The sequence below is a fragment of the Geotrypetes seraphini genome, chromosome 10 (genome assembly GCF_902459505.1).
Source record: "Geotrypetes seraphini chromosome 10, aGeoSer1.1, whole genome shotgun sequence".
Classification (NCBI taxonomy): domain Eukaryota; kingdom Metazoa; phylum Chordata; class Amphibia; order Gymnophiona; family Dermophiidae; genus Geotrypetes; species Geotrypetes seraphini.
In genome coordinates, this window is record NC_047093.1 from 138,421,507 (window position 1) to 138,565,073 (window position 143,567).

At 44.9% G+C, this 143,567-nt stretch overlaps 4 protein-coding genes across 9 annotated transcripts in view; all 4 read left to right on the top strand.

Annotated features, from left to right (window-relative positions):
• The window catches only part of SSC5D (scavenger receptor cysteine rich family member with 5 domains), a 16,899-nt gene extending 2,018 nt beyond the window's left edge, over window positions 1-14,881 (top strand). Inside the window, exons 1-10 of one of the 2 annotated variants that reach the window (XM_033960001.1) lie at window positions 1,283-1,327; window positions 2,713-2,739; window positions 3,538-3,897; window positions 6,393-6,497; window positions 7,301-7,615; window positions 8,418-8,585; window positions 10,468-10,782; window positions 11,032-12,600; window positions 13,751-13,921; window positions 14,340-14,881. In XM_033960001.1, the coding sequence (XP_033815892.1) occupies window positions 1,288-1,327; window positions 2,713-2,739; window positions 3,538-3,897; window positions 6,393-6,497; window positions 7,301-7,615; window positions 8,418-8,585; window positions 10,468-10,782; window positions 11,032-12,600; window positions 13,751-13,921; window positions 14,340-14,758 (3,489 nt within the window). In that variant the 5' untranslated portion in view covers window positions 1,283-1,287 and the 3' untranslated portion in view covers window positions 14,759-14,881. Of the gene's footprint in view, window positions 1-1,282; window positions 1,328-2,712; window positions 2,740-3,537; window positions 3,898-6,392; window positions 6,498-7,300; window positions 7,616-8,417; window positions 8,586-10,467; window positions 10,783-11,031; window positions 12,601-13,750; window positions 13,922-14,339 lie in introns of those variants that run through there. The other variant, XM_033960000.1, reaches the window with a different exon arrangement.
• Window positions 14,882-20,916: 6,035 nt separating this feature from the next.
• Window positions 20,917-36,982, top strand: LOC117367458 (CD5 antigen-like). Of its 2 annotated transcripts, XM_033960005.1 has the most exons (6): window positions 20,918-22,800; window positions 26,689-26,712; window positions 27,568-27,891; window positions 31,008-31,322; window positions 34,998-35,315; window positions 36,497-36,982. In XM_033960005.1, exons 1-6 carry the CDS (start codon window positions 22,770-22,772, stop codon window positions 36,502-36,504), a joined length of 1,020 nt encoding a protein of 339 aa, XP_033815896.1. In that variant the 5' UTR covers window positions 20,918-22,769; the 3' UTR covers window positions 36,505-36,982. The 2 variants fall into 2 exon arrangements, with proteins under 2 accessions (XP_033815897.1, XP_033815896.1); XM_033960006.1 differs by lacking the exon at window positions 26,689-26,712 and having other exon boundaries at window positions 20,917-22,800.
• A 10,770-nt stretch (window positions 36,983-47,752) lies between these two features.
• Window positions 47,753-84,645, top strand: LOC117367456 (serine/threonine-protein kinase SBK1-like). Of its 4 annotated transcripts, none has more exons than XR_004540768.1 (5): window positions 47,753-48,804; window positions 75,177-75,370; window positions 78,695-78,897; window positions 80,034-81,667; window positions 83,569-84,645. XR_004540768.1 is itself a non-coding variant. In XM_033960003.1 (5 exons), the coding sequence occupies exons 3-5, from the start codon at window positions 75,205-75,207 to the stop codon at window positions 81,135-81,137; spliced, it is 1,473 nt and encodes a 490-aa protein (XP_033815894.1). In that variant the 5' UTR covers window positions 47,753-48,218; window positions 48,290-48,804; window positions 75,177-75,204; the 3' UTR covers window positions 81,138-82,667. The 4 variants fall into 4 exon arrangements, 3 of the variants coding, with proteins under 3 accessions (XP_033815894.1, XP_033815893.1, XP_033815895.1); XM_033960003.1 differs by lacking the exon at window positions 83,569-84,645 and having other exon boundaries at window positions 47,753-48,218; window positions 48,290-48,804; window positions 80,034-82,667; XM_033960002.1 differs by lacking the exon at window positions 83,569-84,645 and having other exon boundaries at window positions 80,034-82,667.
• Window positions 84,646-117,692: 33,047 nt separating this feature from the next.
• LOC117367459 (serine/threonine-protein kinase SBK2-like) lies at window positions 117,693-124,011 on the top strand. The gene is made up of 4 exons (XM_033960007.1): window positions 117,693-117,820; window positions 120,550-120,729; window positions 121,440-121,642; window positions 123,078-124,011. Exons 2-4 carry the CDS (start codon window positions 120,564-120,566, stop codon window positions 123,636-123,638), a joined length of 930 nt encoding a protein of 309 aa, XP_033815898.1. The 5' UTR covers window positions 117,693-117,820; window positions 120,550-120,563; the 3' UTR covers window positions 123,639-124,011.
• The last annotated feature ends 19,556 nt before the right edge of the window (window positions 124,012-143,567 follow it).

Below are 143,567 nucleotides of genomic sequence, written 5' to 3' on the forward strand. Positions count from 1 at the left end.
GCGGGAGTGAGTTCCAAGTCTGAGGCGCCGTAACAGTAAAGATAAATTGCCTTCGAGTATTAATAATTTTAAGAGAGGGGATGACCAATAAATGTTGGTCGTTTGATCTCAGTAATTTAGAAGAATTATAAGGTATCAATGCTTTATAAATAAAAGCTGGAGTTTTAAATAATAGAGATTTAAATGTAAGTAAACATAATTTATATAGAATACGATGAGACACCGGAAGCCAATGAGCATTTTGAAGTAAGGGAGTTACATGGTCAAATTTCTTTGCTCCCATAATTAATTTAATAGAGGCATTCTGGATTATCTGTAACCGCCTAATTTCTTTTTGAGCCATTCCCTTAAATAACGCATTGCAATAATCAATTTTAGAGATAATTATTGAATGAATTAATATATTCAGTGATTTTGCACATAAAAATTTGGATATTGCGCGTATTTGGCGAAGTCTAAAAAAGGTAGCTTTAACCACATAACTAACGTGGTCGTGGTAAGTTAGTTTTTCATCTAAAATCACCCCTAAAATTCTAATTTTATTTATCTGCTTAAGTGTGGACCCTTGGATGGAAATTGGAACAACGAGCTTTTGGTTATCTTTCCAAGGGAAGAGCATAATATTTGTTTTATTAATATTAAGGGATAATCTATTGGTGTCAAGCCATAAATGAATCTGTTTTAATTTCTCATTGATAGCTGAAATTTCAGAACAACTATTAGGGTCCAGAGGATGTAAAAGTTGTATATCGTCCGCATAGGCAAATACGGAGAAGCCAATAGATTGGCAAAGAGTCATGAGCGGAGCAAGAAATATATTAAACAGAAGGGGAGACAGGATAGAACCTTGTGGGATACCATATGTAGCTGAAAAACTAGCAGAGGTAGAATCATTAAAAGAAACTAATGAACAATTGTCCAAATAAGATCTAAACCAAAGCAGGACTTGCTCCGTAATGCCGATGGATTGTAGTCTATCCAGTAAGAGATTGTGATCAATTGTGTCAAAAACTGACGAAAGATCAATTGAAATCAAAAGAACAGATGAATGATGATCCAGGTGGTAGAGTATAGAAGTCGTCATACCAATCAATGAATGTTCAGTAGAATGGTATTGCCGAAAACCTGTTTGATTTGGGTGTAAAATATTTGTTTGTTCTATAAAATGTGATATTTGGTTAAATACTATTTTCTCTCTTAGTTTTGCCAAGAATGGGATATTTGATATTGGCCTCTAATTTGTTTTCTCTTCAATACTTATTTTTTTGATCTTTAACAATAGGGTGAATGATGGAAGTCTTCCAATCCATGGGCATAAAGCTATGCTGTAAGCTCTCGTTGATTAGAAAAAGTATTGAAGGTCCAAAAATATCAAAGTACCGTTTAAGAATAAAAGGAGGGATTGACTCAGATTACATACCCTTTGTATTTATCGTCTTAATAAGAGATTCAAGTTCTTCAAGAGAAAGAAGATGGAATTGCTACAGTACCTAGCTAGATCCCAAATAGTAAAACAGATTTTATGCTGCTTATCCTAGGAATAAGCAGTGGATTTCCCCAAGCCATCTCAATAATGGCCTGTGGACTTCTCTTTTAAGAAATTATCCAAACCTTTTTTAAACCCCGCTAAGCTAACTGATTTCACCACATTCTCCAGCAATGAATTCCAGAGTTTAATTACACATTGTGTGAAGAAATATTTTCTCCAGTTTATTTTAAATCTACTACTTAGTAGCTTCATCGCATGTCCCCTAGTCCTAGTATTTTTCTGAAAAGTGAACATGCGATTCACATCTTTTCAAAAAAGTACTAGGACTAGGGGATATGCGATGAAGCTACTAAGTAGTAGATTTAAAACAAACCAGAGTCTACAGAGCTAAAAATCAATTGAGGGAGTGTGTGGTGTAGTGGTTAGAGCTTCAGCCTCAGGACCCTGAGGTTGTGAGTTCAAATCCTATGCTGCTCCTTGCGATCCAGGGCAAGTGACTTTATCCCCCCTCCCCCCCAATGCGCCAAATACATTAGGTAGGGTGTGAGCCCTATTGGGACAGATTGGGGAAAATGCTTGAGTACCTGAATGTAAACCACTTAGGTTATAAGTGGTATAAAAATACTAAAATAAATAAAAGCATTAGTTTAAAAAAGGGTTAGTGTCACAGTTCAGTCATTGTCCATGGTTCTCAAAGTGACAAGTAAAGTTCCTTCTCCAGAGAGCTTCCAGCATGGGGAGAAGGAGGCTTACATGGCTTGCTCATATGTGGACCCTTGGCATATGTGGTTGATGTTCTCCTCTTCCCTCCTCTCCCCCCCCCCCCCCCGAGTTCTCTAGATTAAATATAGCTCCTCAGATCCTCAGATGTGGAGGTCATCACTTCCTCTTCCCTATTCATTTTATGCCCTGTGTTAGCCATTCTGTTCCTCATTTGGGGTTTTCAGTTACATCGTCTGATTTCTGCATGGCGGCATGTTGGGGGTGGATGGGGAGAGCCTCACTTTAAAGGGTAAACTACAGGACAGTCCCTACACTTGCCTCAGGATACCTCTGTTCATTCATTCTCCTGAGAACTTTTGTTACAGTGGTAATTTCTTTTCTGTGCCCTTTTATAAGGATACTAATACGAGGCAAGATCCATGCTATAGCCTCAACAAAAATCTGCTATGAATGTTCTGATGCATTAGCTTAACATTCTTTGGTGTGTTGATCTTTTTCAGCTGGTGTGCTGGGATTCTCCTGGGCAGGTAATTCCATTTTATTTTGCACCTGGGTTTGCATCTTTCTTTGAGGATTAGTGCAGATTATTTTTTTCTCCCTTTGTACATATGTGTGGCTGCTTGTACTTCCTGTAAGTTTTCTTAGACACTTCAGAACAATAGTTTTATGCATGCCCTGGATGAGTGGGAAGTAAAACCAAGGCCGAATTAGCCTGTGTGGGAAAAAAATGGAGCCAAGTTTTTGTTCTGCTGTTAGCTATTTCTAGGGCACTGTACAGAGCCACGAAGGAGAACGTAAGAATAACCTTACTGGGTCAGACCAATGGTTCTCTTGGTGGCCAATCCAGGTCACTAGTACCTGGCCAAAATCCAAGGAGTAGCAATATTCCATGCTACTGATCCAGGGCAAGCAGTGGCTTCCCCCATGTCATTCTCAATAACAGACTATGGACTTTTCCTCCGCTGTTAGTCGGAAATTAAGGAATTTCATAAAGTCCTTTTAAGCAACTGATATATCTTCCGATGAGACAGAGGCATAGCTAGGTGGGGTGTGAGGGGAGAGGCCGCTCCCCATAAGGGACTTCAAAAGAAAATTGCAATTGCACTGTCCACTCCCCCTGTTGCCAAATCCTGGCTACGCTTCCGCAGTAAGGTGACCATCTTGGAAAGGGTTTCTGAAGAGAGGGCAACCATCTCAGGAAGATTGTCTCGAGTAATATCACAGGATTATGATTACCTCTCATGATTTATAGGTGTGATATCATCGTAGAATGGCCTCTATGATTCTTTGTTCACTTTCTATTCATCTTGTTGTTTTGTTTGCAGATTATCAAATACGGTTGATGGGAGGCCCCGACCCTTGCGCTGGCCGGGTGGAGGTACTCTTCCGGCATGAGTGGGGTACAGTTTGCGACGATGGATGGGACTTGAAGAATGCAGCAGTAGTATGCCGGGAGCTGGGCTGTGGGAAGCCCCTCTCTGCCCCACTCGAGGCCTGGTTTGGGGAAGGAACTAATGATATTTGGTTGGACAATGTTAGCTGTAGAGGAACGGAGGCCTCCTTAATAACCTGCAAGCACCCTGGCTGGGGCAAGCACAACTGCCGGCACGGCGAGGACGCTGGTGTGGTTTGCGAAGGTGTCGGGCGAAGGCTGCCGCAGTTTCCTTCGGTGGGACAGCACCACGGTGAGGAGCATAAATCCACAATCAAATCGCAACCCAAAAACCCCACAACTTTCTTTGTCTTCTCTTAGCTTCTACTTTATTCCCATCTTGGGGGGGTGTTACAATAAAGCACTCTAGGTTTTAGCACACAGATTTGAGGACGTTCTATGTACAAACAAGTTTTTCTGATGCGCTGAGTGCAAAGCCTTGGGTAGACATCAGAGCACAGGTTATTTAAATCCCATGGTAATTAGGCTATTAGCTATTTAGCATAGATACAGAAAAGTGCACAGGAGTTTTCTAATGCTGAGGCTGGTTTCCATTCCTTACTTGGAAAAAAATCCATCTGTCAAGTACGAGATGAACTATTTAAGGACAGTACCACCCATCCCTAGATCTTTTAATCTCAACAATAATTTCTGAAGATCTACTGAGTCAAAGGCTCCTAATATATCTAAAGATATTAAGCAGAAAGTTGCATGTTGATCCAATCCCATTCATAAGATATCTAACAGCGAAATCAGCAATAATTCTACACTCTGAGCTTTGTGGAAACCAAATTGATTACTTCCATTTTTGTGGAGAGGGACCACGTCCGCCCTTCTCCAGTCCTCTGGTACCGCGTCTGACTCTAGAGAAGCATCGAAAAGGTCAAGCGAGTGGAACCACCAGAATTTCCCTAAGTTCTTTCAGTACCCTTGGATGTACACCATCTAGCCCCATCTCTTTGTCAAACAGGTGCAAGTGAGGAATTTGAACCCAGGAGCTCTCTAACATGAGGTAGGCCCACTTTCCTCTGAGCCACCAGCCTGGGAGGGAGCGAGAAGCAGCACCCAGAAGGCCAGATGGCACAGTAGGGTCAGACGTGAAGGTCACTCAAGATTACTGAGGGCACCACTTCATTGGAACATAAGAACATAAGAAGTTGCCTCCGCTGAGGCAGACCAGAGGTCCATCTTGCCCAACGGTACGCTCCCCCGGCGGCTCATCAGGCCTAATTGCCTGAACAGTGTCCCTGTCTAATTTTGTAACTGCCTCTAAACCTCTAAACCTATCCCTACTCCTACCTCTAATCCTATCCCTATAACCTACCTCTACTCCTATCTGTACCCCTCAATCCCTTTGTCCTCCAGGTACCTATCCAAACCTTCTTTGAAGCCTTGTAGCGTGCTCCTGCTTATCACATCCTCCAGTAGCACGTTCCATGTATCCACCATCCTCTGGGTGAAAAAGAACTTCCTTGCGTTTGTTCTAAACCTACCCCCTTTCAATTTCTCTGAGTGCCCCCTTGTGCTTGTGGTTCCCCATAATTTGAAAAATATGTCCCTGTCTACTCTTTCTATGCCCTTCATGATCTTGAAGGTTTCTATCATGTCTCCTCTAAGTCTCCGCTTCTCCAGGGAGAAAAGCCCCAGCTTTTTCAGTCTGTCAGTATATGAGAGGTCCCCCATACCCTTTATTAGCTTAGTTGCTCTTCTTTGGACTCTCTCAAGTACCGCCATGTCCTTCTTGAGGTACGGCGACCAGTACTGGACACAGTACTCCAGGTGCGGGTGCACCATTGCACGATACAGTGACAGGATGACTTCCTTCGTCCTGGTCGTGATACCTTTCTTAATGATACCCAAAATTCTGTTCGCCTTCCTTGAGGCTGTGGCGCACTGCACTGATGCCTTCAATGATGTGTCTACCATCACTCCCAGGTCTCTTTCAAGGTTACTCACCCCTAGCGGTGATTTTGTAAGTGAACATTGGGTTCTTTTTCCCTACATGCATGACCTTGCATTTCCCTATGTTGAAGCTCATTTGCCACTTTTTGGCCCACTCCTCCAGCGCTGTCAGATCCTTTTGGAGATCTTCGCAGTCCTCCGTGTTATCAACCCTGCTGTATAGTTTGGTGTCATCCGCAAATTTAATAACCTCACATGTTCCTGCCTCCGGGGTCATCAGAGCCTAGATTGTAAAGACAATCAGGAGATGACTGTGGAGAGATTATAGACTCGATCTGAAATGAGAGGGAGAATGGGCCCACATACAAAGTAATGACTATTAAGAGTGAAGATTAAACATTGAGCAGGAGGAACTGCGGTAACACTGAAGATCCCAAGAAGTGAAAGCAGCATTGAACATACTTTAGAGCTCTAATAGAACAAATATCAGCAAAGCAGATTTAAACTACTGTGGGGACAGAACACAGTTGTCGGTTGCTCAATTCATATGGAATTACCATATGGCTCCAGAAAAAAAGAGGATGGGTTTTACTTCCGGTGCTTTCAGTGAAAGTAAAACCTGGATGTCTCAATCCGTCCTCCTTTTTCTGGAGCCCAATGGTAATCCTAAATAGCAGACAACTTGCTTTGGACATGATTTGCTGTTCTATGTCATTTATTGCAAGAGAAATGAAGCAAGACACCCGGCTTGGTAAAGCTAGCCTGAAAGTCTTGCCTTTCCATGGCTTCTCTGAATGTGCTGTGACATGTGTCATCTTTCTCACTCAGACTCTAATTCCATCCTAGGCACTGCCGGCATGCCCTATGGGGACCACATCACTCCTGCCATGGCACGGAACGAGCAGGGGTTTAGCACAGACACTCCCATGTTGATGAGGCCTCTTGGCAGTGGTGAGTAGGGAAGTCATTGTCACCTCCAGGTCATCCAAGATGGGTGATTTTTTTTTTTTTTTTCTTTCTTATTGGCATTCCCTTTGGAAATGGACGGAACATTTCCCAGTCCTGGTAGCAGCTGCCCCACTCATAGACTACTTTTATAATGTTATGGTTAGAAATTGGGGGTGCACTCGTCTGTCCCGTACAGCCTTAGTTATCCCTAAAAATGAGGTTATCAATTGTGCCTTAGGGAGGGGTTGCAGCCTTACCCAGGTCATTCCAAACAGACCAATGCTAGTTTGGGGTTGGACGTCCACAAGCCAGCTTTAAGAGGGACACCCACTCTAGCTACAGTTGCCTAATCAGCTCCTCTGGTCAGTGGCATAGTGAGGATGAGAGGTGCCTCCCCTGCCCCTTTCCCCATACCCCATGCTGTACGCACCCCCCCTTTCATTCCCCATACCTTTTTAATTTCTTTGACATAAGCAGCATGCCTGTTTCGGTGTCGGCTTGCTCTTTGATGACACTTCCTAGATGCGGAACCGGGAAGTGACGTCAGAGAGAACACCAATGCTGACTTGAGCAGCAATGTTGCGCTGGGAAGTAAAAAAGGAATGGGGGAAGGGGAAGGATAAGGGGTGTGCACGGCAGGGGGAGGAGTGGGGGGGGCGAGGAGGAGGGGTGCTAATGCCCCTAGCAAGACGGCGCCCGGGGTGGGCTGCTCTGCTGCCTCCACCTTCTAACTACACCACTGCCCCTCTGGTTGCTTCTCACTTTCCACTGTCCTTGTGACCTATCCTGCTTTCTGTCTCCCCAAGAGTCTCCAGTTCTGCGTCTGGTGAATGGGCAGAGCGCCTGCTCTGGCAGGGTGGAGGTCTACCACAACGGAATATGGGGCAGCGTGTGCGATGACGGCTGGGGGCTCAAAAGCGCCAAGGTAGTCTGCCGGCAGCTGGGATGTGGGGCCCCGGTCTCCACTGCAGGGGGCGCCTTCTTTGGAGAAGGAACTGGGCCAGTGTGGTTGGACAACGTGAGGTGCACCGGGGCAGAGATGTCATTGCTGGACTGTGAAACGGAGCCCTGGGGAAAACATGACTGCACCCACCGTGAGGATGCCGGTGTGGTCTGCTTGGGTAAGCTCTATCCATGAGGATATTGTCCTCTGCTCTTCAAAGATTTCCTTCTGCTTCATTACAAAAGGGGGAGGGTTGCAAGACTGAGGTGGGAGATCAGGAAAAGGGGACACAGCATAGGGGAAGGGAGAGGAGACATGGGAGACGAAGAGGGGACTAACTTGGCAGAGGGGGGACATAGGACATAAAAACATAAGAATAGCCTTATTGGGTCAGCCCAAAGGTCCATCAAGTCCAGTAGCCTGTTCTCACGGTGGCCAATCCAGGTCACTAGTACCTGACCAAAACACAAAGAGTAGCAACATTCCAGAACCCCAAAGAGTAGCATGGTTCTGGAATCCCACATAGTAGCAACATTCCATGGGGAATCCTCAAAGAGTAGCAACATTCCATGCTACGATCCAGGGCAAGCAGTGGCTTCCTCCATGTCTTTCTCAATAACGGACTATTGAAATTTTCCTCCAGGAAATTGTCCAAACCTTTCTTAAAACCAGCTACTCTCTCCACTCATAGGAGGGGAAAAACACTTGGAAAGGCAACACAGGTTTACTTTTTGGGATCTGCTAGGAGCTTCTGTCCTGGATTGGCTTCTGTTGGAGACAGGATGCTGGGCTCAGTAGATCCTGGCCTTACTGAACTTCGCTTATCTTCCTAAAGATGGTTAATAAATCCCAATAAATAAATATTCTTAGAGTAAAAAGAAGAACAGATATGAGCAGTAGGGTAGGACAGAGGTGATGTAGGAAAGAGTGGTGAACAAAATGCCCAGCTGACACCAATGACTCCCTCTCTCTTTTGCCAGATGAATTTCCCACCTCGCCAACTTCCCAGACCACAACCTTCAGCACCCAGGGGAGCGGCTACAAGGAAATGACGACCCTGGGAAATACCATGACACACTCCACCCTAGGCTGGCCTGAGTACTGGGGTCCACTCCAGCCAGATAATCCCATGGAATACTTTCTGCCAGGTACCTTAACAGGAGAGGGTGATTAATTAAACATTTTAATAAGGGGCACTTAATGTAGGAGAAACTTTCTTGGCTGCCACCCTGTAGAACCCCGAGAAACTGCGTAGTCTCTTCCCAGCTTCCTGCAAGATGTTACTACCATTAGAGAATGACATGGGGACGGAACCCATAGTTATGGGAATGGAGCGGGGATTGGAACGGAGCCCATGAGGCATGGAAGGTGACAGAGCTAGCAAGGACGGGGACAGGTACAGAGTCTGTGGGGACAAGGACAAACTTTGTCCCCATGTTGTTCTCTGTGTAAAAACTTAACACATCTTAGACAGTATGACTGATTTTCGGATTGAAAAGATTAGATCACGTGTCACAATATTATTATAGACTGCGTTGGTTGACAATAGCAGCTAGAATAGTTTTCAGATTTGGTTGTGTGTGTTTTAAGGCCTTGAATGGACTTTTACCCAGCTATCTTCTAGACTGCTTCAATTTTGCTACTAGAAAACACTTGCGTGTGATACGACTTTTTGATTTTCCATCTGTAAAGAGATGTGTTTACAAATGATTTCTTAGTAAAACTTTGGCATATTTGGCAGCTAGGTGGGACAAACAAGTTAGTACTTATATATCAATCTCAACTTCTTACCTAGTCTTCAGAAAATCATTGAAAACCCACTTGTATGGTAAATATTTTGATTAATTTATGATCATACTACATATGGTTAGTATCTCTTAGCTGTTAACCGCACTGAACTGCAAGGTAGCTGCGGTATTTAAGAATTTATGTAATGTAATGTAACAATTGGCAACTGAATTCAATGATTTTTTAAAAAACCCAAAACCTGCAAAAGCTGGTTTTGACAGTTAAATGACATCATTTGTATCTTGTCTGCTATCTGTAACATCCTTCCAACATGTGCCCAGCTGTTCAAGAATCTTACTGTTACTGCAATAGATTCATCCATCGCTGCCAGCATCAAGGAACATTTCCAACGTTTACTAGACGCTTATTTTCCTGTTCATCCACTACACAGTTTAGGTTCTCTTCTACGCCCAGGTCTGAAAGACAATCCAATTATCTCCCCCGATGATATAATAACACAAGCAACTGAATCTTTGGGAGGGCTGCACCAAAGCCAAATCGAAATGGAAGGCTGTAGTTGTGATTTATAAACAGTTGAGGCTTGTGCAAATGAAGAAAGAGTCCACAGGGACAGAGCTCACGGGGACAGGGTGGGGACAGAGCCCATGGGGATGGGGACAGAGCCTGCGGGGACGGGGCGGGGATGAGGACAAACCTTGTCCCTGTGTCATTCTCTAACAACCATGTGTTGGGCCATTTCCGGGCACATGCCATATTTCAGCATAGAAGCATCTGCTAGTCAACTCTAAGCTGAGCAGGTGTCCTCCAGCTGCATTGCTACCACTAGGGGGTGGAATATTTTCAGTCGCTAAGGACAGGTATGTTCCCTGGAGTCCTGCAGAACTTGCCTGTCCCTCACAATTGAAAAATGTGACAGTAAAACAGCACCCTCTATTGGTGAGACTGTGGGTGGAGGACTCCTGCTCAGCTTAGAGGGAACAGTGTAAAGTAACTGGGTGGAGCTTGGGATGGGCACAAGAATCTCAGAAATGGAGAGTAAAGCCTCAAAGAGGCACAGAGGATCCTCTGTAAGGTGCAGTGAGGACAAAAGCCTGGGATAGGCCCAGAGAATTATCAGTGGTAGGAGAGTGAGAGGGTACAGCCTGAGATAGGTACAGAGAATCCTCAGAGGTTAGAGCTGAGGTGTAAACCTGGAAATTTTAGTCTCGTAACAAGATGGGATAAAAGATACAGGCTGAATGGGTCCAGAAGTCTTAATGTGTCACCATATGATTTTTTCAGATACTACATTGATAAGGCTGGCAGATGGGCCCAACAGATGTACTGGGCGAGTGGAGGTCTTCCATGATAATAGGTGGGGAACAGTGTGTGACGATCTGTGGGACATCTACGACGCTGTGGTGGTGTGCCGGGAGCTAGGCTGTGGTAAGGCCGTGTCTGCTGATGGATTGTCCAAGTATGGCCAGGGCACGGGGCCTATTTGGATGGACGGGGTTTCCTGCATGGGCTTTGAGATCTCACTGCGAATGTGTAACTCACAACCATGGGGCGAACACAACTGTCACCATTCAGAAGATGCTGGAGTCACTTGCAAAGGTATGATAAATCTCCCTTCCTGTCTTGCACCATGTGGATATCAAAGGGATTAATTGCATCGTGTAAATTTAAAACTGGAGATGTAGAAAGAGATGATTTTAAAATTAGAAATGTGTGTGTGTGGTGGGTGTGAAGCTTGCTTTCTTGTTGCCAGTGCTGTGATGGGGAAGTGCGTGTGTTGTTACGGAGGTGTTACTCATTAAGTTCATCAGTCCATCCATTGTGTTACTAATTCTGGAAATTATTCAGGTGTTGCAGATTCAGTGGTAGATCAAAGAAACCAGGATCTCTCACATCAAGTGCAAGAACCTTCAGCTACCTCTATCCATCATTCTCCAGAGGAGAAGACCATGTCCAATCCAGACCATAGGACATCCCAAACTCAACGTACCCATGCTCAGTTGCCTTCAGTCTACTGGTGGCTTCCTTCTGAAGCCTCCATTGAGCATCCTCCTGATTTCTTCACTAAGCATTCTCCTGAGTTGTCTGCTGAAGATCTAGCCAACCCCTCTGCAGAGCATCCACCTGCATTCTTGGCCGAGAACCACTTCATTGAGCATCTCTCTGAGTTTTCTGCTGAGCACCTACCTGACCTCACCACCAAGCATCTTCCTGAGATCTCTGCTGAGCATCCATCTGACCTCACCACTGAACATTCTCCTGAGGTCTCTGCTGAGTATCCATCCAACCTCATCACCGATTATCTTCTTGAGGTCTCTGCTGAGCATCCGTCTGACCTCACCAATAAGCATCCTCCTGAGGTCTTTGTTGAGCATCCATCCGACCTCATCACCGAGTATCTTTCTGAGGTCTCTGCTGAGCATCCATCTGACCTCACCACCAAGCATCCTCCTGAGGTCTCTTCTGCACATCCATCCAACCTCACCACTGAGCATCCTCCTGAGGTCTTTGTTGAGCATTCATCTGAACTCACCACCAAGTATCCTCTTGAGGTCTCTGCTGAGCATCCATCTGACATCACCATTGAGCATCTTCCTGAGGTCTCTGCTGAGCTTCCATCCGACGTCACCACCGAGTATCCTCCTGAGGTTTCTGCTGAGCATCCATCTAGCTTCACCATTGAGCATCCTCCTGAGGTCTTTGCTGAGCATCCATCCGACCTCACCAAGTATCCTCTTGAGGTCTCTGCTGAGCATCCATCCAACCTCACCATTGACCATCCTCCTGAGATCTTTGCTGAGCATCCATCCAACCTCACCACTGAGCATCCTCCTGAGGTCTTTGTGGAGCATCCATCTGAACTCACCACCAAGTATCCTCTTGAGGTCTCTGCTGAGCATCCATCTGACATCACCATTGAGCATCTTCCTGAGGTCTCTGCTGAGCTTCCATCCGACGTCACCACCGAGTATCCTCCTGAGGTTTCTGCTGAGCATCCATCTAGCTTCACCATTGAGCATCCTCCTGAGGTCTTTGCTGAGCATCCATCCGACCTCACCAAGTATCCTCTTGAGGTCTCTGCTGAGCATCCATCCAACCTCACCATTGAGCATCCTCCTGAGGTCTTTGCTGAGCATCCATCCAACCTCACCATTAAGCATCCTCCAGAGGTCTCTGCTGAGCATCCATCTGACTTCATCACTGAGCAGCCTCCTGAGGTCTCTGCTAAGCATCTCTATGACCTCTCCACCGAGCATTCTCCTGATGTTTCTACCCAGCTTGTTGGAGCATCCCCAAGTCACCTGCACTCAGGCTCTTTAACTCAGCAAACTTCAGAATCTCGTTTACATGGCATTGTGAAGGCTTGGATACAGGAAACCTCTGGCAGAGGAGCATATGTGGAAACACTTGAGAAAGGTAAGGCAGATCAGACAGTCACTCATAATAGCATGTATTTGGTGTACAGATAACCTTTACAATGATTTACTCAGTGATGTATGTGGTTGAGCTTGTATGACAGAAATTAGTACCTGTAACTAGTGACTGGTATATGTGTTCCACAAGATCGTGTATCCGTAATGTGTGACTGTGTGACAAGCATCTGAAATTGTACTTCTGCAGTAGGAGATGGTCCTGTTGCTAAACTAGCTTTATCTATATTCTGTTTATCTAGCTTCTGCACAGTGGTGTAGAAAAGGGGGGGGGGGGGGGGGGGGGGGGGGGGGCCGGGGGGTGGACCGCTCACTTCTGATATTCTTCCGGTTCCCGCAAGTGACATCGGCAGGAGAACCGACACGGGCAGGAAGTTGGAGATGCTTCTCACACCGGGGAAGCTAAAGAGGTACGGGGGGAGGGAAGGGGCGCGCGTACGGTTAGGGGTTTGGGGAAGGAGCAGGGAGAAGAGGGCAGCAGCAAAGTGGCTTAGGGCCAGTAGTGTAGCTGGGGAGGTTGGCACCCAGAATTGCTGTGCCATGTGCCCCCTGCTCCTCTTTGCCGTTCCATGCACCCCCTGCCCCCACACACCTCTTGAAATGTTCACCAGTGCAAGCAGCATCTTCCATTCACTGCTCCCACCAGCCTCGGCTCCTTTCTGATGTCACATTCTGGTCCTGTGACTAATTTGCTAGGTGCCCTGTTATTAAAAATACTAACAAAAAACAAAAAAAAGCAACTTAGCACAACAAGAAAATTGGGCAGTATAAGAGGGGTGCTAGTCAGAATGGACAGGAGACTGTCAGATCCAGTGGGTGCCAATATAGATCAAGAAGGTCATAAGTAGTCAGTAGAGTATAGCCTTGTTGTTCAGAGGGGTCCACTCCCCTGGATTGTCCAGAGTGTCGCTTGATCAGTCACTATAACTGGAGGGTTGGTCATTGACACAGGGGACCCATTGACCATCTCGATAGGCTGATTACTGTCACAGGAGAAGAGATATATGAGGGTGAGTCGCAGGCACAGAGGCGGTCATTAAAATATCTGCAGTGGGAAGGGGTTTGGAAAGGAGCCTTCTCCTCTGTATTGTGTTATAGTTCTACAGACTCTAACAGCTATTCTTCTCCACCTGCAGAGGTATCTTCTACTGCCGCCAGCCTCTCAGGCCCAGTTGTTTTTACTGATAGGGAAGAGATGGAGCAACCAGCAGGTTCCTCACAGCCCGGTATAGACAGAATACAAGAGCAAACTACTTCCAGCGGGAGGGCATCCAGTGAATTCACAGGCACAGAAAGCCAGCACCAAGGTAATAACTATTCCAAGCCCTCCAGTTCTAGAGGGACATACAGAGCCTGTCATCTGTGTCCTCCTGAACCCTCCAGTCCTAAAGGTAATAGGCTGTGTACCCCTGTGTTCATCCCCTGAACCCTCCAGTCACGGGAAAGATGTGGCCACCCAGACTGTCTCCTTGGCATGGTGTCCTCTCAGCTTTTCCTTGATTTCAGTAAAATCCATGTTACTCCAACACCCCCATCCACTTAATGTGTTTTAATGGAGTATCTGGCATTGGTTTGTTGGAGTAACATGGATTTTACTGAAATCAAGGAAAAGCTGAGAGGCCACCATGCCAAGGAGACAGTCTGGGTGGCCACATCTTTCCCGTTTTTTATGGGAGCCCTCTGAGGACTGTATACTCATTCAATAAACTCTCTCTCTCCCTACAGATATTCTCAGTTCTCGGGGAAAGACGATGAACACCAGTGACTCTTCTACTAGTACTTTCTTGCCTGAGCCCTCTGCCTCCCCACAGCCAAAGATTGTGAGTGATATAGCTTCAGGGACCCGGGATCCTCAGCATCATGGGAAGGTCTGTGAGACCCCCCAGCTCTACACACTCATGCAGGCCACCAAGGCATCCTGTGATGGACTTACTGCCTTCTCTCGTGTGTACCAGCAAGAAAAGAGTGATCTGAAGGCCATCACCTATCAACTTGCCCAGCTGACATCTTCCCTCCATAAGATTTTTGCCCTCCTTCTCTCCCGATCTGCTAGTAGGGCTCAGGAAGGGAGCTGTCAGTGTACATCCAGGCCAGCTGCAAACGCCAGTTCTCCAGCCAGAATGGCAGAATTCTCGCTCCTCTAATACTCAAGGAGGATCAGGATTAGGAAGAACGGACAGTGGTAAATATATCAGGAGATTAAGACTTTGTTTTTCATCATATCTTTAATTGAAGAAGTGTTGTATTAAAACATTAATTCAGCATAGCCGTATTTCATGCATTCCTTTTTTCACTTTCTGAATTATCATGGGATGGGAGGCCGTGAGAAACTGAGGCTCGGTGGAGACTCCACAGAAGAGCATAGATCATTGAGGAAGAAAGGAGAGAATAGAGAGATCATCCAGAGGTCAACCAGAAGGAGGAAGGAAGTCATATGTCGCTTTTCCTCCCTAACCCATTATAATATATAGGCCTGATATCTCACCCCAAGTAAACTGAACAAGAAGGTCTAGTACATATTTTGATTTGCTTTAGAGAAAGCCTATAGGCTTTCAGAAGCAGATAAGCCTCGCTTGAGGTATCTTCAGAGAATACTATTAAACAGAAGGTTAAAGGTGGATTTAAATGATGAGCAATCAAATACGAATACTTCTAAATTACTGGAGTCAACTGGTAATAATAAGACTGTGAATAGGGATGAGAAGCAGAGTTCTATTGACCAAGCTTCGTTAAGGTGCAATGACATATCAATTCAGTAATGCAAGCCCTGTTATTTTCAATGGGGGTTCTCTTTACTAACTATGGGCTAGATTCACGAACCGGCCTGATCTGGGCCCAATCCGGGCAGGTCCAATGAATTCTGGAAACTTCAATATGAAGATGGGGGCAATCGGAGGAAGGCCCCCATCTGCCGGCACGGATCACAGGTCTGCGATCCAAATGTATGTGCAGACTATCTGTCTAGACCCGTCCAGCTGTGACTTTTTTTTTTTTAATAACTTTACTGCACGCACCCTCCTGCTCTCCCCTTCTAAGCCCTGCTCTTGCCGCCCAGACTCTCCTGCTCTCTGCCGCCTTCCCTGTAGTGCGAGCCTGTGGGCCTCTCATCCATTCCTTGCCACCCTCTCCTCCCTTTCAGGGGTCTACCATTCTCAGCTTCTTCCTTCCTCCACCCTTATAGCCCAGCATCTGTTCTCTCTTCCTTCCCTCCCCACCCTGGTAGCCTGACATCTCTCTATCTCTTCCCTGCTGCATTCTCCCCCATGGTCCAGCATTTCTCCCACTCTCTTCCCTCACTCCTGTTTCCAGGCATCTCTCCATCACTCCATTCTGCTCCTGGATCCAACATCTCTCTCCTTCTCCTCTGCCTCCTATGTGTCTCTCACTGCAGGGAAGGCAGCAGAGAGTAGGAGCTCGGAGCAGAAAGCAGGGCTGGAAGATTGGGGCAGAGAGCAGAGCAGGGATAGGAGCCGCACGTTTTTATTCCACTGGTGCTGCAAACCTCTTCCTATAGATCGGGGCAGAGAGCAGGGCTGGAAGATTGGGGCGAGCAGGCAGGAGACACAGGGCAGAGCAAGGCGGCAATTGGAGCGAGCAGGCAGGAGACATGGGGCAGAGCAGGGCGGCATTCGGGGCGAGCAGGCAGGAGACATGGGGCAGAGCAGGGCAGCATTCAGGGTGAGCAGGACGGCATTTGGGGAGAGCAGGCAGGAGACAGATCGGGGCAGAGCAGGGCTTTTATGGAGCTGGAGAGTCGGAAAGACGTTTTTGACTGGTCTCCAGCAGTCGCTTCTTGGGTTAATCAGCCAGCCCAGTCGGTTTTAAATTTTTGGTTGATGAATCATGTCGCCGTCCAATTTGCATGCGTTTCTCCTCATTTGCATGCACGGATTCAAAGCGGATCGCTGGAGAGGTGCCGGAGGGAAATTTGATCTTAAAGGGGGTCACAAACCGATTGGTTTGCTTTGTGAATCTAGCCCTTTGCCCTTAATTCAAATTAACATACACTTAATACGTTCATGCAGTTAGGTAAACAGATCCCATAGATTTAGCTGTCTGTAAGAAAATACCCAGAAGTTTAGAAAAAGAGAATTGGAAAGGTAGAATGTTCAACACTAAATGAAGATATAGGAACAACGAGCAGTTCAGAGGAAAGAGGATAACCAGTAAGAAAGTGTAATTTTAGGCTACGAACTGCATTAGATTCAAAGGGCAGAGGGGTAAATGGCCTAGAACAGTGTTCTTCAACCACCGGTCCATGGACCAGTGCCGGTCCACAGAAATTTCCTGCCGTTCCACAGGGCCAGCACGTGCATCAGGCCCAAAACAGTGTTCTTCAACCGCCGGTCCACGGTGCGATCGATGCGGCGTTATCTTCGAGCCAGCTCCCTCTTCCTAACTGATTCAGTCAGTGCACAAAGCCACGGGCATCGGCTCCTATTGGCATCGGCTCCTATGGGCATCCTGTGCCTGAACCGGAAGCCTTCTCTCTGACGTTGCAACGTCAGAGGGAAGGCTTCCAGATGAGGCACGGGACGTGCAAGGTGCAATTAGTACTATTATGGGGGGTGGGGTCTGGGGTGGAGATTGGGTAGAGATGGGTGGGATCTGGCCCACGACTTAGCCCAGCGTTCTTCAACCGCTGGTCCACGGACCGATGGCCGGTCCTCAGAATAATTCTTTTATTTCTGTCGGTCCCCACGTGTAAAAAGGTTGAAAAACACTGGCCTAGAGCAAGTGACAGAAATTCTACAGGAAATAAACTGTACTGTGGAATCTTTATGGATAGAAATTTCAAGTGTAATGGAGAATGGAATAGCAATAGGGATATACTATTACCAACCTAGTCTCAGTTAGGGTGCTGGTCTTTGACCAGAGGGCCGCCACGTGAGCGGACAGCTGGGCACAATGGACCACTGGTCTGATCCAGCAGCGGCAATTCTTATGTTCTTAATCTGACTAGGAGGAAGACACAGATTGTAAAATGCTAACAGAAACGAGACGGGCAAATAACGGGAGATTTCAATAACTATACTATTTGAAGGTGTGAATAAACACGTGGATTAAAGTGAACTGCTTGATATAGTCTGGAAGCATTTGACAAAGTACCTCAGGAGAGACTTCTGAGGAAAATGAAAAGTCATGGAATAGGAGACAGTGGCCTATTGTGAATTGAGAATTGATTAAAAGATAGAGAGTAGGATTAAAATGTCAATATTCTCAGTGGAGAAGAGTGAATAGAAGCTGTTCCCCAGGGGGGTCTGTGCTGAGACAGCTGCTTTGCACACTCCTGGCGGAATTCTGTGCAAACAACAATTCTAAATTCTGCAAAATTTGTCAAAATTTAAACAATATTTTTGCTAATTATTATCCATATTCCATTTAAAACATTTAAAATAAAACGGTTTTCTTCTACCTTTATTGTCTGGATGTTTTATTTTTCCATCATGTTGGTTTCAGTTGCTTTTTTCTGCTTTCCTGTCATCTGCTAATTCTCCTTCAAGTGGCTGCTATCCATTTGTCTTTTCTACACTCTCCTGTCTATTCCCTCACTACACTTGCCTCAGACATATTGATCATTCCTTTGTAGCTCTTTTCTGCCTAAATCTTGCCCTTCGCCTCTTTTTCAGTTTTCAGCTACCTATCAAATTTCCAAATTCTCTCCCATTCCCCATCTCATTCCTTCCTCAGCCCTCCATTCCCTTTCATCTTCAATGTACCTCCATTACCCTCTGTTATATCTATCCTCTCATCCATTTCCTGGCCACCCTCTCCTCCCTTTCAGGGGTCTACCATTCTCAGCTTCTTCCTTCCTCCACCCTTATAGCCCAGCATCTGTTCTCTCTTCCTTCCCTCCCCACCCTCGTAGCCTGACATCTCTCTATCTCTTCCCTGCTGCATTCTCCCCCATGGTCCAGCATTTCTCCCACTCTCTTCCCTCACTCCTGTTTCCAGGCATCTCTCCATCACTCCATTCTGCTCCTGGATCCAACATCTCTCTCCTTCTTCTCCTCTGCCTCCTATGTGTCTCTCACTCCCTCCCCATGTCCAATAACTCTCTCCCTTCCTTGTGCCCTGTGTCAAATCTCTCTATCCACCGCCATGCACCATCTCTCCCCTCCTCCCCTCTATTATGTGCAATTTCATCTCTCCCCTCACCATACATGTCTCCTTCTCCTCCCCCTGTGCCACATACTTTCCTTTCTCTCACCCTCTCCTCCCCCCTGTGCTACCAACTTTCCTTTCTCTCCTCCCCTGTACTCTAAAGTTTGCTTCTTTGGGTCACGGTATAGGCAGCAACTCTCACATGCTGCCTGCCGCTAACCTGGAAGCCTCCCCTCTGCCACAGAGAGACTTCCGGTTTAGTGGCAGGCAGTGTGTGGGAATTGTTGCTGATACCGTGACCCGAAGATGCTGAGACAGTTTTGAAGCTTTTTCTCCACTGTTGTTGAAAATACCGCACACTCCTCAGTGTTCTCCCACTTTTGGCAATAGTCACTTTCAGAATAATTTTGTAATAGAATTACAGTTGCTATACAGTAATTGTTGCTGTGTAATATTTATTGGTATCCCCTGAGAATGAGCTGGAAAGGTAACGTTTCAAGATGCCATAAATGATCACTTCACCGAGCAGCTGATCTAGAGCCAGCGAGTGGAATGCAGAACCCGGTGCAAGGAATGGTTGGGCCGTTTGGCAATCATGGTCATGATGCAATCCAACTTGACATAGCCAACAGAGTGAATATATGAAGTAATTGCTGGAATACTTTAAACTCCTTATTGTTCCATCGTATCGGTAACCAGTCCGTGAGCATGTCAGAGATGCTATCTTTTCTGTTAATGGCCCAAAGCTTTGTAATTCTTTACCAATATCTCTTCAGCCGTTAACTTCAGGCGATAGATTTAAAGTAGATCTGAAAACTTTTTTTTCTGACTCATTAAACTTGGTGTTAATTGTGCTGGTGGTTTTATGCAAAATAAGAAATATTCTAATGTGTTTCCCTTCTTCACTGTTCTTTTAATTTTGTAGCTCTTCCCCTTTACCTTAATTTCATGTGAATTTGAAATTTGTTTTTAGCATACATATTTTTAGACTGTAAGACGCCCAGAAGGTATTTCCCTTGGTGTGGGATAGTCAAATTTTAATAAACTTGGAAACTATGATAGAATGAGTAATTCAGTTAGGGGGGAATAAAAACCCTCCAAAAGAAATTATGAAGGTTAGAAGTTTGCATGAGGCATAGACACTTTAAAAAAATACTAGCTTGGAAGCCCAAGTAAAATAAGAAATGTTTGGACAATTTCCTGGAGGAATAGTTCAGCCTGTTATTGAGACAGACATGGGGGAAGCCTCTGTTACCCTGGATTGGTAAAATGGAATGTTGCTACTCTTTTGGGGATTCCGCATGGAATGTTGCTACTCTTGGGGATTCCGCATAGAATGTTGCTACTCTTTGGGGATTCCGCATGGAATGTTGCTACTCTTGGGGATTCCGCATAGAATGTTGCTACTCTTTGGGGATTCCGCATGGAATGTTGCTACTCTTGGGGATTCCGCATAGAATGTTGCTACTCTTTGGGGGATTCCACATGGAATGTTACTACTCTTGGGGATTCCGCATAGAATGTTGCTACTCTTTGGGGATTCCGCATGGAATGTTGCTACTCTGGGAGATTCCACATAGAATGTTGCTACTCTTTGGGGATTCCGCATGGAATGTTGCTACTCTTGGGGATTCCGCATAGAATGTTGCTACTCTTTGGGGGATTCCGCATGGAATGTTACTACTCTTGGGGATTCCGCATAGAATGTTGCTACTCTTTGGGGATTCCGCATGGAACGTTGCTACTCTTGGGGATTCCGCATAGAATGTTGCTACTCTTTGGGGATTCCGCATGGAATGTTGCTACTCTTGGGAATTCCGCATAGAATGTTGCTACTCTTTGGGGATTCTGCATGGAATGTTGCACTTTTTGGAGATTCCACATGGAATGTTGCTACTCTTGGGGATTCTGCATGGAATGTTGCACTTTTTGGAGATTCCACATGGAATGTTGCTACTCTTGGGGATTCCGCATGGAATGTTGCACTTTTTGGAGATTTCACATGGAATGTTGCTACTCTTGGGGATTCCGCATGGAATGTTGCACTTTTTGGAGATTCCACATGGAATGTTGCTACTCTTGGGGATTCCGCATGGAATGTTGCACTTTTTGGGGATTCTGCATGTAATGTTGTTACTCTTTGGGGATTCCGCATGGAATGTTGCTACTACTTGGGTTTTTACTAGGTATTAGTGACCTGATTGGCCACTGTGAAGATGGTCTACTGGGCTAGATGGAACACTGGTCTGACCCAGTAAGGCTATTCTTATGGTATGTTCTTATATTCAGTACACTACAAACTATCAAAACAAGACCAAATGTCTGCCAGCATAGTTTAATAGTGCTACAACATAGCTATTAAAGCAAAAAACAAAACAAAAAAGATGTTTAAGAAATAGAAAATGAGCTCAAATAAGAAGATAGAGTAAAACAGCAGTAATAAAACAAACCAAGAAAGAATTTGAGAATAAACTTGCCCTGGAAGCAAAACCTCATAATAAAACTGTTTCAAAAGCATTGACAGTGTGACACCTAGGAGAAAGTTAGTTGGTCCACTAGGTGAGCAGGTGGGAAATTTAATAAATGACAAGGCCAGTTCAGAGAAAGCAAAGGGCTTGATATTCAGTGGTACTTATTCACTATATAGAGTCATGCCCAGATTTTGAACAGCATTATCCCAAAAAATGTCTTGAAAATCTCTACGAACTGCTCTGGAGGGTTAAGGCAAGAGAGAGTTACTTGGGTACCTCCCATCTCTGCTCATTCTGCCCAATATCTGGCTACTGGTGCTGAATATCTAGGTATAACCATGGCAGCCAATGTTTTAAATAAATGTTGACTGTTCCTTGTTTTGTTCATTAATGAGGAAGATGTTGGAGATGCTCCCACATTGGAACTGCTGTTTGAGGGTAATATGTCAAAGGAATTGAAACAAAATCATGATGAAACTGGAAGATGTACAGTATTGAGCAAATTGACAAATAGCAGCAAATTACCTGGTCCAGATGGTTTACACCCCTGAGTTCTGAAAGACCATGAAAATAAAATTGCAGTCTTGTTCTTGTAACCTAGTGCAAAATTAATCCGGGGAGGGGGGGTATGGAAGGGAGTGTCAAGTAAAAAGGAGATTCAGGAGTGATCTAGTGGTGCCATTCACATAAATGCATTTTAATGAAAACCCAGCACATTCACTTTGACCCATTTAAATTGTAGAATGGGAAGCTCAGTTTTGGAGTGATTCATAGTTCCTGCTAGCCTGTAATTTTGGATGGAGTCATAGTTCCTGCTAGCCTGTAATTTTACTTATGCACAGCAGAAGAGACCATTCCGTCCAAGGGAAGTGGTGATCCTGCTATCCTTGAACCTCGAAGGACTGAAGTTTTTTTTTAATAGATCCTTTGGTGAGATAATCTCTCCTCTGTGACTATTTGTGTCCAGGTATTTCTCACCTATCACTATTATCCCCTGCCCTTCTCTCTCTTTATCCCTATCTTTCTATCCCCCTTTCCTCATCTTCACTCCTCTGTCTTCAGCCCTTTTTTTTCCTTCCCTCCTTTTTCTTTCCTCTCTCTCACCTGCTACCCCTATATCTATTCTCTTCTTCCCCACCTATTCTCTTTCCATCATTCTTTCTCCTTTCACTATTCTGGATTTTTTTGTTTTGTTTGTTTACTCGTTACCATTCTTTTCTGTCTCTTTTTCTCCATCATCCCATCTACATTGTCCCTTTTAAAACCCTCCTCTCTTTTCCCCTCCCCTTGATCTCTGTTTCCTTGTATTCATGGTGCCTGCTGTCTCTCTCCCATTATATCATCCCTCAATCATTCTCTCACTTTGTGCCCCTTTCTCTGTCCCTGACCTATCTCAAATCACCAGTCCCCCCCCTCACTTTCTCTCTTAGTAACCCTTGGTCCACCAGACTGGAGCCTAATCTATGACTCATGTGGTGCCAGCCTTGTAGAGGGAGGGAAGGTTCCTCTTTCAGGAGTCTCTTTAAAGCACTTTCCCTGCCCAGCTGAGTGTGAGACCCAGACCCTAGCACCAAGAAACATGGCGGTACCTGTCACAGTCCTCCTGCTGGGTAAGTATGACTGGGCCACTCAAATATTACCTCTTGCAAATCCATTGTCTGAAAAGCTCATGTGAATGCTTCTTAGAAATTTGGAAAGAGGGGAGGGGAGAACGTCAAGCAGTTTTGCAAGTGGTCAGAGGAGACATGCCCTAATTCCCAGTTTTGCCCCCACCCCCACCCCCGCACTCTCTGACCATGGGAGAATCACTTTATCCCCCCCTGTGTCTCAACTGTAATTTCCAGTTCTATCACTGACTCTTTCCGTATAACCCTGCCTGAGATTGTTTATTGGAAGCTTCCATACCGCTACTAATGACTGGGAAGTCAATTCAGAGAGGTTTGAATGAGCTTCAGTAATGGTGTTACAATACATGAGCTTCAATAAAGGTGTTACAAAACATGAGTTAAATATTTGTATATCTTACCCATTTATACCATTTATGTACATATAGTATTATTATCGTTTTTGTGTATCATATATTCATCTTTCTTTGTATTATTCGTGAGTTCACCCTTTCATGTTCCAAGTGGGTTGTAGCCTACTGTTTCCTCCATGTTGCTAGTCACCCTAATTGTTTCTTTATTTGCTAAAACGTTCTGTGAAAAGTATTGTCTTTATTTCTTTCTTGAACTTTTTGGTGTCCTTTTCTAGTTTTAATTCCCTCAGAAAGGAGTCCCACCGCATTGGGGCCATATTTTATCTCCCCTGACTTGAGGTTCAAGTTTATTAAAATTTCTTATACCACTAATCAGACTTCTGAGTGGTGTACAATGATAAAAATATTAAACATTATACATTTACAAAAACAGGGTTAAGGACTAAACGACATATGACAAAAAGGGGAAATTAGTAGCCAAAAGACTTCAATTTATAATAAACAGAAACGAAAGGTAAAAAGGGGAGAACTACAATATTTGATAGGAAAGAAGAACAAGTAAGGATTATTTTACTTTTGTGATTATGATAAACATACTGAGGGCCTTAAAATAGTACCTGGTGGGCTGCCTGTGGCCCCCGGGCCGTGAGTTTGAGAGAGGGTTGGAGGAGTTGCCGTACAGTAAGAGATTAGAGAAACTGGGACTCTTCTCCCTTGAAAAGAGGAGACTGAGAGGGGACATGATCGAAACATTCAAGATAATGAAGGGAATAGACTCGGTAGATAAAGACAGGTTGTTCACCCTCTCCAAGGTAGAGAGAATGAGAGGGCACTCTCTAAAGTTAAAAGGGGATCGATTCAGTACAAACATAAAGAAGTTCTTCTTCACCCAGAGAGTGGTAGAAATCTGGAACGCTCTTTCAGAGGCTGTTATAGGGGAAAACACCCTCCAGGGATTCAAGACAAAGTTAGACAAGTTCCTGCTGAACCAGAACGAACGCAGGTAGGGCGGGTCTTGGTTAAGGCACAGATCTTTGACCTGGGGGCGGCCGCGTGAGCGGACTGCTGGGCGCGATGGACCACTGGTCTGACCCAGCAGCGGCAATTCTTATGTTCTTATGTTCAAACAATAGGTGGTGAACTAAATTTGCAGGATAAAATTACGAAATGAAAGAATTCGGAATTTTAGCCCTTCTAAGGGCAATTATGTTTCAAAGGCATCCTGGAATGGAAATGTTTTTAATTTTGCCTTGAAATGAGGTAGACTGTTTTCTTCACGCGATAATTGGGTATGAAGTTTCAAAGGGACGGTGCTGACACGGCAAAGTCATTTGATCGCATAGTATTTATATGTTTTAAAGATGGAATTGTCAGGAGATTCTCGTTCATCGAACGGAGGGGCTTTGGAAGGATTGTAGGGCATGAGAAGATGATTGATGAATTCCAGTTGACTGCTTAGATGGGTTTCGAATGCGAGTAGAAGGATTTTGTAGCTTATTCTATGTTCTACTGGCAACCAGTGTGCTTTGTATAGGAGAGGGCTACGTGGTCGTATTTGTGTGGCGCAGTGGTTAAAGCTACAGCCTCAGCACCCTGGGGTTGTGGGTTCAAAACCCACGCTGCACCTTGGGACCCTGGGCAAGTCACTTAATCCCCCCCATTAGATAGATTGTGAGCCTGGCGGGATAGACAGGAAAAAATGCTTGAGTACCTGAATAAATGAATGTAAACCGTTGGGAGAACGGTATAGAAAATTGAATAAATAAATATGATTTTTATAGCAGTTCTAATCCCCGGCTCTGTCACTGACATCTTATGGTCGCCCTGGGCAGAATTGCTATACAGTGGGGCCTCGCACAGCGAACGCTGCGCACAACGAACTTCAGGTCTTGCTTCCTACAACGAACTTCGTTTCACACAACGAAGTCGCCCGAGCCGCATCCTTCCGCGCAGGCACTGCGCTTAACTGCCCTCTCTCCGCCTGGCTCCCTGTGCAGTGGCGGACCGTTGGTTCGCAGGGGCCCGGCGCCTACTGCTGATGCGTTGGGGGGGGCGGAGCTACTCTCGCCGCTTCCCCGATGCTAGAAAAATAACAGCTTTGTTCTCTCTCACCATTGGCATTCTGTTTACATATTGAAAGAAACAGGAAAAAAAGAAGCTTATCCATTAAGACCATTTTGTAATAAGTATAAACTAGTATTATAGACAGAATGATCTGCCCAAGGAAATGGACAACATTTTCAACCATGCAGGCATTTAAAAAATGAACAGTTAAGTCCCAGTTTTTGCCGCTGAGACTCTGCCCTCTCTCACTGTAAAATTAGACTCTACTTAGTCTGTCTTTAAATTTAAAAAATGTGTGTTGTTTTAAAAAACAATTATGTTTTTAGATGTATCTAAATAAAAATAATAACAAAAAATTTATCTTTTTTTATGTCATCTTAGCATATTTTATGCTACAGAACGAATTATTTTTTTTAACATGTATTGTTATGGGAAAACGCGTTTCACATAACGAACTTTTCGCATAACAAACTTGCTCCTGGAACCAATTAAGTTCGTTGTGTGAGGCACCACTGTATTCCTCTTTGTCTCAGCTCTGATCTCTGGCTCTGTCACTCTCTGTGTCTCCCTGTCCTTCAGTTCTAATCCCTGATTCTGCCCCTCTTATCTGTACCCTTCTCTTCCTCATGCCAGCTCCAGACTCCGTCCCTTCTTTCTTGCGGCGCCATATCCCTGGAACAGGCTACCTGAATCAATATTTCGTGCTCCCTCCCTAACAGCGTTCAAATCTAAGCTAAAAGCCCACTTTTTTTGAATCTGTTTTAAACTCCTAACTCCCACTCACTGCTGTCGGATACCCAGACCCGCTGTATCATTTCCTCTACCATAATCTCCCCAACCCTGAAATGTCCTGTCTAAATTAGATTGTAAGCTCTTCTGAGCAGGGACCATCTACTGTATGTTAAAATGTCAGATACCTAGACCCGCTGTATCATTTCCTCTACCATAATCTCCCCAACCCTGAAATGTCCTGTCTAAATTAGATTGTAAGCTCTTCTGAGCAGGGACCATCTACTGTATGTTAAAATGTCAGATACCTAGACCCGCTGTATCATTTCCTCTACCATAATCTCCCCAACCCTGAAATGTCCTGTCTAAATTAGATTGTAAGCTCTTCTGAGCAGGGACCATCTACTGTATGTTAAAATGTCAGATACCTAGACCCGCTGTATCATTTCCTCTACCATAATCTCCCCAAACCTGAAATGTCCTGTCTAAATTAGATTGTAAGCTCTTCTGAGCAGGGACCATCTATTGTATATTAAAATGTACAGCACTGCGTTTCAGCGCTTTAGAAATAATAAATAGTAATAGTATTCTGTCCCTGATTCTCTGTTATAAAGTTTGTAACAGAATAATTGTATGGAGTCACTTTCATTTTTTCCCATTCTCTGATCTCACTATCAGTTTTTACCATTAATCTATTTTTCACTTTTCTCTTTTAATATTTTTATAGTCATCGTTGGACTTTCAGCCTCAGGTAAATTCTGCTTTAGACTTTTTCCAGCTCATAAACTGGTCCCCCTCCCTCCTCAGCCCACTGTGTCCCACCTGTGATTTATAATGTAATAGAAATACACAGATGTTAGTCCAAACATGATGAGCTGCTGTTCTGTCTGCCATTTTATTTATTAATATTAAAATATATTTATTACTGTTTTGAAGAAATTCACTGAAGGCAGTATACAACAAGGATAAAGGGAATACAAGTAATAAATAACTACAGCAGTAAAAATATTCAAATAACAGTACACAGAATTGCATATTAAGCAATTTACAATGTCAAAATAGTGTGCAAGATCTTAATACATAGTGCAGGTGAATCATAGAGACAAATAAATCTGTTTTACTCCTTGGGATCTTGCCAGGTATTTGTGACATCACTGATGAGGTTGGCTTTTAGGCATTGGTGGAATGAGGCGTTATGACATCACAATCTCAGCTCTGGAATGTTGCTACTCTTTGGGTTTCTGCCTGGTACTTAGTACCTGGATTGGCTTCTGTTGGAAACAGGATACCGGGCTTGATGGACCTTCGATCTGTCCCAGTATAGCAATTCTTGTGTTCTTATACAATAGAATTAGATAGTTAGTACATGTGGTGTGGAAAAGTGTATGAATGTAACTTCAGCTAGGGTAGGAGTGGATAAGCAAGTCCTGCTACTGTATGTGCAGTTTGTATTAGACTGTGTGTGTATGAGCCTAGCAAGTTACTTGCTTGGCTCAGGAGAAGAGCCAAGCTTTCACCTGCTTCCTGATTTTAGAAGGAAGGGTTCTTTTTGCTCTGCTTCCAGGTCAGCCCTTGAGGATATGACCTCTCTGATTGTGCCATTCAGGTACCGAACTCCCGGTCAGGCTAGTCAACGGCCCGTCATTCTGCTCTGGCCGCATCGAGGTGCTCCGGGAAGGACGCTGGGGCACCGTTTGCGATGATGACTGGGGCCTGCCTGACGCCGAGGTATTGTGCCGGCAGTTGGGTTGCGGTGCGCCGGTTGCTACCTACAGCGCAGGTGTCTACGGGGAAGGGGATACGGACCAATCAGTCTGGCTGACAGACGTGAACTGCCAGGGCACAGAAAGCTCGCTGGGGATGTGCCGGTTTAATGAAGAGGGTGAGCCCAAGTGCGCACACGAGGAAGATGCTGGAGTGAAGTGTGAAGGTAATAAAACAAATGTTTAAGAAAACATGTCACCCCTCCTCCCCTCTTTTGATGACAGCACTGAAAATCTGTTACTTCACGTAAACCTTTCCATCCTGTTTTCCAATGTCTTTGTATTTTGTTGTTCCTTCCCCTGTAATATTTTTTACTCTGTGAACTATTTAGATACTCTTTGGCTTTGCAGGGTATCGAAAAAAGTTGATGATGAGTATAAGCCAGACTGTAAAGCCTTCCACAGCTGGCCCCTGAGTACCTGAATAAATTCATGTAAACCGTTCTGAGCTCCCTTGTGAGAACAGTATCGAAAACTGAATGAATAAATAAAGATTTTTTTATTTTATTTTTTTTTAAGTCAGTCCAGACAGCTGGCTTGGAAAATGAGATGGCAGAGAGAGCTCTGAGGCACCTACAGCCTCAAATTGATCCAGTTCCTAAAATCAGGGAAGCTGGCTACACATCTACTCCAAATGTAACCCTCCTCTCCCTTCCTAGTAACAAATTTTATTCAGAAAAGGCTTAGACGACAATTCTATAAATTGGTACTTTATTTTACGTAACACAAGGGGGTGCACTTACCACCATTTCCATAATGCCTTAAGGGGGCGCACAGATCATTTATACATTATTAGTGTAAAGCTGCGTTGGTGCGCCTACTTAGGTCAGTAGGAGATGTGAACCTGTGGTATAGTAAGGGTGAGTGGCGGCCGGGGCGGTGGTGCCCCACCCCTGCACGCACCCCCTAGGGTGCCAGAAGTGGCATCGGAGAGAGCGCCGATGCCGACGCTGGCAGTAACCTCGCGCCGGGAAAGTAAAAGAGGTACGGGGGAAGGCAAGGGGCCCGCACATTACACCGTCATAGACATAGCGTAAGTGGTTGCTGTTGCTTTATAAATCCTACAAGCAATATATATCAATGCATAGTAACATAGTAGATGACGGCAGATAAAGACCCGAATGGTCCATCCAATATGCCCAACCTAATTCAATTTAAATTTTTTAAATTTTTTCTTCTTAGCTATTTCTGGGCAAGAATCCAAAGCTCTACCCAGTACTGTGCTTGGGTTCCCACTGCCAAAATCTCCGTTAAAACCTACTCCATCACATCTAAATCCTCCCAGCCATTGAAGCCCTCTCCAGCCCATCCTCCCCCAAACGGCCATATATAGACCGTGCATGTCTGCCCAGTACTGGCCTTAGTTCAATATTTACTATTATTTTCTGATTCTAGATCCTCTGTGTTCATCCCACGCTTCTTTGAACTCCGTCACCGTTTTCCTCTCCACCACCTCTCTCGGGAGCGCATTCCAGGCATCCACCACCCTCTCCGTAAAGTAGAATTTCCTAACATTGCTCTTGAATCTACCACCCCTCAATCTCAAATTATGTCCTCTGGTTTTACCATTTTCCTTTCTCTGGAAAATATTTTGTTCTTCGTTATGCAACCTCTAATTACAAGGGGCCACACCCCCTTTTGACTAGCATGCCACAGGATTTGTGCGCGGGTCTAGGAAGATGCGCACGGGTCTAAATTGTCGCCAGTTTAGTGGAAAGAGACTACTGGGGAGTGAAACGGAGCGACGTAATTAGTGAACATCCTTGGGGCAGCCGAGATAGGCGAAGCATGTTGGAAGAGTCAGTCCGCAGTCGACATTCAGACAGCAATCAGATAAGTGCCTTATAACTTAACAAAGCGATAGTAACATAGTAGATGACGGCAGATAAAGACCCGAATGGTCCATCCAGTCTGCCCAACCTGATTCCATTTAAATTTTTTTTTTTTTTAATTTTTTTAATATAGATATAGAGATTTAAATGATTATATGTACCAGATGTTTTATATGAAGTTTTATACTATACTAACGATGACTCGTGCAACCAGTGACGTAGTAAGGGTGTGTATGTGTGTGGGGAGGGGGCAGGGGCGGTCCACCCCGGGTGCAGTCTCGCTAGGGGTGCCTGCACCCCGTCCTCCTCTCCACCTCCTTCCCACTCCTCCCCCTGCCGTGCACGCATGCCCCTTCCCTTGTACCTTTTTAACTTCAGTGTGAGCAGCCGCCAACATGCTGCCGGCGTCGGCTCCGGCGCTCTCTCTGATGCCACTTTCGGGACCCGAGCCTAAGAAATGACCCCGGGGACAACGCTGAAGCCGATGCAGGCAGCAAGTGGGCGGCTGCGTACGTCGAACTTAAAAAGGGGGCGGGAAAGGGGTGCCACGCGGCAGTGGGGGGTGCAGGGAAGAGGGCGGGAGAGGGGTGCCACCGCGGTAGGTACCGCTCACCCTCGCTACGCCACTGAGTACAACACATCAATTTTGACAAGGGTTGATGTAAAATGAACGCAAGATTGAAGGCACATTCTGAAAAGACAGCATAAAATGTTAATACAATACTCCCCCGATATTTGCGGGGGTTCCGTTCCAGGAACCCCCGCGAATCTTGGAAAAACCGCAAATATGGTTTTCAGCGGGGGAGACAGGAAGTGGTGGTCGGAGCAAACTGCGAGTGATTTCCTTCACTCGCCGGTGCTCCGGCTGCTCTCTCCTGCCTCTCCGGCTGCCCGGTCATTCGCGGTCGGAAAATACCGTGAGTGACTGGGACCGTGAATCGCCGACCACGAATGACTAGGGAAGCATCTTTAAATATGTTTAAATACCTACATAATGTAAATGCGCATGATTCGAGTCTCTTTCATTTGAATGGAAGCTTTGAAATGAGAAGGCATAGGATGAAGTTAAGAGGTGATAGGCTCAGGAGTAATCTAAGGAAATACTTTTATACAGAAAGGGTGGTAGATGCATGGAATAGTCTCCCAGGAAGAGGTGGTGGAGACAGAGACTGTGTCTGAATTCAAAAGAGCCTGGGATAGGCACGTGGGATCTCTCGGAGAAAGAAAGAGATAATGGTTACTGCAGATGGGCGGACTAGATGGGAGATTTGGCCTTTATCTGCCATCATGTTTCTATGTTTTTATCTACAAACATTGATATACAGTATATTGCTTCTAGATTTGTTTGGAGAGAGTAACCATGAAATACATCCATTGTATTAGCAACGGGTGTATATATGCCGACATTGATTATGCGTTTGGAAGCCTATGTTTTCCTTCTCTTTTCTCAGAGCCACTGCTGGTGAGGCTTAAAAATGGCTCGACCCACTGCAACGGGCTCTTGGAGGTGTTCCACGCTGAGCAGTGGGGAACCGTCTGTGACGACAGGTGGGACATCCATGACGCCAGGGTGGTGTGTAGGCAGCTGGGCTGTGCTGGCGTGCAGAAAGCCAACGACTGCAGAAGATTCGGGAAGGGAACCGGCAGGATCTGGCTAGATGAGGTGCAGTGCACGGGGAAAGAGTCGCACCTGATGCAGTGCTTAGCCTCCAAACTTGGGGTGCACGACTGCAGCCATCAAGAAGATGTCGGGGTAGTATGCCGAGGTACCTTAGTCATCCTTTGTGCTGCTTTTGCATCTTATGTCTTTAGCTGAAACCAGCAGAGATTAGAGCCTGAAAATACCAAAGAGAGATACCAAAGGGAGAATACAAGAAAATGCAGAGAGTGTAGGGATTTAAAACACCAAAGAGAGAATCCAGAAAAATGCAGAGAGTGCAGGGTCTGAAAATACCAGAGGGAGAATTAAAAAAAAAAAAAAAATGCAGAGGGTATATGGGCTGAAAATACCAAAGGGAGAATACAAGAAAATGCAGAGAGTGTAGGGATTTAAAATACCAAAGAGAGAATCCAGAAAAATGCAGAGAGTGCAGGGTCTGAAAATACCAGAGGGAGAATTAAAAAAAATAAATAAAAATGCAGAGTATATGGGCTGAAAATACCAAAGGGAGATACCAAAGGGAGAATACAAGAAAATGCAGAGAGTGTAGGGATTTAAAATACCAAAGAGAGAATCCAGAAAAATGCAGAGAGTGCAGGGTCTGAAAATACCAGAGGGAGAATTAAAAAAAAAAAAAAAAAGCAGAGGGTATATGGGCTGAAAATACCAAAGGGAGAATACAAGAAAATGCAGAGAGTGTAGGGATTTAAAACACCAAAGAGAGAATCCAGAAAAATGCAGAGAGTGCAGGGTCTGAAAATACCAGAGGGAGAATTAAAAATAAAAATAAAAATGCAGAGTATATGGGCTGAAAATACCAAAGGGAGATACCAAAGGGAGAATACAAGAAAATGCAGAGAGTGTAGGGATTTAAAACACCAAAGACAGAATCCAGAAAATGCAGAGAGTGCAGGGTCTGAAAATACCAGAGGGAGAATAAAAAAAAAATAAAAAATGCAGAGAGTATATGGGCTGAAAATACCAAAGGGAGATACCAAAGGGAGAATACAAGAAAATGCAGAGTGTAGGGATTTTAAATATCAAAGAATCCAGAAAAATGCAGAGAGTGCAGGGTCTGAAAATACCAGAGGGAGAATAAAAAAAAAAAATGCAGAGAGTATATGGGCTGAAAATACCAAAGGGAGATACCAAAGGGAAAATACAAGAAAATGTAGAGAGTGTAGGGATTTAAAATACCAAAGAGAGAATCCAGAAAAATGCAGAGAGTGCAGGGTCTGAAAATTCCAGAGGGAGAATTAAAAAAAAAAAAAAAAAATGCAGAGAGTATATGGGCTGAAAATACCAAAGGGAGATACCAAAGGGAGAATACAAGAAAATGCAGAGAGTGTAGGGATTTAAAATACCAAAGAGAGAATCCAGAAAAATGCAGAGAGTGCAGGGTCTGAAAATACCAGAGGGAGAATTAAAAAAAAATAAAATGCAGAGGGTATATGGGCTGAAAATACCAAAGGGAGATACCAAAGGGAGAATACAAGAAAATGCAGAGTGTAGGGATTTTAAATATCAAAGAATCCAGAAAAATGCAGAGAGTGCAGGGTCTGAAAATACCAGAGGGAGAATAAAAAAAAAAAATGCAGAGAGTATATGGGCTGAAAATACCAAAGGGAGATACCAAAGGGAGAATACAAGAAAATGCATAGAGTGTAGGGATTTAAAATACCAAAGAGAGAATCCAGAAAAATGCAGAGAGTGCAGGGTCTGAAAATACCAGAGGGAGAGTTAAAAAAAAAAATAAAAATGCAGAGAGTATATGGGCTGAAAATACCAAAGGGAGATACCAAAGGGAGAATACAAGAAAATGCAGAGTGTAGGGATTTTAAATATCAAAGAATCCAGAAAAATGCAGAGAGTGCAGGGTCTGAAAATACCAGAGGGAGAATAAAAAAATTTAAAAAAAATGCAGAGAGTATATGGGCTGAAAATACCAAAGGGAGATACCAAAGGGAGAATACAAGAAAATGCAGAGAGTGTAGGGATTTAAAACACCAAAGAGAGAATCCAGAAAAATGCAGAGAGTGCAGGGTCTGAAAATACCAGAGGGAGAATTTAAAAAAAAAAAAAATGCAGAGTGTATATGGGCTGAAAATACCAAAGGGAGAATACAAGAAAATGCAGAGAGTGTAGGGATTTAAAACACTAAAGAGAGAATCCAGAAAAATGCAGAGTGCAGGGTCTGAAAATACCAGAGGGAGAATTAAAAAAAAAAAAAATGCAGAGGGTATATGGGCTGAAAATACCAAAGGGAGAATACAAGAAAATGCAGAGAGTGTAGGGATTTAAAATACTAAAGAGAGAATCCAGAAAAATGCAGAGAGTGCAGGGTCTGAAAATACCAGAGGGAGAATAAAAAAAAAAAAAATGCAGAGAGTATATGGGCTGAAAATACCAAAGGGAGATACCAAAGGGAGAATACAAGAAAATGCAGAGAGTGTAGGGATTTAAAATACCAAAGAGAGAATGCAGAGAGTGCAGGGTCTGAAAATACCAGAGGGAGAATAAAAAAAAAAAAAAAATGCAGAGAGTATATGGGCTGAAAATACCAAAGGGAGAATACAAGAAAATGCAGAGAGTGTAGGGATTTAAAACACCAAAGAGAGAATCCAGATAAATGCAGAGAGTGCAGGGTCTGAAAATACCAGAGGGAGAATTAAAAAAAAAAAAAAATGCAAAGGGTATATGGGCTGAAAATACCAAAGGAGATACCAAAGGGAGAATACAAGAAAATGCAGAGTGTAGGGATTTAAAATACCAAAGAGAGAATCCAGAAAAATGCAGAGAGTGCAGGGTCTGAAAATACCAGAGGGAGAATAAAAAAATAAAAAAAAAAAGCAGAGAGTATATGGGCTGAAAATACCAAAGGGAGATACCAAAGGGAGAATACAAGAAAATGCAGAGAGTGTAGGGATTTAAAACACCAAAGAGAGAATCCAGAAAAATGCAGAGAGTGCAGGGTCTGAAAATACCAGAGGGAGAATAAAAAAAAAAAAAAATGCAGAGAGTATATGGGCTGAAAATACCAAAGGGAGATACCAAAGGGAGAATACAAGAAAATGCAGAGAGTGCAGGGTCTGAAAATACTAGACCAGTGGTTCTTAACCTGGGTTCGACCGAACCCAAGGGGTATTGTGAGTCAGTCTCGCGGGTTCAGCGGAGGTCAAAACACACCTCCGACTCATATAGTGCACAATCCTTTTCGAGGATGCTGGACATAAAAACGAAGAAAAGGAACAGACTTTGTTGCGAAAATGACATGAGAGTGGCACTTGACATGAGAGTGGCACGCACATTTCTGAACTGGTCTCTGAGAGGCAACATAAGAACAGCAGAAGTCACACTGATTTGCAGTAAATTTCATTATTATGTTATTATTATTCAAAATATAGGATAACTTTTTTGTTTTCAAAATTGATATTATTTTTTCCCTCACTGTATACCTATGTTTTAAATTTGTAAAAATCATATTTTATTTTTCCAATAAAGAAGGGTTCGGTGAACACGCATATGAAACTGGTGGGGTTCAGTACCTCCAACAAGATTAAGAACCACTGTACTAGAGGGAGAATTAAAAAAAAAAAAAAAAAAAAATGCAGAGTGTACATGGGCTGAAAATACCAGAGGGAGAATCCAGAAAAATGCAGAGTGCTGAAGTTGAAAATGCTGGAAGGGACTCTTGTGCAGACGACTGTGTGTGAAACTCTGTCTTGTTCTGGAGGGGGTTCCATAACTGTACCTTTGTTTCTCTTTCCTCCCTCCCTCAAAGACCCGTTTAAGCTGAGACTCAGTGAAGGACCTCATGCCTGCGCTGGAAGGCTGGAGGTTTTCCACGAAGGGCAATGGGGAACAGTCTGCAATGACCACTGGCAGCAGGAGAATAACCAGGTGGTCTGCCACCAGCTGGGCTGTGGCCCCTCACAACCGCCCAAGAAGCGGCAGCTCTGGTTGGCTAGTGCTACAGGACCTATCTGGTTGGATGATGTGGTCTGCTCTGGGCAAGAGAGATCCTTAGAAAATTGCCAACATCGGGTGTGGGGCTACCACGACTGCACTCACGCAGAGGACATATATATCAGCTGCTCTGGTAGGCTCCTGAAAAGTGGCCTGTTGACGTGAAAGGGGGTTGGAGGATGGTGGTAGAATAGTCAGAAATGGTTGTTGAGTTGGAGGTCTTATACCACCAAATCTATGTTCATTGTACACCTGACAATTGCCCTATCTGGGGTGAGAGATACAGGACTGGAGGGGTCTGGAGCCCAAAGTGTTTTTTTTAATTTTTAATACAGATGTGTGTGTGTAGTGGTGGTGGTGGTGGGGTAGTAGTTATATGTATGTGTGAAAAGTGTGGGAGCAATTTGCATGTATATTTTTAGGATACTGACAGACTGAAAAAGTTGGGGCTGTTCTCCCTGGAAAAGCAGAGACTTAGAGGAGACATGATAGAAACCTTCAAGATCCTGAAGGGTATAGAAAAAGTAGACAGGGACAGATTTTTCAGATTATGGGGAACCACAAGTACAAGGGGGCACTCAGAGAAATTAAAAAGGGACAGGTTTAGAACAAATGCCAGAAAGTTCTTTTTCACCCAGAGGGTGGTGGATACATGGAACGCGCTTCCGGAGGCTGTGGTAGGCCGGAGCATGTTACAAGGCTTCAAGAAGGTTTGGATAGGTTCCTAGAGGATAAAGTAATTGAGGGGTACAGGAGTAGAGGTAGATCATAGGGATAGTGTGGGACCACTGCTCAGGCAATGGGCCTGATGGGCCGCCGCGGGAGCGGACCGCTGGACGAGATGGACCTCTGGTCTGCCTCAGCGGAGGCAACTTCTTATGTTCTTATGAGGGTAATATGTGGGTGTATACTTTATGTTTCAGATATGGGTGAGTGTATATGGTAGGGTTATCAGACATCCGTGAAAACCCAGACATATCCCTTTTTTAGAGAACTGTCTGGGATCCCGGATATACTTTCCAAAACCCGGCATTTGTCCGAGTTTTGGAAAGCCCCGACTTGCTCCGGCCGCAGCTGAAGGGTCTCTGAGCATTCGCGGATGACGTTCTCCAGGCCCTCCAGACACAGCTGGAGCTCCTCCAGGAGGCTTTGTGGGGGCAGGAAGGGGGTGGGGCTGGAGGCAGAATGGGACAGGGTCAAAATTGGTAACCTTATGTTTTTATGTGGTGATAAGGAGGGAGGGGAGATGCTTTTTATTTCTCGCCTCCATTTCTGTTCTGCCTGGTTACTAGTTTCTTTAACTTGTTCCCACAGTGCTGTGACCGTCGACCATGGGACGAGGGACCCGCGGTTTGCTGCTTTGTCTTGCGCAGACAGCTTGGGAAGGAGGAGACAGCCACTGCCCTGCTAGTGTAAACATATTTTAATCTCTGTTCCTTTCGGCTCTAGAAATCACTGTGTGAAAATGATTGCCCTCTGCCCCTGCCTTCCCCACGGGGGGGGTCCGCTCTACGACCGGTATCTCCCTGTCTGCACCTGCTCCGGGTATTGATCCAAATTACGAAGGCAGCCTTGGCTCCTGCAGGGTTGAACTGGCATGCTAAGTTCAGCCTGTGTTCCTTCCTTCAGGAAATGCTATTGGCAGGGCAAGTTCTCCGTGTGTTGGGAGAAGAATAGGTCAGTCACGTATCTGGCTCATCTGACTCTGCTCCAATGATAAAAAGTCATGAGAAAATACAAAAATAAAACTTTTTTTTCCTGTTTAATATAATTTGCCAAATAAAACATCCTGTTATTGCACGTCTCTTGTGTAGATTTCCTAACACACGAACACACAGAGATCCTCAACCACTGACACTCATGGAAACTAGGGTTACCCGACGTCTGAGAAAACCCGGACATGTACTCTTTTTAGAGGACTGGCATTTGCCCGGGTTTTGGAAAGCCCCGACGAACTCCGGCTCCATACGGAGCGCCTCTGAGCATGTGCAGATGACGTCGTACACATCTGCGCATGATCCGGGCCCTCCAGACGCAGACTGGAGCTCGTCGCAGAAGAGAGGATGCTTGCCGGGGGGGGGGGAGGAACTGGGCGGGGCTGGAGGCAGAACGGGGGCGGGGTTATGTGTCCAGGGTTTTCCTTCAGGAAAATCCAGACCCATGGCCACGCCCCCAGGACCGCCCTGTTCCAGCCCCGCCCCAGACAGCATCCACGCGTGCGCGGACGTGACTTCACCGCGTTGTGTCCACGCATGCCCTCTTCCCGACGTGATTTTGTCGGGAAGCGTTTCAAAACCTGGACAAAGTGCCGGTTTTTTTATTATTTATTTATTTAAGCATTTATATAACACTTATAGCCTAAGTGGTTTACATTCAGGTACTCAAGCATTTTTCCCTATCCGTCCTGGTGGGCTTATACTAGAGAGTTGCGCGGGGACAGAAATCCCCCCATCCCCGCCCGTCCCCATCGGGATCCTCCCCGTACTCGCCAGGATCCTCTCCTCCCCACCCATCCCCACAAGGAATTACCTCCATCCCTGCCCGTCCCCATAAAAAGCAGAATTACTTCTAACAGGATCATCAATTCCACAGTTTCTTTTGCTGTTTTCCTTGTGGAATCTCTTTGGCGGAACCCTTTTTTTGTTTTCTGTTCAGGTAATTAACTTATAAACTTCCTCTTTTACTAAGGCTGACGTGTCCATTATATTATATGGACGAACCCTGCTTCCAAAGCCTTCCATCCCCGTGGGAGTCCCGCTGGCTAGAGGGGGGGGTCCCCGTGGGAGTCCCGTGGGTTATGGGGGGATTCCCGCGATCCCCGTTACACTCTATCTAATGTACTTGGTGCAGTGGAGGATGGCCTAAGATCACAAGGAGCAGCACAGGATATGAACCCACATCTTCAGGGTGCTGAGGCTGTAGCTCTAACCACTGTGCCTCAAAAAGAGGACATGTCCAGAGAAATCTGGACGTCTTGTAACCCTACCCTAATAGAAATGCACACCCAGGTACTTAAACTGATAGAAACCCTGCCTGCAAGAATGATGAAGTGGTTTTGCCTCCCCTGACCTCCCTCTCCTCCCCTGACCAGTGACATCCTTTGCACGTGACCCACTATCCCCATGATGGTGACCTTCTCTCCCAGTTTTTGAAGGTTCGGAACAGGTCACGTCTTCAGGATGCTCCTAATGAATATGCATGAGGGAGATTTGCATACAAGGGAGACCACTGGGACTGCAGTGCCCACAGGGGGTCAGGCCTTGCCTTCCCCTGGATTGAAGGTGCGTGGCTGGGTATTAAACCGAGTTGTATGTATAGTTTTAAAGCTAATAGCTCCTCCCCCCTGCCCCAAAAGCTGGAATCTGGACAGTGGCTAATCTTCCTAAAGCGTTCTCTTATACAAACACAGAAATACATTTAAAATCAGCTCTTACCTGAGCAAGAAAAGGTTTGAAAGAATTCAATGAACTGTTATTCCAAGATAGATAGATAACCAAAAAAGAGCATCATCTGACTTCAACCCCCCTTTCCTTCCCCCTAATGTCACATAATTTCTTCTATTCCTGAAGAAATATAAGCTGATAAAGTTTTCTAGAAACATCTCTTACTTACTCGCTCCTATCCCCCCCATGCAAGCATCACACTGATGATATATGTAAAGCACAAATACAGCACAGACAGCTGAAGAGCAGCTCTTCATCAGAGCCCTATGCAGGCATCACACTAGCTTGAACACAGCACGGACTGCTGAAGAGTGGATTTTCATCAGAATCCCATAAAGGATTGAGACATCCGGGTGGTACTTCCATTGGAATCCGTCCTCCTTTTTTCTGGAGCCATATGGTAACCCTACAGTATATGGCCCATACAGGCATTATTCTGATATCTATAAAGCGCAAAAAAAGCACAGACAGTTGAAGAGAGGATCTTCTTCAGAGCCCCATGCATGTGTCACACTGATACACACAAAGTACGAATACACCACAGACAGCTGAAGAGAGAATTTTCTTCAGACTCCTATGCGGGCATCATAAAGCATGAATTCAGCACAGACAGCTGAAAAGAGAATCTTCTTCAGGGCCCTATGCAGGCATCACAAAACATGAATATAGCACAAATAACTGAAGAGCGATTATTTGTCAGAGCCCTATGCAGAGAGTATGCACACTTATACACGTACATTAGATGAAGCCTTTTAATGTAAACTTTTCTTATACTAAGAAATATCTTGCACAATGAGAAAGGGAAGTGGGGTAATGAGGGACATTTCTTGCTATTTTTAATTTCTTGTTTTATTTCTGGTTTGCATTGACATCTTGTGACTTTTGGGGGGGGTCTTAGGCTGAAGGGGCACTGGAGGAAAGAGGAAGTTGGTTTGCCTGCAGTAACAGAAAATCTGCCCCTTTGCTGATCTTGCCTGTTTGGCAGTAAAGTAAATCACAAAACAGAGAACTTGACGGGAATGATTTAAGCAAAGTTAGACGCCTTTAATCGTATATAAGACTGTGCCTTGTGATCACTATACCACAAACTGTGGGAGGGCTGCAGGATATCGTAATCCTTCCCTCTAAAAACCCCTAATGCTACTTCAGTTGCATTTCATAAAAGAAAAATGCCAATTTCTTGATAATTTTGCATCCAGGCACATAGAACAACCTTAATTAAGCTGCGATGAATGATGTGTGCGTGAGAGAGGAGCTGGAAGCACATTTGAACATAAGAGCTGCCCTATTGGGGCAGACCGAAGGTCCATCAAGCCCAGTATCCTGTTTTAAAAAAGTGGTCAACATAGGTCACACGAACCCGGCAACATTCCAAAGAGAAAAACATATTTTATGCTGCTGATCATAGGTTTAAGCTGTGGATTTCCACAAGCCCATCTTAATAATGGCTGGAAATGATCCAGAAACGGTGGTTGAGGATGTTCCGAAAGATGATTTATCACTCTTCACAATAAAACCAAATACAAGTGCAAGTCAGTAGTCCACATAGGTTTGTCCTACCAGACCCTGAGGAAGGTGTGTTCGCCGAAACACAGACCGTGTAGGGTCTGGTAGGACAAACCTATGTGGACTATTGACTTGCACTTGTATTTGGTTTTATTGTGAAGAGTGATAAATCATCTTTCAGAACATCCTCAACCACAGTTTTTGGTTCTCGTCATTTGGATTGTTCTCACTGAGGAATATTGGGTCTTCTTTTTGTTCTCTTGGAAATTATCCAAACCTTTTTTTTAAACCCTGCTAAACTAACTGCTTTCACCACATTCTCTTGCAATGAATTCCAGAGTTTAATTACAAGCTGTGTGAAGAAATATTTTCTCTGGTTTGTTATAAATCTACTACTTAGGAGCTTTATCACATGCCCCCTAGCCCTAGTATTTTTGGAAAGAGTGAACATGTGATTCACATCTACCCTTTCCACTCCATTCAGTATTTTATAGACCTCTGTCATATCACCCCTGAGCCATCTTTTCTCCAGGCTGAAGATCCCTAACTGCTTTAGTCTTTCCGCCCTGCACATCCTTTAGTGGATTCCTCTGGGTAATAGAAATGTCATGAGTATACAGTACATGATTTACTCCTAGGCGTGCCTGGCATTCTTAATGGTGAGTGTCCTTCACTTTACACTGAGGATAATATTACATGGGTCCAGAAAGCTGATCCATTTGGGGCATCGACCTCACGTGGACACGGCAGAGGAGATTACCAGGCGGGCAGAGTTCTGTGTAGCGAATCCGTTGAATCTTGGTCTCCCGCACACAAAATAGGGCTAGTTCAAAAGTATTAGAGGTGATGCTTTCGCGTCCCACCCTCGAGTGTGAATTTTATGTGGTAGTGTTTTCTCAGGAGCAGGTCGCCCACAAGCTCTTTTCTCCCAAGCTGGTCATGCAGGGCTGGGAGACAGCGATACAGTACACAATACAGGCGACAGAGAGACTTCAGTCAGGTCTTGCTGTAGGGTCACAGCAGCTGTAAGTTGTCTTCACTATTCTGTGGTGCTGAATCCTTTCTCTCATGGGGGTCTGCCAGCCCCAGAGGCAGCTGCTCTGCTATTCGCCCCCTTATCAGCTTGTGACTCGTTTAGTAGGGCAAACACAAAAGGTGGAACACTAGCTTCTGGAAACACAGGAAGTTATATGACAGTTTATATATTTATTTTATTAATCTATATATCTAATCTAATCCTTAGGTTTGTATACTGCATCATCTCCACGTTCGTAGAGCTCGACGCGGTTTACAGTAGGAGAAATAGGAAGGAACTACAACAGAGGGTTAGAGGTAGAAGTGTGAAGAAAATTTACAGGACTTGGGATGCCAAGATATAAGAGTTTCCTTGATTCCTAAGTTGGAGGGAGACTTACATTTTTTGAGAAAAGCCAGGTTTTCAGATGTTTGCGGAAAACTTGGAGAGAGCTCAAGGTTCCAAAGAGGGGAGGTAATGTTGTTCCAGAGCTCAGTGATTTTGAAGTGGAGGGAGGTCCCTAGCTTTCCTGTGTGGGAAATGTCTTTTAGCGAGGGGAAGGATAGTTTTAATTTGTGGGAGGATCTGGTGGTATTAGGGTTTGAGGAATTCCAAGAAAGAGGGATAAAGGGAGGGAGGATACCATATAGGATTTTGAAAGTTAAACAGGCGCATTTATAGTGGACCCTGGCGATTATCGGAAGCCAGTGGAGCTTGGCCAGGAGTGGGGTGACATGGTCAAATTTACTTTTAGCGAAGATGAGCTTGGCTGCGGCATTCTGAATCCGTTGGAGTCTGTGGAGGTTTTTCTTAGTTAGGCTTAAGTAGATAGAGTTGCAATAGTCCAATCTGGAGAGGATGATGGATTGGACAAGGAGGGTAAAATGTTTTTGATGGAAGCAGGATCTAACTTTCCTCAGCATGGGAAGGCTGAAAAAGCATTTTTTTTACCAAGGATTGGAGGTGGTCATTGAAGGACAATGTGGAATCAATGATGATGCCCAAGACCTTGCTCGAGAACTCAAGCTGCAGAGAGGAGCCAGAGGGTTGTGGGATGGAGATGGGTAGGTGATCTAGTTTTGGACCGAGCCAAAGAAGTCTTGTTTTGGACTCATTCAGTGTTTCATTTGCACAGTGTGGGCCCAGGATTGTAGGTTCATTATACAAGAGGATATGTTATATATATATAAAATCGGATGTATCTGTATGTGTATGTATGTTCCAGCATAATTCTGAAACTCATGGAGAGATTTCAACCAAACTTGGTATACATATCACTTACTATCTGGGAAAAAAAATACTGTGTGTGTGTGGGGGGGGGGGAAGGGGGTGACATGCAAAATTTATCGAAAACGACAGATATTAGTGTATAATACATAGTTTTCGGGCTCGTTGAGATGAATACTGACACTTCCAATGACGTTTCTGTCCAAGTTCAGCCCCATACAGAGGGCCATTCGTGCTGTTAAAAATAAAGATGTCCACGAAATAAACAATCAAATACTTCCCGTTTTACCAGGCGTAATCACTGAATACTAGTCTATCGATACCGGAAGACGGGGATAAATAAATATCCCGGGTAATCGGCTAGTTCTATAGTACAAGCGAAAACATGTCAGGCACAAATTGTCTGTGTCGAAAGTCTTGCAGTAATTCCATCCAGTATTCTCTGAGTGAGACCCCGGACCCTATGTGGTCATGCTGCTCATGCCAGGTAAGTTAAAAAGGGACGGGGAAAGAGAGGTGCACGCACGGCGGGGAGCAGGGAAGCGTGTGGGGGTGGGGGTGCCACTTTTCTACGCCACTGATCCCACGCCAAGGGTAAAAACCTGGGCAGCTTACAATCTCAAGTCCGGCAACCTAAAAATAATAACCTAAAATCACATACAACATTCATATAAGGTTAAAAGAAGAATTACAATTAATTAAAAAAAATAGGGGGGAGGTAAGCACATTAGGGTCAAAATTCTTCTGCCTGGCAGACAGCTCTCAAATGCAGAATGGCCACTAGGATGGTCTCAGGACTGAAGAATCTCCCATATGAAGAACGTTTGAGCAGGCTGCGCTTATATTCTCTCGAAGAGCGCAGGGAAAGGGGGTGACTTGATAGAAACATTCATATACGTCACGGGCTGTATTGATGTGGAGGAAGAAATATTTTGTCTTATGGGTCCCATGGCGACAAGAGGACATCCGCTAAAACTCAGGGGGGGGAAGATTTCATGGGGACACCAGGAAGTATTTCTTCACCGAAAGGGTAATTGATCGATGGAATGGTCTTCCGCGTCAGGTAGTCAAGGCCAGAACCACGCTCGACTTCAAAGGACGATGGGACAGACAGGTGGGGTCGCTCCAGAGGAATGCTTAAAAGATGGAGGGATGGAGGGAGGGAGGGAGGGAGGGAGGGTTCTTGAGTGGGCAGACTTGTTGGGCCGTCGACCCTTTTCTGCCGTCATACTCTATGTTTCTACGTTTAAAGCCACTATTTATTATAATGAGCATCTGAAGAAAGAAACGTTTTAAAATCAACTTTGAGACATGTTCTTTCTGCATATTGCATTGCACACGTGTATATCACAAAGCTGGAGACATTCTTTCTGTATATTTGCACCCATAAGAACATAAAAATTGCTGCTGCTGGGTCAGACCAGTGGTCCATCGTGCCCTGCAGTCCACTTCCGCAGCGGCCCTTAGGTCAAAGACCAGCGCCCTAACTGAGACTAGCCTTACCTGCATATGTTCTGGTTCAGCAGGGACTTGTCTAACATTGTCTTGAATCCCTGGAGGGTGTTTTCCCCTATAACAGCCTCCGGAAGAGCGTTCCAGTTTTCCACCACTCTCTGGGTGAAGAAGAACTTCCTTATGTTTGTACGGAATCTATCGCCTTTCAACTTTAGAGAGTGCCCTCTCGTTCTCCCTACCTTGGAGAGGGTGAACAACCTGTCTTTATCTACTAAGTCTATCCCCTTCAGTATTTTGAACGTTTCGATCAAGTCCCCTCTTTTCAGGGGAGAAGATGCCCAGTTTCTCTAATCTCTCACTGTACGGCAACTCCTCCAGCCCCTTAACCATTTTAGTCACTCTTCTCTGGACCCTTTCGAGTAGTACCGTGTCCTTTAAGTACGGCAACCAATGCTGGACGCAGTATTCAAGGTGGGGGCGTACCATGGCCCGGTACAGCAGCATGATAACCTTCTCCGATCTGTTCGTGATCCCCTTCTTAATCATTCCTAGCATTCTATTCACCCTTTTTGCCACCACCGCACATTGCGCGGACGGTTTCATCGACTTGTGGACCAGTACTCCCAAGTCTCTTTCCTGGGGGTCTCTCCAAGTACTGCACCGGACATCCTGTATTCGTGTATAAGATTCTTGTTACCAATATGCATCACCTTACACCAGGGATCTCAAGTCCCTCCTCGAGGGCCGCAATCCAGTCGGGTTTTCAGGATTTCCCCAATGAATATGCATTGAAAGCAGTGCATGTGTACTGTACATAGATCTCATGCATATTCATTGGGGAAATCCTGAAAACCCGACTGGATTGCGGCCCTCAAGGATGGACTTTGAGATCCCTGCCTTACACTTATCAACGTTAAACCTCATTTGCCATGAGATATTCTTACTGCACACATGTACATAATATATTTGACACCCAAAAGAAGAGTGTAAATGCCTGCAGAGCTGGGGCAATTTCTTTATTTCAGATTAAAGACCCGACACTGTCAGTGTTTCGGCTCTTGGCCTGCCTCAGAGGTCTTACAATTTCTCTTTTAGAATTGCTCTTTCCAACTTATGATTAAACCACTTTCAGCAGCTTTCAGAATGTTGCTTGCCGTTTCTATCCAATACTTCACACATGTATATCACAAAGTTTGAGACATTCTTTCTGTATATTTGCACACATACATCACATTTGAAATATTCTTACTGTATGTTGCATTGCACACATGTACATAATATGTTTGAGACACATTCATTCTGTTTGTTGCATTGCGCTTGTGTACATCACATGTGCGAGATGTGCTTTCTGTATGTTGCATTGCACACATGTACATCACATACTGGAGAAGCATGCTGGCTGCATCTCGGCCATTCCTATACTGTGCAGCTTGCAGATTTCATAGGATTCTCTGTTGTCTCCAGTAGGAAGGGGGGGGTGAGATGAACCTGCAGACGCAGCTCCCGGGATGGGTTATATTTAGAGTGTGTAGAGAAACAGCTGTTGCTGAGGGCAGAGGTGAAGTTGTAGGCCTGCCAGCTGGCTTCAGCTTTTAAGGAAAGTTTATTCCAGTCCTGGTTTTACCCCATGGCCCACATGGACTTATAGTTTCAATTTCCCCATTGAAATACTGAAGAAAAACAAGACTACAAGTCCCTGCATGCAGTGGGGTAAACTCAGGACTGGATTAACACTGTCGAGAAATTCGGAGCTGGTTGGCAACCGTACAGGACGGCATCCACCTTAGAGAAAAAGCTTGAACCTACTCTTCATGTCCAAAGAGACACTTCCCTACACCCCCTACCTCTGTGGGGACACCCATCCCCCAACAGGCAGTCACTTAACCTCCACATGCTTTCATCAGTCTCTCTTCCTTCCCTCCGGCTGAAATCTCATTGGGATTTGAAACCATGGCCATGGTCCCTAATCTGAACCAAGACCCAGTCTTCCTTGGCATCAGGAGGGGTCAGTGCACCCATGGCAAGAGAGGAACTCTGAGAACCCCCCCCCCCCCGACTCTTGAGCAACGGTTTAAACGGAGACTTTCTGCACAGCTCCTGGGCCCAGAGATGGCTATTTAAAGGAGCCACGTGCCAGCACAGGGGTCAGATTCGGTTCATGACTAAATTAAAACATTTCATGGACAAATAGGAAACATCTGGAAAGTTTCCAGAGCAAACAGCAATTAGAAATAATCTGACAGCTATTATTGGATGTAACAGTTGGGAAGAGAGAACTCATGAGTCAGTCTTAGGGCAGAGGGTGTGTTATTAGGGGTGCGCTGCAGGTTTTGTCATCACTCAGCGGGAGTGAGAGGTGCACCGAAATGTTTGTCATTAGTGCAAAGCGCACTGTGGGGTTTGTCATCAGTATTGGTGCAGGATGCGCTGTGGGGAGAGTCATCAATCAGTGCTACTGCTGAGTGTTGGGGGCACCATCCTCTCTGAACCAGTATTGACCCAGTGTTCCTGCATGGTATTAGAGGGCATCAAGGAACATAAAAACCATAACCTGCTAGAGAGAAAGAGCAGATGCTCTTTTGAGAAGAGAGCGCAAAATTATAAATTGATAAGAACATAAGAGCTGCCGTACTGGGACAGACCGAAGGTCCATCCTGTTTCCAACAGTGGCTGACCCTGGTCCCAAGTACCTGGCAGAAACCCAAAGAGTAGCAACATTCCAGAGCTGAGATTGTGATGTCATAATGCCTCTTTCCACCAATGCCTAAGAGCCAGCCTCACCAGTGATGTCACAACGGCTTCACTGTCCTAGACTTGGCTCACATAAGAACATAAGAGCTGCTGTACTGGGTCAGACCAATGGTCCATGAAGTCCAGTATCTTGTTTCCAACAGTGGCCAACCCAGGTCCCAAGTACCAGGCAGAAACCCAAAGAGTAGCAACATTCCAGAGCTGAGATTGTGATGTCATAATGCTTCATTTCACCAATGCCTAAGAGCCAAACCTCACCGATAATATCACAATGGCTTGAACGTCCTAGACTTGGCTCACATTTGAACATAAGAGTTGCCATACTGGGATAGACCGAAGGTCCATCAAGCCCAGTATCCTGTTCCCAACAGGTCCCAAGAACCTAGCTAGATCCCAAGTAGTACAACAGATTCTATGCTGCTTATTTTAGGAATAAACGGTGGATTTCCCCAAGCCATCTCAATAATGGCCTATGGACTTCTCTTTTAGGAAATTATCCAAACCTTTTTTAAACCCCACTAAGCTAACTTCTTTCAACACATTTTCCGGCAACAAATTCAAAAGTTGAATTACACATTGCGTGAAGAAATATTTCCGGTTTGTTTTAAATCTACTACTTAGTAACTTCATCGCATGGCCCCCCTAGACCTAGTATTTTTGGAAAGAGTGAACAAGCGATTCACATCTACCCTTTCAATTCCACTCAGTATTTTATAGACCTTTATCATATCACCCTTGAGTCGTCTCTTCTCCAGGCTGAAGAGCCCAAGCCCAAGCCTTAGCCCTAGCCGCTTTAGCTTTTCTTAAAAGATTTTAAAGTGTGTCCGGTCTCTGCCAGGAATTTCTCTCTAGCAAATTAGCAAAGGTTTGGATGATGTTTTCGGGAGGCTTGGAAGGTGGGATATCTGATTACGGCAATTTGATGGGCTTAGTTCATGGCCCCTGCTCTGCATGTCAATCTTTTCCATATATCCCCTGGGTTAGTGACGTTAATGTCGCCCAGAAACAGCAGAATGTGACATGTGAAGAGAGATACAAAGGGCTGGGAGTGGAGAGACTTCTCAGAAAAATAGCTCAGAGGACAGATAAGGTGAGGACGCTCTGATTATCAGAGGCTTCTTATAGCTGGGCTTGCATCCAGGAGGGACAGGCAGAGCTGTCATAATACCAGAGGAGTGCTATGGAACAGGAGTGAGGTGCACTGGCAGAGCTGTGTGTGAGGGAGTCAGTGGCAGGGGGCACAGGAGCCAGCTCTGTGGGTTCTGTAAATATCGAGCAAAGAAGAGTAATTTCTAATGGGTTTAGCACCCTCAGTCATTTTGAAATGTTGCTTCCTGTGGCAGGGAATGCTGTAAGGCAGGAGTGAGGTGCATTAGCAGAGCTGTGTGTGTGAGTCTCAATACTGGAAAAACAGGGCGTGCTGTAGGGCAGGAGTGAGGTGCATTGGCAGAGCTGTGTGTGAGGGTCTCAGTACTGGAATAGCAGAGGATGCTACAGGTCAGGGGTGAGGTGCATTGGCAGAGCTGTGTGTGAGGGTCTCAGTACTGGAATAGCAGAGGGTGCTACAGGTCAGGGGTGAGGTGCATTGGCAGAGCTGTGTGTGAGGGTCTCAGTACTGGAATAGCAGAGGGTGCTACAGGTCAGGGGTGAGGTGCATTGGCAGAGCTGTGTGTGAGGGTCTCAGTACTGGAATAGCAGAGGGTGCTACAGGTCAGGAGTGAGGTGCATTGGCATGGAATAGCAGAGGGTGCTACAGGGCAGGAATGAGGTACATTGTTAGGGCTGGGTGTGATGATCTCAGTGCTGGAACAGCAGGGGGTGCTGTGGGGTAGGAGGGAGGTACATTGGAAGAGATGGGAAAAGCAACTTTTAAGTAACAGAGAGGGAGCATGTGTCAGTACCTCCTTCAGGAAACACATGGAAGGGGTCATCTGAGAGTAGGCTTTACAAGACCGATGAGCGAGTGTGAAATGGAGAGATGGAGGAGCTGCATTACGTGCATTAGGGGTGCTGCATGAGTGATGAAGACAGAGAGAGAGAGAGTGGGCATGTATAACTGTGAAAATAAATCCAGCATGAGGATAGGGTGGCAAGGAGAGACGGCATGAGTGCTTGGGAGTGAGACTGGTGCGGAGGGGAAACCTCCACTCTGCCGAGGCTGGCTGGGGGATCTGCCACCCTCTTTGGGGTGATGCTACCAAGGCAGACGTGAGTCCAACTGGAAGGTAAGAGCAGCCAGCTGGCGACAGACAGCCGGGGGGATAGTATATGATTAGCATGTCTGATCATATAACGATCATTCTAATTTCTGCATGCAGAAAAGCATCTGAGTGTAATGTCCATCAGTATATAATTTTGCATTTATTTTGTAAATAATAATGCATTTGTATGTAATAATTTGTATATAATAATGCATTTAGTTTGTATATATTGTATACATAAGTTACTGTATGTGCACATGTAATAATGTCTTTGTATATATCGCTGCATATATGCAATGTTCTGCCTATTAATATTCCCACCGATATTCAAAGCGAGTGAACCAGCCAAAAACGGCTGCGGACGGGTTAAATCACATGGTTGTAGCTCTCTGGTCATTTTCAGAGGCGCTTATTCAGTCGTCCTCACTGAAAATGACCGGCTAGCGCCAAACATAAAGCCAGCTATTTCGGGAGCGTTCCGGAGGCAGATTCCAGTTAGGTCCCGATATTCAGACCTAACTAGCCAGTTTTAACGCATAAATAGGACTGCATAAACAGTTGTCCTATCTCTCCCCCCCCCCTGGTTTTCCAAAGCTGTGCTAGCGGCTGCCGCCTGGCAAAAGCCCCATAGCCCTTTAAACCATTATGGGCTTTGGGGCAATTATCACAGGGGCAGCCGCTAGCATTGCTATGTAAAAGGAAAGGGGGGGATTTATGAGCTAACCTATAGTTGAATATTAACCAGGTTTAATAAGAATGTTTTAAAAACCAGAAATTCAATGCCAAAACCCACACAGGGCCTAGCACTGAATTTTCAGTTTTAGTGATGGCAGCAGACAGCGTTTTTTTGTCTGAATATTGGCTGGATTGTGTTTGTATCTACAAAATTGTCTATGTGTATAACAGGGGTGCCTACGCTTTTTGGGCTTGCGAGCTACTTTTAAAATGACCAAGTCAAAATGATCTACCAACAATAAAATTAAAAAAAAAAACACAAAGCACACTGTACGCAGAGAAAATGTTAATTATCATTTATATTCCGGGGGTTTTCAAAGAGGTCAAGGCAGATGACTTTATGCAATGTCACCTCAGGAACAACTATACAAAAATAGACAAATATTCCCCCTCCCTTTTCACTAACCTGCGATAGCGGTTTTTAGCGCAGGGAGCTGCGCTGAATGCCCCACGTTGCTCTTGATGCTCATAGGCTCCCTGCGCTAAAAAACGCTATTGCTGTTTAGTAAAAGGGGGCCATAGTGCAAAATATAGACAGCAGATATAAATTCTCAAAATGGGCACATTTTGATCACTAAATTGAAAATAAAATCATTTTTCCTACCTTTGTTGTCTGGTGATTTCATGAGTCTCTGGTTGCACTTTCTTCTTCAGACTGTGCAAAGTGTGCATCCAATATTTCTTCCCTTCTTTCAGCCTACTGTATGCTTCCTCTCCTCCAGACCTCATTCCCTCCCCAGCTTTTTCTTCCTCTCTCCCTGCCTCTCCCCTTTCTTTCTTTCTCCCTGCCTCCTTCTTTCTTTCTGTCTCCCTGCCTCCCTTTCTTGCTTTCTCTCTCCATGCCCCCTTTCTTTCTGTCTCCCTGTCCCCCTTTCTTTCTTTCTGTTTCGCTTCTTTCTGTCTCCCTGTCCCCCTTTCTTTCTTTCTGTTTCGCTTCTTTCTGTCTCCCTGCCTGCCCCCTTTCTTTCTTTCTCCCTGCCCTCCCCTAAGCCACTGTCACAGCCATCGGGGAACAGGCCCCCAAGCCACCGCCGCCCCAAGCTCTCCCTGCAGAAGCGTCGGGCCGACCAGCATTCCTCTCTCTGACGTCAATTCTGACATCGGAGAGGAAGTTTCAGGCCAGCCAGGCAGCGATTGGCTGGCCTGGAACTTCCTCTCTGACGGCAGATTGCGAAGGCAATGCGAGTCTATCACGGAGCCTGGGATAAGCTCCACGATCGACTTGCGTTGCCTTCGCAATCTACAGGTCGATCGCGATCGACGTATTGGGCACCCCTGGTGTATCATATCATGAGAGTATAATAATGTTTGTATATATAGCATGGTGAGTGAGTTTATAATAATGTATTTATATAATATTGTCTTTGTATATTTAACACTATATACATATACAGCATTGTGTTTGTAGATATAGCATTTTGTGTGTGTATATATATATATATATATATATATATATAATGTATGTATAAATTATTGTTTGTATATGAGTAGTATTGTATGTGAATTTATAATATTGTCCAAATAAATAATATTTTTGTATTTATAATGTTGTCTCTGTGTATAATACTGTTAGAGTATACAATACAATTCAGTATATTACTTATAGTCTGCCATTAAACCTCTCAGCTCTTTGCGGATTACAAATTTACCCCGCATTTTACGAAGCCACGTTATGCTTTTTTTATCGCTGGCAGCGATGGTATTATCTCCGATGCGCATAGGAATTCTATGAGTGTCGGTCAGCCATATAAAAAAGCCTAACACGGTTTCATAAAAAGGGGGTTAATATACTGGATAGCAAGAAACATCCAGGAATGACATAAATATCATAGAAACCATTCATATATTTCAATAATTATGTTTGCACATATAATATTTTGTAAATATAGCATGGTGAGTGAGAGCATAATAATATGTTAAAATATACAAAGACAATATTATATAAACACTGCATGTGCATATAGAGCATTCTGTTTGTAGATATAGCATTTTGTGTGTATATATAATGTATCTATAAATTATTGTTTGCATATGTGTAACAATGTATGTAAATTTATATTGTCTAAATCAGTGGTCTCAAACATGCGGCCCGGGGGCCACATGCGGCCCACCAGGTACTATTTTGAGGCCCTCGGTATGTTTATCATAATCACAAAAGTAAAATAAAAGTTTCTTGATCATATGTCTCTTTAGTTATAAATTACAATATTATTATTAAGGAAAGATTTATAAACTATAAATTGTCATTTCTTTAATAAGACATTAACTATTTTTTCTGAGGCCCTCCAAGTACCTACAAATCCAAAATTCAAACGGTTTGAGTTTGAGACCACTGGTCTAAATGAAACATCACTGTACGTATGTAATATTTTTGTATTTACCATTAGAGTATTCTAATGTGTTTGTATATATAGTATTGTATGTTTATATATATCATTGTGTATATATAGCATGGTGAGTGTATATGTGCATAGATAATATATAGACACACACGGGCCCATATTCTATGTAGGCACCTAGAAAAATGGAGCCTTCTTCACATCTACAGAGGTGCCTTAGAATGCCTAAAATCGAAGTGGGTGTGGTTAACGCCAGAAATGACCTTAGGTGTTCTAAGCTGCGCCTCTGTGGTAATGGAGGCCTTTAAAACCCAGCGCCTACCACTGATGAAAGCAATCGGCAGCTGGTTTTTAGGCGGCCTTCGATAACAGTGCCGCTTTTACAGAATCTGGCCCACAATGCTATCGTTACAAATATAATGCTATACACGCATAAATGAATGCGTTTGAATATAAAACACTGTATATGAGTTTATAATATTGCCTCATGAAATATATTATTGTCGTTGCTGTTTTCCGGGTCTCGCCACGTCTGCGTAGGTGCGTGATGTCTGAAACGACGATTCTACCTACCCAGACATGGCGAGACCCGGAAAACAGCAACAATCATGACGCCAGCTGCGGAGGCCTAAAAGAACATACAGTATTTATAATATTGTCTCTATGTATAATACTGTGAGAGTATAATAATGCGTTTATATAATAGTGTCTTTGCATATTTGACACTGTATGTTTATAGCATTGTGTTTGTAGATACAGCATTGTGCAGGGAGGGGGGGGTAATTTTCTATAGGCTACCTGAAGTTAGATGCCGGGATGATGCCCATCAAATGTGAATTCTAGATCGTCAATTACGCATGTAATTTCCATTAAAACGTACTACTGAAAGTCCATAGTTATGCACTTAACTTTAGGCAAGAGCATTTACCCTGGCTCAACGGCTGCTTGTAAACGCTATCGTTTTACCTGCGTAATTGATACTATTCTACGACCTGCGCGCATAAATGCTTGCAAGGCACGCTGCTCACCCTCTCATGCTTCACCCAGGTCTGTGGCTCCTTTCCATTCTTCACTCACCACTGACAGCACCTCATCCGTTAACCATATGGCACCTAATTTTGTATGGCATTTATACAGCGTTCATTTCAATTTTTCCGTAAATCTTTAAAAACTACTCTTATTTGCAAAACATTTTGAAAATTTAATTCTTCTGAACATAAGAACATAAGAAGTTGCCTCCGCTGAGGCAGACCAGAGGTCCATCTCGCCCAGCGGTCCACTCCCGCGGCGGCCCATCAGGCCTATTGCCTAAACAATGGTCTCTGGCTAATTTTATAAATTACCTCTAATCCTATCCCTATAACCTACCTCTACTCCTATCTGTACCCCTCAATCCCTTTGTCCTCCAGGTACCTGTCCAGACCTTCTTTGAAGCCCTGTAGCGTGCTTCTGCTCATCACATCCTCCGGTAGCGCGTTCTATGTATCCGCCACCCTCTGTGTGAAAAAGAACTTCCTGGCGTTTGTTCTAAACCTTTCCCCTTTCAATTTCTCTGAGTGCCCCCTTGTACTTGTGGTTCCCCATAGTTTGAAAAATTTGTCCCTGTCTACCTTTTCTATGTCCTTCATGATCTTGAAGGTTTCTATCATGTCTCCTCTAAGTCGCCGCTTTTCCAGGGAGAAAAGCCCTAGCTTTTTCAGTCTGTCAGTATATGAGAGGTCCCCCATACCCTTTATTAGCTTAGTTGCTCTTCTCTGGACTCTCTCAAGTACCGCCATGTCCTTCTTGAGGTACGGCGACCAGTACTGGACACAGTACTCCAGGTGCGGGCGCACCATTGCACGATACAGTGGCAGGATGACTTCCTTCGTCCTGGTCGTGATACCATTATCTCGTGTGTGTGAGGGTGTGAGCATTTGGGTGTTTGGATGTCTGGAGGTATGAGTGTGGAGCGCTTGTTGTGGTCTGAGGCTGAGGGCTTGGGGTTTGCACTGAATGGGCATGTGTAATGTTGTCTATGTATAGATTACACTGTATGTATAGAATATTGTCTGTAACAAGCAAAAAACAAAAGGAATTGACCCCAAAATATCCACAAAGAAGAAAATCCTGAGAAAACAAAAAAACAAATCTCTGTGGAGTGATTATGTTCCTAAATGGGCTTTATTAGAAAGCGTCAAAGTTCCAAAGGTACACTGAAATCATCCACATAAAATAATTCCATCCACATAAAAGTAAACCATCCACATAAGAGCCTTTAAGGACCTAGTCCGCTAGGGATACAGGTCCCAACACGGTCCGTGTTTCGACAAAAAAGTCTTCTTCAGGGGTCCTTGGGGGTCCTATAAAGGTGAGTACGTGGGAAACAATTGTGTGGTGAGTCGGAAGTGAGACCCCTGAAGAAGACTTTTTGTCGAAACGCAGACCGTGTTGGGTCCTGTATCCCTAGCGGACTAGGTCCTTTAAGGCTCTTATGTGGATGATTTACTTTTATGTGGATGGAATTATTTTATGTGGATGATTTCAGTATACTTTTGGAACTTTGACACTTTCTAATAAAGTCCATTTAGGAACATCGTCACTCCATAGAATATTGTCTGTGTAATATTGTGTATATACAGTACTGTATGTGTGTTTATATAATGAGGACAGTTATGACACTTTGTACTCCATAGGACTGGAAGCTCAAATATTTTCAGAGGGAAACTCCTTGCTAAAACCCAGCTGTTTTTGCATGATACAGGCAGAAAGAATCTGCATACTTTGTACCTGTACTAATCCCTCACTGCTTGTATGTTTCCTCATAATCTTCTCACTTTTACCCACTCTAAATGGGAAGGGGTGCAATAATTAAATAGCATTTTCCCATGGGTCAGCACAGTTATATCTGGCTGAAATATCCAGGTATGGATCTGGTCAGTGAGTCAACTCCATAATACATATCTTTCTGTGTTTGCAAACGAAAAAACCCAGGGACTGATTCTGTAAATCAGTTGCTGAAGGGTTAGAAGGAAAAGTGTGCCTTTTTGCAGATGATACCAAGATTTGTAACAGAGTAGATACCGAAGAGGGAGTGGAAAATATGAAAAAGGATCTGCAAATGGTCTAAAGCCTGGCAACTAAAATTCAATGCAAAGAAATACAGAGTAATGCATTTGGGGATTAATAATTGGAAGGAACCGTATATGCTGGGAGGTGAGAAGCTCATATGCACGGAAGGGGAGAGGGACCTTGGGGTGATAGTGTCCGAAGATCTAAAGGCGATAAAACAGTGCTGCCAGAAGGATGCTGGGCTGTATAAAGAGAAGCGTAGTCAGTAGAAGGAAGAAGGTGTTGATGCCCCTGTACAGGTCATTGGTGAGGCCCCACTTGGAGTATTGTGTTCAGTTTTGGAGACCGTATCTGGCGAAGGACGTAAGAAGACTTGAAGCAGTCCAGAGGAGGGCAACGAAAATGATAGGCGGCTTGCGCCAGAAGATGTATGAGGAGAGACTGGAAGCCCTGAATATGTATACCCTAGAGGAAAGGAGGGACAGGGGAGATATGATTCAGACGTTCAAGTACTTGAAGGGTATTAACGTAGAACAAAATCTTTTCCAGAGAAAGGAAAATGGTAAAACCAGAGGACATAATTTGAGGTTGAGGGGTGGTAGATTCAGGGGCAATGTTAGGAAATTCTACTTTACGGAGAGGGTGGTGGATGCCTGGAATGCGCTCCCGAGAGAGGTGGTGGAGAGTAAAACTGTGACTGAGTTCAAAGAAGCGTGGGATGAACACAGAAGATCTAGAATCAGAAAATAAGATTAAATATTGAACTAAGGCCAGTACTGGACAGACTTGCACGGTCTGCATCTGTATATGGCCGTTTGGTGGAGGATGGGTTGGGGAGGGCTTCAATGGCTGGGAGGATGTAGATGGGCTGGAGTAGGTTTTAACGGAGATTATGGCAGTTGGAACCGAAGCACAGTGCCGGGTAGAGCTTTGGATTCTTGCCTAGAAATAGCTAAGAAGAAAAAGTTTTAAGACAGATGCACCCATGTCACCGGCGCCATTTAGAGAATCACGCCTGCCCGATCGCAGCATTTTAGAGGCCTACATTTCAGGCGTCTGTTGCGGCTTTAGGGAGAGTCACTTCCGGGCGAAACCACGCCCACTCCCAGCATTTGGCAAGCTTAAGTATCCCTTCACATCTCTGTAGACCCCCATGACAGACGCCTGCAATGTAGGCGACCTTTTCTAAAAATGTGCATCCCGATTGGCTGCCAGACAGCGGTAAGACCAGTGGTATAGCGAGGGTAAGAGGCGCCCGGGGCCTCTTTGCCGCCCTACTCTCCACCCCTGCTCTTTCCCCGATCCCCCCTGCCGCGTGTGTGCCCCCTTCCCTTTCCCCGTGCTTCTAGTTGTTCACCACTATGAGTAATAAGAACTTCAATGTGCTCCTCGCGACCCCGTTGGCTCTCCCTCTGATGTCACTTCCCTTGCGCGGTGCCCGGAAGTGACATCAGTGGGAGAGATGATGTAGGCACGAGGAGCACGTCAACATTGTTGCTCATGACGCTGATCAACTAGAGTATGGGGGAAGGGAAGAGGCGGGGCGGAAAGGAGGAGGGGTGCCGGCTCCCCCACCAACATGGCACCAAGGGCAGACCGCCCCCCCTTACTACGCCGCCTACCGCCGTCTTCATTCAGGATGCCCATTTGTAGACTCAGCCCCACACAGTTTGTTCAGGTGTATAATGTATTCATTAGGGGGTGGAGCGAGGTGGGGAGCAGGGGGAAGAGTATGTGCTCTGCATTATGCCGGATTCTTCCCCTGCGCACCACGTATGGTTTCGGAATCTCCTCTGGTACGTTCAGCCTCGTCTCTCTCTGCATTTTGCTGGAGTTTGTAACACTGACTGCTAATTGTGGTGGTGTAAAAACTTCATACGGTAACTGATGTTATTTTGGCCCCCCTGACTGGCCCCTTCCCCAGCAGAAAATATCGGCTTTCCCTGTAAATATAGTATGAATTGTGGAATGCATCTGTTGGCCACGCTTTCTGATTAAGCTTGTGGGTTATATTCAAGTGCTGTAGGTGATTCCCCAGTCCCTGGAGAGTTTGCAGACTAAGTTGTACCTGAGACAACAGAGGAGGAAGTGACAGACCCAAGCGCACATGGATCAGCCACAGGTCTTGATCTAATTTTCCCTGATTCGTGGGCCAATGTTGTAAGTATTAGGGCTATCCATCCAGTCATTTTTGCTCTCTGCTGAACTCGTGCAGGAGAAAGCTAGGATTTCACGAAAGGCATTACAGTGTGTGGCGCAGTGGTTAAAGCCACAACCTTAGCACCCTGGGGGTTGTCACTTAATCCCCCCATTGCCCCAGGTACATTAGATAGATAGATTGTGAGCCCGCTGGGACAGACAGATGCTTGAGTACCTGAATAAATTCATGTAAACTGTTCTGAGCTCCCCTTGTAGAACAGTATATGAAATTGAATAAATAATCTAATCTAATCTAATCTAAACCTTAAGTTTATATACCGTATCATCTCCATGAGAATGGAGCTCGACACGGTTTACAAGAACTTAAATAGTGGGTAGAGAAGAAGAAAAAGGATTACATGAACTTATGTGTAGAAGGGGGGGAAGGATAGAGCTACAATTTGCTGAAAAGCCAGGTTTTCCAGTTTTTTTGCGGAATAACTGAAGGGAGCTCAGGTTCCGCAGCGGGGTGGCGAGGTCGTTCCAAAGACCTGTGATTTTGAAGAGAAGGGATTTTCCCAGTTGCTACTCTTTGGGATTGTGGAATCTTGCTATTCCTTGGGATTCTGTATGGAATGTTGCTACTCTTTGGGATTCCAGAATCTTGCTATTCCTTGGGATTTTGTTTGGAATGTTGCTACTCTAATCTAATCTAAACCTTACGTTTATATACCGCATCATCTCCATGAGAATGGAGCTCGACACGGTTTACAAGAACTTAAAATAGTGGGTAGAGAAGAAGAAAAAGGATTACATGAACTTATGTGTAGAAGGGGGGAGAGAAAGGGGGGAAGGATAGAGCTACAATTTGCTGAAAAGCCAGGTTTTCCAGTTTTTTTGCGGAATAACTGAAGGGAGCTCAGGTTCCGCAGCGGGGTGGTGAGGTCGTTCCAAAGACCTGTGATTTTGAAGAGAAGGGATTTTCCCCAGTTTGCCTGCATAGTGGAGAGGGGAAGGCTAGTTTAAGCCTTCGGGCAGTTCTGGAGGAGTCGGGACTGGAGGAGTTGAAAGACAGCGGGATAAGAGGAGGCAGGATTCCGTGAATGATCTTGAAAGCCAGGCAGGAACATTTGAAATGGATTCTGGAGATTATTGGGAGCCAGTGAAGTTTGGCAAGGAGTGGGGAGGCATGGTCAGATTTGCGTTTTGAGAAGATCAGTTTGGCTGCAGTATTCTGGATTAGCTGGAGTCTTAGAATACTTTTTTTTTGATAGATTTAAGTAGATGGCGTTGCAGTAATCTAGTTTGGAGAGGATGATGGATTGGACAAGGATGGCAAAGTGTTGTTAGCTGAAGTAGGATCTAGCTTTCCTCAGCATGTGAAGGCTGAAAAAGCATGATTTTGCCAAGGAGTTGAGGTGGTCATTGAAGGAGAGAGAGGAATCGATAGTGATACCAAGGACCTTGCATGAGAATTTGATTGATAAGAAATGGACAGAGCCTTCCTCGGCTGGGATCACAATCCTTGCCTTAGTTTCACCCAGAGAACCAGAGCTGTTTTACCTAAGCACCAAAGGTGTGATGGGAAACAGGGAGATGAAACCCCATCCAAATCAAAACCCCAGGATTTACTCATATCACTTCTGAAATCCTCAGACTCCCACAAAGAGGAATGAGAAGACCTGTATTGGAGGGGGGGAGGGGGGGCAGGAAAGAAAGGGAAGCTCCAAATGGAGCACAGCTGGTCCCAGTTCAGGCAGATGTATTCAGTCCTCTGGGGTTCAGGATGATGGGAGTTAGAATGAAGAAATGCTGGATTTAATCCCTAATGGATGCAATCGAGCACACCGAATGCAATCCCTGGTACGTGCAAAGTGGATCCTGGCTCCCTGACAACAGGTTTCTTGCCAAAGAATCTTTTTACATATGGGGATTAGGTTGCACGAAATCCATAGGCCACCTACTGAAAAAGAAGTGCCATCTTTTATATAACTCACATACTGGCAAATCTTCAAAGAATGTCACAACAAAACTTATTTTTATCACTTCTCTTCCCTGCTCTTTGGCCCAAATTCACTAAGCAAACCGATCGTGTACCGATCGGTTTGCGAGCCCTTTGCAAACAAATTTCCCTCCAACCCTGTTCACCAAAGCCTGTAGCGATCCTCCCATGCAAATTAGCAAAACCCCATGCAAAATAGCCGAGCGACTGATTCACTAACAATTGCATGGCTATTTTGAATCAGGTTTTAATAATAATAATAATAATAATAATAACTTTATTCTTGTATACCGCAATACCATGGAAGTTCAATGCGGTTAACAATAGAAGAGACTGTACATTTACAGCGATGATACATATTACAGTGTTGTTACATTTACAGAGATGTTACATAAATAGCAGTAATAAAAAGTCATATACTAAAGAAGAGACTGTACGTATACAGCGATGTTACATGTTATAGCGGTGGTACATTTACAGTGATGTTAAATGTGAGGCAATGAAAAGGCAGGGCAATTAGATAAAACAGAGATTGAGAAGGAGAGGCCATGGTGGCTTGGGAGGGGGGCGTAGTCAGAGGGAATGGAGGCATGTCGAGGTCAGGAGGGTGCAGGGAAGGAGGGAAGGCAGCGTTAGCGGAATTTGTCGAAGAGGTAGGTTTTTAGTGACTTCCTGAACAGGTGGTAGGGCGGGGAGTTGGAGATGAGGGCGGTAAGGCAATTGTTCCATTTGCCCGCTTGGAATGCTAGGGTTCTATCAATGAATCTCTTGTAGAGCCTTTTAGGGAGGGAAAGGTGAATAGGTGGGCGTTTCGTGTGCGAGAGGGGCCTGCTATTTCAAGGTGCTCAGACAAGTAGATTGGGGAAGATCCTGTTAGAGTTTTGAAACAGAGGCAGGCGAACTTAAAGATGATCCTTGCCTCTACTGGAAGCCAATGGAGTTTGGTGTAGTAGGGGCTAACATGGTCGTATTTTTTGAGATCATAGATGAGGTGGACGGCCGCATTTTGGACTGTTCTAAGACGTTTGATGGTATTTTTATAGGATCCCGGGTAAATAATGTTGCAGTAGTCTAATATGCTTAATACCAGAGATTGAACGAGTAGACGGAAGGCTTGGTGGTCGAAGTAGCGTTTGATGGTGCGCAGTTTCCAGAGGGTACAGAAACATTTTTTCACCTGGGCACTGGTATGGTCATCGAAGGTTAGGGTGCGGTCCAGGATGACTCCAAGGATTTTTATGGTGGGTAAGATAGGGTAATCTAGCCCATTCAATCTGAGGGAAGTGTTTGTTAATTTGTGGTTGGGACTCGCTAGGAAGATTTTGGTTTTTTTCCAGAGTTCAATTTTAATTTGAGTTTTGAGGTTCACAGTTCTAACTTGGTGAGGATAGATGCAATGAGTTTTTCCGTTTCTAGAGTGAGTGAGGTAATGGGAACAATGATGGTGATGTCATCTGCATATATGAACGATTTTAGGTTAGAGTTTGCTAGGCTTCGTGCCAGAGGGGTCAAGTAAATATTGAATAGGGAGGGGGATAGGGGAGACCCTTGTGGGACTCCACAAGGGTTATGCCAGTGGTGGGAGAAGGCTCCATTACTGTGGACCTGGTAGGTACGGTTGGTTAGGAAGCCTGTGAACCAATCTATTACCTGTCCGGAGATGCCGATGGAGTCAAGGCAGTTGAGCATAATGTCGTGGTCGACCAGGTCGAAGGCACTACTCAGATCGAATTGAAGTATCAGGGCGCTTTTACCCAGTGAGAACAGGTGGAGGAGGTAATTTGTCAGGGCAGCTAGGACGGTTTTGGTGCTATGATTTGGGCGGAAACCGGACTGGGAGTCATGAAGAATATTGAACTTGTCGAGGTAATTCGTAAGGTTGTTGTTGACAAGACCTTCCATGAGTTTTTGGAAGAGTGGTATGTTGGCGATGGGTCTGTAGTTGGTGATGGAAGAGATTGGCTCCTTGGGTTGTTTAGGGATAGGGGAAATGAGGATGTGGCCAAGTTCGGACGGGAAGTGTCCAGTGGACAGGCATAGAGATACCCAATTGAAGAGTTCTGCTTTGAATGATGGGGGGACGCATTTCATGATGATGGGAGGACAAGTGTCTAATAGGCAGTTGGAATTGGCGTATTTAGAATAAAGTTCGAGGAATAGATTCCAGTCAGGATTTACAAAGGAGGTCCAGGACATGTCGGCTATTGAACCTTCTGTATCTGCTGTGCGTAGGTTGAGTGGGGGATCGGGGCTGTGAGCTGAAAGAGACAGTTTTAGAGTGTGGATTTTGTTCGCGAAGTGGTCGGCTAGAGTGATTGCGGAGGGAGGGAGGTCGGAGGTGGGGCGTTTGTGAGAGTCTATGTCGAATAGGGAGTTAACTAGTCTAAAAAGTGCTTTGCTGTTTAGAGAAGGGGAGTTTATTAGTTGGGAGTAGTGTTTACTGCGCTTATCGATGATCTGTTTTTTGTATTCTTTGACTTTCAGTCGCCAGGTAAGTCTGTCTAAATCAGTCCCTGATTTACGCCAGATTCTTTCAAGTTTCCGGACTTCTCGTTTTATGGTCAGGAGGTTCGCGTCAAACCAGCTGTTTGAGGGGCGAAGAGTTTTCGAGCGAAGTTTAAGAGGGACAGTGGTGTTAAGAACCTGGTCGCTAAATTTTTCCCAATTTAGGTGGAAGTTGGGGGTCTACGTCGGAGTCGGAGATGAGAGTGTAGTGTGACCAGAAGTCTGCTGGATTAAGATGTTCTCTTGTCCAGTTTTACTATTAGCAAACCCGTTTGCTGCAAATCTGTCGGTAACCGAGTTACCAAGAAAAAAAGGGGGTATATAAGGGATAATTAATACAGAAAATTTGTATTATTTTTTTAATTTAGTGCCTAACTTCCTATTTGTAAAAAGCTGTAGAAACTTATTTTGAGCACACAACTTTTACCCTGACATAATCTATTAACGTTGGTCCTGGCTGGGAAGCCATTAAGACAGGGGTGTCCAATGTCGGTCCTCGAGGGCCGCAGTCCAGTCGGGTTTTCAGGATTTCCCCAATGAATATGCATGAGATCTATTTGCATGCACTGCTTTCAATGCATATTCATTGGGGAAATCCTGAAAACCCGACTGGATTGCGGCCCTCGAGGACCGACATTGGACACCCCTGCCTTAAGATAAGTGTTGCTGTTCTCATTTCTCCTTTTTTTTTTGCTACGTTATATTATATAATTTTGATAAATTTATAAAGTTATTTTAGTTAATAGATTTAAAATTTGCATCCTTATCCAAGCTAATTGATAGTCTCTATTTAAATAAATTTATCAATTTAGATTAATAAACAAACAAATTAATAAAAAATTGTGTGAGGTAGGAAGGAGGTTTGAAGTAAATGATTACATCATATGCACTCAAGATGAAGACCTGAAATAACATCTAAGTTGTAAGAGGTCTCTTTACTGAGAATCATGCATCCTTTATGATACTTCAGCCTCTAAAATTAAAATTAAAATAATTATATCAGGGTAACATAGTAACATAGTAACATAGTAGATGACGGCAGAAAAAGACCCGAATGGTCCATCCAGTCTGCCCAACCTGATTCAATTTAAATTTTTTTTTTTTTTTTTTTTTTTCTTCTTAGCTATTTCTGGGCAAGAATCCAAAGCTTTACCCAGTACTATGCTTGGGTTCCACCTGCCGAAATCTCTGTTAATCTCTGTAAAAGTTGTGTGCTCAAAATAAGTTTCTATATGTGGGTTATTAGCAAATACAGCTTTTTACAAATAGGAAGTTAGGCACTAAATTAAAAAATAATAAAAATTTTCTGTATTAATTATCCCTTGTATACCCCCTTTTTTTCTTGATCGTTGAATTTTTGTGGGTTGGATAATTTGAATAATGATCCATGTGTTTGTTAGGTAACTGAGTTACCGTCAGGTCTGCAGGTTTTTTGAAAGGCCTGCCTGTCTTTTTTATTCATTTTTTCCATGGCACAGATATTTTGCTTGTTACACATGCATAATATCTGCCCCATAAAAAAAATTAATAAAAGACAGGCAGGCCTGTCAAAAAAATGTACCCCCACACACAAACGCGCCCCCCCAAGCACGGCTGCCCCCACCCCCGACTGGCACAGCCCTCGCCCTCCCTCCCTCCCCGTGACCGGCATGGCCCTCGCCCCCCTCCCAGCATGGCCCTCCCGCCATGGCCCTCGCCCCCTTTCTGGCACGGCCCACCCACCCCTGGCACCAAAAAGTTGGGAGCAGGAGGGGGTGTTCAGTCCCTCCTGCTCCACGGCCTCCCACCCTCGGCCCACCCCTGGTTGGCACAGGCAGTTGGGCCCAACCCACCCTAGTACCTTTAAAGTAGTTGGGAGCAGGAGGGATGCCCAGACCCTCCTGCTCCAACCCCAATCTTCTAGAGCAGGAGGAAAGTCCTCCTGCTCCTGTTCCTCGGACCACCGCTGCACAATAGGGAGGAGCCCAAGGCGTCTCAGTCAATCAGTGCCTTAGGCCCCTCCCCGTGCATCAGATGATGCACCGGGGCGGGGCCTAAGGCTGCTATTGAGCAGTAGCGGCGCAGGGAGCAGGAGGAAAGTCCTCCTGCTCCAGAAGATTGGCATAGGAGCAGGATGGTCCGGGCACCTCTCCTGCTCCCGAAGATGGGAGCCTTCTTGTCAGAATGAGCAGGAGGGACCGACTATTTTAAAGATACTGGGGTGGGTGGGCCGGGTCCAACTGCCTGGGCTGACCAGGGGTGGGCAGGGAAGTGGGAGGCCTAGGAGCATGAGGGACTGAGCATCCCTCCTGCTCCCAACATTTTGGGGGGGTGGGCCGTGCCGGGAAGGGGGTGAGGGGGTGGGCAGCACTATGTAATTCTATCTCCACTGTGCTCTCTGAGCTCTCGCAAGTGTGATACCTTGTTTGTCTCCTTTGTAGCATCTGTTCAGAAATAGGGCTATTGTTACAGGAAGGTTCTTTTATTTTTAAGCCCTGTTGATCAACGGGGGTGTCCGGCAGGGCCTGTGTGTCGGGCCGGTGGGTGGGGCTAGTGTAGGCTCTCCTGCCTGCTATGCTCTGCCCCAATCTCTCTTGCCTACTCGCCGGACTCTCCTGCTCTCTGCCGCCATTCCCCGCAGTGCAGGCCCGCTTTAAAATCACGGGCTTGCACTGCAGGGAACGGCGTCAGAGAGCAGGAGAGGCCGGTGAGCAGGTAAGAGAAATCAGGGCAGAGCAGGGCAGGCAGGAGAGATCGGGGCTGAGCCCTGACAGCAGTGACAGGAGGCTGCTTCTCCTGTCACTACTGTCAGGGTGTGTGCATGAGCAGGGATCGCTCTCTAGTGATCCTGGCCGTGGTTAGGGGGCGTGTTAACAATCATCCCCATTTGCATGCAGGCCTTTAGTGAATTCGTCGGCCGGCATGCAAACAGAAACAGATCGCACACGGTTTGGAGGTTTAGTGAATTTGGGCCTTTGTTAACTCTCATAGTAAGATTTGATTACCTCCCTATTATAGCTCATCCCCATGGTTTTGATGCCACTGGTTTCAGTAGATTGGCTATACAGAGGGTGATGAGCTGGAACAGAGGGCCCAGAAAAGGTGCTGCAGGTTGGAAGTGAACAAGGGGAGCCTCCCTGGTCCAGATGGCTTCACGGCTACCTTGAAATAAATGATAAACCTCCTCCTCTCTGTCACTTATGCATTCTCTTAAAAAGCACAAGGGCTTTTTTTCAGATCCCAACTGAGTTCACTTCTTTGGATTAAACAGGATCTCCAATAAGAGACTTTTGGAATCTGAAGAAAGGAGGGCTGCCCAAGTCCAGTCCTCGAGATCCACTGGCAGGCCAGGTTTTCAGGATATCCACAATGAATATACATGAGAGAGATTTGCCTGCACTGCCTTCTTGGTATGCAAATCTCTCTCATGCATGTTCATACTGGATATACTGAAAACCTGGCATGCCAGTAGATCTCGAGGACCGGATTTGGGCAGCCCTGCTCTAGGGGTTAACTGTCCATGTCTGCTGTGTTTTCTGATCAGTCTTGAGATGAGAAGAAGCCAGATTTTATTGAGGATGGCAACTCTGAGATGCTGGCAGTAGGTAACATGTTGCGTTTTATCAAAATTTTAATAAATTTGAAACTTGAACATGTCTCTCAGGTAGCTTTAAAAAGTTTAAAGATAGATAACTTAGAAATGATAAACCAAGCTCTGCTTTTTCCCATGCCTAATATCATGCCCCTCTTTTCCTTCCAACCTTCTTATCCCCCCTCAACAATTACGCTGTTAAAAAATGGGGTCACGTAGAACTTGTAGGACGCACTAGCTGGGAAAATGTCAAAGCCGGTATTAGAACTAAGATCCAGAGAGATAAAATGATTCAGCCCAGGATTACACACAGAGTGTCAGTGACAGAGCTGGGAATTAGAGCCGAGGCTCAGGGAGATAAAATGACTCGCCATAGGATCACACAGACACACAGAAGGGCATTCTCTAATATCACTGGCCATAAATCTATAAAATAATGAGTGGAGTGGAAAGGGAAGATGTGAATCACTTGTTTACACTTTCCAAAAATAATAGGACTAGGGGGAATGTGATGAAGCTATTAAGTAGTAGATTTAAAACAAACAGGAGAAAATATATCTTCACTCTACATGTAATTAAACTCTGGAATTCATTGCTAGAGAATGTAGTAAAAGCAGTTAGCTTAGCAAGGTTTAGAAAAGGTTTTGGATAAGTTCTTTTAAAAAAAAAAGTCTATAAGCCATTATTAAGATGGACTTGGGAAAATTCACTACTTATTCCTAGGATAAGCAGCATTAAATCTGGTACTGGTGGACACAGCAATGAAGTCAACAGCACAATGTGCAGCAGCCGCGAAGAAGGCAAACAGGATGTTGGGTATTATTAAGAAGGATATTACGACCAGAACGAGAGAAGTCATCCTGCCGTTGTATCGGGCAATGGTGCGCCCGTCCCTGGAGTACTGTGTTCAGTATTGGTCACCGTACCTTAAGAAGGATATGGCAACACTTGAGAGGGTCCAGAGGAGAGCGACACGAATGATTAAGGGCATGGAAAACCTTTCATACACTGAAAGATTGGAGAGGCTGGGGCTCTTCTCCCTGGAAAAGCGGAGACTCAGAGGAGACATGATAGAGACCTACAAGATCATGAAGGGCATAGAGAGAGCAGAGAGGGACAGATTCTTCAAACTTTCAAAACATAAAAGAACAAGAGGGCATTCGGAAAAGTTGGAAGGAGACAGATTCAAAACGAACGCTAGGAAGTTTTTCTTTACCCAGCGTGTGGTGGACACCTGGAATGCGCTTCCAGAGGACGTAATAGGGCAGAGTACAGTGCAGGGGTTCAAGAAAGGATTGGACAATTTCCAAAGGGATAGAGGGGTATAGATAGAGGGCTACTGCACAGGTCCTGGACCTGTTGGGCCGCCGCGTGAGCGGACTGCTGGGCAAGATGGACCTCGGGTCTGACCCAGTGGAGGCATTGCTTATGTTCTTATGTTCTTATGTTTTACTCCTTGGGATCTAGCTAGGTACTTGGGACCTTGGTTGGCCACTAATGGAAACAGGATACTGGGCTTGATGGACTTTCAGTCTGACCCAATATGGCAGCTCTTATTTTCTTATGTGAGTCAAGTACAGTATAGGACAATCGAACCACTGTGACATCACTGATGAGGTTGGCTCTTAGGCATTGGTGGAATGAGGCATTATGACATCACAATCTCAGCTCTGGATTGTTGCTACTCTTTGGCTTTCTGCCTGGTTCTTGGGACCTGGATTGGCCACTGCTGGAAACAGGATTCTGGGCTTGATGAACCTTTGGCCTGTTCCCGTATGGCAACTCGTACGTTCTTAAATCTAACGATTCAGAAAAGACAAACGATTCTCTAAGAACCTCAAATGTTAATGAAGTTCGTGGAGGGTCACCTAATTTCCATGAGAGCAGTCGCCGGTGATAGCGATCAGCACATGCGCAGAATAGTCCACAAAAAGAGGCATAAGTGTGCCCATGTGCCTGATTGTAGTGCAATATAGCCCTGGGTGGCAAGGAGGTGCGGAGAACTGCCAGCAAATTCTACGTCGTCGTGTCAATCATAGGCGTGCCAGTGTTACTGGATGGGGGGCGGTGGGAAGGGAGAGGAGGTCCATCATCATCTTTTAACAAGTGCTTGCATAAGACGCGCTTCTAATTCAGGCACTAGAGACCCGTGCTTTTGAAATTTGACTATAATATATGCAAATAGTGTGTTTCCTTTTCATTTTTATCACGAGCCACAGCCAGATACATGCGCCTGAGACGCTCTTTTCACAGTACCGGCACTCCCAGACCAGTCAGTAATTTGGGGGTCGTTAAAACCCGGCGCTTCGTTTGGAGAATCACCTGGCGACGATAGAGAATCGCCCGGAGTATTCGTTTAAATATCAATTACCTCCTTGCGCTACATTTTGGCAGAGTCGGAGGCTGCTAGGAAGCTCGGAAAAGGCCAGGGGAACCATTCCGAGAACCGGGAGCTATAATACTGGCGCGCTAAACCGGCTGGAACCGATTTTGCGACCACCGTTAAAGGCACGGCGGGTTTTGAGAATCCGGCCCACACACACATACAACACATACATAGGGATAAGGCAGGAATCAGGACCAGTGGCTTAGAAAGGGGGGGCGGGGGGGGGGGGTCCACCGCGGGCACTGTCTTAGTAAGGGTGCAGACATCCATCCTCCTCTCTGTCCCCCTTCTGCTGCTTCCCTTCCCCCGCACCTCCGCAGCAACACCCGACCTGCTGCCGCGCCAGCATCTGTTCTTCCTCTGATGTCACTTTCTGGACCTGCGCCTAGTATGTGACATCAGAGGAAGAGCCGACACTTTCACGACAGCAGCTTGGGGGTTACTGCTTACTGATGCAAGGGGGAAGGAAAAAAGCGTGTAGAAGTGGGGAAGAAGGACACCACTGCCCCGGACGCCTCTCACCCTTGCTGTGCCACTGATCAGGGCTTCCCTAAATGATCACTTTCATCCCCTCCCCTAAAGCAGAATCTTTTTCCTCCAGAGGTAGGTGGGTCCTGTTGTAAGACAGAACCAAAAGTTCCGATCCACGCATGCAAATGAGGGCAACAGCATGCAAAGTAGGCAGGGACCCGATTCATTAAAGGAAACATATTTAAGTTTCAAGTTTATTAAAAGATTTTTTAGACCGCTTAATTAAATATCTAAATAGAAAAAAATGTACATCATTATAAAAACAGATAAAAAGAGAATCCAAGTATAAAAAAACCCCAAAAACACAGACGTACGGACCTATGCAAACAATAGGGAAGTGGGGAAGAACTACAATATTTATAGAAAAGGTAAAACATAAAAGGAAAGTACAGTTGGCTAGGGTAAGATAGCAGTTTATTTTAAATTTTAAAAATTTAGGAATTTAAAGATTTTTGAAATTTTAAAATATTAAAACATTGAAATATTAAAATATGCCCTGAAAAGGACAGTTACATTACATTACATTAGAGATTTCTATTCCGCCATTACCTTGCAGTTCAAGGCGGATTACAAAAGATATATAAATGGGGGTTACAAAAGATATAAAGAATGGGGGTTACTATGGAAGAATAATAGACATTTCTAGCGTTGTACAGAGTAGATCATTCGAAGAGAGTTGTAAAAATTCGATCCATTGTCATTTCTAGAGTTGTTGAGAGTAAGAGATTTTAAGAGTAGGTGTGGTTAGGAAGTTTTTTTTCACGCAAAGGGTCGTGGACACTTGGAATGCGCTACCGGAGGAAGTGATCAGGCAGAGTACGGTACAGGGATTCAAACAGGGATTGGACGAATTCCTGAGGGATAAAGGGATCGTGGGATACTGAGGGAGGAGCTGGGATGTAACACAGGTATAGAAAGCTAACCAGGTAATAAGTATAGAAACCCAACCAGGTCGTGCATGTGCAAGACCAGAGGGTTAGGACTTCGATGGGAAGATAGGACTTCAATGAGAAACCAAGGTGGCAAGGGAGCCCCTTCTGGTGATTCAGACAGGTCGTGACCTGTTTGGGCCGCCGCGGGAGCGGACTGCCGGGCAGGATGGACCTATGGTCTGACCCGGCGGAGGCACTGCTTATGTTCTTATGTTCTTATGACTGTTTCAGGGCTTTCTTGAAGAGTATAGTTTTTATTTCTTTTCTGAAAATCTTGTAGTCTGGGGTGGTTAACATTAGGTTGGAGATTTGGTTATCCAGTTTTGCAGCTCGAGTGGCTAGGAGGCCATCGTATTGTTTTGACCGTTTTACTTCCTTGATCGGGGGAGGTGTGAAAGGGGAGTGCGTTTTTCTATGTCTGGTTATTGTCCAAAACCCTCCAACACCGACTGGGCTGGCCGATCAAAAAAAAAGCGACTGCCGAGGACCAGTCGCTGAAGCCCTTTCCGGCTGCCCTGCCTTCTGCCGCCAGCCCCTATCCTGCAGCCCCGAACGCCCCTGCCTGCCTGTCTGCCCCGAACACGCTGCCTGCTTGCCTCCCTTCCCCGCACTGCAAGCCCGTGGTTTTAACCCTCGGGCTTAAAACCATGGGCTCCAAAAAAACGATTGCCTATTTTTTTTTTTATTTTTTTTTTTTTTATTCTTTATTTATCATTTTAAAAATTTTAACAAAATCAAAACATTTTGTACAGAAAGATTGTCAGATCGAACACAAAATAATAAGTAAATCATTAACATAATATGGACAAAACTCTAATCGGACAATCTCAAGTCCTCGATAATTATGTGATCCAAGATATATATAAGAGTGAACTTTTAAGGAAATCAATTTTAAATTCTATATAATAAAGAATAGTATCATGTGTCTGACTTGAGGAATTATTCTAATACCAAGTCCAATTAGTTGTTATTACAGTTACATAGTTGTTATTGTGGTAGTTGTTGTTATACCCTCTTTTTCCAGACGTTTCAGTGTCAGAAAAGCTGTAAGTTGAGATGGCTCGAAAAACACATACTTATCATCTCGATATCTTACTATACATTTACATGGGAAACGTAAAAAGAAAATGCCACCCAGCTGTGTAACTCCTGCTTTCAACAAAAGAAACTGACGTCTACGATTCTGAGTTTCTCTACTAACATCTGGAAACATTTGAATTTTCAAACCCAGGAACTCCTTACTCTTGTTCCTAAAAAACATTTTCAAAATCCAATCTTTATCCGGCAACAAAGCCACAGATAGTACAAGAGTTGCTGGTTTAACCAAATCTTTATCTGATGTTTCCAAAATTGCTGTCAAATTTTGTTGAAGGTCTTGTATTTCCTGTCTCTTATTCTCCGAATGCTGACCCCTTACGTTCATAGGCAAATAATATACTCGAGTGAGAGGAGGCAATGATTCCTCAGGAATATTAAATATCTCCATGAAGTACCTTTTTATCATCTCTCTCGGGTTTACAGATAGAATTTTAGGAAAATTCAACAGTCGTAGGTTATTAGTCCGATAGTTATTTTCCATAATTTCCAATTTTTTTTCTAATACTTTGATTATCATTTATTATTGTAGATTGAACTTGTTTAATCATTTTCACTTCATTTTCGATACCTCCCAATTTTTCTTTGACATTGGAAATTTCCTGTTTATTTTCCTCTATTGTCTGTTTTTTAATTTTTATATTCTTTTCACCTTCTTTAATTTGTTTAGTTAGTGAGTCTCCCAGTTTGGAAACTAAGTCCCAAATTGAATCAAGAGTCACTTCAGCTGGTTTCATATTTAAAGAAAGTCTCATGTAAAGTTGGGGAAGACTCACCTTTACTGCCTTCTGTCTGTTGGTCTGGTTTTCTCCTCCTTCTGCTCTATCCGCTCTATCTACAGATGGTCTGCGCTTGCGCGGGGATCGCTATCGAGCGATCCAGGAAGGCAGATGGGGGCGTTCTTCCAATTGCCCCCATCTGCATATTGGGGCTTCGTGAATTCATCGGACCTGCCCGGATTGAGCCGATCGGGCAGGTTTGTGAATCTAGCCCAAAGACCTTATTTCATGAAGACAGAGTCCAGTCCACACTGTGATGTGAGCGTTCCACAAAAACATATCCATCTAGAATTCAGCCTGGATTCCAGGTTAGAAACATAGAAAGATGACGGCAGATAAGGGCTACAGCCCATCAAGTCTGCCCACACTATTGACCCACCCTTTTAAGACTACTGGCCCCCTTAAGTCTGATCATACTGCCACTCTACTGACCCGCTCTATTAAGTCTATACCCTAGTGACCCTATTCATTGGTATGACCCTCGCAGTGATCCCACATAGGTATCCCATTTATTCTTGAAGTCTGGGATATTGCGGGCCTCGATCACCTGTATTGGAAGCTTGTTCCAATGCTCTATCTCTCTTTCCGTGAAGAAGTACTTCCTGACGTCTCCACGAAACTTCCCTCCCCTGAGTTTGAGCCGATGTCCTCTTGTGTTCGAGGGTCCCTTGAGAAGAAAGATATCATCTTCCACCTCGACCCGTCCCGTGATGTACTTAAATGTCTCAATCATGTCTCCCCTCTCCCTACGCTCTTCGAGAGTGTAGAGCTGCAATTTGTTCAGTCTTTCTTCGTACGAGAGACCCTTTAGCCCCGAGACCATCCTGGTGGCCATCCGCTGAACCGATTCAATTCTGAGCACATCTTTACGGTAATGTGGCCTCCAGAATTGCACACAGTATTCCAGATGAGGTCTCACCATGGCTCTGTACAATGGCATCATAACTTCAAGCTTCCTGTTGACGAAACTTCTCTTGATACAACCTATCATCTGCCGTGCCTTATATGTGGTTGTCTGGGTTACTCTTGGTACATTTTGTGGACCAGTGGAGGAGTTCCCATTTGCTTGTTCTTCCTTTGTAGGGATCTGAGAAGCTTAAGAGCGGAGAAATGACACGGGGACAAATTTTCCCCCATCCTCGCGGGAACTCATTTTTCCATCCTGTCCCAGTGAGTTCTTTTCCTGCCCCATCCCTGCAAGCTCTGTCCTCATCTGCACAAGCCTCAAACACTTTAAAATCATAAGTGTTCGAGGCTTGTGCAGTTAAGGCAGAGCTTACAGGAATGGGACAGGCCAGGGACAGAGAAATTGAGTTCCTACAGGGATGGGGATAAATTTGTCCCCATGTAATTCTCTACTGAAGAGCTCCCATTCTGAAATCACTGGTTAGACAGTATCTTAGGCTCAAATTAGCCATCCTCAGAGCTGAAATTGAAACGGGTTCCATTTGACACATCCTGCCTGGGGGTGCCAAGGTGATGAAGACGTCAAACCGCAGACCCTTCTCCTGATTCTGAGAAGCAAACATCTTTGGGGTAGGTTTATTTACTGCAGCGAGGAGAATAGGCAGAGAGAACCTGAGACAAGTCAATATAGCAGGTTTCCTCAGAATGTGGAAAATACCAGAGCAGATGTCAGAAAAATGCAGGGAGTGAAAATACCAAAGAATGCACCAACAAAAGGTAGAGAGAGCAGGGACTGAAAATGCCAGAGGAGACTCCAGAAAAAAAAATATGCAGGGACTGAAAATACCAGAGGGAAACTCCAGGAAAATGCATACAGAGCAGGGACTGAAAATACCAGAGGAGTTGCTGACAAAATACAGAGAGCGCAGAGTCTGAAAATACCAGGGATGCCAGAAAAATGTGGGGGTACAGGGGCTAGGAATACCAGAGGAGTCTCCAGGAAAATGCGAAGCGTGCAGGGGCTGAAAATACCAGAAGAGCCCAGGAAAACACAGAGAGTGCAGGGGCTGAAAATACCAGAGGAGACTCGGACAAAATACAGAGAGCGCAGAGTCTGAAAATACCAGGGATGCCAGAAAAATGCAGGGGTACAGGGGCTAGGAATACCAGAGGAGTCTCCAGGAAAATGCGAAGCGTGCAGGGGCTGAAAATACCAGAGGAGGACAAAATACAGAGAGCGCAGAGTCTGAAAATACCAGGGATGCCAGAAAAATGCGGGGGTACAGGGGCTAGGAATACCAGAGGGGTCTCTAGCAAAATGCAAAGCGTGCAGGGGCTGAAAATACCAGAAAAGCCCAGGAAAATACAGAGCACACAAGGACTGAAAACACCAGAGGAGACTCCAGCAAAAGGTAGAGAGAGCAGGGACTGAAAATGCCAGAGGAGACTCCAGCAAAATGCAGAAAGCGCACATAGGGAGAACAGCACAGCACAGCAAACTCTTCTGTCATCGACACTTGTCAAACTGGCTGGGTCTTCTCATTCCCCAAATCCACTTCAGGGCTCTGGTTACAGATAATAGCGGAACAGAGTCAGCAAATATCCAACCCCTCCCCATTCTTTAATCGCCCCTTTAAACTTTGGGGACCTGTTAAAAGAAATAGTGCGCGTGTGGAGGGGAGGGGGGGGTGATGAGAATAATTGCCTTGGCAGGTTGAAGGTTTGTGATAGCAGGGAGAATGTGTCTCTTATATAAGAGAGTATTGCCAAGGACACAAATATCAGGAGTTGCAGTGATAAATCCGTCTACAGCTGGCACACATTAAGGACAGGAAAAGATGTGGAGTAGAGAATGACACGGTGGCGGTTTACCCGCGGCCACCGCATTTTAGCCGCGGGTCACCCACCGACAACGGGGAAGAAAACTAGCAGTCGCTGCGGCGACGGGGACAAGGCCATTCACCGCTCGCGGGGCGGTGAATGGTCTTGTCCCCCGCAGTGAGGCATGAAGGATCGCGCGGTCCCCGCAGCTCACACCCGCCCGCCCAATCGATTCCAGTGTCCAGCCAGCTCTCTCCCCTCTCCTCACCCCAGTCCGCAGATCCTCCTCCTCGGCGACCCGCACGCTACCAGAGAGCCGCGCACACCCGCCGCTGCTCAGCCTCGATCTTCTGCTCTGACGCAACCGGAAACAGGAAGTTGCAGCAGAGCAGAAGATCGAACACTGAGCAGCCGCGCGTGTGCGGCTCCCTGGGAAAGCGCGCAGGTTGCCGAAAAAGAAAACCCACAAACCAAGGTGAGGAGAAGGGAGAGAGCCGGCCAAACACCAGGATCGACCGGGCAGGCAGGTAGTGGCCGCGGGGACCGTGCGATCGCTAGTGTTCCCGGTTCAAATTGGAAGGAGGGAGTGAAAGGAAAAAGGCTTATATGGATGCAGCGGGGACGGTGACGGGGCGGTGAATGGGATGGCAGTGGCGGTGACGGGGCGGTGAAAGGGATGGCGGGGACGGTGACGGGGCGGTGAAGGGATCGGCGGTGACGGGGCGGTGCAGAGGATGGTGGGCCGGTGACGGGGCGGTGACGGGGACAGATTTTTTCCCCGTGTCATTCTCTAATGTGGAGTGTGTGGCACAGTGGTTGGAGCTACGGCCTCAGCATGGGGTTGTGGGTTCAAACCCCGCGCTGCTCCTTGTGACCTTGGGCAAATCACTCGGTCCTCCATAGCCCCAGATACGTTAGATAGATCGTGAGCCCACCGGCACAGTTAGGGGAAATGCTTGAGTACCTGATTATTAAACCGCTTAGATAACCTTGATAAGTGGTATATAAAAACCTAATAAACTTGAATGTTTTTATAGGGGAACTCCAGTTACACTTGATCCTGTCACAATGATTTGATGAGCCCTCCATCCAGCCTCTGATCCCTCACCCTTGAACCCTCCAGTCCTAGAGGCTCTGTATCCCCGTGTCCATTCCCTGATGCCCCAGTCCTAGAGGTGACAGACTCTATCCCTGTGTCCATCCTCCGAACACCCTCCGGTCCTAGAGGGGACAGGCTCTGTATCCCCTGTGTTTATCCCCTGATCCTCCAATCCTAGAGGTGACAGAATCTGTATTCCCGGGTCCATTCCCTGATGCCCCAGTCCTAGAGGTGCCCCGTGTCCATCCTCCGAACACCCTCCAGTCCTAGAGGTGACAGGCTCTGTATTCCCGGGTCCATCCCTTGAGCCCCTGTCTTAGAAGCGACAGGCTCTGTATTTTGTACTCCTCCACAGTCCTGTATAATGTGTTGACCATTGTAACTTCCTGGGTAACTGACCCAACCTCTTGTAATGTAATCCCACCTTGAACTGAATTGGTAAAAGTGGAATAGGAAACCTAATTAACATAACGTAACCTACTTATATAATCCCCCCTTTGTACAGGTGCTAGAAAGTAGAGGCCCAGGCAGTCATGAACCAATACGATTTGGCTGAGAATGAGGCAGTTCTGCAGGAGATGATGGAACTCACTTCCCAGACCATGCCCCGGCTGGAGTTGAATGAACATTACCGCATCATCCAGGAACTGGGCAGTGGATCGTACGGCCGAGTGCTGCTGGCAGAGCATCGCAAGCGAGGTGAGTCCCTTTGGCACCAGCGGGAACGTCCCTAGGGTCACCGCAATTACTGACCAAGCTAAAGCACCTTCGTCTCCAGGAAATGCCCTGGCTCCCTTATTGCTGTAGCACTCAAGTCATTATAATCTGGGCCTTGCTCCTGATGCATGCTGGGATTTGTAGTTTTCCCTAGGAAACTAGACCTACAGTACATCCCTCTGCATGCCAGGGGTCAATATGGGCTATAGCAGATTTAGGCCTCTTTTAACTCAGTACACTCTCCTGAGCTCAGAGGCCCCATCTGGGAGTCTTTGTGCATGAACAGCCGTCACCCATGGGAGTCTAGTGATGTTAGTTACTTTGGGGATGATTTTAATAAACAGTGCCGTTTACAGAATCACACCTGTTGGTGCCTATGGAAAGACTTAGGCACCGGAAATGTAGGCCAGGGGTTTTTTTAATTTATAATATTTCTTTATTGAGCAAACCAATACATACAGAACATAACAGAGTAAATGGACATCCATCAATCCAGAAAAAACCGCCCTACTGGGCATACAGAGAGCAAAGGTCATAAACACAACCAAGATCAGATGAATCAGGATCAAGAGGTGCTCAATACAATTTTCCATGTAAAACCCTCTGAAAACCCCCCCAGGACATATCGTAGCACCCCAATACTATAACATACATTAGAATACACCTTAGAAAACCGGATCCAAACACCCCCCAACCCCCCACCCACCCCTACTCCCGACCTGTGAAATATATAGACGAAATACACAAAATAGACAAAAAATAGACAAAATGGGGAGGAAAACTAGGTCACAAAGGGAAGAAGAGGAAAAAATAAAAAGAAAGAGAAATGAACCCCATAAGAGAATCCAAGTAAGAATGAGTCTGAAGAGGGATAGTACAGAAGAGGACAGAAGACCCCAGTAGATGCTAACAGTTCAATAGTAGACTCCTCTCGCGATGGGGAAGGGACAGCCAATACTCCTCCCATACATCCTGAAATCGAGACCACCTTCGTTCATCCCGAGTGCCCGCAGCCCATCTTTCCAAGAGAGCTAAGTCATAAAGAGACCCCCTGCCATCGAGAGAAAGAGGGAGCATGTGGCTCTCGCCAAAAAGTCAAAATGGCTTTCTTAGCCAAGGCCAGGGTTTAAAGGCCTACATTTCAAGCACCTATGTTTTTGGAGAATCGCGCTTAGCGTCGCCTATGTCAAGCTCCGCCCATAGACACGCCCTCTTAGGCTTTAGGCACCTATCTTTTATAGAATCAGATAAGCACATATCACCCAATTCATTTGTTTGTTTGGGGGTTTTGGGGTTTTTTTTAACCAATTTTTGAGGCTTTTAAGGGTATTTTTGCCAATTAAGTTAGGTATCCTTTATACCAGTGTATCGCAAATTGTGTGCCCCGGATGATTCCAGCTGTGACCCAAGGTGCCAGTGAGGACAGGCACCAGTGCCAGCTGACTGCTTAGAGGACGTGCCTCTCGCGGTGCCTCTCCTCCTTGCAGGTGCTTGTGCTCCTTCTCCTCACCCCTTCTTCTGCAGCACCCCCACCCCCAACGGTGGTCAAGGGAGGCTCAGGGCCACAGCTGGAGAACATCCCTGCATGTGCGGACGTCAACGTGATGACATCATGCACGCACGGACATCAACACAATGATGTCATGCATGCTCATGATGTCACTGCGTTGACGTCCGTGCATTTCTGGGTGCCCTCCAGCCGCAGCCCTGAGATTAGTATGCCAGCAGCTCATAAAGTTTGCAACATACTACTTTATACAATTAGGATTACCAGACGGACAGATTTTCTGGGACATATCCTCCTTTTATATGGGTTTTGAAAAGCTTCCGTTGGGGCGAATGCAGCATGGTGACATCACACACACACACACACACACACACATGACATAATTGTGTCGCATCCGCGCATGCGTGGATGCTGTCCCGATACACGGACAGGTTAAGGGGGGCGGGGCTGGGGTAAGACATGGGTAAAACTGGGCGGGCCTGGGGGTGTGGCCATGGGTCTGGATTTTCCTTCAGGAAAATCTAGTAACCCTATTTACAATCAGCCCCTTTGTGTTCAGATCTTGTTCTCCCTGATCTTTTACGGTGGAGACGCTCTCCCTCGCAAACCATAACAAAACAAAAAGATCCAAGGACTAAGTTTAATCCCATTCTTTGGTATTTTAGAACAAAAAAGGTATCACTACCAGAACGAAGGAAGTTATCCTGCCATTGTATCGAGCGATGGTGCGCCCACATCTGGAATACTGCGTCCAATACTGGTCACCGTACCTTAAGAAAGACATGGCGATACTTGAGAGGGTCCAGAGGAGAGCAACTAGGATGATAAAGGGAATGGAGAACCTTTCATATGCTGAAAGGTTAGACAAACTGGGGCTCTTTACCCTGGAAAAGCGGAGACTGAGAGGAGACATGATACAGACTTATAAAATCATGAAAGGCATAGAGAAGGTGGAGAGGGGCAGATTCTTCAGATTAGCGGGGACAACAAAAACAAGAGGTCATTCAGAAAAACTGAGAGAGGACAGATTCAAAACGAATGCAAGGAAGTTCTTCTTCACTCAGAAGGTGGTGGACACCTGCAACGCGCTTCCAAGTGAGGTGATAGGACAGAATACAATACTGGGGTTCAAAAAGGGACTGGATGACTTCCTGGAAGCAAAGAGGATTGCAGGGTACAGATAGAGGGTTACTCTACAGGACATTAAGCAAAAAGCATATTAGAGTTTAGGGTATGAGCACTATCAGGTCATGGACCTGAGGGGCTGCCGCGTGAGCGGACTGCCGAGCACGATGGACCTCTGGTCTGACCCGACAGGGGCAATACTTATGTTCTTAAGTTCTATAAGACAGGGAACAGGTGGGTCCAGGGTCCACCACCAAGACCTGCTCATGCCTCCCTACTCCCATGACAACAGCCTTCGTATTATAATGTTTATAGAACACTATCCAGTTGCCGAGCGAAAGTGAGGTGGATGTACAGACTAGAGAATGACATGGGGACAAAATTGTCCCTGTCCCCACGGGAACTCAATTTCCCTGCCCCCTCCCCGCGAGTATTGGCGCTCTCCCTGTCCCTGCCCCATTCCTGTAAGTTCTGCTTTAACCGCACAAGCCTCGAACTCTTATGATTTTAAAGTGTTTGAGGCTCGTGCAGATGAGGACGGAGCTTGCAGGAATGGGGCAGGGACGGGAAAAGAACTCGCTAGGACGGGAAAAAATTTGTCCCCATGTCATTGTCTAGTACAGATCCAGAGGCCGGTGATTATTACTCATAAAGCCCCTTCCGTCCAATCCCAGGCAAGCCTATGGCGCTGAAGTTGATGCAGAAGAAGAAGACACGACGGGGGTCCTTCCTGCTCGAGTACTGTGTCTCGATCTGCCTGGCCTCCCACCCCCACATCATTGGCACCTTTGGCATCGCCTTCGAAACCAAGAAACACTTCGTCTTCGTGCAGCAGTTGGCCCTGGCGGGCGATCTCTTCTCTATTCTGGAACCAGGAGTATGTGTGGGATGGGGCAGTGTGTGTGTGTTTGGGGGGTGTGGGGAGGGGGGGAGGAAGCTTGCGCTTTTGCCCCCCATGCTTTATCAGTTCTCTGGATCAACAGAGGTGCTCAGTTCTCAGCTTCCAGCCCTGGCTTTCACCAGCACTAAAATTAATTAGAACAGCTGCTAAGTCGATATTTGGGGTCTGATTCAGAGAGGCCTCTTTCCCATTCCATGTCTGTGGGCCAACACCTTCCAGACCCGAGCTTCAAGTGTTTTGCTACTGTTTCTCTTCTGCGCAGATCAGTGCCCAGCACTAACCCTCCCCTGGACCTCCTCACCCTTTGTGAGAATGTCATTTTCACATTAGGAATCTGCAGTGCCGCTGTGTGAATAGGCTTTAAGCAGGACCCATGCTGGGAGGCGTGTGATGCCCTGCAACATTATACGGTTAGGTAGCAGGGTCGGCAGAGCTGTGAGATGTCTGTGAATTCTTTGTCCACGCTTAGGGAGAAGAGGACCCCCCCTCCAGTTCTCTTCTTGGGCAAGAACTTTCCAGAAAATGAGTCTGGGAGGGCTAACACTCATCCATGTGTTACTGGAACAAGAGTTAAAGAGGAGAAAAGTAACCTTCCAGCTTGCTATATATTTCATTTTACTTTGGGTATTTCGGCAGGAATCGAGGCCTACACACGTGTGCTCATATTAATCCATTAATACCTCAAGGTCTAACATAACATAACAAAACTTCGGTTCTGTGCGGTTAACAAAAATTAAAATACAAGCGTACACGATGTGAGCACAGTTAATTAATCTAAATATTTCCCAAATAGATCATAGATTTTCTAAATGCCAGATAAGAAGTATAGATAAAAAGATACGTACTAACCTGTTTATCCCGTAATGCTGCCTGATATGCTAAGATCTTACTAAAGAAACGTTTATACACACATCCTTTTACAGAAGGAAAGTCACCTCACAAAAAGTGTTGAAGAGGACTGGTGTCTGCTAGACTGTGTGGTAGACAGTGGCCTTCCCTGTTAACCCTTCTCTTTCTTGATCCATTCACCCTGCTTCCTATCTGCTTTCTGCTAACGCCCTTGGGATGTACACATGCTCTGAATATCAACTGAGTGAAGTCTCTCTCTTTAGGTGGGACTTCCTGAGTTGGTGGTGAAGCGTTGCACCCGGCAGCTGGCCGATGCCCTGGATTTCATGCACAGCAAAGCACTGGTTCATCGAGATATCAAGTTGGACAACATCCTTCTCTTTGACAAGGACTGCCGTCTTATAAAGCTTGCAGACTTTGGCCTCACTCGCCTGCAGGGCTTCCCCATCTGTCCCATGTCAGGAAATCTTCCCTACACGTCCCCTGAGCTTTGCAGCTTAGAGATGGGTGACACGCTTGACCTTGATCCTAGTTTAGATGTCTGGGCATTTGGCGTGCTTCTCTTCTGCCTATCCACGGGTTATTTTCCCTGGGATTTAGCTCTGGACTCAGACAATCAGTACCAAGAGTTTTCCAGCTGGCAAAATGATCAGGATGATTTATTCATCCCTTCCCTGTGGAAAGCTTTCACTGAGGAAGCCCTGGAAATGTTCCAGAAACTTCTGGCTCTTAATCCTGACAAAAGGAGCCCAGCCATTGAAGTTCTGAAGTACTTAGAGATCCCATGGAGAGTCAGCACTCAGAGCAAGATGATAGAAATCTTGGACAATGATCCATGCCTAGAGACGGAGGACAACATAAGTTTCCTTAAAGTTAATGCCAGCATTGAATGTAGGGTGTTCAAGGAGGCCTGCTCCATAACACCAATCAGTGAATCTTCCTCAGGGTGTCATAGCTCATCTGCTGACTCAGTGGCTGAGAACCAAAATTCTCCTTCAAGTGTTCTGTCCAAGAAAGGCTCCTCGAGATGTTCCAGCTCTTTGGATGGCTTGGTGGAAGAGGAGAAGTGGTCGGAAGACAAGAGTTCCTCTTCTATGGCATTATATGACACATGCTCTTCAGCATGCCCAGGATCTCCCACCAGTATGGTATCAGAGGAGAAGTGGATAGAAGACAAGAGACTCTGTTCAAAGCTCCCATCCAGTGAATACTCTTCCAGATGTCCCAGTTCCTTCAGCAGTTTCGTGCCTGAAGAGAGGTGGGCAGGAAGTACGCTTAGCCTTGAGGAGCTCATGGATGACACAGATGACATTTCCCTCCCTCATGAAGAGGAAGAAGATCTAGGATTTCTGGTCGAGGAGTTTTAGTGACTAAGGTTTCCTTTATCTGCCAAGTATATCTATCTTGTTTTGCTTGGAGCTTCACGAGAAATTGTTTGATGAGATGTGTGGCTCTAGTGAAAAAGTAGATGATGAGAGGCAAATGCATAACTAGCCTGAAGATGCACCAGCAATACATCTTAACGTCTATGAATAGTTATTGCATGTGCAAGATGGAGACACTGAATGTAGCCATTAGAGGCCAGTAGAACAAGTTGACTCAAAAACTTGTAATGTCACTTTGATAGCCATCTCCAGTTATCCAAAGCCATTGGTTTTCAGGCAAAACCTAATGAACATCCATGGAGACTTAGGGTGAATGTTTCAACTTCCATGCTCATACTTAACATTTATGCATCCTTTAGATGTCTATAGTCAACCCCTAGAAGGTCTCCTTCCAAAGCATTGTCACCAGTCTGCTCTAGTTGAATCGTCGTCACATGGAGGCTGTTGCCACATGACTCAAGTTAATCCTAAGAGGCTTATCCACATCTGGCTGTGCCCTGTTGCATTTCTGGGTAAGTAGTTTCCTAGAGATATTAGAACTGCAAGTCCATAGATACAACAGCATCACAACTAAGCCTGGATCGACCTTTCCAGGTTGTCATGGCAGTCCTAGTGGAAACCTTCTTGATGATACCCAAGAGTTGATAAATGCTATGCTTAACACACAAGTTCTTAGGGTATTTATAGACTCAGAAAGTATATTAATTGGCTGTCCTGGACCTAACTTGTACAAAGACAGTTGAGAATTTAGAAATATAATTTCATTGTCCACAATTTAAGTACCATGGATTCTCAGTGGGACTCTTGTATACTATAGACATTAAGAAGTCTCCATTATGTCCTTCTCAATGGTGCCCGGTGGGCCAGTTCATGTTGCTCTCCTTGTCCGGGTTGAAAGGAAGTGAAATTTGACAAATGATTGGGCATTGGGAATCCATACATTGTATTTATATGACCTGGTTTGTAGATAGCTCATGTGCGGAATTGTATGGACTAGTTTCCTCCGTGGTGGTGCTTGTGACGAAAAGGGCTCATAGGCAGAGCCTTTGGCCATCATTCCTTAGAGTTATAGTTCTTTTCACAAGACTATCTTGTAAATCGCCTTGAACCTGTATGGAATAAGTGCAATCAAGAAAACCTTATTAGATTAGATTAAATCCTTCCCCCAGTCCTTCCCTTCCCCTCCCACCTCTCCCCCTATCCTTCCTCTCAATGATTTTCCTCCTCTACCTCTCTTCTCTCTCTCCTCTTCTCCCCCCCCCCCTTCCTCTCATCTTTTCTGATGAAGATCTGCTCTTCAGCTGTCTGTGCTGTATTCATGCTGTCTGTGATTCACTGTGATGCCTACATGGAGAAACAGAAAAGTAATGTTATTTCTAGCTTTAGTTTAATTTGCCTTTAGATGTTCGCTTACGTACAAAAAAAAGGTTCCAGGTACTGTTGCTTTAATTCTAATTTCTCAAATCTGAAAAGGAAAAAAAACCTGCAGAGACGATATACAAAGTGCCAGGCTGCTTTATTAAAAATAATAAAATGTAGTAATCTCAACAGTGGTTCTCATATGTGAAAAACAGGACCCGACACGAGCCATGTTTCGGGAAAACACTCCTTCCTCAGGGGTCCAGATACAGCAGCAGGACACAATCCGACTTGTTGGACTCACTTCTCGATACCTACGGTTCTCCATAATTGTGATTTTATCTCATCTGGACCCCTGAGGAAGGAGTGTTTCTTCGAAACACAGCCCGTGTCGGATCCAGTTTTTCACATATGAGAACCACTATTGAGATTACTACATTTTATTATTTTTAATAAAGCAGCCTGGCACTCTGTACATTGTCTCTACAGGGTTTTTTTTTCCCCTTTTGTCATTCTTCATCTGATTGTTCACTGCAGACTGGTTAGATTATTTTTTTGTTTCAATTTCTCAAATCTTGCCACGTTGTGCCTCATTCAAGCTCTGCTGATTGTTGCTCATGTGTTTTTCACATGATTTCTTTTGCTGTGACTGGTTTTTGTAGTTCAAAGGGCATTTGGGATTTATACTAAGAAGTTTTGGAGTATTTTTATTGTTTACAGTTTTCTTTTGATTTGTTTTCTGAGTTTGTTTTCCAGGTGGGGTTTTTTTTTGTTTTTTTTCTTTTTTTGAGTCTTTCTCATCTTTTTTTCCACAGAACTCTTTCCTTCCATGTTTCAGTTTCTTGTTCTGTTCTCTGGTGCTTGGGTTGTCCTTTTTCCCCCTTATTTTTGAAAAACAAAACGTTCTGCTTTTCAATATTTTGACTATTTTTCCCTGTCTTTTTAATACCTGGGGGAAATTGCTTTTAATGATTGTTATGGCTGGTTTTGCTTATAGTGGGTTTGTTGTTTTTATTTTTTGTTTCTTCAATCATAATCAACGCTGTCAACCAAGGTGAAACTCAGAAAATAATTCCAGTCTCCAGTCTAGGATTCCATGAAGACCATTCTTACTCTGCCACTGATGGTGACTTTGAGGAAGTCTGTTATCTCCCTGGGCCTAACTCCTAAAATATAACTGCCATAGGGAGAATTGGTGCCTTCTTTCACCATGCTGGCATTTATGGGGCATTTACATGGTGGGGAAGGTGAAGAAGTCCAAGCTTTGCATCACTCCTTGTGTTACCTCACTGCTGTGTCATACTTAGATTGTAAGTCTTGTGGGACAGAGGCATTACAGTCCTGTGAATTAAACTTGGAAATATGGGTATGGATGATATTATTATACTGTGATGCTTATAAGATCATGAATTATGGTGTCTTCATATTGTAGCTTCCATCAGAGACAACTCAGATCACTCAGTGGACATACTGCACTAACATAGGCCATTCAGGCCTAAGGTTGCTTTGTTAATCTTTTCACGCCATTTTCTGAGTTGTAATACATTTTATTCAAATAAACATCTGTTCTAAATCTCCTAAAATGCATTAGAAACAAAGTTAAACAGATTTTTAAAAACCAGGACATTTTTAGACAAGTTTAGGAAAACTCTGGTGTTGATTGGCAAACTCAACTAGGGCAGCCATCTTAAATTTGTGCAGAGAACTCCTTAACATACTGGAAACCTAAGACGGAGAAATTTGAAACACATGCATTAAAGCAATAAAAACTGTTTAAAATCTGCCTGTTTTGGTAATTGATTATTTACTTGAAACCAAAGCAACCTCAAGAACAACCAAAGAAAGACAAGAGCCGAGTTCTTCCTTTCTGGAATACAAAATGGCTGCCGGGTATCAATGAGTCTAATCCAGCCATCACCCTTTGAAGATCACTCACCTTAGGAACTCCTGTACAAAATTTCCTTTGTGTTTTCCCTGGACTGGTTGTTTCTTTGCATAAAAGACAGAGCTTGGTTGTTATGGACTGAAAAATGAATTTAACTGAATTTATGGTTCTTTTTCCTTAGTGTGTGTGCTTTATTACTTCACTCTGGAGCAAGATGGCCTTGAATAAAACTCTGATACAACCACATGATACGTCTCGTAGATAATTATATATATTTTTATATGAGAGATGCTGTTGATTGACCTAATGGTAGCAGAGGAATCCAGCTTAGAGTCTGATCGGGCTGAGGTCACTTATATAGATTTCAGAGTGTTCGGATGTCAACCTGAGTTATCCAGTGCCGGGGGGGGGGGGGGGGGGGGGGGAGGAGGAGGGGGGAGGAGAGTAGGTGGAAGGCTTGAGAATATTCTGGAATTATGCCATAGTTCAGGGATGTTGCCTATAAAGTGTCCTGACTCATTTCTGCACCTGTCTGAAGACCTTCCCACCCTCCTCTCCTCCTACTACTTAACTCTGGGCTACAGAAAACTCCTTTTTCAGAAGATGCCTCAGTCCAGCTGTTGTGCCTCCCCATCTGCATTGCATGTATGGATTTGAAGTTCCCCTTTGCTTCTCTTGGAAGGAGGGAGAGGTAATCAGAACTCCGTGCCGGTGATGGGTGTAAAATGAAGGGCCAGCCTAAGTGACAGTCAACTCGTCACCCTGTACCCAAGTAGGGTTATCAGATGTCCAGGTTTGGAAAGCCTCAAGCTCGGGGCCGCATCTGGAGGGTCTCAGAGCATGCGTGGATGCGACACGGCGATGTTACCAGCATGTGCGCATGCGTGCAACATCATCACGTCCACGCAGGCTCGGAGGCTCTCCAGACAAGGCCCCAAGTTCAGGGAAGAAGACACGGGGTTCACGTGAGGGCGGGGCTGGGGGCTGAACGGGGTGGGGCCACATGTCCTCATTTTTTTTAATGAGGAAATCTAGTATCCCTATTCCCAGGGAAACAGACATTATTTTTCCTTTCCATTTAGAGCGGCCATCATAGAAGTAGGGGTTAGGGGCAGAAGATGACTGTATCCCCTACCTTGCTCACTCACACTCTCTGCCCACCCACTCCATATCAGATTGTAATGTATTTTTCAGGCAACTGTTCCCCCAGAGCAGTCCTGGGTCCCTCTATACCATACAATTGAAAAAAATACTTTACATGCCAGACTGCCCAAGGCATAACGCCTCCCCTCTATCCCCACCATCATCTGTACCCTGTGAAGTATTTGAAACCCAGAGTGGCCTGATCCTGTTCAGATTATTGATTTCTCTTCTTTCTAAAATTCAACAATTACGACTACAAAATAAATGTTCAATTTTGCTTCAGTTTGATTTGTCCATGGTGTTTGATGATGTAGTGCATCATGATATTTTGGTCCAATTACTTTTAGAAATCTTAATCAGGTTGTTCTTGTCTGGTTTTAATATTGGTGGTAATATTTCTAAGTCCTGGCAGCCTCCTTGCGGGGTTCTCAAGTTTCAAGTTTCAAGTTTCAAGTTTATTATTTATTCTTGATTAATCGCTTTCTCTAATTCAAAGCGATATACAAATCAAATTTAATTAAAAGAGAACAAACAAACAAACAAGCAAAACAAACTGTTGGGAATCACAATGCTTAAAAAGGTTAAAACTTATTATACAACATTGGGTAAAAATAGGGTAATGAAATACATTCGTTATATAAAAGAGTAAACATAGGAAAACACATTAGGAGAAACAATAAATAAAAATTCAGGAGTTAAAAGCGTCATTAAAAAGAAATGTTTTTAATAGTGATTTAAATTTTACCAAATCTTGATCGTTCCGTATAAAAATTGGAAGAGCATTCCAGGTTTGAGGGGCTGTTACGGAAAATATAAATTGACGTCTAGTATTAATCAATTTCAATGAAGGTATTGTTAATAAATTTTGATCAATAGATCTTAATGTTCTAGTTGGATGGTAAGGTATTAAAAGTTTATGAATAAAAGCAGGTGTCTTATATAGTAGTGTTTTAAATGTAAGTAAACAGATTTTATAGGTTATTCTATGGATGACAGGGAGCCAATGTGCCTTTTCTAGTAGGGGAGTGACATGATCAAATTTTTTAGATTTAGTAATAAGTTTTATAGAGACATTCTGTATAATTTGTAAACGTTTAATTTCATTTAATGCAATACCTCTAAAAAGAGAATTACAATAATCTATTTTTGATATGACTAATGAGTGGATAAGAATGTTTAAAGATTGTGCATTCAGAAATTTTGAGATGGATCTAATTTGTCGTAATCTATAGAATGAAGTTTTAACAATATGACTTATATGGTCATGAAAGTTTAATTTAGAATCAACAATTACTCCTAATATTTTCGTTTTATTAACTATCTGTAAAGGAATATTTCTTATAGTAATAGGGGTGATAAGTGTGGGATTTTCCTTCCATGGAAAGATCATCAAATTTGTTTTTTTTATATTAAGGGCCAGTTTATTAGTGTTTAACCAATGTTGAATTTGATCGAGTTTCTTACTGATCTCATGTATTTCTGATATATTATCAGTATCTACAGGATGTAAAAGCTGAATATCATCTGCGTATCCGAAAACTTGAAAACCTATAGATTGACACAATGTAAGGAGTGGTGCCAGAAAGATATTAAATAGTAATGGAGAGAGAATAGACCCTTGGGGAACACCGAAAGTGGTTGAAGTGGAATTAGATATAGATTCTTTAAAGACAACAGAAGAAGAACGGTCCAGGTTCTCCACTTTCCTCAATCTTGTTCAATCTCTACATGACAACTTTGAACACTTATAAGTTGTCAGCTTGGGAAATGCTTTCTACCTATGCGGATGACATTTTTATTTTGATCGAGATTGACTCAAATATTACTAATTTAACTTTTAAAATAAATCACTGTATTTCCAATGTCTGTCCAGATGAAGTTAAATGCAGCCAAAACTAAACTTTTGTGGTTAGGCCCACAACTGGATTATCTTCCTTCCACTGTACTTCTGGATTCAGGAGCCTCCCTACAAATTGAGTTCTCCTCCAAGATTTTGGGAATACTTCTGGACTCTGGAGCCTCCCTACAAATTGAGTTCTCCTCCAAGATTTTGGGAATACTTTTTGACTCCTCCCTTACCTTTAAGGATCAAATAAACTCTCTGGTTAAAAAGATTTTTTAAAATTTATGAATGCTGAGGAAGTTTAGATCTCTTTTTCATCAACGTCATTTTTCTGTCCTGGTTCAGTCAATTATACTTTCTCGGCTAGATTACTGCAATGCTATCTATCTTGGCATCACAAAGATCTGGGATGATAATCGTAAAGTCGGCTGCGTAACTGAATAATTTTATCCCCAGCTGGGTTAATTGCGCACCCTGTGAGGACATGTAGACATTGAAAAGCAGTGGGGATAGCGGTGACCCTTGTGGCACACCAGATGGATTGCTCCAGTTATCGCAGAGATCATAATTGAAACGTACCTGATAAGTATGGGACGTAAGGAAGCCACGAAACCAGTTCAACACCTCATCCCTGATACCAATAGCCACTATTGTTAAAATTACATCGATTAACAGTTTCCTTCCGTGTCTCTTTCAAAGATTCTCTGTTTGGCGCTCAGGGCTCACTACTTTGGTCTTCCATCCTATTTTTCTTCACTAACTAAACTACACTAAATTAAAACTTAGCCTCGTATACCGGGTCTTCAACCATAGGAAGCTCGACACGGTTAACAATAAATTAATAAAAATGCTAAAATACATGGAGATTAATTTTCAAAGTGTTTTGCAAATAGAAACGTTTTCAAAGATTTATGAAAAGATCGGAAGGAACTGGGACATCTCAAAATTACAGGAAGTTCATTCCATAATTGGGAAAATTTTAAAGCCAAAGAAAGGCTGAAATTCTTGACTCCCTTAATTCCTTTCTTAGAAGGGAGAGAAAGTTTAAATCATTGAGTACCTCTCACAATGAAAAACTATAAACGTTCCATAAAAGAGGAACAAGAGGAATAAAAATACCATGTAAAATTTTAAAAATACAGTGGTACCTTGGATTACGAGCATAATCCGTTCCAGGAGCATGCTCGTAATCCAAAATGCTCGTTTATCAAAGCGAGTTTCCCCATAGGAAATAATGAAACTCGCTTTGATGCGTTCCCCTCCCCCCCCCCCCGCCGAGAACCGGCATTGCTCCCCTCGAAGGCCCCCCCTGCGATCCGGTACCCCCCCTGCCTCGAACCGGCACCCCCCGCCACGATCCGACCCCCCCCATACGATTGGGCACCCCCCTGCCACGATCCGACCCCCCCGACACGATTTGGCACCCCCCCCGACACGATCCGACATTCCCCCCGACACAATTGGGCACCCCCCCCGCCGCTTCTTACCCTCATCTGGGCTCTTGAAGATCTGCTACTCGTCTGCTGGGCCTTGAGCATCTGAGCATGCTCAAGGCCTGCGAGTTCACGTTCACGTTCAGAATGTGAACTCAGGCCTTGAGCATGCTCAGATGCTCAAGGCCCAGCAGACGAGTAGCAGATCTTCAAGAGCCCAGATGAGGGTAAGAAGCGGCGGGGGGGTGCCCAATCGTGTCAGGGAGGTCAGATCGTGGCGGGTGGGTGCCCAATCGTGTCGGGGGGGGGGGTCGGATCGTGGCGGGGGGGGGGGGTGCCGGATCGCAGGAGGGGGTGCCGGATTGCGGAGGGGGGGTGCTCGTAAATCGAGCCATGCTCGGTTTCCGAGGCACCGATTTTGCAAATGTTTTGCTCGTCTTGCAAAACACTTGCAAACCGGTGCACTCGTAAACCGAGGTACCACTGTAATACATATACATTTAAACTGAATTCTGAGATAAACCGGGAGCCAATGAAGGCTCAAAAGCAAAGGAGTCACATGGTCAAATTTGCTCTTTCCATAAATCAACTTTGCAGCGGTATTCTGAATCAATTGTAGTCATTGGAGACAGATCTTTATGATGCCAAGATAGATAGCATTGAAGTAATCTAGCCGAGAAAGTATAATTGATTGAACCAGGACAGAAAAATGACTTTGATGAAAAAGAGATCTAACCTTCCTCAGCATTCGTAAATTTTAAAAAATCTTTTTAATCAGAGAGTTTATTTGATCCTTAAAGGTAAGGGAGGAGTCAAAAAGTATTCCCAAAATCTTGGAGGAGAACTCAATTTGTAGGGAGGCTCCAGAGTCCAGAAGTACAGTGGGAGGGAGATAGTTCAGTTTTGGGCCTAACCACAAAAGTTTAGTTTTGGCTGCATTTAACTTCATCTGGACAGACTTTGGAAATACAGTTATTTATTTTAAAAGTTAAATTAGTAATATTTGAGTCAATCTCAATCTGTATAAAGATATCATCCGCATAAGTAAAAAGCGTTTCCCAAGCTGACAACTTGTACTTGTTCAAAGTAGTCATATATCCCCTGCACCCCACATTGTACGCTTTTGTCTCTTGACTCACATAGATTACCTACTCCTAAACAAACTCACTATAAGTCTACCCAGTGTTCTGCTTTTTTTTTTTCAGCTCCATGCCTATGGAATGACTTTCCCCCCTAGATGTGTTCAGAATCTGGTTTTCAAAATTTTATCGAAGACATATTCTTATACATTGGCTTTTGGCATGCAGACTGGATTTATTTTGTAGTTCCATTTCTGCTATTATTGTAGTATATACACCGCTGTAATATGTTCCTCAGTCCAAGCTGTATATTAAGATCCCAAATAGACAGAAACATACTAAGCCTGGGGTGGCTGCTGGCACTGTCGTCCTATGCTGTGATGCAAAGAACGGGGAATAAGCCACACAGTTGAGTTGGCAGTTGCCAAGTGGGGTTTGAAATGCCATCTGCTCGAGTGCCACAAATCTGTATGATAGATTATCCACCCTGGCTTCCCTTTTCTTGGCCTACTGAGTCATCCGTGACTAGGCCCCAGAGACCGTCGCTTTAATCTTCACTAATGCAGTCAACCTACATTGCCTTGGAAACAAGAGAACTTGTTTTCTCTCCAGCAGCCAGAAATGATCTCGGGCCCTGCAGCTGTCCCGAGTACAGGAGCCGAAGGCAGGAGACTTTAGCAGAGACGGTTCCCAACAACATCGGCCTGGTTGGGGAAAAACAAACGCCCACGCTAGGCCGAAATGCTGTTAACTACTTCTCTTCCCCAGATTTCTCTGCAAAAGACTTTAGGCTCAAACTCAATCCTGATAAAGACAAAATTTTGGGGGGCATCCCCATCTGATGCGATCGGGGAGGACTCTTTAAATTTGAACAGTAATACTTATTCCATCATGCCGACTATAAAAATTTTGGAAGTTTACCTTGATCGCAAACTATCTTTTGATTTTCACATTACTACTCTTGTTAAACAATCCTGTTTTTTTTTTAATGGAAATTGAGAACGATAAAATCATATTTTGATTTTGTTTCATTTAGATGGTTGGTACAGTCTCGCATCTTGAGTTCATTAGATTATTGTAATATTCTTTATCTTTCGATCTCTAACCAAAACATAAAAAGGTTGCAGACCATTCAAAATACTGCGGTATGGTTGATTTTTGGACTGAAACAATTTGATCATATATCGCAATACTATCATAGATTACACTGGATGACTGTGGAGGCTAGAGTCATTTTCAAATTTGGTTGCCTATGTTTTAAAGTTTTGAACGGATTACCGCCAAGTTATTTTCTTTTTATCATTTCAAATTTGTAAACAGAAAACATCTACGGATAGTACGCTTCTTTTTTTTTTTTTTTAGTTCAAAGAGTTTTATTGATTTTATATAGGAGAAGAAATACAAAGCCAACAATATAGGTGTTCTAACAAGGAACACAGAATAACAATAGCATTAACAAATGTGAAGTGCATCCACAGTGAAAGAGTAATCACAAATGAATAAATGCATACAAAGGAAAAAGATGAGAATACATTAGTTCAAGAAAAGGGTGTACACCCAATAGGTGATAAGTTCTAATAATGAGTCAGAGTAATCAGTCAAGCTGATCCAAACATAGAATGTAAAGTCAAAGAAAATGGTATATACAGCATGAGATATGTGACAGCCGGAGAAATGCCTGAAATCAGATGATAAAGGGTAAGGTAAGATACAGAACATATTGATATATAAACATAGACGTCAAGGATCTGCTTTACAATACTCAAGTACGGGAGACCAAATTTTTGCATAAGTGGACATGGAATTATTGCATTCAGCAAAATGACATTCATATTTCACCAGGAGACATATAGAGTTCCACCATTGAGTGACGTGTAATTTAGTGGTATCCTTCCAATTGTGGAGGATAGTGGAGAGAGCAGTGAATAAAAGAATAATTAACAAGCGTTCGTGAGTGATGGGAAGAGGGGAAGAAAGTATCGAAGAGCCATGAAATAGTAAATCAAAGGAGAAAGTATCAGTGATATGTAAGATACGGGCAATTGTAGACCAGACATTTGACCAGAAAGATGAGACATGTTTGCATAAGTAGAGCATATGAAGTAAGGAGCCATCAGGGGACCTGCAAGTCCAGCAACATCCATCATATGACCGATTTATTTTGGCTGATTTAGCTGGAGTCCAAAAGGCCCTGTGATATAAGAATATAGCTGTTTGTACGTGGGAGGCTGAACGAAGAGACTTCAGTAATTTAGGCCACATGAGAAGCCACGATTGTTCAGAGAATGATGTAAGTAATGAAGTATCCCATTTAGCTATGGTATCATGTGGAGGTGTAGTGGTGTGAGATTGGATATATTTGTACCACTTGGATGTCTGACCTTTCATGGTAGAATAGGAAAGAAACACAACCCTGGTATCACGATGAATAAGGAGATGATGGTGTGGAAGAGATGGCAACAACAGGGGATTTGGTATATTCATCATCTCCTCCAGAATGACCAATGGCTCTCTTTTTCCGATCTTATGGTCAAATTCCACATTCCTCAATCTCAATACTTTCTCTGGATTCAGCTTCATCATAGTCTCAAATCAGCTTTTCCATCTCCCTCCTCTCTTAGTACGCTTCTTTTGATTCTCCATCAGTAAAGGGAAGTGTTTACAAATTATTTTTTTTTTGTAAAATGTTGGCATATCGAGCAGCTTTAGGGGAAAAAACAAGTTCCATATCCTTTTTCACTTCCTATTCAGCCTTTCAGAAATATGTTGAAAACATATCTCTTTGGTAAATACCTCGTCTAAATCTTTATGATCTGCTATACTGTTAGTATTTCTTGATTTGTATACCGCCCAGAACCGCAAGGTAGTTGCAGTATATAAGAACTTATGTTATGTTAAAAGAGCGTTCCTTGTCTCGGTGGCCCTACACTCCGAGTCAGGGCCCTTTGGGTGCCAAAGAACATACTTGGAGGGTCACAATCTTCTCGGTTACGGCACCACAAACATGGAACTTGTTGACGATATATATTAGGAAAGAAAAATCGCTTAACAGGTTCAAAGGACTTTTAAAAAGCTGCCTCTGCAAAGACGCTTTTGAATCCTAAAATTGAGCTTATCGGATTCCTCTGTACTTAACTTTCTTTAGAGAGCTATTATCCCTATAAAAGAAAATTAGTGGGTAACAATTCCTTATCCTAGTGTTTTCTTTTTTATACTAGTTTTTTAGCCCATTACATAATCCCCCCTGTCCAGCAACACCCCCCCTTCTCTGCTCCCACTGTCTAGTAGTAGGCCTTTTCCCTTATTTTTACCTCCCCCCTGTCTAGCAGCACCCCTTCCCTGCTCCCCCTGTTCAGCAGTAGCCCATCTCCATTGCTTTTACTTCCCTCCTGTCCAGCGGCACCCCTCCCCTGCTCCCCCTGTCCAGCAGTAGCGTTTCTCCCTAACTTTTACCTCCCCCCTGTTCAACAGTACCCCTTCCCTGCTCCCCCAGTCCAACAGTAGCCATTATCCCTTCCTTTTACCTTATGTGGAGCTATCTCCAACACTCACACTCTCTCCCTGTCCTCCTGCTCCAGGATGCTCGATTTCCCGCGATTTCTGGTCCTTCGCTTCCTGTTTGTTTCCGTGGGCAACGGGGTTTTTTTTTTCCGTGTAACCCACTGAAACCACCGCCCGTGCAGCGCAAACAGCTGCACGCGCCGCAAATAGAATACGGCCACGGAAGCGCACATCACGGTGGCAGGAATCACGGCCTCCTAAATGCGCATGTGTGCTTAGGGTTTCGTTATAGAGGATTGCAGTTCATCATGTCTGCTTTTTGTTCCTGTATTGTCAGAGTCTAAAATATGTCACTTTTACCCCGCTTTTATACTTGTAAATTGCTTTGAAATATGGTATTGCGATTAAATCAAATTTTAATGAAACTTGAAAACCAGAAGAGTCAGAAATGACTTTCCAATGGAAAGAAATATCCACTTGGGTAGATGGTGATGCAGTAAGCAAGGATTCAGCCCAGTGGGGTGGGGGGGGGGTAAGACAAACAGAACGGGGGAATCGAATGTTACCCACCTCTCGTGAGCATGTAAAAATGGGCAAAGGATGTATGCGTGTGAATTTTTGAGGTTGTTCATGCACCTCTGTCACCTCGAGGGAAATGAGGAAAGAGAACACGTCAGATTTCATCGTGGGCCGACAACAGGATGGAGAAACTTCCCCTTGCTTCCAAGCACCAGCAGTGGGGGGTCACTGTGATCCTGGGCGCCAACTTTCCAGATAATTGAGAGGCGGGGCAAAGAAATTATGAATTGCCTCTTGTGATAAAGCAGCTTTCTCATTGGTTGGGGTGATCACCGCCCACTGGCACCCACAAAGCTGGTTCTCATAGGTGTGATTCACATGCGCTGTGTAAAGGAGACCTGCCCTGTGCTCGGGCTGTGATCCTGTGCGCTCCGTGTGCGACGGCTGCTTTCAAAGCAGATAGGATGATAGGAATTATCAGGAAAGGAATGGAAAAGAAAGATGAAAATGTTAAAATGCCTTTGTATCGTTCTAGGGTACGGCTGCACCTTGAATATTGTGTGCCGTTCTGGTCATCATATAAGAACATAAGCAATGCCTCCACTGGGTCAGGTCCATCGTGCCCAGCAGTCCGCTCACGCGGCGGCCCAACAGGTCCAGGACCTGCGCAGTAGCTCCCTATCTATACCCCTCTATCCCTTTTTCCAGCAGGAAATTGTCCAATCCTTTCTTGAACTCCAGTACCGTACTCTGTCCTATTACGCCCTCTGGAAGTGTATTCCAGGTGTCCTCCACAAGTTGGGTAAAGAAAAACTTCCTAGCATTTGTTTTGATATAGCAGAATTAGAAAAAGTACAGAGAAGAGCAACAAAAATGATAAAAGGGATGGGACAACTTCCCTATGAGGAAAGGCTGAAGCGGCTAAGGGCTCTTCAGCTTAGAGAAGAGACGGCTCAAGGGTGATATGATAGAGGTCTATAAAATACTGACTGGAGTGGAATGGGTAGATTGAATCGCTTGTTCACTCTTTCCAAAAATACTAGAACTAGGGGGCATGCGATGAAGCTACTTCGTAGTAGATTTAAAACAAACCAGAGGAAATATTTCCTCACACAATGTGTAATTAAACTCTGGAATTCGTTGCTGGAGAATGTGGTGAAATCAGCTTGGCAGGGTTTAAAAAAGGATTGGCTAATTTCCTAAAAGAGAAGTCTTGAGATGGCTGAAGAAATTCCACTGCTTATTCCTAGGATAAGCAGCATCAAATCTGTTTTACTCCTTGGGCTCTAGCTAGGTACTTGTGACCTGGGTTGACCACTGTTGGAAACAGGATAATGGCCTTGATGGACCTTTGGTCTGTCCCAGTACAGCAGCTCTTATGTTCTCATGTGTGCCAAGTATAGGTCAGTGAAGTCATTGTGACGTCACTGATGAGGTTGGCTCTTAGGCATTGGTGGAATGAGACATTATGACATCACAATCTCAGCTCTGGAATGTTGCTACTCTTTGGGTTTCTACCTATTACTTGGGACCTGGGTTGGCCACTATTTGAAACAGGATACTGGGCTTGATGGAACTTTGGTCTGTCCCAGTATAGCAATTCTTATGTTCTTATGACATTTAACTTTCCCTGCTTACCACCCAAAAATGGGATCTGCCCTTGACTGTTCCCAAAAGCTAGGTGCCAAGTTCTAGAATTCTGCCAGACCAAACCTAACTTCGGGCGCCAGATTTATGCTGATAAAAGCAGGTGTAAGTCCAGCGCCCAAAGTTAGACACAGATTGGCACATCTAACGTTTGGAAACGCCCATGACCCATCTACGCCCCTCCCATGGGCATGCTTCCCTTTTGGGTTGGGCGCAGGAAATGCTAGGTGAAAGTTCTACAGCAGAGCGCACCAGTCAATTATGCACCAGTCAAGTGCCCATTTCCTCATTAAGTTGCACATGGACCATGGATCTGCGTGCAAAATTCCGGCCCCCCAGCTTTGGGTGACCTACACAGAATCTGGGGGCATGTGCAAATTCGTAACGACATTCATGTCCCAACCCAATAAAGACAAAACATGAAAATGGAAGAAATTCTGGGTGCCCATCAGTGGCGTAGTGAAGCTGAGAGGTACCCGGGGTGGTGGCGCCTCTCCCCTCCCTCTTTTCCATCTCCCACTCCTTCCCTACCCCGTACCTCTTTTAACTTCCCCGGCGCAAGCAGCATCACCAACTCGCTGCCCGCATCGGCTCCCCCTCTGATGTCACTTCCTAGGTGCGGGACCTGGAAGTGACATCAGAGGGAGATCAGATGCTGGCACGAGGAGCAGGTTGGAGTCTCTGCTTGCGCTGGCAAAGAAATAGAGGTACAGGGGGAAAGTGAAGGTGTGTCTGTTCTGCATGCTCTCGAAATCACCATGTTTGCACATTCAGTCACTGCGTGGAGAAGACAGATTACAACTCAATATGTGCCTTATCCATCGCTGTTAATTGCTTCCCTGTAATGCGATTGGTGTGAGCCATAGGAAAAAGCAGTCTTCAGATTTTTACACTCTCTTCCTTATGAAGTAACTGTTATTCGAGAGAAATCACCAAACACATCAAATCAATTTGAGCTGGAATTTGTTGTGTCACCAGAGGGTGTTTTGGGAGTCTAAATTCACCCATTGGCCAAATAAAGGTGCAGGCACCGGGTCCTGACGGTTTCACGAAGTCAAAAGTTTATGAATTTGCTTGCCGTCACAAACAGCTCTGAAAATGATGGCTAATCTCACCCCTTTGTCAAGTTTAAAGAGATGGTATGAAACTATTTTTTTCAAAAACAGTGCATCTGTTGGCAAAAACTCCTCATGAAATATTTTCTAAATAATCCCATACCACTGTTATAGCCCACATTCCTCACATCTACTGGCTTGGGACTTTAAGCTTGTACCCAGCAATTAAAGAACAAACCATGTTTCTTCCTGTGATATCTGACCCCACATTGGGTGCCATTAATCTATTATTCCCGTAGGGGACAGGGATGTTATTAGAATTATTATGATGGAGATGTTGATTGCTTAGTATTTTAGAGAAATAAAATTTTTTTAAACTTTTGCTTTTACTCTTTTCTATCCTATTTTTAAATGGAGTTCCTTTCTTGATGAATATGTATTATATATTGTACACCGCTTGGATCCTTTATTAGGCTGTTATGCGGTATAGAAAGTTTTTTAATAAACATAAACATGTTTGGGTCATTGGCTTTTAGGAAGGTTGGGATCCTGTATAAATAGCAATGGCCGAGATGTTTGGAACTCAGAATCTACAACATGAAAGCGCAAGAAAGATCAGAACCGTAACATGAACTGACTAATTAGCAGCAGGGTCCAGTTTTCTCTGGAGAATTTTGGATGGGAAAAGGTGACCTTTTCATCCCAAGTGCCTATACTGTGGACTGTGCTTCCCCCTAGTGTCCACTTCAAGGCAAACTCTTTTCTACTACACAGGTGGTTCAAACCACAGAGCTAACATTCCTCCACTATTGAGTTCTCAGTTTGATTGTGTTTCCGAGCTGATATTAATGTTTTTTAGTTTCTAAACTTGCTGTGAAGTTGCTTTCCCCACTGTTATATATAAATAAAACTGATGGGAAGGGGGGAAGGAATTCTATGTTCCTTTTCATCAGAGCCTCAAGCAGGCATCACATTGATACATATAAAGCGTGAGTACAGCACAGACAGCTGAAACACGGATCTTCATCAGAATCACAAGCAGGCATCACACAGATACATAACAACGATGCACACAGCATAGACAGCTGAAGAACAGATCATCTGAACCTCAAGCAGGTTTCACATTGATATAGGTAAAACATGAATACAGCACAAACAAGTGAAGAGCAGATCTTCATCAGAGCCCCATGCAGGTTTCACAGCATGAGTACAGCACGGATAGCTGTTAAGCAGATCTTCTTCAGAGACCTATGCAGATTTCAAACTGATACACATAAAACATGAATACAGCACGGAGAGCTGAAGAGCAGATCTTCCTCAGAGACCCATGCAGGTTTCACGCTAATACACATATAGCATGAGTACAGCACGGATAGCTGATAAGCAGATCTTCTTCAGAGACCTATGCAGATTTCACACTCATACACATAAAACATGAATACAGCACGGAGAGCTGAAGAGCAGATCTTCCTCAGAGACCCATGCAGATTTCACGCTGATACACATAAAACATGAATACAGCACGGAGAGCTGAAGAGCAGATCTTCCTCAGAGACCCATGCAGGTTTCACGCTAATACACATATAGCATGAGTACAGCACGGATAGCTGATAAGCAGATCTTCTTCAGAGACCTATGCAGATTTCACACTCATACACATAAAACATGAATACAGCACGGAGAGCTGAAGAGCAGATCTTCCTCAGAGACCCATGCAGATTTCACGCTGATACACATAAAACATAAATACAGCACGGAGAGCTGAAGAGCAGATCTTCCTCAGAGACCCATGCAGGTTTCATGCTAATACACATATAGCATGAGTACAGCACGGATAGCTGATAAGCAGATCTTCTTCAGAGACCTATGCAGATTTCACACTCATACACATAAAACATGAATACAGCACGGAGAGCTGAAGAGCAGATCTTCCTCAGAGACCCATGCAGATTTCACGCTAATACACATAAAACATGAATACAGCACGGAGAGCTGAAGAGCAGATCTTCCTCAGAGACCCATGCAGGTTTCACGCTAATACACATATAGCATGAGTACAGCACAGATAGCTGATAAGCAGATCTTCTTCAGAGTCCTATGCAGATTTCATACTGATCCACATAAAACATGAATACAGCACGGAGAGCTGAAGGGCAGATCTTCCTCAGAGACCCATGCAGATTTCACGCTGATACACATAAGACATGAATACAGCACAGACAGCCGAAGAGCAGATCTTCATAAGGGGGGTGGGGGGGAAGAGGACTTATATACTGCCTTTTTGTTGCTTTGGCATTTCAAAGCTAACGTTCAAAGTGATGGGTGCTGGAGGATTAAGTGACTTGCCCAGGGTCACAACCTGTGGGTGCAGAGGCAGCAATGCAACCAGTGAGCTACAGCCTTTCCTCTTAGCCAGACATCATACCCATGTACAAGTATCAAGAATGAAAACAGCATGGATAGCTGAAGAGCAGATCTTCATCAGAGACTCGTACAGATGTCACGCTCATGCATGAAGAGGGAATTCAGCACGGACAGCTGAAAAGCAACTCTTCACCCAATGGAGACATGGCCATAATCAAAGGCCCACACCCCTCAAAAAAGATAAAACCATTAGACCTAAAGCTATATCTGGACTACTTTTATTACTACTATTTATAATTTGTATAGCGCTGAAAGGCGTACATAGCGCTGTACATTTAACATTCAATAGACGGCCCCTGCTCAGAAGACCTTACAATCTACTTTATTTTAAAAAATTTATATACCCCATAAAATCTAAGCGGGTTCCAATAACAAACATTCATAAAAGAAAACGATTACAACCCATCTCAGGGTTGGGGAGTTTCTGGCAGAAGGAATGATAGGATGGGTAAAGGTATCTGACGTTGAGTGAGAGTTAAGAGTCGAAAGCAACTTCAGAAAAGTGGGCTTTTAGATTGGATTCGAATACTGCTAGAGACGGAGCATGACGTATTGACTCTGGCAGTCTGTTCCAGGCATACGGCGTGGCAAGAAAGAAGGGACGGAGTCTGGAGTTGGCGGTGGAAGAGAAGGGTACAGATTAGAGAGTTGCATGGGGACAGAAATCCCACCCATCCCCGCCAGGATCCTCTCCGTCCCCACCCGTCCCTGTCAGGATCTTCTCCGTCCCCACCCGTCCCTGTCAGGATCTTCTCCATCCCCACCCATCCCCGTCAGGATCCTCTCCATCCCCACCCATCCCCGCCAGGACCCTCTCCGTCCCCGCCAGGACCCTCTCCATCCCCACCCGTCCCCACCAGGATCCTCTCCGTCCCCACCCATCCCCGCCAGGATCCTCTCCGTCCCCACCTGTCCCCACCAGGATCCTCTCCATCCCCACCTGTCCCTGCCAGGATCCTCTCCGTCCCCACCCGTCCCCGTCAGGATCCTCTCCGTCCCCACCCGTCCCCGTCAGGATCCTCTCCATCCCCACCCGTCCCCGTCAGGATCCTCTCCATCCCCACCTGTCCCCGCCAGGATCCTCTCCATCCCCACCCGTCCCTGTCAGGGTCCTCTCCGTCCCCACCTGTACCCGCCAGGATCCTCTCCATCCCCACCTGTCCCCGCCAGAATCCTCTCCGTCCCCACCCGTCCCAGCAAAGAATTATCTCCCTCCCCGCCCGTCCCCATAAAAAGCAGCAATTACTTTTGACAGGATCATCAATTCCACAGTTTCTTTTGTGTTTGCGCTGCTGTTTTCCTTGTGGAATCTCTTTGGTGGAACCCTTTTTTTGTTTTCTGTTCAGGTAATTAACTTATAAACCCCCTCTTTTACTAAGGCTGATGTGTCCATTATATTATATGGACGAACCCTGCTTCCAAAGCCTTCCATCCCCATGGGAGTCCCATGAGCCAGAGGGGGGTCCCCGTAGGAGTCCCGTGGGTTAGGGGGGGATTCCCATGGGAACCCCGCGGGACCCACGGGATTCCCGCGATCCCCCATTCCCGTGCAGACCTCTAGTACAGATAAGAGGGAGGGGGGACATAGGAGGAGATAAGTGAGCAGAGATATTGCGGGGGCCACAGAGTGAATGCACTTGGAAGTCAATAAGAGGAGTTTGAACTGTATTCGGGAACGGATGGGGAGCCAATGAAGTGGCTTGGAAGTTAGAGAGGAGACACCAGAAAAGAGGTCCCAGAAAGAAGCCAACGGGCCGGGAAGGAGTTGCACTGGCCGGCCGCACGTCTCTGAGCTGGAGGTATTTTGTAATAAGGTCTCTTCCATATCTTCAGCCACTCCAGAAGCTGCAGGGGTCTCTGATGTACGAGGCATGAATGACGGGACTTTTGGGGTGCTAATCGCAGCTCTGCCATGCCTTGCTACATTAATCAGCCAGCAGTTAATCAGCTCCAAGATTTAGAGGAGAAAAATGTCACATCCCTTCTCCATAAGCCTCTGGACAGCTGGTCCCCCCTCTGGTCCCAGGGGATGACCCACAGGAGGTGAAAGAGCAGGAAAGATCAGCTAACGCTCCGGCACATTCCTGACGCGGTGATAATTAGTGGTTTGTTGATGTCCTGAGTTCGGTATCTAGGTAAACTGGGAGGTGTGAGCACCCCCCCCCCAACCATCCCTGACCTCCAATTGTCCAGGCGCTGGAAAGTAGAGACTGTGATAGTGACATGGCGCTGACAGCCACACGGATGATGGGCATGGACACGGCAGATGAAGCTTAAAGCGGACAAGTGCAAAGTGATGCACATTTAGAACAGTGGATCGCAAACCGTGTTTCTCCGTTACTAAAAGACGCTCACTGGCTACCAATCGGCCATAGGATTATCTTCAAAATAATGTTACTTATTTTCAAAACATTAGCATCTAATGAGCCACAATTTATTTCTAGATCTTTAATCCCACACAATACCCAGCGTCCGCTTCGATCATCTGACCAAAATCTGCTTTCTGTACCCTCTTTGAAAATCATAGGTACAAGGAGATCAGATAGGTTCACTGGGATGGGACCACAATGGTGGAACGCCCTCCCTCAATATATTAGAACTGAAAACGACATAGTAACATTAAAAAAATTTTTTAAAACGTATCTATTTAACGACGCTTTTAATATCTGAAAATTTTTACATGCTTTAGAGATCCTTCTTAAACTATGCTTTGGACTAATAACCCCTTACCTTTTGTTTTAACCTTTTCTACCAAATTTAAGATTGTAACTTTTAATTATTTCCCTCCCGCCTCACGTTTGTATTTTATGTAATTATATTTTTAATATGTTAGTTTCTATGTTTTATTCTCTACTTGGATTATGTACATCGCCTAGCAATTTTAATAGGCGATTCATCATATGAATAAATAAACTTGAAACTTGAATTAGAAGAATAAATGAAATTACATAAGAACAGAAGAATAGCCTTACTGGGTCAGAAGCAATGGTCCATCAAGCCCAGTAGCCCATTCTCACGGTGGCCAATCCAGGTCCCTAGTACCTGGCCAAAACCCAAGGAGTAGCAACATTCCAGCACCTCAAAGAATAGCAAGATTCCGGAACCCCAATGAGAGCAACATTCCAGAACTGAGATTGTGATGTCATAATGCCTCATTTCATAGTGCCTTAGAGGCAACCTCATCAGTGATGTTACAATGGCCTCTACTTGGCACATGGAAGAACAGAAGAATAGCCTTACTGGGTCAGACCAATGGTCCATCAAGCCCAGTAACTCGTTCTCACGGTGGCCAATCCAGGTCACTAGTACCTGGCCAAAACCCAAGGTGTAGCAATATTCCATGCTACCGATCCAGGGCAAGCAGTGGCTTCCCCCATGTCTTTCTCAATAACAGACTATGGACTTTTCCTCCAGGAACTTGTCCAAACCTTTCATAAAACCAGCTACGCTATCTGCTCTTTACCACATCCTCTGGCAACGCGTTAACTATTCTCGGAGTGAAAAAAAATTTCCTCCTATCGGTTTTAAAAGCGTTTCCCTGTAACTTCATCGAGTGTCCCCCTAGTCTTTGTCATTTTTGACGGAGCGAAAAATCGATCCACTTGTACCCGTTCTACTCCACTCAGGATTTTGTAGACTTCCATCAAATCTCCCCTCAGCCGTCTTTTTTCCAAGCTGAAGAGCCCTAACCGTTTTAGTATTTCCTCATACGAGAGGAGTTCCATCCCCCTTTACCATCTTGGTCGCTCTGCTTTGAGCCTTTTCTAGTGCCACTATATCTTTCTTGAGATAAGGAGACCTTAAATTGAGGACTATATAAGTTAGCATATTGCTTTCTATATCTATTTCAGTCAGTATAGACTAATTATATGTATTTCAGTATTACTTGTACCATTTTTGGTTGTATAGAAACTATAAATAAATAAATAAAAAGTAAAGAATCACCAGCAGAGAACCCAGATAACCCTTAGCCAAAAAGAGGACCTTTCCACCTGAGAAGGAAGTGCATAGCCCACCAGGGTCTGCAAATAACAACGAACCTCAAGCCAAAAGGCAGCAAAGACTGCACAAGACCAAAGACCATGCGCCAGAGAGTTATCAATCCGGTGGCATTTCAAACACTTAGAGCAGGGATCTCAAAGTCCCTCCTTGAGGGCCGCAATCCAGTCGGGCTTTCAGGATTTCCCCAATGAATATGCATTGAAAGCAGTGCATGCACATAGATCTCATGCATATTCATTGGGGAAATCCTGAAAACCCGACTGGATTGCGGCCCTCAAGGAGGGACTTTGAGACCCCTGACAGAGGTAGAGGCACACCCAAAGTGAAAGACCTGGTTCTGGGAAATATAACCCCCGATGAAGGGCCCGAAATTGACATTCCTGGAGCTCAGCGCTCTGCACCACCCGAGGGCGCCAACCCAAGTCCCGAGTCCACAGAGACAGAAGCTAGTGATAGTCCCTCCGCGGCTGCAGTGCCACAGGCCGGCGATGGTATTGGGACACCGAGAGCCAGTCCCAATTATCGTCAAAAAAGAATTCCTGCAATGTGACCAGAAAAGCGTGCTGGAGGGAGTCCCCGGGCAGAGTAGCAACATAATGATCCAGACCACTCAGGGACCAGGACGCCTGGAGAGCCGGGAAAGGAGAAAGACTCCCATCCGCCTGAAGGAAATGTCCCAGATTGCAGAGCCCCTTTTGCGCCCATCGTTTAAAAAAAAAAAAACATGATCCCGACCCGGACAAAAGGCCGCGTTACCCACCATGGGCAAGAGAACTGATCTAGAATACGAGTGGACCCAAAACCGCGATACACACCGCCAAGCCCTGCTATGGACATTGGGACATTATTATTTTAAGATCCCCCCCAAAAAAAAAAAAAAAGGTGCGGAATCTTTTTAAAGTCAGCACAGAATTTGCTGGAAGCAGGATAAGGCAGACTTGGATTTTACAGGTTGCCTTTTTCTACTCTGTTATGCCCTGGGGGCTTTGTTGCCCTATAAATGTGATCCCGAGGCAATAAAAACTCTGTAGCCCTGTTTGGCATTGCATCCTGGTATTAACAAGGGATCTGGGAGGTAAGTGGTCTGGAATAGATGTATTTACTGTACACTGTAACCCTCTGGGGTGGCGTCAGGTCAAAAGCGCGCAGGGAAAAAGGCGCGCACAGACAACTGAGCGCAATACGGAGCCGTGCGCCGAAGAAAATGACTGTTTTAAAGGGCTCCGACGGGGGTGTGTGCGGGGGGAACCCCCCCACTTTACTTTATACAGATCGCGCCGCGTTGTGGGGAGTTTGGGGGGTTGTAATCCCCCACATTTTACTGAAAACTTCACTTTTTCCCTAAAAAAACAAGGAAACAGTTAAGTTTCCAGTATAATGAGGGGGGTTACAACCCCACAACGCCGCTGCAATCTATATTAAGTAAAGTGGGGGGGTTCCCCAACAAAACCCCCCGTCGGAGCCCCTAAAAACACTCTTTTTCTTCGGCGCGCGCTTCCGTCTTGCGCTCAGTTGTCGGCGCGCGCCTTTGTCTTCGGCGGTTTTGTCTATGAACCTCTGGGGCAGAAGGAAGAGGGGGAATGACCTTTGTTTCAGTGGCCACACAGGCAGAGTGGGATCTGATACTTCAGCCAGAGCTAACCCGAGCAGTGGTGTAGTAAGGTGCCTGGGGCGGGTGGGGCGGGCGGGCGAGCGAGGCGGGCGGTGGTGCCCCCCCCGTGCCTTATTCTCCATGCCCCTGCTCCTTCCCACCCCCTGCTCCACACTCACGCCGTCCCTCCCCAGTACCTCTAAATCTTCGCCAGCACAAGTGGCTTCTCCAGCATGCTCCTTGCGCCAGCGTTGGATTTCCCACCAATGTCACTCCCTGGCCCCATGACCCGGAAGTGAATCCACACTTTCCTTGACACTTTTCAGTGGCTCCCTTCTACTGTGATGTCATAATGCCTCATTCCACCAATGCCTAAGCGTCAACCTCATCGGTGATGTCACAATGGCTTGGTTTCCCTCTACCTTCCAAAATATTTAGATCAATGCTGTCTTGTTAAAATGTTTATTTTATTTTTATTTTTCCTCTAACTCTACTTTTCACTTCTCTATTACCCTCCAGGTACTTTAGTTAGATTGTGAGCCTTCGGGACAGTAAGGGAATTTTTCAAGTACCTTTCTTATTTCTAATCTTAATGTATATTTTCTGTAAACCGCTTAGAACCTAACGGATGTAGCGGTATATAAGAAATAAATTACATTACATTACATTACATTACTTGCGCCCATTGACCAGATGCATTTGCCTCGTTGAATCAAAGTATCGAGAAAAGCGTAGAATCACTTGTAAGTTTCACGGCTCCACATCATTCTCTTCGTGGCTGGGCTGAGAACTTTTCAGCGGCTCCTTGTATTAGATAAACTTCTTATTTCCCTGGGTAATGAGTTCCAAAGCTCTGCCCAAAAGTGCTCCTTTCCTAGAGGAGAGCAATCTACAATCCGTACAGGACGGTATTACCAATATCAATTCTCAGGAAGAACGCAAATGCCTAGTTGATTGCTATACCGCAATCAAATCTGTCAAGTAACCTGGACATAACCCCTATAAAATTAATAAAATGAAAGTCAGACTTTTAAGTGCGATTCTTGCCTCAGTTGGCATTTCTCGCAATAGCCGAGTAACAGGATCCAATATGTTTCCCCCTAGAGTAAGTTTTGCAGCAACATTTTGAAAAATCTGCGGCCATTTGATCTGTTTGGCAGGAAGACTAGCAGACATTTGTTACAATAATCCAAGGAACTAAATATTAGAGACTGAATTATAAACTGCAAATAACTTCTTTCTAAAAAATAAAAAAAAATTCATCCCATGCAACAATTTTAATTCAAACCATTGCAGCAACATTTTGAAAAATCTGCGGCCATTTGATCTGTTTGGCAGGAAGACTAGCAGACATTTGTTACAATAATCCAAGGAACTAAACATTAGAGACTGAATTATAAACTGCAAATAACTTCTTTCTAAAAAAAAAAAAAAAATTCATCCCATGCAACAATTTTAATTCAAACCATTGCAGCAACATTTTGAAAAATCTGCGGCCATTTGATCTGTTTGGCAGGAAGACTAGCAGACATTTGTTACAATAATCCAAGGAACTAAACATTAGAGACTGAATTATAAACTGCAAATAACTTCTTTCTAAAAAAAAAAAAAATTTCATCCCATGCAACAATTTTAATTCAAACCATTGCAGCAACATTTTGAAAAATCTGCGGCCATTTGATCTGTTTGGCAGGAAGACTAGCAGACATTTGTTACAATAATCCAAGGAACTAAACATTAGAGACTGAATTATAAACTGCAAATAACTTCTTTCTAAAAAAAAAAAAAAAATTTCATCCCATGCAACAATTTTAATTCAAACCATTGCAGCAACATTTTGAAAAATCTGCGGCCATTTGATCTGTTTGGCAGGAAGACTAGCAGACATTTGTTACAATAATCCAAGGAACTAAATATTAGAGACTGAATTATAAACTGCAAATAACTTCTTTCTAAAAAAAAAAAAAAAAAAAAAAAATTCATCCCATGCAACAATTTTAATTCAAACCATTGCAGCAACATTTTGAAAAATCTGCGGCCATTTGATCTGTTTGGCAGGAAGACTAGCAGACATTTGTTACAATAATCCAAGGAACTAAATATTAGAGACTGAATTATAAACTGCAAATAACTTCTTTCTAAAAAAAAAAAAAAAATAAAAAAATTCATCCCATGCAACAATTTTAATTCAAACCATTGCAGCAACATTTTGAAAAATCTGCGGCCATTTGATCTGTTTGGCAGGAAGACTAGCAGACATTTGTTACAATAATCCAAAGAACTAAATATTAGAGACTGAATTATAAACTGCAAATAACTTCTTTCTAAAAAAAAAAAAAAAAAAAAATTCATCCCATGCAGCAATTTTAATTCAAACCATATTTTTTTTGATCGTGTTATTAACCTGAGTTTCCATGGAGAATAATAGCTTGCGGGAAGGGTTTGAAAGCAAGGTTAAGTGGTACACGATCAATGTGAGATCCAGAAGGTGAAACATCCCGAGACATCTGAAAAAGAGACCCTGAGAACCCCACTAACAGCCGGGCCCATTTTTGTTTCAGCAGTCTCCCTTCTTTCCATGGGCCAGAGCGACGTAAGATATTTTTATCCAGAGGAGAGTCAATTAGTCTTTCAGCAAGACCTGGAATGCACGAGGGTTTTAAAATATGAGTTCATGAAAGGAAGCTGAAATCCGACCCTACTAGTCTCTCGGCTTTCCCCAGCCAAGTAGTGAAGCCAGGAATGGGCACATCAAACTCTATAGGTATCATCGCCCAGATCAAATGGCCAAATGAACCCCGAGTTTGCAACATTGTTAGGGTTATTACCCCTTAATCTGGTCAATTCCCTCTTTAAGCTATGTTAGCCCAGAGGTACAGCTTCAATTAAAGAAATATATTGTAAGGCCCTCTTTTGGTAGAGGTTTTTAACCTGGTCCTGGGCGCTAAATGCTCCGACACTCGTAGGAATTCTCTGAGAATTGGAGAATTCAGCGCCCCGGGCCTATACCATGGCTTAGTAAAAGGGGGAGTAGATTCTTATAAGCTTTCTTTCTTCGTTTATCTCATTGTCAAGAAAGCATGGAACAGGCACATGGGATCTCCTAGGGCAGGGGTAGGCAATTCCGATCCTCGAGAGCCGGAGCCAGGTCTGGTTTTCAGGATGTTCACAATAAATATGCATGAGATAGATTTGCATCTCAAGGAGGCAGTGCATGCAAATCCATTTCATACATATTCATTGTGGATATCCTGAAAACCTGACCTGGCTCCGCCTTTCGAGGACCGGAATTGCCTACCCTTGTCCTAGGGAAAGGACGAGATATTGGATGCTGTGGATGGGCTATTAGGCCTTTATCTGCCATCATGTTTCTATGTTTCTATAACCATAAAGCTCTATGACATCACAATGCAGGTGTAAAGAGCCTTAGCCTATAGGAAGAGGAGATGCAAATGTTAAGAGCCTTAGCCAATAGGAATAGGAGGAGATAGTGGATGCTGCGTATGGGCAGACTGGATGGGCCATTTGGTCTTTATCTGCCATCATGTTTCTAAAACCATAAAGCTCTATGACAGGGGTGTCAAAGTCCCTCCCAAAGGTCTGCAATCCAGTTGGGTTTTCAGGGTTTCCCCAATGAATATGCATGAGATCTATATGCAAGCACTGCTTTCATTGTATGCTAATAGATCTCATGCATATTCATTGGGGAAATCCTGAAAACCTGACTGGATTGCTGCCCTCAAGGAGGGACTTTGATACCCCTGCTCTATGATATCACAATGCAGGTATAAATAGCCTTAGCCTATAGGAAGAGGAGCTGCAAATGTTAAGAGCCTTAGCCAATAGGGAGAGGAGGAGATAGTGGATGCTGTGTATGGGCAAACTGGATGGACCATTTGGTCTTTATCTACCATCATGTTTCTAAAACCATACAGTTCTATGACATCACACTGCAGGTATAAATAACCTTAGCCTATAAGAAGAGGAGATACAAATGTTAAGAGCCTTAGCCAATAGGGAGAGGAGGAGATAGTGGATGCTGCGGATGGGCCGTTTGGCTTTTATCTGCCATCATGTGTCTATGTTTCTATAACCCTAAAGCTCTATGACCTCATAATGCAGGTGTTAAGATCCTTAGAGGGTCATAATCAGCGGACTCCTACAAAAACTGTGCCGTTTGTATGTCAATCACCTTATGGCGCCATTTGTAGAATCAATGCTGCCTTTAAAGGTAGGCGCTGGCAGTGGTATAGCGAGGATGAGAGGTGCCCAGGGCGGTGGTGTCCCTCCCTTGCACTCTTCTCCGCCCCTCCCTCCACACGCTCTTTCCCCCCCTCCTGCTGCGCATGCGCCACTTCTCTTCCCTTCCCCGTACCTCTGCAACATTCCTGGCGCGAATAGCAACCCCCAACCTGCTGTTGGCACCAGCATTGGCTCTTCTTCTGACATCACTTCCAGGAAGTGACATCAGAGAAGGAGCCAACACTTGCACAATAGCAGGTTGGGGGTTGCTGCTCATGCCAGGAACACTACAGAGGTATGGAAGAAGGGAAGGGGCGTGCATGTGTGGAAGTGCGGAGGGCAGAGAGGAGAACAGGTGCCCTGGTGTCCAGGGCAGTCCGCCCCCCTTACTATGCCACTGGGCGCTGGTAATGTAGGCCAGGGTTTTCAGGGCCTACGTTACCAGCGCCTACCTTTGATGGAGAATCACACCTAACGGCACCTAAAGTAATTTCCAGCCCAAACCACACCTGCTTTGAACTTTGGTGTCGCTAGGCGCCTCTGTAGGCACGATTTTAACAAGATTTGAATTGGTTTTTTTAATCGGCGCAATTAGTGCCCCAAATAAACCAATTAAAATAATGAAGCTAGGCAGCGGTAAGGCACCTCCTGCTGCTTAACTTACGGAGCCTTTTGTAGAATCTGCCCCTAAGTGGTTCCACATTAACTCTTCTTTAGCCGATTAGCACACGGTAATTAAAACATGCTAAGTGGCTAACGCTTCCCCGCCCCAGTCTCCGATTTGGAAGAGGAGCTGCCAATTTCAGATTGTGCTCCATATAGGGCACCGATAATTCTGCACATTCGGACAGGATGTGCGACAGAGTGCCGGCCGACGTGGAGCGTGACCAACATGTGTTAAGCGAGACCTTTTTCCATTCCTCTGGCTAATTTTTCAGGTGTCCAGTAGGCTGTATGCGTTATGAAATAAATTGATTGAGAGATGGCGGCTGACAAGCAGAAGAATTCCACCGTCGATACACAGCAACAGCTCTTGAGAATACGAGTTCAGCGGATGGCCACCAGGATGGTATCGGGGCTCAAAGATCTTCCGTATGAAGTAAGGCTGAATAAATTGCAGCTGTACTCACTTGAAGAACGAAGAGAGAGAGGGGACATGATCGAGACATTTAAATATATCACGGGTCGTATCGAGGTGGAAGAGGATATCTTCTGTCTTATAGGACCTTCTTCCACCAGAGGGCATCCGCTGAAAATCAGGGGAGGGAAATTTCATGGAGACTCCAGAAAGTATTTCTTCACTGAGAGGGTGGTCGATCATTGGAATGAACTCCCACGGCAGGTGATTGAGGCCAACAGCGTATTAGATTTCAAAAATAAATGGGACATTCATGTGGGATCTCTAATGAGGTGAGGGCAGGGGGCGGTGAGCAAAATCAAACAGAAGGGTCAATGGAGTGGGCAGACTTGATGGGCTTTGGCCCTTTTCTGCCGTCATTTTTCTATGTTTTCTATGTTTCTATGATTTGAACAACAGTATAACGATATGAAGCATAAGAAACATAAGAAATGCCTTCACCGAATCAGACTCTTGGTCCATCTAGTCCGGTGACCCGCACACGCGGAGGCTTAACTAGGTGCTTCCTGATGAAGACCTAGGTGTTCCCAGATGAGACCTTGTTTACCTGCATCCCTCAATGTGATTTGCAAGGAGGTGTACATCCAACTTGCCCTTGATTCCCATAATGGAGGTCTCCGTCACAACCTCCTCCGGGAGAGCGTTCCAAGCGTCCACCACTCACTGTGTGAAACAGAACTTCCTGACATTTGTCTTGGGCCTGTCGCCTCTCAATTTCAGTCCATGACCTCTCGTCCGAGTCACATCGGACAACGTGGATAACGATGCTTCTTGCTGGATTTTGTCAAATCCTTTTAGTATTTTAAATGTCTCTATCGACGGTGGAATTCTTCTGCTCGTCGGCTGCCATCTCTCAATCAACTCATTTCATCGTATTTCACATAAAACTCGACAAAGATATTTGAGAAAAGAAACATTAAGTAACACATGGTTTAACACACAGCGGTAAATAAACTATCACAAAGTCCCCTAATGCGTTTCCAGATGTGAACCACGTGTTAAGGGGCCAGTTCTATAAAGTGGACATCCAACAACTTAGGCGTCCAAATAGACTGAATAATAAGCATAATTAACGACTTTTAACAAGCGATAATTGAAAGTTAGACGTCCAAAGGCTGTGCGCGATTCACAAAACCGGTGTCCAGAATTTCAAAGATGCCCAACGGAAAAAGCGGTGCCTAACCTAATGGGATAGGCGTTGGTCTTAATATGGACGTCCAGTTACAGAATCGCATGGCGCTCTCCTCTCTTCTCTCTCCTGACACCCCTCCCAGAGAACTCCGTTCCTCAGATAAACCGCTCTTAACGTTACCCTTCTCCTCCACTGCCAAGTCCAGACTTTGTTCCTTTCATCTAGCTGCCCCCTATGCCTGGAATAAATTACCCAAGTTTGTCCGCCAAGCCCCTTCTCTTTCCTTGTTTAAAAGCAGACTGAAAACCCACCTTTTTGATATAGCCTTTAATCCACAACTCTGCTCCCCACTGCCCTCCAACCCAGCCAGCAGATTAACCATTCCCCTTAACTGTATCCATTGCATCCAGTGGCATAGTGGGGAGGGGGGGGGCGGTCCACCCTGGGTGAGGTTTTCCTCGGGGCACGGGCACACCTCCTGTTCTCCGCCCCCCCCCTGCTGCACATGCATGCCCCTTCCCTTTCCCCCCGCCCCGTACCTTTTTATCTTCGGCGTGAGCAGCCACGAAGTTTCTGCTCGTGTCTGCTTCGGTACTCTCTCTGATGTCACTTCCGGGACCCACTCCTAGGAAGTGATGTCAGAGAGTGCGCCGAAGCTGACGCGAACAGCAACTTTGTGGCTGCTGACGCCAAAGATAAAAAGATATGGGGAAGGGGCGAGCGTGGCAGGGGGAAGGGGGAGAAGGGCACCTATTTGTCTTGTCTGTTTAGATTATAAGATCTTTTGAGCAGGGACTGTCTTCTTTGTGATTCTGTAGCGCTCTAGAAATAATTCATAGTAGTAGTAGTAGTGTGAAGAATTTCAGTCTTTGGGAAGCAGAGCTGAGATTGTGATGTCATAATGCCTCATTCCACCAATAAGAGCCAACCTCATCAGTGAGGTCACAATGGCTTGATTGTCCTGTACTCCCCTCTGCCCTCCAACCCAGCCAGTAGATTAACTGTTCCCCTTAACTGGATCCATGATATCCTGTTTAGATGGTAAGCTCTTTGGGGCAGGGACTGTCTTCTTTGTGACTGTACAGCACTGTGTACGTCTGGTAGTGCTAGAGAAATTATTCTATGTAGTAGTAGTAGTTGGACCCAACAAGGGACCCAACAAGGGATGAGGCAATACTGGACCTGTTACTTACCAATGGAGAAAGTGTCACAGAGGTCTCGGTGGGAGACACATTGGCCTCCAGTGACCACAACATGATATGGTTCAACCTTAGGAAAGGCTTCACTAAATCTGCCACACTGACCAAGGTCCTCAAATTCAAGGACACAAACTTCCAAGGCATGAGTGACTTTGTTCACCAGGTGCTACAAAGCCAAGCAGAAACCGATAGTGTGGAAGAAATGTGGTCGACTTTGAAAGCCACCATACAGGAAGTGACAAACCGCTATGTTAAGTTAGTAAACGGCGAAGGAACAATAAACCGCAGCGGTTCACTGCGGAGATCTCAGACCTCATCAAGGAGAAGAAAAAAGCTTTCATCTCTTACAAATAATCAGGGAAACAGGACACTAGAGCAGAATACCTGACCAAGTCAAAAGCCGTCAAAACAGCAGTCAGGGAGGCTAAATTCCACATGGAGGAGTCTCTAGCAAAGAACATCCAGAAGGGAGATAAATCATTCTTCAGGTATATCAGTGACAGAAGTAAAAACTCAGGCGGGATAGTACGTCTTAGGAAACCAGACGGAGACTATGTGGAAAAGGACTCAGAAAAAACCCAACTGTTAAATGAATACTTCTGCTCAGTCTTCACCCGAGAAGCGCCGGGGCTCGGCCCTCAGCTACAGACAAGGATTGACTCAGTTGACCCATTTAGTAATTTCAAGTTTACACCCAGCAGTGTCTACGGTGAGCTGTCAAAGCTCAAGGTTAACAAGGCGATGGGACCTGACAACCTACACCCCAGGGTGCTCAGGGAGTTGAGTGATGTCTTGGCGGAGCCGCTGTCCGCGCTCTTCAACCTCTCCCTTAGTACAGGCAGCGTCCCGTTGGACTGGAAGAAGGCTAACGTCATTCCACTCCACAAGAAAGGCTCAAAGATAGAGGCAGCAAACTACAGACCAGTGAGTCTCACATCAATAGTAAGCAAACTAATGGAAACTCTAATCAAATGCCAATTGGATACGAACCTGAATGAAGAGAATCTATGGGATCCCCGTCAACATGGATTTACTAAGGGGAGATCCTGCCAATCCAACCTGATCAGCTTCTTTGACTGGGTGACGGGGAAGCTGGATGTTGGGGAGTCCCTGGACATCGTATACCTGGACTTTAGTAAAGCATTCGATAGCGTACCACACCGCAGGTTGCTAAGCAAGATGAGTTCTATAGGATTGGGCGACACATTGACGAAATGGGTTGGGAACTGGCTTGGAGTTAGGCTTCAAAGGGTAATGGTGAACGGCACCCCCTCTGAAATGACGGAGGTGATCAGTGGAGTGCCCCAAGGCTCGGTCTTGGGCCCGATCATATTCAATATCTTTATAAGAGACTTGGCAGAAGGGCTCCGAGGTAAAATAACATTATTCGCCGATGACGCCAAACTAAGCAATGTAGTGGGCAAAAGCACAACGGACAAAAATTCAATGCCCGACAACATGATGCACAATCTACTCCTACTGGAGAGCTGGTCTAGGACATGGCAACTCAGCTTCAATGCCAAAAAATGCAAAGTTATGCACCTGGGTAGCCAAAATCCATGCAGGACTTATACCCTTAATGGCAAGATCCTAACAAGAATGGTAGCAGAATGAGACTTAGGGGTGATCGTCAGTGAGGACATGAAGGCTGCCAATCAAGTGGAGCAAGCTTCATCCAAGGCAAGACAAATCATAGGTTGCATACGCAGGGGTTTCGTCAGCCGTAAGCCTGAGGTCATTATGCCATTGTATAGATCCATGGTGAGGCCCCACCTGGAATACCTTGTGCAATTCTGGAGGCTGCATTATCGCAAGGATGTGCTGAGACTGGAGTCGGTCCAGAGAATGGCCACCCGGATGGTCTCGGGACTCAAGGATCTCCCGTACGAAGAACGGTTAGATAAATTACAGCTATACTCGCTCGAGGAGTCAGAGAGGCTAAATTCCACATGGAAGAGTCTCTGGCAAAGAACATCCAGAAGGGAGATAAATCCTTCTTCAGGTATATCAGTGACAGAAGAAAAAACTCAGGCGGGATTGTAAGTCTTAGGAATCCAGACGGAGACTATGTGGATAAGGATTCGGAAAAAGCCCAACTATTAAATGAATACTTCTGCTCAGTCTTCACCCGAGAAGCGCCGGGGCTTGGCCCTCAGCTACAGACAAGGGTTGGCTCAGTTGACCCTTTTAGTGACTTTGAGTTTACGCCCAGCAGTGTCTACGGTGAGCTGTCAAAGCTCAAGGTTAACAAAGCAATGGGGCCGGACAACCTGCACCCCAGGGTGCTTAGGGAACTGAGTGATGTCTTGGCGGAGCCACTGTCCGCGCTCTTCAACCTCTCCCTTAGTACAGGCAGCGTCCCGTTGGACTGGAGGACGGCTAACGTCATTCCACTCCACAAGAAAGGCTCAAAGATGGAGACAGAAAACTACAGACCAGTGAGTCTAACATCGATAGTGAGCAAACTAATGGAAACTCTAATCAAACACCAATTGGATAAAATCCTGGATGAAAAGAATCTACGGGATCCCCGACAACATGGATTTACTAAGGGGAGATCATGCCAATCCAACCTGATCAGCTTCTTTGATTGGGTGACGGAGAAGCTGGATATTGGGGAGTCCCTGGACATCGTGTACCTGGACTTTAGCAAAGCATTCGATAGCGTACCACACCGCAGGTTGCTGGGCAAGATGAGTTCTATAGGATTAGGTGACACATTGACGCAATGGGTTGGGAACTGGCTTGGAGGTAGGCTTCAAAGGGTGGTGGTGAATGGCACCCCCTCCGAAATGACGGAGGTGATCAGTGGAGTGCCACAGGGCTCAGTCTTGGGCCCAATCCTATTCAACATCTTTATAAGGGACTTGGCAGAAGGGCTTCGAGGTAAAATAACATTATTCGCCGATGACGCCAAACTAAGTAATGTAGTGGGCAAATGCACAACAGACAAAGATTCAGTGCCCGACAACATGATGCACGACCTACTCCTGCTGGAGCGCTGGTCTAGGACATGGCAACTCAACTTCAATGCCAAAAAATGCAAAATTATGCACCTGGGCAGCCAAAATCCATGCAAGTCTTATACCCTTAATGGCGAGATCCTAGCAAAAACGGTAGCAGAACGAGACTTGGGGGTGATCGTCAGTGAGGACATGAAGTCTGCCAATCAAGTGGAGCAGGCTTCATCCAAGGCAAGACAAATAATGGGTTGCATACGAAGGGGTTTCGTCAGCCGTAAGAGGGAAGTCATTATGCCATTGTATAGATCCATGGTGAGGCCCCACCTGGAATACTGTGTGCAATTTTGGAGGCCACATTATCGCAAGGATGTGCTGAGACTGGAGTCGGTGCAGAGAATGGCCACCCGGATGGTCTCGGGACTCAAGGATCTTCCATATGAAGAACGGCTTGACAAATTACAGCTATACTCGCTCGAGGAGCGCAGAGAGAGGGGAGACATGATCGAGACGTTCAAGTATCTTACGGGCCGCATCGAGGCGGAGGAAGATATCTTCTTTTTCAAGGGTCCCACGACAACAAGAGGGCATCCGTTGAAAATCAGGGGCGGGAAACTACGAGGTGACACCAGGAAATTCTTTTTCACTGAAAGAGTGGTTGATCGCTGGAACAGTCTTCCACTACAGGTGATTGAGGCCAGCAGCGTGCCTGATTTTAAGGCCAAATGGGATAGACACGTGGGATCTATTCACAGAGAAAGGTAGGGGAGGGTCATTAGGGTGGGCAGACTAGATGGGCTGTGGCCCTTATCTGCCGTCTATTTCTATGTTTCTATGAGGAGCGTAAAGAGAGGGGAGACATGATCGAGACGTTCAAGTATCTCATGGGCTGCATCAAGGCGGAGGAAAATATCTTTTTTTTCAAGGATCCCACGGCAACAAGAGGGCATCCGTGGAAAATCAGAGGCGGGAAACTGCGCGGTGACACCAGGAAATTCTTTTTCATTGAAAGGGTGGTTGATCGCTGGAATAGTCTTCCACTTCAGGTGATTGAGGCCAGCAGCGTGCCTGATTTTAAGGCCAAATGGGATCGACACGTGGGATCTATTCACAGGGTAAAGGTAGGGGAGGGTCATTAGGGTGGGCAGACTGGATGGGCCGTGGCCCTTATCTGCCTGTGGCACCCCTCCTTCTGCTCTCACACTTTTCCATTTATGTAGTTAAGAAACGGTCAGACCAGGGCCTTCTTTTCACCTCCCCTTGCCGGGCACCAGGTGTCGCTCTGGCCCCACAACATATATACATGTCTACAAGAGATGATTTCCATGGCAGCTGATAACCTCAGCTCTCCTGAATTTTCAAGCATCCTGGGCCCGGATCATCTCTGGAGTACTGAGTTACATGGCGTCTGCATTCCACTCTTGAGCAACAGAGAGAAGGAAGGGGAAGGGGGAGGAGGGGGGGGGTTGGTTGGTCAGGGCACGACAGACGGCTCCTTCAGCATTTTAACTACATGCCATAGAGCTGTCCCCGTAGAGAAAGAATTAGCCACACTTTCTGGCCAATTAAGGGAATGAACGGATGCCAACGGATCTCACCGGCCGCCTTTGGTCATCCCTTTGGAAAACGGTGAACCGAGGTCTTGGCGACCGAATGGGACTTTTGCGTATGCCCGGCTGCGTTCTCATTGTCATTGCTTCTGTACAGATCTGGGCATCTGTTGTAACTTAATCCTGGCAAACGGAGTTCTTGAATGAACTTGCCCCTGCTCAGTCGCTTAAACAGAGAAATAAATGTCAAGAAGCCCGAGGTTAAGCTCTGTTGCATACAACAGTGGCTTTACAGGACTCGGCTGGTCTCCTCCCCATCTGGGTGCCCAGCTAGGGTTACCATCTCATGCCAACAGGCTGATGAAGCCTGAGGCATACTGGAAGCTGCAAAAGCTCCAGCGTGCGGTGGGTTAAAACCAACTCTGGACTACACTGATCCTGCATACGGCTGATAATTTTAAGATCATACTTATCCCTTGAAATTTGGTCCCAAATGTTAATCTGGCTTTACAAAAGGAATCTTTTTTTTATCAGAGTGAACAGGGAAGGGGTGGGTTCTAATCTTTGACAGTAAATGGGTTGCAAAAAATTGAATTAGGGTGTCAGGGGGTGACCTCCTGTCATAATTCCTAAGGTGAGGAGTTGATGGGAGGGGAGTGCTGGCAGATCATGGTTCTTGTATGCAAGGGTTTGGGTGAGGGAGGAGCTGGATTTTTTGGATGGGTCCCAAGCTACAGACACCTACATATATATATACACACACACACGCGTGGCATTATAATTCAAAGCCAGACCGAGACACGAGCAAGCCAGAGAGGGAGGTGCATGAGCCCTGACAGCAAAAGAGACGACCCTTTTCAGCACTCTATCAGCCAGGGCAAAAGAGCACCAGAGGTCCATCCGGCCCAGCTGTCCACTTGCTGGTTAACAAGCTCTCTCTTCAAATTCTCACCCTCTGAAGTGGTAAGTGCTGGGAGCTTATAATGGGCAGAGGTAAAATTGCTTCCCCCCCATGCAGGTGCCAGGAAGGCTGGTGTTGAGTGTGAGATCTAGTTACGAGCCCACTGCTCTCCGGCAGAAAGCATTGCAGCCTCTCGGCTTCATTCGGAGTGAAATGAACCCCTTTCACTATTTCCCCCCCCCCCCCCTCCAAATCTGGCAGATCTCTAGAGAAACAAGATTGAAGTTATATCAAACATCTCATATTTTTAAACAAATTTGGATTATATATTTTTTAAATATTATCTTGTCTATCCTGCAAATCAGACCCACTAAAATGAGAGGAGGGTGTGTCCCTCCCAGGCTTCACCCTTCACTCCTCCACCCTTTGTCCCTCCCAGGCTTTACTCCAGCAAGAGCAATATTTTAACGAAACCAGTGTTCAAAAGCCATTTACCCTGGTAACTTGTATTTGCAAGAATATGGTGTGATATTTTTTAAAAAGCAAAAATAATGTAACATAACCCTTTTGCCACCAATCATTCTGTGACCTTGAGTGACCTTTTTAAGTGGCCCTCACCTAAATATGTATGGCAGTCTGTGAATAACCATCTAAATTTTAATGGGTCCTTTAGACTGTCACAGAAGTTCTGCATAACCAAAACCTTCTACAAAGTTGAGGGGTGGTGGGTCATGGGGACCCTAGCTGAAATCATATGAAGTTCCTACTGTACCACTGTAGGAACATAGGAGTTGCCTAGTTCCCATTTCCAGCAGTAGCCAGTCCAGATCACAGTACCTAGCGGATAGCGTAGCTGGTTTTAAGAAAGATTTGGACAAATTCCTGGAGGTAAAGTCCATAGTCTGTTATTAAGACATGGGGGAAGCCTCTGCTTGCCCTGGATCGGTAGCATGGAATGTTGCTACTCTTTGGGTTTTGGCCAGGTACTAGTGACCTGGATTGTACACCGTGAGAACGGGCTACTGGGCTTGATGGACCATTGGTCTGACCCAGTGAGGCTATTCTTATGTTCTTATAGAAAGGTTTGGACAAATTCCTGGAGGAAAAGTCCATAGTCTGTTATTAAGACATGGGGGAAGCCTCTGCTTGCCCTGGATCGGTAGCATGGAATGTTGCTACTCTTTGGGTTTTGGCCAGGTACTAGTGACCTGGATTGTCCACCGTGAGAACGGGCTACTGGGCTTGATGGACCATTGGTCTGACCTAGTAAAGCTGCTATTATGTTCTTAATACTGGAATTTCCAGGTAGTAATTTGGCCATTTTAAGTTTCAAGTTTTATTAAAATTTGATTTGATCGCTTTCCTTGATTTACTAAGTGATGTACAATTTAAAAATAATTTTTTTTAAACGGGTACATTTTAAAACATAATATAGTCATTAAGAGAACACAGAGACATAGACGGACTGGCACAAGAGGAAGGAGGAGAGGAAATACAATCTTTTGTAGAAAAAGTAACGTTTAAGGTAAGAGCAGCAAGGAGGGGATTTAATGCACGAAAATAAAATTTATGTCAGAAAGGAGTAAGCGTTCTTAAATAGGAAGCATTTCAGGTTGCTTTTAAAGTGGTCCATGTTCTTTTCTTCCCTGAGGAATAATGGAAGGGCGTTCCAAACTTTCGGAGCAGTAACGGCAAAAATGTCCTGACGACGCGCACCTATTATCTTTAGTGACAGGACAGCTAATGTTGGTCATAAGAACATAAGAATAGCCTGACTGGGCCAGAACAATAGTCCATCAAGCCCAGTAGCCCGTTTTCACGGTGGCCAATCAAGGTCCCTAGTACCTGTCCAAAACCCAAAGAGTAGCAACATTCCATGCTACCGATCCAGGGCAAGCAGTGACTTCCCCCATGTCTTAATAACAGACTATGGACTTTTCCTCCAGGAATTTGTCCAAACCTTTCTATAAGAACATAAGAATAGCCTCACTGGGTCAGACCAATGGTCCATCAAGCCCAGTAGCCCGTTCTCACGGTGGACAATCCAGGTCACTAGTACCTGGCCAAAACCCAAAGAGTAGCAACATTCCATGCTACCGATCCAGGGCAAGCAGAGGCTTCCCCCATGTCTTAATAACAGACTATGGACTTTTCCTCCAGGAATTTGTCCAAACCTTTCTATAAGAACATAAGAATAGCCTCACTGGGTCAGACCAATGGTCCATCAAGCCCAGTAGCCCGTTCTCACGGTGGACAATCCAGGTCACTAGTACCTGGCCAAAACCCAAAGAGTAGCAACATTCCATGCTACCGATCCAGGGCAAGCAGAGGCTTCCCCCATGTCTTAATAACAGACTATGGACTTTTCCTCCAGGAATTTGTCCAAACCTTTCTATAAGAACATAAGAATAGCCTCACTGGGTCAGACCAATGGTCCATCAAGCCCAGTAGCCCGTTCTCACGGTGGACAATCCAGGTCACTAGTACCTGGCCAAAACCCAAAGAGTAGCAACATTCCATGCTACCGATCCAGGGCAAGCAGAGGCTTCCCCCATGTCTTAATAACAGACTATGGACTTTTCCTCCAGGAAATTGTCCAAACCCTTCTTAAAACCAGCTACGCCATTGACCAAAATGCACGTGACGGGATGTAAAGAATGAGCAGTTTATTTATAAATTGTGGCTCTTTGGATGAAAATGTTTTAAATGATAATAGAGTTATTAGTTATGGAGACCAGATTCTCCCCCCAATCTATACACAATGGTTTGCTCAACCTCCCTCTCCTATCAGGGAACAGGTGGACAATGAACCAGAACTCTGTCCATGAGGTGGTGGAGCTGCTGCAAGACATGATGGTGCTGACAGCTCAAAATCTGACCCGCATGGAGGTGGCAGATCACTACCGAGTCATCAAGGAGCTTGGAAAAGGCAAATATGGAAAGGTGACATTGGTAACACATCGCCAGAGAGGTAATGGAATAAGGTGGGGGAGGGGGGAAGAGATGGACAAGAAAGAGCGGAGGGTGAGGAAGAATGAGAGAAAAAAAAAAGGAAACAAGGCAAGGGAAAGAAAGGGGGAGTGATGGAAAGAGGTGTGGGAAAGGAGGAAGATTGCTGAAAATGAGCAAGAAGAAGATAAAGGGTGGACAGAAGGAGGTGGGAGGAAAATTGTTGAGGATGAGAGAGAGGAAGGAGAAGAGTTAGAAAGAAATGTGAGAGAGGAAAAGAGAAAGGAAGGGAGGCCAAGAGACGGAAAGGAAAAGAAGCGTGAGAGATAGAGAAAGACAGAGGAAGGGACAAAGAGAGGATGAAAAAAAGAAGAAAGAACGAGACAGAAGGAGTGGAGTGGAAATGGGAGGGACAATGAAAGGGGGGAGGAGAAAACGAGATAGGAAGATAGAGGATTTGAAAGAAGAAAGGAGAGACAGAGGAGGAAAAGGACATATGGGAAGGAGAAAGGGAAGAACCTGTAAAAGAAAGAGAGAGAAGGAGAACAGAGAGAGAGAGAGTTGTGGGAGGGCCAGAGGGTCAATATAATGGAGACACAGAGAGGGAGGAAAGAAGTATGAGGGAAATGGAAAGGAAGACCAGGAGAGACAGCCACTCAGTTGGGAGGAGAAGGGGAGCATGTGTGACGCTAACCCCAATGTCTCCCTTCTCCCCCTTCCTCTATTCTGCAGGGACCCCCATGGCACTGAAGCTCCTGCCCAAATCCAGCACTGACCTCCGCAATTTCCTCTATGAGTACTGCATTGCCCTTTTCCTCTCGGCCCACCCCAACATCATCAGTATGTTTGGCATTGCCTTTGAGTCTGTTGACCACTATGGGTTCCTCTATGAAGCTGCCCTACAGAGCGATCTTATCTCCATCATCAAACCGAGGGTGAGTACGGGGCCCACTCCCAACAGTGACCCAGGAGTTTTGGAGAAAGGCCAGTAACCAGGTTTAGACTGATGGAGACCCCCTACTTAGGGTTACCATATGGCTCCAGAAAAAGGAGGACGGATTGTGGAAGTAAAACGCCCATCGAACTTAAATCCGTCCCGATACAGAATGTTCCAACTATTAAGTTACTAGAGGTTGTCTTCGACGGGAAATTATCTATTCACGATCAAATCAGCTCCGTGGTTCGGGAACGTTTCTACAGTTTACGTACAATACGGTCATTCACCAAGCTGTTTGATTCTTCTTCGCTAAACACCCTTAAATAAATAAATATTCATTCTTTAGTTATCTCATGTCTGGACTATAGTAACGCCCTATACAACGGAATCACCAAGAAAGAAATCAGACGCTTACAAATTGTCCAGAATACTTCCATAAAAATCATATTAAAAGCAAGAAGGTTTGACCATGTCACCCCTCTACTGATTAAAGCCCATTGGTTACCCATTGAACACCAAATAACATACAAGATTCTGCTATTGACCTTCAAAACTAGAGTTGCTGGTCAGCCAAAATTTAATAGACTCTTAATTCCACTTTCTTCTCAGCATTCTCTCTAGTCTTCTAACCAAAGCTTGCTCTCAATTCCCTCACTAAGACACATTAATACCATGAGAACTATCATCTTTTCCGTCGCTGCCCCCACCCTTTGGAACTCAGCTCCCAATCACTTAAGAGAGATTAATCCTTAGACATTTTCAAATCTAGCCTAAAAACATTCCTGTTTAAAGATGCTTTTGAATTTTGATCGTCCTTTTAAGGATGTTTTACAAATATGCTAGACCTGCCCTTAAGCTGGTCTTTCTCTTTTCCCTACCTTTCAATTTTTCGTTTTTTGCTCTTTTCTATCCAAATTTTGTAGTTCCTCCCCTTCTCCCTTCGTACCAGTCAGTTATTTTGTCTATTAAATGCTTCATTTTTGTCTGTTGTAGGTTTTGATGTATTATTTATTTTAATGTTTCCCCTTTGTAAAACCGCCTTGAATAAATTTGAAACTTGAAACTTAAAACCTGGATGTTTTAATCCGGGTCTCCAACAGGGAGCACCTAACTGGGCCTCCGCATATGCGGATCGCCGGACTAGATGGACCTAGGTCTGATCCGGTGAAGGCGTTTCTTATGTTCATCTTCCTTTTTCTGGAGCCATATGGTAACCTACCCATACTAGCTCAGCTAAGGAAGTCATTACTTTTGGTCCATGAGAGTCTTTATGTACAGCTGTTGGGCTTGGGGAAGGATTGGCCATCTTCAATAGAGAGCAACACAACTGTCCACAGTCACTTTGTCTAGGGTTGTGAGATGCAATGGCATTTTTAACTGACTAAACAACTTTTACTGGTGCCAGATGGTCCACTCACACTGTCCTCTTTCAGGAAGGGATCCCCGAGGAGGCCGCCAAGCTATGCACCAAGCAACTGGTCAGCGCCTTAGAATTCATCCACAGCCGCGGGCTGGTCTACCGAGATGTGAAACCAGAGAATGTGCTGCTCTTTGGCCAAGACTGCCAGTGTGTCAAGCTGACAGACTTTGGCCTAACCCGCCCCCGGGGCACGCGGCTGAAGCTGGTATCTGGTGTTATCCCATATACAGCGCCCGAGCTGAGTGACACTGCCAACAAGGAAGGACTGCCCATCGATGCCACCCTAGACTGCTGGGCCTTTGGCGTTCTCCTCTTCTGCCTGATCACTGGCTATTTCCCCTGGGAGAAGACCCTGCCGTCAGACCCCTTCTTCGACGATTTCATAGTCTGGCAAGAGACGGGCAGCACTGAAGACCTGTCACGGCACTGGAGAAAGCTGACCATCGAAGCCATGGATATGATGAAGGAACTGCTGGCCCTGAAGCCTTCAGAGAGAGGCCCCGTCAGCAAGGCGCTCCGTCACCTGGATCACCCCTGGAGAGTGGACAACTGGAAAATCATTGAAGGCCTCTGAGACCATAAGAGGCCACTGATACCTTTCTGTATACGGGTTATGTTTATAGATCCTGCCTGACCTGAAGGGGCCTGGCTACTTTTTTTTTCACACTTTGGAAAGCTTTAAGTTTGTACAAAAGAGGCTGGTGGGACTTTTGCACTTTTCTCCTTTCAGGGGCTAAGTTTAAGGAATGTTGGAAAAGTCCAGCAGGAATGGGACAGTAAGGGAATTTCTAAGTACCTATCTTACTTTTAATTTTAATTGTTATTGTTACTGGTTACTTTACCTTGGTTAATTTGACTCTGTATCTTCGCTGTAAATGTACAGTCTCTTCTCCTGTAAACCGCTCTGAACTGTTTTGTGGTATCGCGGTATACAAAAATAAAGTTGTTATTATTATTATTTTACGTCTAGTAAAAAGTTTCCACTCAGTTCTAGGGCCTTAAGATTTACTTTCCGGTAGGTCTATTTTGAAGAAATACAAGTTGCAGCATGCAATGGAGATCAGAACCAGAACTGATTCCTTTGGCTACCCTAGGATTGCCACTTCACCCTTTCCTACATTGCATGGTGGGAGACGTAGCACCTACTTAGGGGAACTACAATTCCCTGTATTCAAATGGGAACAGACAGCACTAGATCTGTCTTTTTGGGCCAACTTATGGATGACTGAGAAGCTGGCCAAATGCAGAATGTGGGACTGGAGGGGTATGGAGAAGGGGTGGGGGGATTCCTAAACTCTTATCATAAGTGGTCGAGTGAGACTCTAGAGAGGGGAGTAGGGTTATCAGATGTCCAGATTTCGCCGGACATGTCCTCCTTTTGAGGACATGTCTGGGAGTCCGGACGGCTTTTCAACACCCAGCGCTTTGTTCAGGTTATGAAAAGCCTCTTCAAATCGCCTCGGGCAGGGAGGAAATCCACGCACGTGTGGATGCCACGTGATGACATCACATGCATGCATGCGTGGCACATGACATCATCACGTGGCATCCGCACGTGCGCGGATTTCCTCCCTGCCCGATAAGAGCAAGCAGTGGGGGCGGGGCTAGGGCAGGACTGGGGGCGGGATTAAGGCATTACAGGGCAGGAATGGGTGGAACTGGGCGGGCCTGGGGGGGGGCGGGTCTAGAGGTCCGGATTTTCCGATTGGTAGTGGTTCATGCTGATGGGAGTGGCCTGGACTGCAGGAATCACAGTAGACGAATATCTATGTACTAGCCAATAAAATGGGAAAACTTTGCCTTGGTGTATTTGCTGTCCGGACTCATTGTAGGGTCTTTAGTGTTTGAGAAGTGGTCTCGGTAGGGCAGTCACAAGTTCCATCCCTAAAAGAACAAAGTCATTCAGTCCTGAGAATTCTTTATCCCCAGCTGCATCACAGAAGTTGCCGAGGGATCGCATGACAGTGCAGCCACAGATGACAAAGTCCAGTGTTCTCTGACCCCTTAAGCCCCTCCAGTCTTAGAGGTGACAGGCTCTGAATGACACGGTGACAAAATTCATCACCGTTCCCGTCCCCGCGGATAACCGCGGGAAACCATCTTCATGTCATTCTTTAAAGAGAGAGGGAAGAAACAGAGTATAATTGGGCACAACCACTGACCCGCAAGCTTTGCTTTGAAGAATGCTGGTGTAGAAGGACCGAGGTTGAAACAGACACTACAGAATGACAGTCTCTGGTATCCAGAGCAGATATTGTGATGTCATAATGCCTCATTCCACCAGTGCGTAAGAGCCAATCACATCAGTGATGTCACAATGGCTTCATTATCCTTGGCTCACATAAGAATCAGAGTATGAATGGCCACAACCACTGACCCGCAAGCTTTTCTTTGAAGAATGCTGGTGTAGAAGGATTGAGGTTGAAATAGACACTAGAAAATGACATGGAATTATTTCCCGCGGTTATCCGCGGGGACGGGAACGGTGATGAATTTTATCACCTTGTCATTCTCTACTCTGTATCCGGGCCCCCAAACCCTCCGGTCTAGGGTTACCATATGGCTCCAGAAAAGGGAGGATGGATTGAGACATCCGGGTTTTACTTCCAGTGCTTTCAATGCAAGTAAAACCTGGATATCTCAATCTGTCCTCTTTATTTTCTGGAGCCATGTGTAGGGTTACCAGACATCCGGATTTCCCTGGACACGTGTCCGGGGGTACGGACGGCTTTTCAAAACCCGGCACTTTTGTTCTGATTTTAAAAAGCTTCCGACGTCGGGACGACATCTGCGAACGCGCGGACGCGACGTGGTGACATCATGGGCGCACGTGCGATGTCGTCGCGGGGCACGCACGCGCACCCCTGACGTAATGACATCGCATCCGTACGCGCGCACAACATCATTGCGTTGCATGCGCGGATGCCGTCCCGACACACAAACTGGTTAATGGGGGGGGGGGGGATAAGGCTGGGGGCGGGGCAGGACGGGGTGTGATGCAGGTTGAACTCGGCGGGCCTGAGGATGTGGCCATGGTTCCGGATTTTCCTTCGGGAAAATCTGGTAACCCTAGCCATACGGTAACCCTACTTCAGTCCTAGAGGTGACAGGCTCTGTCTCAATATGTCCATCCCCTGAGCCCTCCAGTTCCAGAGGAGAGGCGACAGGCTCTACTTCCAGTTTTCTCCATCCTGCGTCCCAAAAGCCGCTGCCCCTGTCAGCAATTCATTCATATGACAAACAGTATCCCTTCATGATCCCCCCCACCTCAAGATCTGTGCATGTTATTTGTATTTATTGAATGATTAGGACTTTTTGACAAATTTCACCCAAGGTGGTGTACAACAAGAAAACGCCAGACACGGGAATGAGACAATCACAGCAGAAGCGAATCCAAATAAGACTACGCCGAATGCCATAGTCCTGTGACTGACAATGTCAACCCAATTCACGTTATAACGTCTTAATAGACGGCGCTGCTAAGCTTCAGATGGGCCCTCGTGCTCCATCGCGTCCTTCACCGCTGTCCACTAATGTGTCACCCTATCCTGTCATCGTGTTTCTTCTGTAGGGGTCACGGGGCTGAGTGTGTTTTTAGGTGTCAGGGGAAGGTTATTCCCTGGAAGAAGCGCACAGACTTCTGGCAGGCTCATATGCTCCCTGTGGATCTGGGCTTTCTTCCGTCAGCCACACTGAGCGGTGCATAGGATCGAACAAACAAATCTGCATCAGTCTGAACACGTGGTTCCAAAACATACACTATAAAGAAAACACACCCCACTTTGGAATTGTGACGTCATGGGGCTTGCATCACATTCAATGTTTATTTCTTTTCGGGTTTCTAGTTACGAGCAAAATTCAAATACTAAAGAAGTGTGTAGTTACAAATAAAGATACAAAATCACTTCCTGAAACACATTACTGAAAACAGCAAAATTGTTTATGCCACGCCTCAGAGACCGAGTATTCAGGCAACAATTGCTAGATACTTATTTCGGTCAGAGTCTCAATCACTGGCAAATGGCATGTGATATAAGTACAAAATTGAATTCACTTTTTTTGAAACTTTTATATTTTTCTTTCAATAAATTATTAAATAAGATTTTAATCAATCTAATAGTTCCATCATAAAATACATGTCTCCTAATGTGTTTTATCTCCTTTTCTTGAACTTATGTCTTCTCTCATGTCTATTTTATTTCCGATGCATTTATTCATTTGTGATTCTTGTTTAATTATGGACGCACTTCACATTTGTTAATGATATTGTTATACTGTGTTCCTTGTTGGAGCACTCATATTGTTGGCTTTGTATTTCTTCTTTTATAAAATCAATAAAACTATTTGAACTAAAAAAAAAAAAAAAAAATAAGATTTTAACACAGATGTGATAACATCTTTTTTGACATCAAATATCATGAGAATTATATCCGATAGTGCATATATTTTAAACAAAAGCACTTATCTTTTGGTAGTATTGCACTGTTTTGATCCCAAACGGGGGCCACCGTTTCACCTGGAATGGCTTCATCAGGGGAAAACGTGGACAGCGCCTGTAACAAATAACAAATCATTACATATCAGCATTACTCAGATATTTGAGCGCAAACTAAGTTATTTAACTTTAATTTTCATGTGTTAATATCAGCAAACTTACGGAACCGAAGTTGACCTTAGCGTATAATTCTCAAAAATGGCGTCGGTAAAAACCAGCGCTGAACCATTTAAATTGCCGACTGGGCAAGTGCCGGTACGACGTCATTAGCATGAAAGACGTCATGACGTAAACAAGGTTGACAAAGCAGAAAAAATGCCCAGTCGGCAATTTAAATGGCTCAGCGTTGGTTTTTACCGGCGCCATTTTTGAGAATTATACGCTAAGGTCAACTTCGGTTCCGTAAGTTTGCTGATATTAACACATAAAAATTAAAGTTAAATAACTTAGTTTGCGCTTAAATATCTGAGTAATGCTGATATGTAATGATTTGTTATTTGTTACAGGCACTGTCCACGTTTTCCCCTGATGAAGCCATTCCAGGTGAAACGGTGGCCTCCGTTGGGATCAAAACAGTGCGATACTACCAAAAGATAAGTGCTTTTGTTGAAAATATATGCACTATCGGATATAATTCTCATGATATTTGATGTCAAAAAAGATGTTATCACATCTGTGTTAAAATCTTATTTAATAATTTATTGAAAGAAAAATATAAAAGTTTCAAAAAAAGTGAATTCAATTTTGTACTTATATCACATGCCATTTGCCAGTGATTGAGACTCTGACCGAAATAAGTATCTAGCAATTGTTGCCTGAATACTCGGTCTCTGAGGCATGGCATAAACAATTTTGCTGTTTTCAGTAATGTGTTTAAGGAAGTTTATTGTTTGTTTATTGTTTAATTAGTTTTTTGATTAAACGCTTTATCGATTCTGCAAAGCGTTGTACAAAGCATTAAATAAAATAACATTTCAACAAACAAAATTACAGTAAAACATACTTTCAAAAAAAGAACTATAAGACAAACTACTACACATACTAGGTTAATTAAGGACGAACGAACAGAAGACACACGAAGGAAAAAGGGAAGAAATACAATAGCTATAGTAAATGAGAGAAACATTAAGGGTAAGCACAAAAGGGCAGGAATTAATAGAAAAAAAAAAGAAGACTAAAATAACTTTAGTTAAAATCAGCTTAAAAAAAAAAAAAGAAAAAGAAAAGAATGATAAAACTTCAGTTAAAAGCATCTTTAAAAAGGAAACATTTTAAGTTGCTTTTGAACGTTTTTAAAGTATTTTCCGTTTTTAGATACAGCGGAAGAGCGTTCCAAATCGTAGGAGCTGTTACGGAGAAAATGGAGGTTCGACGTGTGCCAATTATTTTTAAGGAAGGGATAACTAGATTTTTATTTCTAGTTACGAGGCCATCGTGGAATCTAAGATGTTATAATTGTTATTCACGGGGCAAAAAAGACTCCGAAATTGGAGTTCTAAACCCACTTTGGATACTAAGCGTGATAAAATCACTCGCTCCTAGTGAAGTCATAGGCAAACACCCCCCCCCCCCAATTTTTTTTTTTTTTTTCGTTCTTAAGGAGAAAAAGGATAAAACTTAAAAGAGCTAGCAATCTAGTCAAGACAGACAAACTGGACAAAAAGGTTCATCTAAACACAGTGGTCAGGTGGGAGAATTACAGAGGGAATGAGAAGATAGATCTCGGTGCTTAGCAGGTGGGTTGGAGTTTGATGTTTAAAGTAGCTTCAAAGAAGTAGGTTTTGAGTCTGAATTTCAATACTGCCAGAGACGGCAGTCAGGCAGTTTGTTCCAGGCATGCGGTGCATCAAGGTAGAAAGGACGGGGTCTGGAGTTGGCCGTAGAGGAGAAGGGTACACATAAGGGAGACTTATCCAGTGAGCGGAGAGCCCGGGAGGGGAGTGCAGGAAGAGAGGAGAGATAGAGCGAGGAGCTGGGGAGCAAATACACTTGTACGTCAGTAAGAGGAGCTTGAACTGTATGGGAAAATGGATAAGGGAACCCATGAAATGACTTGAGGAGAGGGGTAACGTGAGCATGGTGTTTCTCCTCAGAGACCCTACTGCAAAGCCTTCCAAACCATTGAAATACACAAGCCCCTCCACCACTACAAGGAGGTGTCCCTTCGGAGGGGAGCTTAATCTAAAAGTAACACCACTACACGGTGATGTCACTCGCATGCACAGTTGCTCTCCTGGCGCGGCTCCGAGCACGAGAACAGGTTGAGGGGGCGGAGCTGGGAGGCAGAATGGGGTGGGGCTTGGGCAGAATGCGGTGGGGCTGGGTGGAACTAAGCGGGCCATGGGTCCAGATTGTACAATAGTAAAATCTTGCAGCCCTAGAGAAATGGGAAGATGCCCGCTGAATCTGAGCTCTCCAAACCGGATGGCGACACCGCTTGTATCAAAAGAAAGTGTCTCTGTGTGCTTCAGATCCGTCAGTGCAACCTGAAGGATGCAGAGGGCAGGAAATCTGCATCACAATTTCAAGGGCAACAGGGGTGGAAGGCCATTTAAAACTCTGATTAGTTGAGAAGGAAGTGACATGCACCTTATGGCCATGCACTGTGGTTTGCTTCCTCTAGTGACGACTGAGGGAAGGGAAGATTTGCTAACCCTTTAACTCTTTCTCCAGCCAAGCCAACAGCGCGATCCAAGGAGTTCTGGCTCCGATTTCTCCTCAAGAAAATCTAAACAACCAATTCTACGGGGCAGGGTTGGCTCAATCTTTCGACCCTGGGGATGAGGTCAGGGGGACAGGCCGAGAAGGTTCTAGAGGTGGGAAGAAAGCAGGAGCAGGTGTTACCGAGAGAGAAGAAACGTTCTAAAGACGATAAGCTGAGAGGTGGGTTGCGCTGAGTTGGCGCAATGCCTGGTTCAGCTAAAGGGCATCTCTTTTGCTACTGCCTGCTTCGTTTCTAGGGGCATATCAGATGAACTTCCCCAGGGAGGCTTTGAGTGGGCTGGTGAATTGAAGGGCGGCTGATCACTCATCGTTTGTCTCGGATGTGTTTAAGAGGAAATCGGCACACAGAGTGACAAAAGATATGACTTTTACAAATGGGAGTGGTGTTAATGAAGCCGGGAACACGAGGCCTGCAGGACTGGTCTGGTGTAATAGGGTCACCATTTGGCTCCAGAAAAAGGAGGATGGATTGAGACATCCGGGTTTTACTTCCATTGTGGAAGTAAAACCCGGAAGTCTCATTCTGTCCTCCTTTTTTCTGGAGCCATATGGTAACCCTTTGGGAATGAATCGCTTTTCCGGTGAGTGCACATGGCCGCGCATTTTGATGCTTATCATGGCGGAAGGATACACTCTTTTTTAGGACTGTAAACGATTCATTCTTTGCTCGTATGGTATGTTTAACAACTATTGACATCACGAGAGCGCCACCTGCTGGATGTCAATTACACCCCTGAGGCAGGCTCAAACGCCGAAACACGGACCGTGTCAGGTCCACAGCATTCAGTGACTATATGACAGAGACTTTTATATTAAGATTTCAACAAATATTTACTTATTTAATTTATCCCTGGTTGATGTGCACAGTTCCGTCCCCACTTAAGAATAGCCTCACTGGGTCAGACCAATGGTCCATCAAGCCCAGTAGCCCGTTTTCTCAGTGACCAATCCAGGACACTAGTACCTGGTCAAAATCCAAAGAGTAGTAACATTCCATGCTACCGATCCAGGGCAAGCAGAGGCTTCCCCCATGTCTTAATAATAGACTATGGACTTTTCCTCCAGGAATTTGTCCAAACCTTTCTATAAGAACATAAGAAAAGCCTCACTGGGTCAGACCAATGGTCCATCAAGCCCAGTAGCCCGTTTTCACAGTGACCAATCCAGGACACTAGTACCTGGTCAAAATCCAAAGAGTAGCAACATTCCATGCTACCGATCCAGGGCAAGCAGAGGCTTCCCCCATGTCTTAATAACAGACTGTGGACTTTTCCTCCAGGAATTTGTCCAAATCTTTCTATAAGAACATAAGAATAGCCTCACTGGGTCAGACCAATGGTCCACTTGTATGGCTTGCTATTGGTTTTTCTTGGGGTTTATTTCCTTGTTTTCTGCTCTACTATTGTCCAGCAGCTCCAACATTTTTGGCAAACTAATGTTTTTAAAACTGATGTCCGGACGCTGGATTACCGTAACAGCTGGATTATTATAACAGCCTGGGTCTCTCAGGAAGACTCAAACGCAAGAAATAGCTTGCTCAAGCAGCTAGACAGATATTTAAGAGTTCAAGAAGAACCTTAGCAACTTTAGCTGAGATCATTACATTGGCTCCCAGTCCTCGTCCGGAAAAAATTTAAGATCATTATGTTGGTTGTTCGAGGAATTTGGCACTGGACGGAGAGTCTGGAGAGGTGTCAGGGGCAGTGGAGGCTGACCTGGGATCCTGGGATCGCAGCCACTCATGTTGCTGACGCCAGAGAGTGGAATGAGACAAGGTAAGGTTCCAGGGTTCTCTCAGGACATGAGACCAACTTGATTCTGTAGCAAAAAAGGTACCTCTTTTGCCTACGACAGTGACTGAACGAGGCAACTCGCTTGGAGAAAGGGCCTGATGGTGTATGTGGGTGCAGAGGCACAAAGATTAACAGCAGGGCTTTTTGTGATGGGATACCTCAGGGGTACTGAGTACCGGCAGCACCTTTTCCCATGTATTAATAAAAGAGTGAAAGTTCCGTAGACTAAGCAGAGGCGGGAAGTCTGCCAGGGACACATCCTAGTGGGGGTGCCGGCACCCATCCTCCTTCCCAGCCCCCCCCTGCTGTGCATGTGCACCCCTTCCCTTGACTTGTGCCTCTATAATTTTACTGACGCGAGCAGAATCATGAATTTGCTGCCCACATCGATGTCGGCTCTCTCCGACGTCGCTTCCGGGTCCCGCGCCTAGGACAAGGCACGGGCGGCAGGTTCATAATGGTGTTCGTGCCAGGAAAATTAAAGAGGTACGGGGGAAGGGAGGGGGGGCGACAGATGCATGCATCGTGTAGGGTTGCCAGGTTTTTGTAAACGAAAATCCGGACCATTGGCCCCGCCCCCAGATCTGCCCTGTTCCACCCCACCCCATTCTGCCCTCAGTCCCACCTCTTCAACCTATTTGCTCGTCGGGATGGCATCTGCACACGAGATGGTGTGACGTGATGATGTCACGCACATGCATGTGACATCATCATGTTGCATCCGTGCATGTGCAGAGGCCATCCCGACGTCAGTCGTTGCTAGAAGCTTTTCGAAACCAGGACACGGAATGAAGCTAAGGGGGGACAAGTTCAGGACAAATAACAGGAAGTTCTGCTTCACGCAGAGTGGTGGACACCTGGAATGTTCTCCCAGAGGAGGTTATTGCGGACTCGACCGTCTTAGGATTCAAAAGCAAACTAAATGCACATCTCCATACGAGAGGCATAGAGGGATATGGGTGACTAAAAATTATGCCAGGTATACACTTGGCTGGGCCTCCGCGTATGCGGATCACCAGACTTGATGGACCGAAGGTCTGATCCGGAGATGGCGCTTCTTACGTTCTTAGGACAAAGTGACGGGTTTTGAATAGCCATCCGGACCCCTGGACATGTCCTCGAAAAGGAGGACATGCCCGGGAAAATACGGACGTCTGCTTGGAGGCCCTGCAGACATGGCTCCGAGCGCAAGACTTTCCTAAATCCAATCCAATCTTTCGGTTTATACACCGGATCATCCTCTAAACCAGGGCTGCCCAATAGGTCGATCGCGATCGACCGGTAGATCGCCAAGGCAAAGTGAGTCGATCGTGGAGCCTATCCCGGGCTCCGTGATAGACTTGCGTTGCCTTCACAATCTACCAGGCCGATCAGCCTTCCTCTGCCCCGACATCAATTCTGCCGTCGGAGAGGAAGTTCTGGGCGTCCAATCGCTGCCTGGCTGGCCCGGAATTTCCTCTCCGACGGCAGAATTGACGTCGGGGAGAGGAATGCTAGTCGGCCCGATGCAGGGAAGCAGGGAGAGCTTGGGGCGGTGGTGGCTTTGGGGCCTGTTCCCCGATGGTGGCGGCAGTGGCTTGCGGGAGGGCAGGGAGAAAGAAAGAAAGGGGGCAGGCAGGGAAACAGAAGGAAAGAAGGGAAACAGAAAGAAAGAAAGGGGGCATGAAGAGAGAAAAAAAAGAAAAGGAGGCAGGGAGAGAGGAAGAAAAAGTTGGGGGAGGGAATGAGGTCTGGAGGAGAGGAAGCATACAGGAGGCTGAAAGAAGGGAAGAAATATTGGATGCACAGTCAGAAGAAGAAAGTGCAACCAGAGACTCATGAAATCACCAGACAACAAAGGTAGGAAAAATGATTTTATTTTCAATTTAGTGATCAAAATGTGTCTGAATTTATATCTGCTGTCTATATTTTGCACTATGGCCCCCTTTTACTAAACCGCAATAGCGTTTTTTAGCGCATGGAGCCTATCAGCGTCGAGAGCAGCGCTGGGCATTCAGCACAGCTCCCTGCGCTAAAACTGCTATCATGGTTTAGTAAAAAGGGAGGGGGTATATTTGTCTATTTTTGTATAGTTGTTACTGAGGTGACATAGAGTCATCTGCCTTGACCTCTTTGAAAACCCCCCAGAATATAAATGATAATTGACATTTTCTCTGCGTACAGTGTACTTTGTGTTTTTTAAAAATTTTTATTGTTGGTAGATCATTTTGACTTGGTCATTTTAAAAGTAGCTCGCAAGCCCTAAAAGTGTGGACACCCCTGCTCTAAACAATCGAGGCTCAACTCGGTTTACATAAGGAGAATATTTATAGATTTTCATATGCGAGAGGCACTCAACAATTTAAACTTTCGCTCCCTTCTAGGAAAGGAATTCAAAGAGTCAAGAATTTTAGCCTTTGTCTGGCTTTTAAATTTCCCCAATTATGGAATGAACTTCCTCTAATTTTGAGGTGTCCCAGCTCTTTCCAATCTTTCCGTAAATCTTTAAAAAAACTTTTCTATTTCTAGGCTGGACTACTGCAATACACTGTACCAAGTATAACACAGAAAGAAATACGAAGATTACAAATAATACAAAACACAGCAATAAAAATTATTACTAAATCTAAAAAATACGATCATGTCACTCCTCTCTTGCAAGAAGCACACTGGCTATTATTTCACACAGAATAACATATAAAATTGCGCTATTGACATTTAAAATTCAGAAAACTAATACTCCTATATTTTTATATCGATATTTAATACCCTACTCCCCAACTAGATCTCTTAGATCAGCTGATCAGTATTTGCTGTCCATTCCATCATTCAAAGTAATTGGCACTAGAAGAACCACAATTTTCTCTATCTTGGGACCCCAGCTTTGGAACAAACTTCCAATTTATTTGCGCGCTGAAACTTCCTGAGAAAAATTTAAAAGCAAACTAAAAAGCTATCTTTATAAAGATGCATATGAAGCCTAGATTAGATAATCTTGTCGATTTTCTATTATCATTTCAGATCAAGTCTTTCATAAAAAAAAAAAAAAAAAGAATAACAAACCAGTTACTTTTAGATCAAGTTTCTGTAAAACCTTTCAATATCCCTCCTCAAGTTGTTTCTCCCTAAATGTTTTTTTTCTTTTGGAACGAACTGTGAGGTCATTAAATTGGCGGACGACACCAAACTCTACAGCAGGGTTAGAACCAAGGAAGACTGTGAAAACATGCAAAGGGACTTAACGAGATTGGAAGACTGGGCAAGAAAATGGCAAATGAGTTTTAACACTGAGAAATGCAAAGTCATGCATGTAGGGAAAAAGAACCCGATGTTCAACTATAAAATGGGGGGATCGTTGCTGGGGGTGAGCAAACTTGAAAGAGACCTGGGGGTGATGGTGGACACAACATTGAAAGCATCAGCACAGTGTGCGACAGCCTCAAAGAAAGCGAACAGAATGTTGGTTATCATCAAAAAGGGTATCACGACCAGGACGAAGGAAGTCATTTTGCCGCTATATCGGGCGATGGTGCGCCCACATCTGGAGTACTGTGTCCAGTACTGGTCGCCGTACCTCAAAAAGGACATGGCGGTACTTGAGGGAGTCCAGAGAAGAGCGACAAAGTTGATAAAGGGTATGGAAAACTTCTCATATGCTGACAGATTGGAAATGCTGGGGCTATTCTCCCTGGAAAAGCGGAGACTTAGGGGAGACATGATAGAAACCTTCAAAATCATGAAGGGTATAGAGAAGGTAGACAGGGACAAATTCTTCAGGCTGTGGGGAGCCACAAGCACAAGGGGGCACTCGGAGAAATTGAAAAAGGACAGGTTTAGAACAAATGCTAGGAGGTTCTTTTTCACTCAGAGGGTGGTGGACACATGGAACGCGCTCCCGGAGGCTGTAATAGGCCAGAGCACGCTACAGGGGTTCAAGGAGGGTCTAGATAGGTTCCTAAAAGAAAAGGGGATTGAGGGGTACAGATAGAAGTAGAGGTAGGTTATAGGATTAGACAGAAACTACTTCACAGGTCATGGACCTGATGGGCTGCCGCGGGAGCGGACCGCTGGCGCGATGGACCTCTGGTCTGACCCAGTGGAGGCAACTTCTTATGTTCTTATTTTAAACAAATGTAATTTATCCTTCTATTCCTTATGTATCTTTAGATAATTATAGATAAGATTGTATGTTTTTATTGTTTAAATTGTTATTTGTCCCCCCCAAATTACTATTGTTAAACGCATTGAATTATTTGATATTGCGTTCAAATCAAAATTTTAATAAACTTGAAACTTGAAACTTGCTAAACATTTTGAAAATTATTCCTCTTGTATTCATTTTGAAAATTATTCCTTAGCTTATTTTTTAACCTATTGTTAACCACGTCGAGCTTCCTCTGGTTGAAGACCCGGTATATAAAGTTAAGTTTTAGTTTGGTTTAGTTTTAGTTATTCTGATTCCTCAGAATTGTCCAACCGTTTTTGAAAAAGGAAAGTTTTTAGATATTTTCCAGAGGCATAAAGAGAAAAAGTAGTTCTGATCTCAACTGGTAGCTCATTCCAGATAGAAGTAAAGATACAAAGGAGCGAGAGACATCACCTAATGCCTTTACATAAGAACATAAGAAGCGCCGTCTCCGGATCAGACCTTCGGTCCATCTAGTCCGGCGATCCGCACACGCGGAGGCCCTGCCAGGTGTACACCTGGCGTAATTTTTAGTCACCCATATCCTTCTATGCCTCTCGTAAGGAGATGTGCATCTAGTTTGCTTATGAATCCTAGGACGGTCGATTCCACAATAACCTCCTCTGGGAGAGCATTCCAGGTGTCCACCACTCTCTGTGTCAAGCAGAACTTCCTGATATTTGTCCTGAACTTGTCCCCCCTTAGCTTCATTCCGTGTCCTCTTGTCCGTGTCAAATTGGACAATGTAAATAGTGTTTTCTGCTCTATTTTGTCGATTCCTTTCAGTATTTTGAAGGTCTCGATCATATCCCCTTGCAGTCTCCTTTTCTCAAGGGAGAACAATCCCAGTCTCTTAAGTCGATCCTCGTATTCCAGTTTCTCCATACCTTTTACTAGCTTCGTTGCTCGTCTCTGCATCCTCTCCAGCAGTTTCATATCCTTCTTTAGGTTGGGAGACCAATGTTGGACGCAGTATTCCAAGTGGGGTCTGACCATTGCTCTATAAAGCGGCATATAACTTTCTCCAATCTACTCGTGATTCCTTTCTTTATCATGCCCAACATTCTATTTGCTTTCTTTGCCGCCGCCACCGCACATTGTGCTGACGGTTTCAGGGTCCTATCTATCAGTACACCCAGGTCCTTTTCTTGTTCGCTCTTACCCAGAGTTGCACCTGACATTCTATACTCGTTGAAGGAAAAGAAAGTTTATACAGATGAGAAGTTCTTGGTCTTGTAGTTCGTAAAGAATTAAGAGAAATAGGGACCAGAGGCAAAAAATACTCCATTCAAAATTTTGAACACTACGCTTGCGCACTTAAACTGGATTCTAAGGTGGACTGGCAACCAATGAAGAGCCTTACAAGTTTATTAAAAATCTGATATACCGCCAAATCAAGCTTCAAGGCATACCCTGGCATAGTTTTAGTCCCCATATCACTGTATGCTTCTCAAGGGAGATGTGCATCTAATTTACCCTTACCCGTATCACTCTATGCCACTCTTAAGGAGATGTGCATCTAGTTTACTCTTAAATCCTAGAACGGTGGATTCTGCAATTACTTCCTCTGGGAGAGCATTCCAGGTGTCCACCACTCGCTGCGTGAAACAGAACTTCCTGATATTCGTCCTGGACCTGTCCCCCCTCAGCTTCAGTCTATGTCCTCTTGTCCGTGTCACATCGGACATTGTAAATAACTGCTTCCCCTGCTCCATTTTGTCGAATCCTTTCAGTATTTTGAAAGTCTCGATCAGATCCCCTCGCAGTCTCCTCTTCTCAAGGGAGAACAACCCCAGTCTCCTAAGTCATTCCTCGTAGTCCAGGTTCTCCATACCTTTCACTAGCTTCGTTGCTCGTCTCTGCACCCTCTCTAGCAGTTTTATATCCTTCTTTAGGTATGGAGACCAATGCTGGACGCAGTATTCCAGGTGCGTTCTGACCATGGCTCTGTAGAGCGGTATTATAACTTTCTCTGATCTACTCGTAATTCCCTTCTTTATCATGCCTAGCATTCTATTTGCTTTCTTCGCTGCTGCCGCACATTGCGCCAACGGTTTCAGGGTCCTATCTATCAGTACACCCAGGTCCTTTTCCTGTTACACCTGACATACTATACTTGTGATCTTTATTTTTTCTGCCTAAATGCATCGCTTTGCATTTTTCCACATTAAAATTCATCTGCCATTTATCTGCCCACTTCTCCAATTGATTCAAGTCGCTCTGGAGTTCCTCGCTGTCCTTCTGCGATCTGATTGCCCGGCATAGCTTTGTGTCGTCTGCAAACTTGATGATTTCACTGGATGTTCCTTCATCCATGATGCAGCGGAGTGTGGTGTCAGGTCAAAAGCGCGCCGGGACAAAGGCGCGCCCAGACAATTGAGTGCAGCGCGGAGGTGCGCACCGCTCTAAATTACTGTTTTTAGGGCTCTGATGGGGGTGTGGGGGGGGGGAACCCCCCCACTTTACTTAATAGAGATCGCGTTGTAACCCCCCACATTTTACTGAAAACTTAACTTTTTCCTTGTTTTTAGGGAAAAAGTTAAGTTTACAGTAAAATGTGGAGGGTTACAACCCCCCAAACCCCCCATAACACCGGTGCGATGTCTATTAAGTAAACTGGGGGGGGTTCCCCAACAAAAACCCCCGTCGGAGCCCCTAAAAACTGTAATTTTGTGCAGTGCGCGCCTCCGCGCTGCGCTCAATTGTCGGTGCGCGCCTTTGTCTTTCGCGCCGTTGTCTATGAACCGCAGAGTGTGAATCTAGGTCTTAGTGCTCCCGCGGCCCCTCGTGACCCAGCTCTAGGCATGAATCTTGGCAGGAACGAACCGTGCAACAGCTGGGCTAAGCACCTGAAGCTTATCCGTTTTTGCAGAGTACAGTAGGGGAGAGCCAGAGGTGCTTTAAAGGGGTTAATAACCAGCCAAGTCCCAAAATAGAAGCCTGGATTAGAGACAGTACCTGAATCATGAGACAGTTCTGGAAAAGGCAAATACAAAACAGATCTGGTCTGAGGCTACGGAACCGTGCAGTGAAAGCGGAAGGAGCTGACGAGGGGGGGGGGACAGAGGAAGGTCGAAGGGAGGTCGGATCTCAAGGGCTGCCGCCAGGGTATTCTGGGGGCTGGCAAATCCCCTCGGAACATGCTTCTTAAAGGGAAGGTAGATCCCTCCCAAAAATTCCCCCAAAAACGTTTTACCAAGGCGCGCTAGCCGATTTAGCGTGCATTAAACACTAACGCGTCCATAGAATATAATGGACGTGTTAGCAATTAGCGCATGCTAATATTTAGTGTGCGTTAAATTGGCTAGCGCAGTGGTTCCCAACCCTGTCCTGGAGGACCACGAGCCGGTCGGGTTTTCGGGAAAGCCCTAATGAATACACATGGGGGCGGATCTGCTTTCCTACCATCTTCATTACATGCAAATCTCTTCCACGCCTATTCATTAGGGCTAACCCGAACCCCCGACCGTCTGGCGGTCCTCCAGGACAGGGTCGGGAACCACTGCGCTAGCGCACCTTGGCCAAAGGACCCCAAAGTGAAAGAAAGCCCTTGTCTTTTCATACATCTTTTTTTATTATTATTATTATTATTTATATCAGTGGTTCCCAAACCTGTCCTGGGGGACCCCCAGCCAGTCGGGTTTTCAAGATATCCCTAATGAATATGCATGAGAGAGATTTGCATATAATGGAAGTGACAGGTATGCAAATCTCTCTCATGAATATTCATTAGGGATATCTTGAAAACCCGACTGGCTGGGGGTCCCCCAGGACAGGTTTAGGAACCACTGATTTATATCTTGCCTTTCCCAAGGCGGGTTACCACATGACACATACATAATCATGTGTTTATTGTCAATTCTGTATGTAGTTTTGTACGTATTTTGTATGTAAGTGTGTAACCCGCCCTGGGTAAGGGCGAGATATAAAGAAATAAACCAAACCAAAACATGTACGTTAACAATCACAAAAACCACAGCATATACTCAATAATAAATGCAAACATCATGAAATCTCCTAGAATAGGTGTCCAGCGCCTACAAATAAATCAAAAATGGTTCAGCTCCTGCATTTCGTCATACAAAAGAGATTTTTTTTTTTAACAATTTTTTTGAAACTGCCTAAACGGATCTGTCGACGTATACGGTATATTCTGTTTACAGACTTCTCAAATAGCACCTTGGGTCAAAGGAAGACCATTTTGTCAAGGCGCATTTGCTTTGTTAGTGAGCTGTAAAACACTTTATTGTGCACGAAATCAATTTAATGAATATTAATATAGGAATTTGTACACTCTACGAGGGGGGGGGGTGCTGAAAAGTTCTCAACCCCACCAACCCACTTCCTAAATTCCGAGCGCTATTTTGCCACTGTAGCTGAAAAGAGTGTTATCTTATTTCATTAAGTGCCAATTTGCAGAAACAAAAGTCTATGTTTTGACGTTGCTTCAGATCATTGATTGAACTGTATCCGCGTCATTCTCTTCTTGGCTGGGCTGAGAACTTTTGAGCGCCCCCTTGTAGTGTGAAGACTTAACCAGAGCTGATACTGTGATGTCATAATGCCTCATTCCACCAATAAGGGCCAACTTCATCAGTGATGTCACAAGGGCTTGACCGTCCTACACTTGGCTCACTTTTATTACAGATGAAAGGATGCTGAAAGGTTCTCAGCCCAACCAACCAACTTCCTGAATTCTGAGCGTTATTTTGCCACTGTAGCTGAAAAGAGGGTTATCTTATTCCATTTGGAAATTCTGCATGAAATGTCAGCTACTCTGTGGGAATTCCGCGTGGAATGCCACTACCATTTGGGATTCCGGAATCTTGCTTCCTCTTGTAAGATTCTGGAATGTTGCTACACTTTGGGTTTCTGCCAGGTACTTGTGACCTGGATTGGCCACTGTGGAAACAGATGGGCCATTGGTCCGACCCAGTATGGCTGTTCTTATGTTCTTATCCTCCTTAATATAGACCAAAGGAAACAATTCATTTACCCCTCCCCCTCCCCCACCTTTTTACTAAGCATAGCGCTAAATGTTCGACGCCACTCCAACACAAAGGAATTCTATGAGCATCGGAGCATTTAGGACTGCGGTAGAAACTTCTGCTGCGGCTTAGTAAAACAGGACCTTAGTCTCTCTGCTCTGGCCTTATCCTCCCTGAATGCCCCTCGTACCCTCTGATGATCTAAGAGTCCCATTCACTCCTTCTGACAAAGTTAATATTATGAGTTTTTGCCTCTGTGGCAAGTTCTCTTTTAGCCTTCCTTATCAATGCCTTGCATCTAAGTTGGCCAACGCACTTGCCACTTCCTATTTGTGAGTTAAGAGCCCCATCACTAGTTTGAGATCTTTTATTTCCATTTCCTTTTGCCTTTCTAATTCTTTTGAAATCCAGACAGTAAATGATAGTTTTATCGTAGTCTTGGAGCAATTTTGTCTCCTTTGGACTGGACGTTCCAGCTTGAGATTGGAAGACACACTTGAGGTGAGAAGTTGAGAATTCTGTAAACTTTGGTCCCTTCTTCTGGGGTTTCACTTCCTGCGAGCTCTCTCAACTTCTAGAAGAACTCTCTTCCTTCATACGATATCTCTAGGAATGGTTTCTTATCTCGTGATGTGGTTTTCATTTTCTTCTGTGTGTCCGTTTCTGCAGCAAGCTTGCATCATCGCTCAAAGTCACACCCAGCTGCTGCAGAGGAGACCCCAGCCAGATGTTTGATATGCGTTCAGTGATGGAGGCTCTCGCTCTGTTCTTGCTGCTACGTAAGTGTTGGGGGATTTGGCGTCAGGGATGTCTAATTTTATTATCCATATCATGTTGGGGCTGAGGTCAATATTGACTCAGAAGGAAGAGTGCCCTCTAACACCACTCCGGGGACCGGTTCTGGACAATCATTTTGTGAGGGGTTGGAAGAAAAAGTTAGAATTTTTGCAGAAGATTTCCAGGATTATTATGGACTTTCTATCCCGCTTATCAAATAAAATGTCTAAGCAGCTTACAAAAGTAAATGGGGTAAAGGGTGTGTAAAATCGAGACAGGAGAGTGAGAGAGGAGGTTAGAACTACAGTGTTTAAAAGAAAAGTAAGTGGGGAAGGCAAGAACATGAGGGTTCACTCTCCTTCATTTCCAAGAAGGCAGAAAGATCTGTAAGGAGCGGAAGTCCAGGAGGAGATGGAAAGAGAAGCAATCTAAACAAGTCTGAGTGGTTGAATGTGTGCCAGTTACGATTCAGTGCCCAAAATGTGCAACTTTATGCATTTCAGGTGCAGAAATCTGGGGGGCCACACCTCGAATACTGGGTTTGGCGTACCGACTCCACTGCCCTGATCATTCTTGCAACTGTTCCTCTGAAGCCATGTCCCCGCCCAACCCATTTTGCTGTGCAAACTAGTCTTGCTTTATAATCCTTTGGACTGGTGTAGACCTTAGACTAGTGAATGACACGGGGACAAATTTTTTCCCGTCCCCGCAGGAACTCATTTTCCCATCCCGTCCTGTCCCCATGAACTCTTTTCCCGTCCCTGCCCCATTCCCGCAAACTCTGTCCTCATCTGCACAAGCCTCAAACACTTTCAAATCATACGTGTTCGAGGCTTGTGCGGTTAAGGAAGAGCTTACAGGACTGGGGCAGTGACAGTGACAAAAAGTTGCGGAGACAGGGAAATTGAGTTCCTGCGGGACCATTCTCTGTTTTAGACCTTTTGCAGCGTGGCAGCACTGGAAATGGATCTACCTGTTCTGGGGAGCACATGGCAGCCCCAGGTACTTCCTAGATCTGTGGATGGTGTATTAACACGTTTGGAAACTTTCTGCTTGTATATTTCTAAACCACGTTTGAATAGACCACACAAATTTCTCTAACCCAAATATTTTCGTCTTCTTTTCAGTTTCGTTTGGAAGGAGCCACCCGAAAGGTAAGCAGATGCGCCCTGCCAAACAGGGCTGGCTTAACCGGTAGACAAATCAGGCAGGCACTTACGGTGGCAATGTCTGAGGGGGGCATTAGAGAGCAGCTTCAGTAAAAATGAAATAATAGATCCTGACGGCCACACAAAGAATCAGCAGCGATTCCTTTTACCCACAGGGAGGGTGGGTCACTTTCAAACAGTCCAATTACATCCGTGGTCTCAAACTCGCAGCCCGCCAGGTCCTATTTTGAGGCCCTCGGTATGTTTATCATAATCACAAAAGTAAAATAAAACAGTTTCTTGATCATTTGTCTCTTTAGCTATAAATGACAATATTATTATTATTAAGACTTAGCCAAAAGGAAAGATTTATAAACTATACAGTTTACTTCATGCAAAATTGTCATTTCTTT

Coding starts and splice junctions, on each gene's coding strand:
- LOC117367458 (XM_033960005.1), top strand. CDS start 22,770: ATGGCGGTACCTGTCACAGTCCTCCTGCTGG. Junction 22,801..26,688: donor TGTCACAGTCCTCCTGCTGG/GTAAGTATGACT, acceptor ATATTTTTATAG/TCATCGTTGGACTTTCAGCC. Junction 26,713..27,567: donor CGTTGGACTTTCAGCCTCAG/GTAAATTCTGCT, acceptor TGTGCCATTCAG/GTACCGAACTCCCGGTCAGG.
- LOC117367456 (XM_033960002.1), top strand. CDS start 75,205: ATGAACCAATACGATTTGGCTGAGAATGAGGCAGTTCTGCAGGAGATG. Junction 75,371..78,694: donor GGCAGAGCATCGCAAGCGAG/GTGAGTCCCTTT, acceptor GTCCAATCCCAG/GCAAGCCTATGGCGCTGAAG. Junction 78,898..80,033: donor TCTCTATTCTGGAACCAGGA/GTATGTGTGGGA, acceptor CTCTCTCTTTAG/GTGGGACTTCCTGAGTTGGT.
- LOC117367459 (XM_033960007.1), top strand. CDS start 120,564: ATGAACCAGAACTCTGTCCATGAGGTGGTGGAGCTGCTGCAAGACATG. Junction 120,730..121,439: donor GGTAACACATCGCCAGAGAG/GTAATGGAATAA, acceptor TCTATTCTGCAG/GGACCCCCATGGCACTGAAG. Junction 121,643..123,077: donor TCTCCATCATCAAACCGAGG/GTGAGTACGGGG, acceptor GTCCTCTTTCAG/GAAGGGATCCCCGAGGAGGC.